At 38.6% G+C, this 144179-nt stretch overlaps 7 protein-coding genes and 1 pseudogene across 8 annotated transcripts in view; 3 read left to right on the top strand and 5 right to left on the bottom strand.

The window, feature by feature from the left end:
* LOC146457782 (uncharacterized) overlaps positions 1-1263 on the bottom strand; it is a 2113-nt pseudogene extending 850 nt beyond the window's left edge.
* Positions 1264-1507: 244 nt separating this feature from the next.
* LOC146457781 (uncharacterized) lies at positions 1508-4997 on the bottom strand. Its single transcript, XM_085091543.1, is given in 5 exon segments — positions 1508-3073; positions 3075-3102; positions 3105-3228; positions 3941-4039; positions 4917-4997. Coding segments are annotated over 5 exon segments (1164 nt in total). The 3' UTR covers positions 1508-2241.
* A 3592-nt stretch (positions 4998-8589) lies between these two features.
* Positions 8590-14231, bottom strand: LOC146457780 (arfaptin-2-like). The gene is made up of 3 exons (XM_085091515.1): positions 13957-14231; positions 10744-11435; positions 8590-9134 (listed from the first exon to the last, which is right to left on the bottom strand). Exons 1-3 carry the CDS (start codon positions 14198-14200, stop codon positions 8982-8984), a joined length of 1089 nt encoding a protein of 362 aa, XP_084947641.1. The 5' UTR covers positions 14201-14231; the 3' UTR covers positions 8590-8981.
* A 7420-nt stretch (positions 14232-21651) lies between these two features.
* Positions 21652-22128, bottom strand: LOC146457779 (uncharacterized). Its single transcript, XM_085091542.1, has one exon. The coding sequence runs from the start codon at positions 22126-22128 to the stop codon at positions 21652-21654; it is 477 nt and encodes a 158-aa protein (XP_084947668.1).
* Positions 22129-24722: 2594 nt separating this feature from the next.
* On the top strand, positions 24723-47891 carry LOC146457778 (tyrosine-protein kinase BTK-like). Its single transcript, XM_085091486.1, has 21 exons — positions 24723-25004; positions 26519-26620; positions 28944-29025; positions 29436-29576; positions 29979-30046; positions 32234-32359; positions 33584-33648; positions 35434-35490; positions 36386-36440; positions 36917-36981; positions 38150-38271; positions 38889-38954; positions 39214-39278; positions 41014-41120; positions 41591-41676; positions 43008-43135; positions 43577-43641; positions 44453-44571; positions 44994-45070; positions 45691-45771; positions 46333-47891. The coding sequence occupies exons 1-21, from the start codon at positions 24849-24851 to the stop codon at positions 46417-46419; spliced, it is 1920 nt and encodes a 639-aa protein (XP_084947612.1). The 5' UTR covers positions 24723-24848; the 3' UTR covers positions 46420-47891.
* Positions 47892-51488: 3597 nt separating this feature from the next.
* Positions 51489-122833, top strand: LOC146457777 (dynein axonemal heavy chain 12-like). Its single transcript, XM_085091562.1, has 92 exons — positions 51489-51646; positions 54937-55100; positions 56134-56224; positions 56821-56847; positions 58391-58580; positions 59044-59113; positions 63407-63568; positions 65092-65175; positions 65343-65454; positions 68370-68579; positions 69731-69869; positions 71047-71135; positions 73167-73345; positions 74323-74458; positions 79597-79722; positions 79889-79974; positions 82441-82561; positions 83662-83835; positions 84078-84263; positions 84635-84820; positions 85723-85923; positions 86090-86284; positions 86771-86892; positions 87566-87728; positions 87813-87932; positions 88017-88067; positions 88417-88521; positions 88764-88884; positions 88989-89118; positions 89690-89807; positions 89944-90021; positions 90091-90183; positions 91241-91387; positions 91643-91780; positions 92311-92562; positions 92655-92740; positions 92842-92953; positions 93438-93515; positions 94007-94147; positions 94318-94401; positions 94881-95066; positions 95237-95350; positions 95716-95904; positions 96769-97059; positions 97136-97200; positions 97286-97580; positions 98093-98155; positions 98817-98959; positions 99681-99755; positions 99857-99938; positions 100107-100163; positions 100252-100373; positions 100585-100777; positions 101087-101248; positions 101503-101703; positions 101887-102020; positions 102125-102224; positions 103596-103658; positions 103730-103810; positions 103936-104112; positions 104284-104505; positions 104885-105025; positions 105333-105503; positions 105894-106112; positions 106365-106510; positions 106867-106939; positions 107219-107360; positions 108226-108418; positions 108657-108816; positions 108904-108936; positions 110629-110801; positions 111426-111566; positions 112426-112495; positions 112580-112668; positions 112768-112912; positions 113420-113570; positions 113663-113736; positions 113839-114018; positions 114193-114333; positions 114911-115048; positions 115573-115670; positions 116068-116203; positions 116279-116362; positions 118241-118345; positions 118669-118772; positions 118852-118963; positions 119168-119260; positions 119455-119514; positions 119763-119840; positions 120136-120227; positions 121416-121483; positions 122378-122833. Exons 2-92 carry the CDS (start codon positions 54937-54939, stop codon positions 122566-122568), a joined length of 11883 nt encoding a protein of 3960 aa, XP_084947688.1. The 5' UTR covers positions 51489-51646; the 3' UTR covers positions 122569-122833.
* Positions 122711-128425, bottom strand: LOC146457776 (F-box/LRR-repeat protein 8-like). The gene has a single exon (XM_085091564.1). It carries the CDS (start codon positions 128153-128155, stop codon positions 127040-127042), a length of 1116 nt encoding a protein of 371 aa, XP_084947690.1. The 5' UTR covers positions 128156-128425; the 3' UTR covers positions 122711-127039.
* Positions 128426-141373: 12948 nt separating this feature from the next.
* LOC146457775 (uncharacterized) overlaps positions 141374-144179 on the top strand; it is a 53391-nt gene continuing 50585 nt past the window's right edge. For both annotated transcript variants that reach the window (XM_085091583.1, XM_085091582.1), the window contains exon 1: positions 141374-141593. In XM_085091583.1, coding sequence (XP_084947709.1) covers positions 141483-141593 — 111 coding nt within the window. In that variant the 5' untranslated portion in view covers positions 141374-141482. The remainder of the gene's footprint in view (positions 141594-144179) is intronic.

The following is a 144179-nucleotide window of genomic DNA, read 5'->3' as shown; positions in this document are numbered from 1 at the left end:
GTTATGTGAGTCAGTCTCCTTGTAGTATACCGACGTTTGTATCCCGCTGCCGTTAATAGACAACTTGATGTCAAGGAACGGCAGCTCCAGCTCACTAATGGTAAATGTTAACCTGGAGAGCTGGATGAAAATTACAGACGTAATCGATGAACTGCTCCAACTCCAGGCGAGTGCACTGAGCAACCCCAACTACGTCATCAATGTAGCGCTTGTGTAACTGGGGAAGAAAGCCAGTATAGTTTGCATAGATCTGTTCTTCGACGAACCCGACAAATAGACAAGCATAGTTTGGACCCATCTTGGTACCCATGGCCACTCCACCAGTCTGACGATAGTGTTGGCCATTAAAAGAGAATGCGTTGAGAGTCAGCAAAAGCTCAGCCAGACGGGTCAGTGTGTGCGTCGGTGGTTCCTTGTTGGTCCGTTGGTCCAGGAAATGAGCGAGAGCTTCAAGTCCACCATCATTAGGGATGACAGTATATAGGGACTTAATGCCCATGGTGAACAGAAAACGAGAACGAGCGTCCATATCATCAAAACTGAACGAATCAAAAACACGAAGAGCGTGGTTGGTATCCTTGATATAAGTAGGAAGGTTTCTGACAAATGGAGCCATTACCTCTTCAAGGTACGCTGAAATGTTCTCTGTAGGACAACTGCATGCAGAAACAATTGGACCCCCAGGGTTACCCGGCTTGTGGATTTTAGGTAATATGTAAAATCGCGAAGTACGTGGGGTTGTGACCACAAGGTGTTGAGCCGTCGGTGGTAGCTCACAAGTGGCGACCATGTCCTTCAGGGTGTCCTTAACGATTTTTTGATAATCTTGTGTTGGATCTGCTTCAAGACGTTGATAAAATCGATCATCAGATAGTTGGCGATTGGCTTCCTGAATGTACAAGTCGCGCGACCAGACAACCACTGCACCCCCTTTATCTGCAGGTTTAACTACTATGTTACTGCGTCCTCTTAGTTCTCGTATGGCTTGCTGTTCTTCTTGTGATAAATTAGTTATGTTGGTACGCCTCGTGTAATTTTGTGAGGAAATACCACGGCGGCAGCGATCAATGTAGTGATCCAGCGCAGAGAATTTTCCATTAAGGGGGGTCCATGTTGAGATCTTCTTATTAAACTTACTGAATGGATCATCAGCATCCGGCTCTTGGTTTACTTCCTCCCTGTCATGGAAATGGGCTTTGAGGCGCAGACGGCGGAAGTACCTCTCACAGTCGGCTCTAACCTCGTATTCATCGGTCGTATTGTTCACAGGAACAAATGTAAGACCCTTGCTAAGCACCGAGGTCTCAGCATCGTTGAGAGTAAGGTCGTCAGGAATGGTGACTACCGTTCTTGTGAGGGTAGGAGCCCTAGCTTGATCGGCGGTACTGTGATTAAACGGCACCTCACCACGTAAAGAAGCAAATTTGGCGTCCTTGATTGATTTAATCTCGCGATGTAATTCAGAGTTCTTTTCCAATATCAAGGTCAAGGCTCGGTTGTATTCAGCTGAAGCGCATTCATCGTGGAAGTGATTACAAACACGCGACTTGAGAGTAGAGATGTTGTTCAGTTGAATTTTCAAGTTCTGGATAGTGGCTTGCATTAGTCGTCTTGAACATGAGTCTGTGATCCTTGAAAGGCGCCTGTTGTGTCGATGGCCATCAGCTGGATGAAAACGGACTCGAAATCTCTTGGGAATCACTCGTTTTCGTAAACTGCGACCAATGAAGGTGATGTGACTGGCAAGTTTGGTCTTCTTAAAGGTGTGATCGGCTAATTCCATAGCCAAAGTAAATAATTCCCGGTTCAAAAAGCGGCTGCGGCTTTGTTTCAAGTTACGGCGTGTGATGGTAACGGTTTTCTTGAAGTTAGGCATTTGTGAAGATGTAAAATCGCATCAAAATCGTAAATAAATAGTAAAAGAGTAGAAACTCTGTAGATGCGTGACACTTGAATACAAAATATATGAAAATAAACCTTAAAACGTTAATAAAGTGTCAACTGAGTACATTAGTTCAAACGTTTCGGGCTGAGCCCTTAATCAGTGTACCGACAAAGGCGCGTTGCACCATACAAAAAACCTAACCGTTAACGTAGTGCGCACGTAAAAGAATCCTCATAAATTACATTTAAACTGCAACTGTAAAGCGCGTGCGCGCGCACGTGGAATACGCGCGCAAGAAGAAGAAATAAAAATAAATATAAAAATAAATACAAGAAACTAAAAGAAACTAAAAGAAATTAAAAGAAATTAAAATTAATGTTAAGTCCGCTTGGCCTAAGTGTGCCAAGCGTGAAGATAAGCTTCATTTCCTGCCGCTTTCGATGGAGGTTGTTCCCCGTGCACTGCTTGACGCCGCAGACCATGATATCGTCTATCGAGTGGGAGGTGGAGTTAAAGTGTTCAGCTACGGGAAGCACAGGAGTTCGATTGCGAATACTGCGCAGGTGCTCACTGAAGCGTTCCCGTATGCGCCTTCCAGTCTCTCCGATGTACATGCTGGTACAACGGCGGCAAGTGATACAGTAGACAACATTCTCAGACTGACAGTTGAAACAGTCGCGGATGGTGTGTGCGCTTTTGGGTCCATGAAGAACAGTCTGAGATGTTATGTACTGGCATGTCTGACAACGGGGACGACGGCAGGGAATGGATCCAGCAGCAGAAGGCGTTGTAGGGCCATCAGTGGAATGCACGAGAATATCTCTGAGATTTCTGTCACGACGATATGAGACGAGGGGCGGCTCAGGGAAGCTTCCACATGTTTCAGGATCCGTTGACAAGATGTCAAAATTGTCCAACAAGATCTTTCTGATTCCAGTGTTGAAAGGATGGTAGGTCAATACCAGAGGCACTCTGCTGTCAGTAGTTTCGCCAAGGCGTGTTGGGTTTAGAGCTGCGTCCCGCGAGATGGTCGCGAGCCTCTGTAGATCGTCGTTCAGGCGCTGCTCCAGATAGCCCCGTTTTGAGAAAAAGCTTCTCATTTCCTCCGCTTTGTTATTGAAGTCGTCGTCATTAGAACAGATCCGTCGGAGACGGAGAAACTGGCTGTAAGGGATTGCCTGTTTGCACTGTTGTGTGATGGAGATAGTTATGTGTGCAGTCTCCTTGTAGTATACCAACGTTTGTATCCCGCTGCAGTTAATAGACAACTTGATGTCAAGGAACGGCAGCTCCAACTCACTTATGGTAAATGTGAACTGGAGAGCTGGATGAAAATTATATATCTGCCTTTACAACCCACCCATTTATTTTCGCGCGATTTTATTGGCTACTTTACGTCACGTGGTGCAAATTCACAGGACGGTTATCACGCAGTGGTTATCACGCAATAACGCCCGCCTGCGTCGATAATTGCCCTCCTATTATTTCCATTGAAAAGAAATAGCTATCGGAAAAAAAAAGCCAGCTCAAGAGTTTCACCTTTTCATCTTTGTTATTTAACATGGAAGAAAAACAAACTCGTTTTGTAGATGTCCAGTCATGTTTACATCAAAAAGCTGGTCGCAAATGCTGTTCCGGAAAGTACAAAAATGTCACAAACCATGCTGTCAACGTCTTTGAAGGTGTAGAAAGTTACGAGTAGACTTTCAGATTTAGTCCTACGCCAACTGATTCAGTTTGTCAAGTTTTGGTCCAATCACAGTGAAAATAAAGTTCCTGTAAACCAATCAAATGTACTTGATTACGTCAATCGCGGGCATCCGCCATCAGATCAGCACTGGCTTTTTTACGAGCGGTTTTCGCGCGATATAAAAATTAATGGTAGGGTTATAAAATAAATAAACCCCTTTCTGGCTTGGTGGTTTGTCGGCTAATAATGTCCTTGGCTGAGAGATTGTCCTCAAAATTTCACATTTGCCCTCGAAGTTTCGCTTCTCGGCCAAATATTCATTTTTCGGACAATCTCTCAGCCGCGGACATTATCAGCCGACATACCAGCCGCCTGAAGGGGTTGTGTCGTCCCAGGATATGCTGGTTCTCCAGTACCACTTTCAATTCTCGAAGGCGCGCGTGTTCTCCTTGGCAACACTGGCCCTATCATGGAAGAATAATTTTTGCTTTTCAGTATAACGGCATCATAAAATGATTTGAAGCTTGCATCACTACGCATTTCCTGCAGGACCGCTTTGGTAAGATGAGCGACTCGTTTACCACTAATAGCTGACATCCTTGTTTGCTGTAAGGTTTTCGATAAATTATGTGAAAAAAAAAAAACAAAAAAACAAACAAACAAACAAAAAAAAAAAAAAAACAGGCGCTGTCCCAAATTCAGCCCAAAGAAGAAGTCGAAAGTGTTCATTTGCGCTTGGCACCCAATAATCTGTCCATGTATATCGGACTGGAGAAAAAAAAACCGCGCGCACCGTCCATCTAGTAGGACAAAGACCTATTATGCCCTTGGCTGCAGATTCGGGTTCTTCAAGGTTTTCTTTTATTTCTCCCAGTAGATTTTCCCGCGTTGGTAAAAACTTTATTGAGGGTAAAGACTTCTTTTACAGTGTCCATAGTGTCTGATAGCAACTTACAGTTTGTTGTTTTCCTTGCAACCGTTCCAGCGTTGTGGACAAACAAGTTAATTAAGCTAAATTCTTCTCTATACCTACTGCAATTAATTTTGAACAAATCATGTCAGGTCTTTTTGTCCTAACATGGCTATTTTTGGGAGAAAGAAGTTACATGTTTAGCTTTGTCACTTGTGTTCAGTTTGCCATACTGAAAATGGGCTATAAGCCAGGCGTCGAACCTGTCGCGCTTTTGACAGGTTCAACGTAGGTGTCGAGGACTTCGAATTTCTTTTGTTAGTCTTGTGCCATGCAACGGGATATAAACAGCCAGGAAAAATAGGAGTCAGATTGGAAAATGGAATTCAACATTGGAAAGTGTCATGTGACTCCAGGTACTCTTTGTTTACAATTACAAACTCCATGGTCTTATCGTTGAGACAGTAAACTCTACAAAAGATCTGGGGGTGCACCTCAGCAGGAATGACCATGTGGCCTGTATCTTAACCCTTTCCTGCCCGAGGGAAATGCCGAATTTTCTAAATCGCTAACTATGAACTGGAAGACCACATGTGATAAACCATTTAAAAGGTATTTTCTGGGGTGTGCTATAAATCACACCAACAGAGATGGAGGAAGTCACATATTAGAGTGAGAAAAGTCCAAAACGAAAGAAGAAAAACTTTGAAAATTTTCCTATTCGATGTACATACTGGGTATCCCCCTAAACTATAGCTTAATGTACAGCTCTCAGTGCATTGCTTGTTGTAAGATATCAACTAGACCCTTCACGTACAAAGGAAAAAAAGTCCAAAAGTTTGAGGGGTGGTAAATCAAGTCTCATATAGGAGGGGGGCATGATTTTATGCCTTCAATTTATAGATCTTTCCAAGATCTTTTGGTTGTGCAAATTTCACACAAATGGACCAAATACTGAGCTCATTATTGTATCTTGTGCCATATGGCACTCTTGGGCGGGAAAGGGTTAAAGAAAGTGAACGGGAAGACTCTGAGCGTCGTTAAACTGTCCACGCAAAACAGAGGAGAAAGCATACAATCCACTCGTTCAGCCTACATTAGAGTTTCAGAGTACTGCTCTTCGGTCTGGGATTCTAACACATTTGAACGCATTAATACGATAGAGCTCACACAAAGGAGCGCGCTTATAACACTCGCCTGTTCATGGCCTTGGATTTCTGCAGCAACAAGATCTCACTCAGGCTCTATGCTTACACTAAGGCAAAATGGAATACCTACATGTATGTACCAGAATAAATGGGAGGAACAAATGTAGTTTCTTGTGAAAGGAAGAGAAGATGGGCAAAGGGAATCAACTGTTTGAGCTCAGCACGACACAAAGAAAGGCCAACATTTTCATAAAACCAATAAATTATTTTCATAATTTACAAATACATCCGTTACGTTAGACACAAAACTACTTGCTTATAAATGCTACTTTGTCGTAAATGCCAATGAACAAACTGCTAGTTTGTTCATTGGCATTTACACCTCAACTCTAAAATCTGCAATGTGGTTTAAATTTGTATTTGGTTTGAAAAATTTCAAACTATTTTAATTCTTAATATATTTTCATTTGTCTCAGAATTGGATTGGTTACTATAATCTGGAACAAAGGAAAGTAAAAATTAAACTGATGAGAAAAAAATTCAAACCACATTTTTAATCTTGTACCCAGTAAAATTCATTTTAATGCATCAAAATGTATCAGGAATATGGCTCATTACCTGACCATAGTTAATTGAGGGACTGGTTATGAATATTTGTCATGAAAACAATGGTGCTGCAATTATGTTCGAAGGGCCACGACAGTGGACAATCCTTTGTTTGAATGTTCACACTACAGTTGAATATTTTAACACGAACGTTTCTTTTGGTCAGTTGCTCCAACACATTTCAAAATCTGTTGTTGTCTGTGCACTGTCAAGGCCAAACATGCTACCAAACCACAACAAAGAAATTTGTCAGGCGTCATAACCATTGCCTTTTATAACTATGACCTGACTGTGCATGCCTAAAATTTACAGCCCGAGAAAGCTGCATGAGCTACCCATGATGGATTTTAAAGATCAATTTGTTGCTAAAAATGTCTGTAAGATTCCACCTATCAAATTAAAAAAAAAAAAAAAATAAATAAATTCAAGGATTTTAAGTTTCTCATATGAGAGGCTGGGCTGAAGTTTGTTGATAATGGTATGCAAAGTTAGCAGTTGTATGTGTCAGATTGCCGACCAAAATTTTCCCCAAAACTTTGGGGAAAAGAAATTTAAATTTAAAAGAGAGACATGCTATGAAATATGCACAATGGAAGAACCAGTACTAGTTTAATGAGATCTTAAGTTCAAATCGGTGCAAGAAACCACTTTTCATAGAAGGCCAGAAGCATCAAGACATGTTTTCTGTAGAGTTTGCGTCTTTGTGCATGCAGAGCAAAGGTTTGAAAGTTTGCACAAACATGGTGACCCAATTTGCATCAAGCCATTTTCATTGACCAATCAGATTGGAGAATGTGACCAATTTTACCACAAAAACATTTGGGTACAAGATTAACCATATTTTAAGCCTAAAAAAATGCCTAATTTTACAAAGCCAATCTTTCATACGCCCCAAAAAGAATTTTGTCAGTAATTTATTGTGTTAGCTGTTGTCGATTCTCTTGGTTAGTTATCAGCTTGATATAAAACTTTGAAGCATGCAGCCTATGGGACAAAATTTACATTCAGTCCTAAATGCTGCAAAAATATATCAAACTTCATTCATCCAAAGAGGGAATAACTTAAGACTATATAAGTGACTGCATTACACTGACCCTGTCGGACCTTAGCACAATAAATTTAAGTCAACAAGGCAAGGCAGAGTTAACTATCAGTCACTGGAAACGTAGATTAGTAGTCAAGTTGTTTTAAACTTCATCTCTCACAATTATTATTCTAGAAAAGACTTACAGGGGAATCCTCCCCTGTACACCATGATATTCCAGATGCTTATAGAAGAATTGTCGTCGCTTCTATCCACATCCCCATCCACTAGTAGACTAGTTACTACTGTTGAACAGAAAAATCATCTTCAATATGATCCCTGATGACCAAATAATTATTTTGCTTAGATTGTACACTACAAGCAGTCTCTACCTTCTCCTACTTTATACAGAGCATGTTAGATTCAGCAAGAAACTTAGTTTACAGTTGTTCGCATAATTTGTACATCTCTTGTGGGTGAATGTCCACAGTCTACTCAGACTGCTACCTGTGAAAAGTTCTTTATCAAGTTGAACAAGAATAATTACATGACATAAGGCCCAGAATCAATTGTACCAATAATTTGAACGTTCGTCAGTCCTCAGTACAACCTGCACCACCACTACCACTTCTGTGTATTATACTGTAGACCAAATATGTCTTTACTGAGTTGGATCCTTCAACGTAAAGACCTGATTTCCAACAATGTTTACATTAAAAGGTAAAAGCGTATTTAGTTTCTATGCAACAAAGTAAAAAGGCATATGTTGAGGACGGCGCCTACTTTTATTACTGCGCAGACGTTTTGCGCATCTCGAGATACTCAGGTTTCCTATGGGTGGTGCCTACTAAAACAGGGACATTCTTGCACGGTTTAAAACTATGCGGAGAAAGCAGAACTTAGCAAAATTGGGGGTAACCAGGCATTTTTCAGAGATAACAAAGCTTCAATTTGGAAAAAAAAAAAAAAACGTCATACATTGCTTTGTATTTTTACTGTTTTTTTTTAGAATAATTTCTTTTTATTGTTGCTAAATTAATCCCTGCTAAGATCTGCTTTTCCCGCATAGTCATAAGCCACACAAAATACTTCTTTATCAGTAGGCACTGTCCTTAATCTGAGTTCCCGATGAGTGTAAGACCCTTGACAAGGTCAAGGGTCTTATAAGTCCCATCAGGGACTCATTTGTTGGTATTCCTATCCTCATGAAAAACTGAATACAGTTCACTGATTACACAAATAAGAACCCCATTTAAAATATTTTCTCTTTTTTAACAGCTAAGCTTTTTGTCGACAGTGAGGAAATCATGGAAAATTTCCAACATGATTTTTGCAGAGACTCAACTAAAACAATAATATTTCCTTTCCATGTGTGTCTTGCTTTTGATTTAAAGTATATTCATGTATTTTTTTACTACTCAGAAGCAATCAGTTCTTGTTTTCTTTGTTGCCCAAATGAGCATTTGACATAAGGACCCAGCCATATGGTACAACACTGCATACAGTGAAATTACAGAGAAACTCCATACACCTCCAAAATTGCTGTGTACAGTGCTGTAGATTGCATTTCTAAACTGTTGTACACGATTTTGCATGTAACATTTTGGGGTTAGACACACAGCACATTTACGACTGCATGTCATGTTGCCCACAATGCTATACCCTTTGTCTACACCTTATTAAAACCAAACTACTATTGTAAGCCACTGTTACATGCCTCAATGCTCCAGGAATGATTGCTGGTTGCCCTCTTTACTCTTGATTTTTATATGGAATTCCTTGATACAGTTTTCTAAGGCCTGCTTGTTTCCAGCAAAGTAAGCACTTATAGCATTCTGGAATAGTAGTAACTGCTTGTGCATCACCTTCACCTGACCAAGACAAAAGCAGCAACAACTTTGATTATCAGTAAACTACTAAACGATTTCCATGTATTACATTCCTTTTTTGGAAATCCTTGTTCTACATTCATGGTGAATTCCAAACACATCCAAAAAAACCAAGGACATCCATTGAAATATTTTTGAATAAGTCTACTGGATCACCTGTAAGTACCATATTTATTATTAATCCATTGATCACTGTGCCGGCCAAAACTGACTGTGATTTTGTGCATGTTTGTGTTTGGTTCCTGCCTCCCCAAGATGTTCCCCTTTTGTTGTAATTGTCTTCAGGAAAGACTGACTGATCAGAATCCATTGTCTGCATATATATTTCTAGGTCTTAGGGGGGCCTGGAAAGGAACACTTTTGTCCCACACAAAAAATAAAAAAAATTTCAGTAAAAAGCTCAAGCGTGAATTTTTAAGACGCCAATTTCGCTTTTTCAGAAGGAGCAAAGAGTAAGAGTACACCTCAAATCATCATTTAAGTTGCAGACTTTCTTGGTAATGTGTGAGCGCTTCTGGGAATCCACGCCAATTTGTGCTGAAATACTTTTCTAATTGACCGATTCTTCATATTCCTAAGAGTTTTTGCAAAATTTTTAAACAAGGTGCTCCAAAAGGGTAAATAAATTCGCTTCAAAATTGACTCGCAATTCATTCAAATTGCTTGCGTGGTTCTCGAATCATAGCAAAAGTTTTACACACTCGCTTCTTGGGTGTATAAAAAGGCTTCTCTGAATTAATTATTCATTTGGGAAAGCTTTTTGTCTGCTTGTCCTTCTATTTTCATTGATGAAACGTGGCAACTACATAATCTTATGTAAACAAACACGTCCTCGCGAGCAGATCAAATTCGCCCATGTGTCAAGACAATCAACTTTCATCAAAATTTTAGAGATTTTTACTTAATGTTTTGGAGGAGTGTTGTTGTTTTTTTACCTTGTGTATTTTTACTGTACATGGGTAGTTTATTATCACTTTGCTAATTTCTTGATTTTCCCTAGGTGACATTGGTTTAATCTTTATTATTATGAAGAGAATCTGGGTGTGTGGCTTCCACATCAATTCTAAGAATGATGTATTATTCACTCAGTGACACAGGCAATCAGGCATACTCGGGAAATCAGGAAATTCGAGTTCTCCCAACAGGAGTCAACAGGGAGAATGAGGATTTCCTTGTTCTCCCAACAGGAATCCAGGCTTAAAAAAATAAACATTCATATTTATGCCATAATCAATTCTGTTCTTGTCTTATTGGTACACTTTGGTAGCTGGAATTTTGTATATAGACTTAAAATGATCAGTGTTGCAATAATTATTAACTTCACACATGTTGGATCTTTGACTGGAATATCTGTTCCTTTCAGCTTTCAGATTGCTATCAGAACCAATCAATGAAAAAGTAGACCCTTGCAGACAAAATTGCGAAAATCAGTGAAAAACAAAGTGAAAGCCTGGAGGCATGTCCTCTCACATTCTCTGATTCAACACTTTTCTTATAATCACCTCAGAGCAGACTTCAAGCAGACAAAACTCTACAAATTCATGAAAAAATATCACAAGGCAAAAGTTTCTTTGAAAAGCTATACCAGTACCTTATTTTCCTCCAAGAATCTGAGTTTGATTGCCAAGTCACCTCGGAGTTTGTCAAATTTCTCTTTCTGGATGTCATACTGTTGTTTAGCTTCTTCAGCTTTAACAGCAGTCACTGCAGTTCTTGGTCCCGCTTGGGTAGACTCCAAGTCTGTTCTGTAAGCATCATACTCTATTCTGGCAGATTCATACGCTTTCACCGTCATGATGGAATCCTCCATGGTCTTGTGTACAAGAGTGGACAAGTTGGATGTAAAAAAGTTCAGTGCCCCTAGAAGCACTTCCCCATTCTTTGCAAGTGACCTTTGAGACTCTGAATTATAGTTGAACTCATCCTGCAACTCAGGAGACTTCATCCCTAAATCGGCAAACGCATCCGCAAGACCCCTCTGACTTTGAACCATGTTGCTAAAATGAAGTGACATCTGCTTTGCAAGCTTCAGAACATTCATATACTTGGCTTGAGTTTCTTTCAACAAAAGAATTTGTCCTTCAAGTTCAGTGTCCACAGTTCTTGTTCCTTTACCAAATCTTTCAGAAAGGTACTGCCTAGTATACTTGTATGTTGAAATACTCCATTTCTTCAAGTGATCTATTTTCTGTGCAGTACCTGGTCGAATGACAGCTGGGGCGGCAGGATGGCCATTCTGGTATGTCCCTTCCGGTGGTTGCCATGAACTTGTTGATGAAGTTCCTGTCGAAGGTTAAATAAACAACAATTAACATCAGGTGAAACCTGTACCTGATGGTCAACTTGAGATCCATTTTAGAGGACAATGAAGACAAATCACCCATTTTTAAAAGTTGAAAAATACTAAGAGGGAAATTCTCTCCTGGATACACAAAAGTTAGTGGCAGTGCCAGATGACACTTAATCAGTTGTTACATTTTAAAATATTAATAATACAAAAACAGCATAGACGAAATAATTTTAATGGCTAAGATCATCCTCAGAGCATTCCATTGAACTTTCCCATCATCATCTATCAAGTCCCAGAGGAAAAAGGACTTTCCGAAAGTTTGCTAGCCTATGTAGCATGTGTTTCCAAATTCTTACTACACGAGTAAAGAGGTCTTGAAGGGTGATACATAGTTAAAAAGACTTGTGATATTGTATGACACTAACCACAATCAAAATAATCTTAAAACTAACCAGTGAAGATCAATGAGTTATCACAAATTATGAGTGGAAAACACAACCAGTGGCATTCCTTTAACAAATGTAATATTTTTTATTATATGAACACCAGTGAAATACTAGGTGAGCTTTCGGGCGAAAACATGATATCTTCACATGTGAAAAGATTACCGTTGCCGTGGTTACATAATAAATGGCACCTTTTGCAATGGTTTGGTATTTCATTGGTGTACAGAACATCACATGGTTGCTTGGAGAACTTCCGTATCTCTGCATGGTCATGTAATATGCTCTATAACTTTTAATGTAAAGTTTTATTCAAATTCTGTATAATTTGAAATGATCTTATATTTTGCGCTATTGTTCTTGTGCGTATACAACAGAGAAACTATCATTGTGAGAATGCATCCCTGGGACAAACCGAAATATTTATGATACATTGTTTAGAGATGTACAATTTTTGTTTTTTATGTTATTTCAGTACACAAAGAAACCGAGATTAAGATCTGTGTTCTAACCACTACTTTAGAATTTATAGTAGACTGAAAAAGGCATCCCTAAGGGGTAAATGTGCAAATATTCTTTTTTTCTCACAGACAAACAAAGTAATATTTGCAACTAGACTATGTGTAAATCAGGCTTCAGAAAAGTCAACATTATTTAATAAATAAATCACTCAGGGTTTTAATTTTTTTAAGCAAGTTAAAGTAACAAAATGTAGTATTTTAGGTTTCATTAATCAGCATACAATCTATGCTTTAATAAACACACAAAAAAAATGTGTGCAATTAGATAACATCTTGCACACAGTTTGCATAGCCATTGGTCTACCCTTCATCAGCACAAGTTTTAAAGAAATGTAAAAGGTTGAAGGGTAATGTTTAATTACAAAAAAGAAATAAAGCCAATGGGACTTTGTGACGACACATTTCAATTTATTACTGTCAGTTTCATTTGCACTCTGTTGCCTAGCAGAAGCCCAGTAGCCTGGGGAACCTTAGAAAATGCTCTGGGCACCTAACACTTTACATGTTGGGCTCCTAACTTCTTTGCTTTTGGCCTTGTGGGCTCCTTGAAAATTTTCTTATGCAACAGCCTTGATTTGCGTCAATGAGGTGGCTGACTAGTCTTTTTAGTCACTGGTACACATTGAAAGGGCTGAATAACTTAAACCTTTTTATGAAAGAAGGAAAATGCACACATCTAAGTACCTTCATCATGAGGATGCCTTCCATGTGGGTTATTCCAATCATCATCATTACGGTTTTCAAAAAAGATGTAGCATAACGTATTGTTATACAAAAATGGTATTAATTGGTATATACCAGCCTGCAATCTTACCACTTGGTGAGATTTGAAAAAACAAATGAAATGCTTGGAGTGGGATTCACTGGGCATAGCCACTGCTCCATTTTTTTACACATTACTTTTTTCCATAACAGTGAGAATTTTCTGACTATAAGAAATAAAAAAACTATTTCTTAAACGCATTCATCGGATTTCTTTGCTTCGATGTTAAAAATGCTAATAGTAAGCTTATATACAATGTAAGACAATGCTATCTGGCTTGGTTTTCTGGATTTTTTCTCTTTGTATGCTGACATTGTTAAACAGCGAATAAGCCATGTCCTCTCAAAGTACAACATACAGGTACACCATGATTTTTTTACTACATAGCCGTAACTTTTTTTCCACGCAACGAAAGAACTCAAATCAGATTAACACTGAAATTAGGAGAAACTTCTTGGAGTTAGTGTTAACGAAAGCTTTGGCTTGAAAAGACTTTTTTAATAATGCCAAAAAAATGCAATTCTTAACTTGAAGATGGAAATAAACATTGAGAAATCTGGACGAGAAATTCGCTCTTTCTTCGCCAACTAAACCGTCAAATATGGGCTTGGTCTAAACACAAACCGAGGGTGGTTATTCCGGCACAACTTTTGAGGATACTATTACGTACATGCGGAAACAAACGTAAAATAGACAAACGGGTGCGTTCCCACTCGTGTTGACACACGATGAACCTTACATAGCAACACTAGAAGAAGCAAGAACACGTTCAGTATAATTTCCTCACCAGAATTTTCTAGTTCTAATCTTGGTGAGTCGCCCGGTGTGTCGTTGAGTTGAATGGAATGTCCACTACCCTGTAAATCAGTTGCCACTTTCAACATTTCATCCATGCCAGGGAAATGTCGTGGGTCATCTTCTTCAAAATCGATCCTTGTAGTTGCATTAGTACCAATGGCACCAGAAATAATATCGTCGTTTAAATCGGTTTCACGAATACCGTCCACTGCCCCTTCACGGTCGTCCGCCATGTTTTCTCCACATTTGCTGACGTGACCTGTCTCATCCGGGAACTTACTACCACGCACCACGTGTTAATAATTTGTGGTCATTTCGTCATAACCCTCCGGGGCCGGGGCTTTATTACACGGAATGCCCGCAGGGCATGACGAGTCTAGGTTTCGGTCGGGTATCTTCTTCGTCGTAGCCACAAATCGGTACATTAATTTATTCATTAAACTAACCCCTCTCCTACTCAGGATGTATTGTTCTGATTGTCTTCAACAAAAGCAGGCCAATCAAAATCTATTATTCGGGCACATATCACAAGAGAGGGGACCCACTCATCCCTTCCTAGACTGCAAGCAGTCCCTTTCTGGATAGTCGAGAAGTCGCGCGAAATAGCCGAGCGCGAAACAAGATGCCTGCTTTACTGGCATTACGCGTGATGCTGGGGCTGATTCATTTTTTTCCAACTGTATGCTTCGCCGATTGATAAAACTATCCTTGCTAATGGAATAGTTTGAGTCACGACGATCGCGTTACGTTGTTTTCCTTGTGTTACGCGACTCAGACTTTCACCGGAAATGTGTGGAATTCCATTACGATCACGTAAGCTTCTCAATGACCTCTTTTTAGTCTCGCGTCGTGGTCAAGGACTGTCAAACAAAGCACGATTCCTTCGCCATGAACTCACCAATTTCTACCGTTTTAAATTTCGAGTGCTTCTTAGAAGTTATTCTTTCGATTTGCCGCTTCAAAATGGTGAAATTTCCGTTTCAAAACGGCACACTTGAGTCCAGAACATGTTATAAACAATATGGCCCCAAATTTGATCCGTTTTTAATAAATAGATCAAATGATGCGTTGACGTCACACAGGTAGGGGTGAGTGGGTCCCCTCCCTCGCGATGTAAGCGACAAGAATGGATTTTGATTGGCCTGCTTCTGTTGAAGACAATCAGAACAATACACCCCGAGTAGGAGAGGGGTGAGTTTAATGAACAAGATGCCTGCTTTACTGGCATTACGCGTGATGCTGGGGCTGATTCATTTTTTCCAACTGTATGCTTCGCCGATTGATAAAACTATCCTTGCTAATGGAATAGTTTGAGTCACGACGATCGCGTTACGTTGTTTTCCTTGTGTTACGCGACTCAGACTTTCACCGGAAATGTGTGGAATTCCATTACGATAACGTAAGCTTCTCAATGACCTCTTTTTAGTCTCGCGTCGTGGTCAAGGACTGTCAAACAAAGCACGATTCCTTCGCCATGAACTCACCAATTTCTACCGTTTTAAATGTCGAGTGCTTCTTAGAAGTTATTCTTTCGATTTGCCGCTTCAAAATGGTGAAATTTCCGTTTGAAAACGGCACACTTGAGTCCAGAACATGTTATAAACAATATGGCCCCAAATTTAATCCGTTTTTAATAAATAGATCAAATGATGCGTTGACGTCACACAGGTAGGGGTGAGTGGGTCCCCTCCCTCGCGATGTAAGCGACAAGAATGGATTTTGATTGGCCTGCTTCTGTTGAAGACAATCAGAACAATACACCCCGAGTAGGAGAGGGGTGAGTTTAATGAATAAATTAATGTACCGATTTGAAGCTACGACGAAGAAAAAGAAATCGTCCCGTTTTTAGACACGGTATGCCCCCTCAGGGCATCCCGCGTAATAAATTAATGTACCGATTTGAAGCTACGACGAAGAAAAAGAAATCGTCCCGTTTTTAGACACGGTATGCCCCCTCAGGGCATCCCGCGTAAAAACTGGAGAAAACGAGCGGAGGGGAGCTTGGGGAGAGGCCATCTCTCCCCCAGTCTCTTCTCATTTATTTCTCCTCGCTCCAGTCTCGCTGCGCTGTGAGCGCACCCTCTCGACTGACCAGAAAGGGACTGCTTGCAGTCTAATCCCTTCCTGTGTGACGTCAAATCATTATTTGATTTATTCATTAAACCTTGATTAAATTCTACCCTCTCCCAGAAGGGATTTATTGTTCTGATTGTCTTGAACAAAAACAGCCAAATCAAAATCTATTATCGGCGCGTATATCACGAGGGAGGGGACCTACTAATCTCTACCTGTGTGACGTCAAAGCAAGTCATCATTTCGAAAAGTTGTTTTTGATCAATGGCGGCCACATGTATGAATTTAAGACTCTGATCTGCCGTTTTCAGAGAGAAAACTAACCTTTTTCAAGGGGTAAATCGAAATAATAACTTCTAGGTAGTACTCGACAGTTGAAACGGTGGAAATTGGGAGAGTTCACAGCGAAGAAATTCCGCTTTCAAAAACAGACCGAATAATCAACGCGAAGGGTTAGAGATAGAGGAGGCCAGACCAGTTCAGCGGGGTCATGACGTTATTGCAGAGTTATTTCTGGTATGATTTCTAGTAACACAACGATAAGTATCACGCAATATATCTGAATAAAACCATTCAGACAATTATTTCAATTGCCAAGGGAGGATAGTTTTTAAATATCTGCAAAACATACAATGGGGAATAATTGGGGTTACATTAAGCATTCCGTGTTATGCCATTAGCGACCATTAGCCGGGCATCTTGTTACAATTTCGTAAGGGGTTTTAGGTGGGCTTATGTCTGAGAAGGGGGGGGGGGGATATCCGACGGACTCATAAGCGGAATAAATAAAATGTTTCGAAACAAGCTTAAAACAAAACATACTTTTTTCACTACAAGATCAAATTCGAAACTCCAACTTTAACCGTAACCGGAACATAACAAAATTAAACAGACTTTGATCCCAGTTCTACTTCACAAGTGTTAAAAGGCTTTTCACTTCACACTCGTGTTGCTCATCATCGTCAATGCCATTGTCTGACTCATCCGTTTCAAAGTGATACTCCACGGCTTCTTCAAGGCCGGTGGGCAGTTTCTGAGCGGGGATTACGTATCAAGGAATGCCGTGCCCTTTTTTTAGGAGCTAGTGTTTACATATGATGAGCCTATTAGCGGATGGGGGAAGGGGGGGGGGGGGAGGGACTTATAACTGGAATAAAAATTTTGTTCACAAATAGATGGGCCTATAACTGCGGGGGCTTATCAAACCCGGGTCATTTGCTTCATATATCCTATCCACATCCATTTTAACCATGACAACAAATGCATTTTTAAAGCAGTGCTTAGGCCTAAATATAATGGTGTAGATCAGTGCTAAATCCCAACGACAAAGGCATAAAGGCTTAATAAGCCGTCCCATTTAAGCTGCACTCTACGCTGCTTACATGTTTTAGTCACTCCTCTCGACGAGATTGAACTAATTGAACAGTTTGGAGTCATGGCCGAGGGAAGGGGGGGGGGGGGTTTACTCCCTAATATAAGCTACATAGGTATGTGCCGCCCCAAAGGGTATGGTTTTTCAAGGGAACCAAGAGAGCGAATAAACATATTTGTCTTTTCAACTCCAAATGAATAGTAGAGAAAGAGAAGTATCCAAAATATATCACTCGAGCTCAATTTTCGCGTGAATTTTACAAATTCTTGACTTTGGCACTGATGCGAAGCTTAATTAGGCTAAAAGCCAGGTCTGAAAACGGTTATGGATTTTAGAGGCCCAGTCTGAAAACGGGTGTGGAAAATGGCATGTTTTGGTCTGAAATAGGGTTACGATTTGGAGAACCGGGCGGCACATCTCCACCGAAAATTCAGAGGTGTACCCCAGGGAGGTCCAGATCCCTAACCTGGGATCACCCTCCCCACCCCCAACTTAATTTTGAAGTATTTTTTTAATCTAACCCAGGCGCTCAGTAATGGGCTCCTGTCTAACCTTAATAAATTTTTAGCTGTCACCAGCGAGACAAAATAAGCGATATTAAACTCAATGACAACATTTGGAGCTCAGTTAATTGAAGCATTAACGTTTCGCAGGTCAATTGTTTTAGGGTCCTCTAAGTTTTAGAATTGTTGTTTAGGACGTTTATTTCTTTAAACACAGGGCGCCCACACAAACTGTGTGACTGTTTGTATTTTGAATTTAGAGGAATTGAAAGGGAATCCCGAAAAGCCTCGCATTGTATCGTAATAGATTGCGAAGAATATTCTCATTTTAAACAAAGATTGATGGATTGATTGATTGATTGATTGATTGATTTGATAACATTACACGGATGAGTCCAGACTCGTTTAAACGCAACCCCGTTCCCATGGCTTTGGCCCTCCCCATTTTACAAGGGAAAAGCACTGGGAAGGAGATTGGTTTAAACATGAACGTGCTAATTACGGATTAAAAGATTTTCCCCCTTATTTTTCCTTGGTAAGGGATTGCTGCTTTACCAGCGTCATTGAAGCGGCAAATTTTATGATGTAGTCTGATACGAGACGTCTTTTTGACTGAGTTTAAAACTTCGCGGATCAAAACTGTCAATGGCTCGAGATTTTATTTTCTCATTGACGTTACCATGGAAATTTCATACCCAGATGCCCCGGGATAAGATCAGTTACCAATACAAAAAGACGTTTCCAGGTAAATTTGCTGTTTTCAGAGGTAAAAATGGTCTCAAGTAATCTCTGTTTCATTTGCAAAGCCGATGACTGTGTCGGCAACCTATTTAATCATGTCTCGTCGTTTTCTCCTGCTCTCCCCCCTTATCTCTCTGTGCATTTGTGCAATTAAACTTGAGATAAGGAGGTCGATATATCGTTCCAATTTTACGTAAGCTTAGATATATTACTGGGTACTTTAAAACTGTTTGATATAAGACATCTATATGAAAGACCGCGGGAGGAGAGACCACCCGGAAGAGAGACCACTGGGGTGGAGGGGGAAGACCGTTAGGGTGGAGAGCGCTGAGGGAGAGACCTCTGGAGCTAAGGTGGTGGGGGGGGGGGGGGGAGATACCATCGAGGAGGAGAGACTTAAGAGGGAGAGACCGTGGTGTGAAAATCAAACCAAGACCGCGGGAGAAAATTTACATGTAAGTGCGTAAATTATACCGCTGACAAGGCTTGCTCCGATAAAAATCGATCAAAATAGGAGTTGGAAACAATAAAATTTTAGCAAGATTACTACTTCAGATTTAGTAAAATGTGAAGTAGTGAGACTCCTCAAACGTTATTATGAAGATGATCTCAGTCTTATTATATAACCGTATCGGCTAATTAGACATCTGTTTTTAAATTTTAGTTTCGCCGCTACGTGACTTCCTAACGGACAAGTGACCAAGAAAACAGCGTCTTTTGGTTCCACTGCAGCAACATAACAAATACAAACTATTTTTACTCTTCTTACCTCTTAAAACTCTGTTAATACTCTTCTTTAGCATTGTCCTAATAATAGAAGGGCTTGCTTTTTTCGTGAGTTGATACTTAAATGCCACTGCCCATGCGGGGAAGGACAATAGCTGCCTTGCGGGTACCTGTGGACGGCCTGTGGATACCTGCAGTTACTCCCTCATGACCATTCATGTCGGGCAAAACAGGCTCCACTTAAACACTATTGTTACTCGCTGCTAAGGCCTTTTACAACATAAAGTGGGGATAAATAAATCTCCCGAAACTGTTTCAAAAGGTTAACAAGAGTTTGTTTAAAGACTGGTATGACTTTTATCTGACAAGTTATTGAGGCCCAAGAGAAAGGGAATATCAATCACACCTCGCTGTGACTGTTCTTTCGCTTGGTAATGACTAATGTCTCTGTTTATTTAATATGAAAGAATAATGATACGTTCTGATAAGAAAAACCTTTGAGCCAGAGTTTAGCTCACAGTACTATACTGCTAGACTACGAGAAAACAATTAATAAGGTTGGAAACGATAGCGGCTGGATATTATGGATTTGGGGCTAACAAACGAGAACATTTAACCAAATGTCTCCTATATTCTAGATCGTGTTTTAACCTTTTTAAAGTCTAATTTGTGTCAGCTAACACGGTTTTATCTCTTCTGGTTTTTTAGCTGAAAATTTAAGGGAACTGAATCTTATCCCCCAAATTTCCGAGCTGTTGTTGGCTTGTCAAAAATGCTAGCTATAAACCATATTTAGACAATTAAATTTGCCCCTCCAAAAGTAAATGAAATTAGTTTTTCAGTGTTAAAAAAGCTAGAGGGTACATTTCGCTGACCACAACGCCAGTTTTCTTCACAATTTAAGCTTAATGTCTGAAGCAGGCAATAATTTTCCACCGAAATTGGTGTCCCGGTGTATTATTGAAACGCAAGTCCTTGTGTAGTTTTTAGTCTTTAAAAGTCTTTAAAAATACTCCTAAAAATACAGAGTTCACCGAAAAAAACAGGTACTAGTTGTTCAAGGATCTGATAACGTCAGCCGATGGTTAAGTCGCTGCCCAGCGGACGAATCATTCTCGAACTTCGTTCAGCTCGAATAATTCCAAATTCCAAATCTCTTGGATCGTCCGAGACCGTGGTGATAGTCGAAGCGTCTGGTCAACATGTTCTCTACCTCACACATAATAGTGACAAGACCTTCGTCATCTGTTGTCTGCTCCTGGAGAGGAGCACGCAGGATTATTCGAGCTGAACGAATACACCGCTCCCAGACACCTTCATGGTTACTGAGAACCATAAGGCGGATTGAAACTCCATTTGTTATTTCTCTGAAGAAGGGCCTGGTGAATTTTGTTTTGGTTTCAGGCTTGAATGGACTCTCTCAGCTCACATTTCCATCTTGTAAAATGAAAGTAATGAATCCTCTAAGGGCGAGTTAAGAAGGAGTGAGAGTCCGAACTATGAACCACTTCAATGTGTACAGCGCGGACAGTAAGGCATGTGAAGATAACACAGTAGCTTCTAACTGGACCTCGAATCCGGCGGACCTCAAATAGTCCGAAGCAATCTACAAAAAGAAGGTTTGTCGTGAATGAAACGGTGGGCCGGCAGGTCAGCCATTTTCTGCTCGCATACCGATGCTTCCCATCTCCGGCGGCTGTAACATCTAGAGAGTGCTCTTCTGACCACGAAATTCACCTGAATGATCCAATATCACTGACAAATCAAAGTTTTGACATGCTGTCTTCCATAATGTCCCGAAAGTTTATGATAGTGCTCAATAATCAGGTTTGACACGTGATGCTTTGGGTCAGACGATTAATCCAGTCTTCTGCCAACATACAATGACCCATCCGTGACTGATTCGGATTCAGTTTAAAAAGAGAACTACTTCTTTTGATCTGTTTCGTGTTACATGTACTTGACTCATTAAGCTCGCGGAGCTCTGCTGGAAAAACAGCTTTCTGAACGATCTTCATTACTTCCTTTTCGGCGCAATTCATTATATATTTCTTCAACTGTAAGACGAGGCGGTTTCCTGGTGCCAGGAGTCTCTTCTTGAGCACTCCCCACCGGACTTTGACCGACCTTGCGAAGATTATTCCAGTATCGTAGGATCAACTGACTTTTACAAATGATGCCAGCAGGAGCCTCTCGTTAAAAGGTCTACGATGGGAGTAACACACGAATCGACTGAGAGAACACAGGATTTCGTGTGCGATTTGACTACCTAGAAGGACTCTGCTTCGGGATCATCGTTTTTAATATCCAAAAGTACCTCAGGTCCCATTGGCCCCTGATGGTCCGGTTTGCACAGGAACTCCGGCTCCATTAACCACCACTTAGAAGTTAAAAGAGCTTCAACAGGCAACCTCCTGGACGCGTAGTCACCAGGGTTTGAATCTCCATTCACATGTCGCCATTGGTCAGGGGTTGAACCATCGCGTATCATTCCATTGGAGTTTGCGATTAAAGTGTGAAACCATCTGCTTTCGTTCTTTACATATCGCAGTACTGTCATACCGTCCGTCCAGAATATAAGCTTTTCACTCAACTGCATTTCAAGCTCTCGCCTCAACATCTTGTCAACACGAAGAGATATGGTGGTAGTAAAGAGTTCCAAGAGAGGAATAGAAACCGGCTTCATTGGCGCGAAGCTCGACTTTCCAAACAAATACGAAAAGTGTATTCTCCCTCCTTTGTTCATTTAGCGTAAATAAGAAGCTCAACCACAGGCTAGCTATGACGCATCGGAGAAATGGTGAGGCTAGGCGGACGATACCTGACCAAAATCTTCTGGCTTTAAACATCAATCGACGGTTTACGATATGAGGTTTGGGAAATCTCCAAGTCTTTTTATTCCACGGTGTGCTATACATGCGAGGAATTTCATCATCCCATCCTAACCTGATTCGGCAAAAGTCTTGAAGCATTTATTTCGTGGTTAGAATAAAAGGTGAAATGAGACCTAGGTGGTCAAAAAACGGAGCTAACCGCGGACAACATGCCCCTATGTGTGGCAGGTTTAGGTTTGACACAGACGTTGAAACCAAAGGAGTCTGCCTCCACACACCATTGCACTCAAAGGGCTTGTTAGATAGGCAACTTGTCCTTGCCTAGATCAAGTTGCTTGATGTCCTTTTCGTGCTCAATCCCAGGGATAACTTCGAGAATCTCGCAGTTATTACAGAGCCACTTAGTAATCAGGAAACCACCTCTTGAAAGCAGAATATGTACATGCAACTGTCCAACGCCTACGTGCGTAACGGCTTCAGTCTCCGATAACAGGGACTTCAGGCATTTGTCCATATAGACGTTTTTCCGCACCGTATTTACGACTTCAAGAGGGAAATATTCACTGTTATCGTGTGCAGTTTTGAGAAGAGCAAAGTTAGCACAAGCCAGTGAAGAAATAGCCCCGAAGAGATGTACGACCATTTAGTACTCTCCCATATCATTTGCCAGATGACTGTCTTACCACTACAGGAACCATAGAAAAGAGCTGCCAGGATCCGGGACCCTTACTTGGTGAAACATAGATTGTATTTCCGCCATCACTGCAATTGTATATTCTCGAAATCTTATCAGAACTCCAACAAGAGAATTGGTAAGTTCTGGATCCTTGAGGAGCATGTTGTTGAGGAACGTGCTCACAAATTAAACTTCGCTGAGCAGTCGAAAACCACGCGAATTTTCTGCGGCTTTTGAGTGGTGCATACCATGGTGAGTAGGTGGTACACACCGACACACCGTGATGAAGTAGATACCAAGCCCTTCCCTCTTCGAGGTTCTTCTCATCAGGAGGTATGTCACGATTATACCATAACTTTGGTTTTCTCTTCAATTTTCTCTTTAACCCGTTGGCGCGCTGCAAGGCCTTTGACCTGTTGTTTCGAACAGGTTCTTGTCGGTCTTTAAACGGTAAAGGAATTTCACCATGTCCGTCTTTTTAAAACTGTGCATGCCCGTCGACATTCTGCATGAAAAGATATTTCTCCTGGGACATTTCGGTTGTATCATCATTGATGGAGTCCGTCAAGTGGCGATTGTAAGATTGTAAGAAGCCCGAAGTTTAAATAGGGTTGCGATGACGTCCCCGGCGACCATTAGCCCCCCAGTCAATACGAGTCCTTCTGGCGTAAGGACCGCCATGTTCACTGCGCTTAATTTCAACGGGTCCAGGGCTCACGTACGTCGCTGGCGATCAAGAGACCGATTTCGGAATCCATACGAGGTATCATGCGACAACTTGTAGGTGCGACCATTCGTCAACATCGCACTGGGTTGGGATGTTGTCGCGGCTGACTGGAGTAAGGGCCTGGTGTAAAGCTTTGGCAGGCTAACGAAGTCGTTCTTGTTGAGATCAGAAACAAGTAGATTTTGACTTTCAAGCCATTTATCCCCAGCTGCTTCATCAAAGCTTCAGTACAAAAGATGGAACTACTGCCATTGTCGAGGAAGGCGTAAGTGACAACTGTTTTTCTACTCCCATTGGACCAAAAATTTTACCGGTATAACGGCCTTGCCTTTTTCTGCTGCGCATGTTCTCGTTCAGGCCATCAACATTCGGGTCTGTGGTCACCATGCAGTTGTGTACCGGAGCGTCAGCATTACTTTCAGTCCCGACGCCGATATCCACTGAGGATTTATGTCGGAGATAAGAAGTATAAAAGATAGTAGGTAACCCTCTTTGGGCAGAACTTCACGCCGTGTTTGTTGGGCAGGCATACTAAACAGAGTCTATTCATTGACAAAAACTCAATACGCTCGGGATATGGTTTGCTTCTCAGGGATTGACGATATTCCAAGGCGAGGTTACAGTTGCAATAAAGGTGCAGTTGAGGTGTTTCACTTGGCGTAACACGATTCGCACTTTGCCGGAAACTTTTACCATCACTTTATAGGGATTCACGCCCTGGCCACAAAATGAGTCTTTTCAGGTCACATGTCATAATAGTTAATGATTAACCAGCCTTCTAAGTAAAAAATAGGGCTGTTGGTTGCAAAAACGATATCTTACTAACGTACGGTTGGATAAGTATGAAATCAACTTGGATCTGTCCACTGATGAATGTTTTTAGGCTATAAACCTTGAAAATTAAGCAGCTTGGCCTCTTTAGAATTTATTTTATTATTTTTTCCCAGAAAGTAAGGTAGAAGGAAATAAAAAAGAGGGCAAGAATTCCCACTATTACGCAGTCCCGACTCCCGAGGGCGTCCAACTTACGCGGGCTCTGCTTGGGATTGATTGATTGACCACGCCTCCTCGTCGTACCCACAATACATTTCTGAAGTAGTCCCCAAGTTCCTTCCGGTTTTTGAGTTTTACTTGTTTTGGTAGCCATTTGCTAAAAAGATTGGACATGGTTATCACTATTGTACCGTCATCTATACGTTTGAAAAAATAAGCATTTAAAGCCGGTCAATATGTATTTCGACCAAGGAGAGCAAAGGGAGCTAAAAGTTTCTGTCATGTGGAAACGAGCCCAGGGAAAAAAGAAAGTCCTTTCATCTGTGAACTGGAAAGAGCGAGTGTTTGTGCTCACACCTAAAAACCTCAGCTACTTTGAAGGCACTCACGAGGTTAGTGTTTAAAGTACTATTTGTTAAGGCAAATATCAACTTGTAAGTTAGTAGTCTGGACTGGATTAAACTGCTTTCAAGGTGTCCTTACTAATGACAAAAGCTATTATTAAACTTGCTTTGACAGAATGCTTCCTTATTCCTCGCTCATGACCCAGTGACGTTTTAAAGCTTCTGTGTTATTTGAAGTGCTTGAACGTAGTTTATTATTTGATCAAAATAGCCAGCAGGATGCATCACACATGATACACAATGTTGCATGAACAATAATTAGAAGTCTACACGCATTGGTCCAAGTCTGTTTATTTTAATACTCCATGGTTCTTTATATATGTGTCTGGGTTAAGCTGGATGGCAGAAATAGAAAGGCTCAGTGAGAAGGACAGTTACAGTGTTAGAAGCACATAATTATGTGAGAAGGAGGGAAGATGTGTGCCTATGCTAAACCAGAGCTCTGTTCTTTTTATAGACTTTACTCTTCCCAAAATTTGCCAGCTGGCCAGCTGTTCAGGAGGCCCTAGAGGCAGCTGGCCATTATGCGATAAAAATTAACTGTGGGAAGAAATATGTAGCATAATGATAGTAGAATGGTCAGCAGTACAGGATTAAAAAAGACACCAAATATTTGCCTTGCCATTTCTAGCGAGTAGACCTTTTATTACTTGCGAAGGTTGACCATCTGCTGAAATCAGTGGCAGATCTGCATGAAATGGGCCTGTCTGCTCCCCTTTTGTTAAAGAAAGTAGAACTGGCTGGGCCAAACCTCATAAAATAACAAAATTCCTTTCCAGGTTTCCCCTCTTTCTTTTCTTTTTTTTTTTTGCTCAGGGCTCCCACTTTATGGGAACGTCTAATTTGGAATTTGGCCACTGGAAATCACTCAAGCTAAACACTGCCACCCTGAAATCTGTGAATAACACCTGGATGTTTGTCTAAAAACACGTTGAGCAAAACTGTGAACATTTGCACTTTGGTCGTATGGATTATGGAAGGACTGGAATATCATACTTCTTTTGTAAAATGGGTCCTTTCAAGCACCCAGACAATTAAAGTTGTTAGAATTAGAGAAGCAGATTGATAGTAATAAAAAGTTGTTGCCATTAATTCAACCCAAGGAAAATGTTACCCAGCTATTGAAATTTCATTGGGGGAAGAGAGGCAATGTGGAGCAAAGTTCTTGTCTAAGGAAACAAACACCGAGTAATGCGGAGACCAACTTAGTTTGAACCATTAACCCTCTGATCTTCCAACCAGCCGATTGAAAATCCCATGCACTAACCATCACACCACTCTGCCTTCATCTAGTAAGTCTTAAGCCAGACCGTGACAAATTGTATTTTATCAGGCTGTGAAAAAATCCAAGTGCTCTCAGTGAGCCGTTAAGCCATGACCTTGTGATTAATAATCCAGATGCTCTACCACTGAGCTATAGGAGACTGATGGGAACTTTAGATATTATTTTATACAAAGTAATGCTCAACCAAGTTTATTGTATTTTACTGTTTTTCCAATAGAAACGTGGAAAACGCAAAGGACTCATTCCTTTAAGCTCAGTGAAAGCTGTAGAGTTTGTCGACAACACAGCATTTGACCACGACAAGAAATACTGCTTCCAAGTAAGAACAAGATACATGTATAGTATATAGCAACTTGTAAAACATTTTAAGGATGGTGCCTCCTTTTACTACTAACTGCACATTATGTTCTGTGCATCTAGGGATGGTCCAGGAGACTCAAGGTTTCTTAAGGATGGTACCTACTAATACAAAGCTATTATTATTTGGATGATTTATTACAATTTGTGAAAAACAGATCTCAGAGGGTCCCCAACTAGCCCGACAAAAATTTTCCCTCAATTTAGTAATCCCAATGGGTTTTATCTGCTAATTCCAATCCTGATCCTCAATGAGCAAAAAGGCTTGTTTGGGTGCTCAAATCTCCACTCAGCAAACCCAAGCACTGATCTTGAAGTCTCTGGTCACTGAGAATAGCCTTACCTTTTGTGCCAAAACAATGATGTTGTTCATTTTGGAGTTTTCAGTCTGTTGTTGAATTATTTCCTTTTTTGTGTAGCTTGTTCTTTCCCCTAAATGTTGAGAACTTGTTCATTCACAGATGGTAACAGCAGGAAGTGCATATGTTGTAGGTTAAAATGAATGCCAGGTTAAAATGATTTCAACCTAGGTTGATTTGTATTTTCATTTGTTTCAGATGTAAATTACCCAACCTTAAGAAAGTGAAAATACAAATCAACCTAGGTTGAAATCATTTTAACCTGGATTCATTTTAACCTACAACACATACATGTTTTACATTTTACTGAAAGTGATGGTCATTGTTGCCCTCTCATTTACTTTTTTCAAGCAATCTTAGTGATCATTTGGAAACTGAAATGCAGCATTACTAATAGACTGAAACTTAAAATCTTCTCAATCCTGCTTTAACTTGCACTGTTCTGGCTAAAAGCAGTTGTTGAAATGAATGTGATTATGTGTAGGTGATGGGTACCTTCTAGGGACTTTTTCAATAAAATCAGCTCTGATCAAAACACAGTTCTGTTACTGAAGTGAATACAAGTGCAGTTCTCTTGAATAGGTAATTGAACTCTAAGAAGAAAATTGGCCTTTTGATCCTATGATAGAATTTGGCTAGTGTCGTCCTCACCACTGCTCATGGAATCGTCCTCCAAAATGCCATCTTCCTGCTCTGTTTCATTCATTGTATTTTAATTGCTGTTGGTCCTCAGATAAGTGGAAATTGGATCATTGGGAAAATTAATCATTTGGAACAAGGTTTACGAATAAGTACCACAGATCACCATAGGGGGTGCATTAGTCATGTGATAGAATTAATAGACCCCGTGGAGGGATCTTACAAAACATGGATCATCTGTGTTATGGCTATTTTCAACATTCAACAAGATGACAGCTTCATTTCTTTTAAACTTTTGACACCAGAATTCCTGGAGCTTGGATTTTCAAAATGAAATTTTCCAAATTCCACCTGTAAAATTGTCAAATCTTGTGTTTCATTTATAATTGTTACCCTAACTCTTGCTACCATTTTCCTCTAACATCTGTAATCTGGGCTTTTAAGTAATCCAGATCCCAGATCCTGGGTCAGGACAGGTGGACAAAGGTGGATTTTACGCCAGGAAATGGACACATTTTCTCTTGTAGAATGTAACTGTTTACATTTTTGACATTCCTGTCATGCACACAGTAGTTTGTAACAGAATCAAATAAAAGCGTGACAGAATTCTTTTTGTTGCTCCCATGAAAACTGAGACTGCTTTCTTGTGCCTATTTCAAAGACAACATGTGTATATTGAATACAAGTGTTAATACTTGTGCATTGTTCTTTTGGTCACCCATAGTGTCTATAATGTTATCAATTACTTCCAAGGGGAAGATTTACATTATTCTCATTCCTCATTTTGAAAATTCATCCAATGTCTCACACGTGATATTAATTAATTCTAGTGTCTGTTTTCTTAACTCTTTCTTTACAAGATGGAAAAAATCCTCAATGGCATTAATGTCAGGGCTTCAGGCCAGTATACATAATTGAAGGGCCTAGTAGAGAATATGAGTGCAAGTAACAATGTGGCCTTAACAATCCCAATTTCACTAAATTCACACTTATTTGGCATACAGACTTTTTATTGTGTCAGAAACAGAGTTCCATATTTGAATACAAAACTTTCTAACAAGATAACAGAACTGTAGGCCAGAGGGGGGAGACGTTTTTCTTTTTGATAAATTTGAATTCTAAAGGTAAAATTGTTACTTACGCCCTATTACCACAGAGCCCTTCAATTGTTGATGGGTTTGACATAATCCCACTTAGAAAGCTGGAAATCAGCAAATGTTATTTCCTTACAGCATGTAGGAAACTTTTGTCAAGTATTGTATTGACCATGATGATTACACGCTGCAGGTTGTTTATGATGATTTGGTTCTCTACGTCAATGCCAAATCCGAGAAAGAGAGGGAAGACTGGGTGGAAGCTGTGCAAGATGGTATGTAATTTGTTCATTTTTTGTCTTTTATGTTTTCACAGACCTGTCAGGTTCATTTTTTCAATAAAATTGTATCTTTTAAAATGATTGAGCCTGGAGTAACATCCTTCATTAATTCCATAGTTAATGGGGGGGGGGGGGGGGGGGTGCATGTATAATTTATAAGTCTCATGGTTTCTTCATAGGCCCCTTTGCTACTTCCTGACTGTCTTTAGATTCTCAAGATTTTGCTAATTTTTTGAAGAGTTTGTATGCCCAAAGCCCTTTAATTAAAACATTACTACAAAATGACACAATCTTGTCCTGTTAATTTTTTTTTACCATCATTGTCTCATGACATGTACAGTATTTGGTGTTCTTTTCATGGTGTTTTATTGATCATTTATAACTTTGAATTTACTTTATGTTAGAGTGCCGTGGTAACAAGTTCCTTCTTATGGAATATCACCCTGGAATATTTTTAAACAAGTGGACATGTTGCGATGGCAAGGAAAAGTCAACTCAAGGCTGCAAGAGTTCCTTTGCAGCACAAGAGAAAAATGGCTATCAAGGTCTTACTGATTTTCACTAATAATGTTTAATACCTCCAGTTTGAATATTGTTCTCACAGGAACCTTTTTGGCTTTGATGCCAGGCCCTCGTGGGACTCTGGCAAATCATTATTAAATGAGTGTATGATAAAAGAACGTGCCATATTTAATTTGTACACTTAACTAAGTTTGCACCTCCGTATGTTGCCACCAGAAACTTCATTCCCACATGTCTTTAAATGGTCTGTATTCTCAGTTAGAGAAGTACGCAAAGTGATGTAATGTCTACAGGGAAAATGAAATCTTAAGAATAACAACTGATTTAATGAAAAGTATATTACCAGTAAAGGTTGTAAAACTTAGTTAACGTCCTTGGCATTTGTATACATTACCAGTAATATTCTGTAAATAATTATTGTTTAGGTGGAGGGTACACCCAAACTTCTGCAGCATTTATAGCAAGTCAACCATTACCTCCCATACCTACTGCTGTGAGTAACTTTTGATTAAGTGCTGTTTTTGTTCTTCTGTTAGATGTAGTAACAAATTAAGTACTTCTTAGTAGCAGATTGCCATGTTCCTCAGTGCAAGACCAAACAGCCAGCTGCGAGCAGTTTATAATGACAAGCCTAGGGTTTGCACCAGTTCAGTGTTTGGATGCTTCTGTGGGAAAGTTTCATGTGCCCCAAGTTGCCTTTGAGTTTACATTTCACCTACAGACTAGTTAATCTTTAGGAAAGATAGATAATGAGTAATGTGTTTAGAAGTTCATGTTAATTAATGAACATCAATTAAGGCAAATTATTAACTAAGCAAATTCTGAATCCTTGGTTCTTTCATTTCGTTGTTTGAGTTTGTGGAAAGTTAGGCAATTAGCTACCCATATAATTCTTTTTCCAGATGCACAACAAATACACAGATAGGATTATGTTTGTAACTTTATAACTAAATAGTCTCTGCATTTTGACTGCTTTATACTTGCCAACTGTCATGTCTGCCAATTGGAGACATTGATGTCACATGCATACATGCCAATTTCTCATGCCTGGCTCACAAATATGGACTTAACCAAGCAACAGGTAAATTCCATTCAATTTTGACAAAAAATAGTCCCATAAAGGATGATACAAGTCGCATGAACCATAGTGAAAGTTTTGTGTTCAGTCTTTGGAAATCATGGACATTTTCAGGAATGTTTGGGACATCTTCGGTGATGTTTTAAATTTATCAGAAAATTCTTGGAAATCTACAGTGAATATTGACTTGTGAAGATGAAAATTTCATGCATTAATAAGACTTGAGAAAGTTGGCAGGTTTACTGTTTTGAAATAAAAAAAAAACATTTAAGCAATTCTACCTCAGTGCCTGGTTTTTAACTCGTGAATGCGCGCATGCGCAATGAACGAGTTATAGCGATGGCTGACTGTTGACTTGGTTGGTTGGTTGGTTCTGTCGTTAACTTTCGGGCGTGTGCAGTGAATGAGTTTTAAATTCAATTAGTGGAAAAAACACGCGAACATTTTTTGTTCACGACGCATCAGGATATTCTTATTCAATATGTAGAGAATAATTTGACGATCATTTAGTGCAAGAATGGAGATTTTTCGTTAAATCTGAGCAAAGTTACAAGTTTTTTTCAGTTTTTCAGAAAGTCCGCGGTCGTAATCTCAATTAGTGAAAAAAAAGAACGTGAAAATTTTTTTTCACGACGCATCAGAATTCTCTTATTCATTCTGCAGAGAATAATTTGACAATCATTTTAGTGTAAGAATGGAGATTTTTTGTTGAATCTGAGCAAAGTTATAGGTTTTTTCGTTTTTGTCCACACAGTGCGGTGTCTTTTAAGAATTGAAAATAATTTAATTTAGAAATAATTTAATTAAAAAATAATTTATTTAAAAGTAATTGTCGGCATGGAGTTCGAATAAACAAGACGCTTTTTAGATCTTTTACCTTTAGCACTAGTGGCCTTATTTATTGTAGGCCTCACCGATATTTTAACCTATCCCCCCCCTTCGCGATTGAACTAACTGAATCGTTTTAGTCAGAAAGAATGCGTGATATTGCGTTGCGCAATTTGAAATTTTGCCGCCAAAAATTCTTTCCCGCCAGAAAATGTCTTCAGCTGAAAGAAGCACTCTTATTAACTGAAGAGTTCACTGCTAATCATAACTTTTTGCATACATGAAAACTTGACATCTTTCGTCGTATTTTTCCTTCTCATACTAAAGTACTACTAACATCAAGTAGATTAGTTTGCTAATGACGTCGTAAAAGTGATCGGGCAAGTGATGGTCAGAATCCACTAGCCCAATCGCAAAATCCAGTAGCCCCGGACTATTGGACACGAATTTGCATGATGTAGCTGCACATGGTGTGCCTCTATGAACTTTGAATAAAAAATCACATGATTTTTTTTTAATCGGCGCATCAGAATAACCTTATTCAATCTGTAGAGAATAATTTGACAATCATTTTTATAGTACAACAACAGTTATTTTTCGTTACATAATCGGGCAAAGATATAATTTCTTTTAGCTTTCAAGGAAGTTTCCGTAGCGGTCTAAATTTCAATTACTGATGTGTCATCTGCATTCACGAGTTGGCTCACAGGAGCCTTTGATTTCATATTAAAGTCATTCAACTGTCCAGTTTGTTAATTAGTTGTTTCTTCACAGAGTGACCCACCTGTGGCACCAGTACCCCACAAAGAAAGGAAAGAACCAGATAAAAAAGCAGCGGAAGTTGTGGTGGCAATTTATGACTTCTTTGGAGCAGAACAGGGTGACTTGTCCCTCACTAAGGTTGGATTGAATTCTAAGGGAGAAAAAGCCATCCTTCTACTATTCTCTCTTAAATTTTAACTCACGGTACGGACAGAGATGGCGACTGGTACATTATTTACCCATAATTCTTAGTTGTGAACACCCTAAAGGTGCGCATAAAATGCACAGAAAAGTTCCAGAAACTTCAAACGTATCATACACAATGTTGTTGGTACAGGGAGGAATTTCGCAAAAAAGTATAATGGCTTTCTATGTGCCTATTGGCTCTGTTAGGTTTGCAATGTATTGTGGTAAAATGTACAGCCACCATCTTTTTCTGACGGTGGATTTCCACCTTTAGTTATTGAGTGAAATATTTATATCTGAATTCAATGTAGTTTTGATCACAGTGAAAAAAGAAATTTATAATGATTATTATTAAATTTCTGTCCATGACTTTGTTTCTAATATGATCTATTGAAAACTATTAACAACATGTTCATCAAATTTATTTACCCCCCCCCCCCCCACCCACTCCATTAATCAATCAACTTTATTTAAACAAGGTAAATGGCTCAGCAAGCTGGTTTTCAGACATGCCATGTGATAATAACAAATTATAAAAATTAAGACTAGAAATTAACTAGCAATAATTAGCACAAGAAATGACAATTGTGTCTGTTCCTATCGACTGTCATAAACGTACGATCGGTGATCAAGGCTAATAATAGTAGTAAAAATAGTAATAATTTAAAATACAATATAACAGCAGGAAATAAGTCAGTAAAGTTTTATTTGACAGTTGGTTCCAAGCCATTGCACCCCAATAAGAAAATGAACGTTTAAGGAAATTAGTTTTAGGTAGTGGTAGTTGGAGATCATAGTTAGAAAATTATAGTCATGAATTTCAGAGGTTCTATGAAACCGCTCCCGAAGGTACGTCGGACAATATTATCAAAGTTTTGTGTGTATTTTGGGATTACACATTCAGAATTGGAGCAGAATTGGTGTTGATTGCATATTTTTCAACAGTCACATTTTAAAGAAAAATTTTAATGTGGGGGAAAGTGTCTCAAGATGTTAGCAACTCATGGTTGTAGCATGAATCCTGTCTGTATTCTGGATTTGCATACATTAGGTGTCTTTTTTGCTTGTAACTGTGATATAAGCTAGTCCATCTTGGTCATTTATCTTGAGCAGCTTAATTGTTGCAGCTTGTTGGAGGTGATAATTTAGGTCATTAAACTACTGTCCTTCATGCAGGGAGAACATTTAACAGTTGTTGATAAACAGTCGGATCATTGGTGGATAGCCAAGAATTCAAGAGGGTTTGTATTTTGTAACACAACATGAATGAAAAAAAAAAGGCTTATTAAGTGATTTTAGCTTTATTTCCTGACTGAGGTTGTACTGAAAAAAATGCCATTTTTAGTTGATTTTCTGATGATTATTCTCATTAAAGATTTATATTAATATTTTGCAATGATATGATTTGCTATGAAGGTAGTAGGTTTCCCTGGACTGTGATCAAACTGTATCTCAGTCAAAAATTACTGGGAGGGGTGTTTTAGTTGCCCACCAAAAAATTACCCAGAACATACTTACCAGGGCTTTTTCCACAGACATTAACCTGATTATTATAACCAGGGTTGTATGTTGATAATCACTAGGTATCTTGTAACACCTGTACACTTGATGTCCAGAGTATTATTCAGCAATATGGATGAGTTCAACAGATACTTTCTTGACTTTATTCACCGCACAAATTTGTTTGCAAATATTTAATTTACAAAAATTTACAAATAGAAGGTTTTGAAGAAGTCTAAAGATGATGTGAACTACAGATGAAACATTTTAAGGGTTCAAGAAATCATCAATAATTCTAGCAACCTCAGTAAAGTTGCAAAGAAACCTGGAAAAATGCTTGAAATGGCTCTCTATGCATCTGCAGCATTGAGCTAAAATGACCACAGTATATTAAGGATCTCTTGTATATTGTAATCATTATATTTCAGATAACAGAAATATGAAGATTTTGATAAACATTTTAAGAAAAAATGAAGATCAGCAACTTGCACAAGACTAATAATAATTTCATCGGGCATTGTGGCGTATTTTGCGGGCTAAAACGAAGAATTCAGCGAGCTAAAATTTGTTTAGCCCGCTGCTCTGAGCCAATAAGAAAGAAGGAAATAACGTAACCAGCCAATCAGAATTGGAAGCCATTCAACTGTTCGCGCCGTTTTTTTGTTTGTTTGAGTGGAAGCGCTGCCATCTGCAAAGAGATTGTTTTGAGCTACAAAATCAATGGAAAACCTAACGAAGAAGCAAATTCTCAGTCGTCTGAGCTAGATGAAGAGAACTTTAATACAGAAACTTGTGGGCGATGGTGGAAATAATGCCTGTAGTAGCTCCACAGCCGGAGACGAGGTGAATATAACTTGTCTTCTTTGAGCGAAATCAGCTCAGTTAAGCAATTGCACAATAAATTTTAACACTCGTAAGAGACTATTTCTTCGCTGTTTCCAAAATTCTGTTATTTTTTCCTTTTGAAAACTTAAAAGCAAAGATTCTTTTGACAAAATTTGCGGTGTTCTGCCAAAGTTTTAAGTTTTTGTGACAACGAAAGCTTTTGTACAATAAAATAAACGCCGATGCAATTATGTCAGCGTTCACAGAAGATATCGCGATTGCTTACTGTATTGTCTTAATGATTCCTTTTGTGAATGCCCTCTGAAATTATTATAATAGTAATAGAGTTGATGTTCTTGGGCGTAAATATGTTTTTGGCCCTTCTCAGAACTCATTTTAACCCTTGCCTGCGGCTCGGGATAAAATGATCCTGAGTTAAGGCCAAAAACATATTGACACCCGCGAGCATCAACTCTATTGTTATATTATGATCTTTAACATTCTCCTGTTTATTGGCCATACTAATTTTCAAAGGTTGTATGCTGATTGCTGTATTTACATTTTCTCAATTTTTGTGTATATATGAACAGTTAAACTCTGTGCATTTTTGTTTGATATTAACATATAGACACCATGTTACCTATTCAAATTATGGAAAAAATTGATGCTTTTGCACTGAACATGTGTTATTTTTTTTCTAGGGAACAGGGTTACATTCCAAGTAATTATGTGAGAAGACAAGGCTTGGAAAGTGAAAGGTACGTTTTTTGAGCAGAGACAATCTTGTCTTGTCGTGTACATAGCTACTTAGTTGCGGATGAACTCATGCCAGGAGTAAGAGTTCCTTGGCGAGATTGTCAAGAGTGTTACTCTTATGTCCTTAGTGCTTTCCAAACTTTCCAAATGCACCTGTTACTTAATAGATGTACAGTTTAAGCATGAAATTTTTCTTTTATGACATAGAGCATAGAAACAAGGGGTTAAAAGAGCATAGAAAAAAGGGGTTAAAACAAAATTTTCCATGGACACAGATTGATTAAAATGCAAACATCTTAATTAAATGGGTTAACTTTGCATACTTTTCAGAGATTAATTTAATATTATCTAGGACAGAATTCAGACAAAACTTGTTATTGTGCATCAACTAAACATTCTCCACGATGTAGAATGAACTTGAGGGAACTTTTACCACACTGGCATGCTCTATTACTATACTTTGTTTGTTCTTATTATTGACTGTTTAGACACCACCTGTGGTCAACTTGTTTGTTAATTCCGTATGAAATTTAAACTGTGTGCTGTTCTGCTCCATAAAGGCACCCTTCTGAGTTAAAAATATCTTTATTGAACACAATGAATTAAAAAAAAAAAAAAAATAGGATGGTAAAAACGATAAAAAAGAAAAAAAGTCAAAAGGCTTGAGAGTGCATTCAGTTGCCACTCCCATAAATTTTAAATGTAGTTTTTGAGAAATTTTGCCTTTTGTTTGTGTGACATCGTTCTGATGTTTTTGTTGTCCTTCAATTAGACATTCAAAAATATGAAGACTAGGAGGGGCAGAGTTTTCAACTTTTGTGTCCCTGCTTACAGCTCTATTCCCACAGCGTTGTGTTTAACTGGCCAGGTATAATTACATGTTGCATTGCATTGCAGCTGGTTCCAACCAGAAATGTCTCGACAGATGTGTGAAGATGTTTTAAAGGAAGAGGTAGATATTCAAATATAACTAAATTAGGCTTTGCCATCCATGTTTTCTCTGTTCTTATTAAATACCATCATTAGTACTGGGAGACCAGTGAAAAGTAATGCAAGTTTCAGTTCTGTGTACTGACAGCAGGATTTAGATAATATATATTTTAATAATAAAACCTTTTAATTGAAAAAGCTTGTTCAATCACATTAGCAAAGGATTATCTATGGTATGCAAGGAAAACTAGTCAGCTTAAATTGTCCTTTTATAATAATTTTCATATATACTAGTTTGCTTAAAATTGATCAAATACAGTTGTAGTTGTTTTTCTTCTTGGTGCTTACGTGTTGTTTGCAATTTGTATCAAACAATTATTATTCCATGACATTTGTTGTTGGTAAGCTCCTTGGCAGTGAATAATTCATGATATTTGTCAGATTAGATTGTTTTATAATCAACAAGGAGATAATGTACAAATGGTTTTTAATTTGCAGGGCAAAGAGGGTTGTTTTGTGGTTCGCAATTCAAGTCGAGAGGGAATGTACACTTTGTCAGTTTTGTAAGTTACTTACTGTTTAAACATGTTTATATATACATACTGTATCACTCACAGGGCAAAATCATGGCATGCTCATTAAATTTTGATAGCAGTTTTTAAAATTGGTGACAGCATTGGTGCAATTCCCTTCAATTTATGTTTCCTTCTAAGTGATAAACAAGTGGTCACTCTCCTTTAACTGACAGTTGCCACGGTTGCCAAAGTGCTAGATAAGATAAGATAACTTTATATTTACAGTAATTAAATCACATTCAGGATATTTCTAATAAAAAAATGTTTACAAAATTATTACAATCACATAGTGAGAAAATAATATAATCAGGGATGGTATATTTGTAAATAAAACCTCCATTAAAAGGCCACCTCTATTTATATTTTAATTATGACATTTTGCCAACTCTACAGGTAAAAAAATAAAGGGTCACTGCTTACCTCAATGCATCTCAATTTAACTGGTTTCCTATTGTTTCTGATTGTTTCTTTCATGAAGCAGCCAGTGATAATTTAGTCTTAGCTTTTCCAAGTGTCCACCCACAATTAAGGATTAATTGCACTAGTTACATGTAGTATATTCGAAGCTTTTGAAATTGTCCTTTAGTTATAATTTTGGGACTTGAGAATGGGAATGTCTATGAAATTATTAACTAGGGAAGGTTTCAGGGGCTTCTGACTCTACACTTGGCCTTCAAAAGAGCAAATGCATTTCTTCATTGGTTCATAAAAAAGACAAAACATCATTCATAGATATTCTATAGCTTACCAGGAAATTTAATAAAGTATTTTGAAACGTTTTCTGCAGCTGAGTGTTAATTTCTTGCTTCTGAACCTCAAGTTACATGAATGAATGAATAGCATTGCCACAGAACTCGCCTTCATTTAATAAATTTATATGTTTTTGTTGACAGTGACATTAAGAAACTTCTTAGTGTTTATCAGCAGACAAAGATTTGTTCAAAATAAATTTGAATCTTGCACTGAAAATAATGGTGAAGGTATACCGAAAATAATTTCTTTTAAGGCAATAATAACCTGGAGAGGTGTCTTCCTTTGTTTCTATTGTGTAATGTTCGGACCCCTGCGATAAAAAAAATTCCTAGATCTGCCCCTGTGAATGGCATGGGAAGGGATATAATTACTTATGTTAATAAACATGGTGTCATCTATAAAGGCATGGTGATCATGTTCGACATTATCACATCAAAGAAGACAGTGGACAGTTGTATATATCAGACAGACACAGATATCCTACAGTCTCAGAACTCATAAACTACCATCAGCACAACAGTGGAGGTAACTGTGCACATTATTTAAAAGCATTTGTCTGTATTACATTTTCTAGCTTCAGCTCTGGAAATTATGTGTTGGTGTTTTAGTGGTCATACCTTATCATTCCTTTATTTAGTGGGAGTTCTCTCAAGTGAAGGTTGTTGTTTGTTTTTTGCTCTTCACAGTTCTCTCTCAGTTTAAAATTTGTTTTCTACTTTCTGAATCAGTGGCAATGAAAGAAGTTTGTTTCTTGTTAAGAGAGCCTTGGATTAATTTTGTAGTTTGCAATAATGCAAAGTGACTTACTAGACAAGTATTATTATATAGTAGACATTTTATTTGATAATAATGAAGGTTGTAAAGTTCTTTGATAGAGGTGCTGCCTCAGTTGCTTTTAGAGGGGAAAGGTTTATAAGAGGCAGCCATATTTGCAGGATAGTTTCTGTATGGACAGGTGATGTGTTCAGTTACATGTTGAACTCATTTTGTCCAGCTCCCAGTTGGCTAAATACACTGTGGTTAGCAGCACTGCAGTCAAGCATGGATTGCTGAACTGTGAAAGTGGCTAAAATCAATGCAAAGTTCATTGTATACTGTTTATAATGGAGTTATAACTTTGACAATGTTGTATCACATTTCAGGCTTAGTTACAAGACTACGACAACCACCGTCATTTGGTGGAGCGCCTGTAGCAGCATTTGGTCATGGTATGTACAGGTCAACACAAGCCATCACATACCATTGTTTGTTAACCATTGAAAGAACGTCAATCAAGATTAAAGGATGGAATCCCTTACAGTGTACACGTCTTCCATTTTACCATTAGATTTGTTCAGTGATACCATAAAAAGAATGCAGTTGGTAGACATGTACATGTGGGGGACCGGTCCATTGTACCAGTGATCCATCTTATGTTCTTTTGGTCGTTATTTTGACGGTTATGGTGTTTTGTGCTTGGTTTTGTAGACATATGGGAAATTCCTAGATCAGAGATAGTTCTTGGAAAGGAGCTAGGTACAGGGCAGTTTGGGGTAAGGAAAATTTCTTTGTTTTATGGTTGAAACGTGGAAACCATTGAATATAACACAACTGATTTTACAATATTTTCTTTTGGCATTATGTGAGGATTTTCCTATTTCCTTAAATTGAATAAGTCAAGGCGGGCAGGATTGACAACTACAAAATTAATGCAGGCAGAGAGAAGCTAAAGGAATTGCTCGTCTTTTTTTTGGACAAATGGCGCTAAATGCACAATGTTTTACTCTGTATTGTCATACACGCTAGAGAAGTGGCATCAATAACTCATGCTTCATGTTTCATCAGACGTTCCAAACACCTTGGAACAGTAAAAGCACTCGGCCGCTTGTTGGTGTTTGGAACCTCTGATAAATTATTCGCACTCGTTGGCATATTACTTTATAGTGTCCCTCTTATAAACATATGCATAGGTCTACTGATTATTATAAACCATGGTTTAATTTAGGTTTTTTATTACTGTGTAGTGTGACGTTCCCTTCTTTGCCCCCTCCCGTTAAGCCTCTCTACCCCCCCCCCCCCCAGTGCCTGCTACTTCTACCATTGAATTTTTATCTTACTAAGGGATCTGATAACTTCTACCAATTTAGTCAACTATCTATTGAAGATGAGCTTTATCACATGAACACAGATTCTTTTATCATCTGAATAGTTTGTGTGAGGAAAGTGGGATTACCCTCAGTATCAGCTGTATTGGTTTCCTCAGTGAGTTATATCGGAATTTCTATATTGCCAGCAAAATGTGATCGGTGAATATTTGTGTCTTGTTTGCCAAACAGTTTGATACGTGATTGAGTGGAGTTTAGAAGACCTTGTAGATTTCTAACCATTACCAAAGAACTGCACATGATACTTTGGCGTGAATTTTATGAAAATGAATGTTTATGAACTGCGTTGAAAGATTAAATGGATAAAAGGGCATCGCAGTTATAATCAGCTTGAGAAAATATTCAAGCTGAAACGGGATGCAAACCCACAACCATTGCAGTTATGAACGCAACTTAATCAGTTGACTGGATAGCTCAGTTGGTAGAGCCCTGCATTGGCATCGGCGCAGGGGAAGCAGGCTTTCTTTTCGCAAATGCTTAACTGAGTTGTGTTTTGTTTTCATAACTGCGATGGTCTTTAATCTGTTGAACGTGATACTTTTTAAGGTTGTTGTCACTTCCATTAAAACCTGCAGCTTCCAATAAGGCGACACTTAAATGTGCCTTTTTGGAAACCAGTTCTCGGAAGCAGCCCACGGGTGTTGATGAGTCAGTAGTGGGTGAGTAAAGCCGCTGTTACGCTAGGCAATTTTTCTCCCAAGTTGTCTTGCAATTTCGTTGCGCCGTTGCGACATAAGTTGCACGGAACATTGCCTAGTGTAACCAATGCCCTGAAATGAACATGCCTTGCATCGTTTTTGTTGCAGTCACCGTTGCAAGAAGTAGAACCGACTTCTACTTCTCGCGGCGGTTGCGGCAACAAAAAAATTGCGAGACATGTTCATTTCAGGGCATGTTACACTAGGCAACAGTCTGTGCAACTTGTGTCACAACAAAATTGCGAGACAAGTTGGACGAAAAAATTCCCTTGTGTAACAGCGCCTTAACAGTGTTTCTCTGCTTCTCAGGTCAGTAGGTTGTATAATCTATTGGGTTTAGAACTGGGGTGAAATGAGTCTTATTTCACTTAGGGAGTGGGCACTTTTGCCATTTGATGTTGATGTGTGGTTTCCTCTTTCAACAGACTGTGAGAGAAGGCAGATGGCGTCAAAGTATTGCTGTAGCTGTTAAAATGATGAAGGAAGGAGCAATGTCTGAGGATGACTTTATTGATGAAGCCAAAGTGATGACGTGAGTAGGAACGCTTACGTTAGTTGATGGGTTTCCTCTGGGCTTCACAACCATTATTCACAAAATGTACAAAATGGCCGTGAGGTGTGCGGTGCCAAATTGGCTACGAGTTTATACACAGTGATATTGAGTGGAATGATTCTCTAATCTATCTTCAAAGTGAAAATTTTATTAACAGAAGCATTTATTGTCACCACAGTCTTTTTGCATGGCTTAGAATATTTAGTAAATAAACCCCTTCAGGCGGCTGGTATACCAGAGGCTATTTCACAAGGCTGAAATATTGCCTAAAACTGAACAGTTTGCCGAGAGACAAAGCCTATGAGTGAGGCAATGGGTATTCAGTGCACGCGCATGCTCATACACAGGGGTTATCTCTGTAAAAAGAAAAAGCAGGTAGCCTTCCTCTGCTGACAGTACTATCCCCACAAGACATTCTTATCAGATCACTTGGTCATTTGTCACATTAGGCAGTTCCATCATCCCCATCTTGTTCAGTTGTTTGGAGTTTGCAGTGAGAAGCCAATCTATATCATCACGGAGTTTATGAGCCAAGGTGGGTTGAACAAATTATTCCAAGTTACACTCAGTCTGATTTCTTGTCCTCTCATTATTACAAGTTACACTCGGTCCTATTGTCCTCTCATTCTGCATGGTATGGTTTTCTTTTTACCTCGTGTCACGTGACATGAGGTGCATGGCGGGGAACGGACCAAGAAATTCCCATCACTCACACATATTTTGTTTACTTGTTAGTTAGAATTTCTAACACCAGCTGTAGCTTCCCCTAGAAAAAATGCAAATGAGCACTGAATGAAAGGGGCTCTGGGGACATTTTGGGTAGGTGAAATGGTGCAGGCCTTGCAGAGCAGTCAGATTTTTAAGACATTATTTTCCACGCTCCTGCTGAAGAAAAGGATTTTGAAGTATTCAAAATGACAAGGACAAACCATAGAGAAAGCCCGATCGCTTCTCTTGAAGTGAAGCACCTGAGCGTTAGAGACAATGGGTACTTTCCATTTGTCAGAACTGTTCATAAAGTTCACAAACCGAATGTACCAATTTTAAAAATTAGTTCTGTGCCTCAAAATAGTGCGTACTATTTTTGGAGTGATTACTTTTCAAGATTTTGCAGCATCATCTCTTAAAAATGACAAATTCAATTTACAGACTGGCTGGTCTGGCTGGCCAGTTCTGCCAAACGGAAAGCACCCAATGATTATTCCTCGCGAGGTAAATTGCTCAGATAGAGCTTAAATTCTGTTTGTGACTGTAATAAACTTCATAATAATGACATTAACCAAAAGCTGTTATCATTCAAAGCTTTGGTTCTAGACGCTCTTATCATAAAGAGGTTTGTTAAAAAGAAGGAAAATTTTTTGGCGAGGATTTGTTCTGCAAACGGGAAAACAGGAAAGTGAACTTGAAGGTGACTAGCTGTAGTGATATGAGCGAGACAAGTAAACGAGAACTTATCGGCATAATATTAAAAAATACCAGTGAGTGTGGACAATAGTAACTGACTAAAAATACATTGTTTCAAAAGATAATAAAGTTTAAACTGTTTTCAAATTAAGGGATTATTCTCTTAGCTTTATACACTCAAACAACTTAGTGGAAGGCTATCATTCTCTATGCCCCCTCCCCCCCCTCCTCGATAACCGAGTTCGATGGGAATCTTCTAGGTTTGTTTCCGTCTCCCCTCCCATCAAAACTAAGAGATCATGTTGCATTTGCAAAACGTGTGGAGAGAGCGAGAGAAGGAAGGGCTTGGGGTGCATTGTTGGATGGAAAACAACATGAAGATAGCCAGGTATATAAAAGCGACCCTGCATAAAGCTAAACATGAACAAAAGGTTGCTGAAAGGTGTTGTTGACGTATTGTAGGATGTCTTTTGCACTACTTACGGAAGAATCAAACTCGACTGCAGTCTCCGCAGATGACAGAGATGGTACGTCAGGTGTCCTTAGCAATGGCTTACTTGGAAAGTAGAAACTTCATTCACAGGGATCTGGTAAGTGAACACAATAACTAACGCAAGAAAACCAGTTGAAAGCCTTCTTCTTGAATCGACCCAGTTATATGCTAATCATTTAGCTGACTAATCCACCAGATTTTCTTCATCCCGGCTCACTTCACAAAACGTTACCTCCAGTGTATGTGTATTTCACCGTGGCTATACGAGCCATTTTTCCAACACAAGCGACACAGTGCCAGTGCGAGGCTAAATTGCACGTGTAGCCACTTGTGCACAGCCTGCACTCTTTCGTGCATATATCCTTCTAGTTAGAGTGTATGTCAGGTGCCAAATATTGGAAGAGGAATTTTTTGTCCCCTTGTTGTAAGCATTCCTTCAGCAACGAGAAAAAGTGTTCATAATTTGTTTTCTCATGTAAAATATGAGCTTTTTTTATTGCAGTAGTTTATTATCCATTTATTTTAATGGTGTTGTTAGGCAGCAAGAAACTGTCTCATAGGAGATAATAATATCGTCAAAGTTGCTGATTTTGGATTAGCAAGGTACTTGTCCAGTTTCTTTGTTCTTTTATTTAAAAATTTAAAAATTTAAAAATACTTTTTAATTAAACTTTAGTGGAGTTGCTTCCTTCGTGTATAAAACTGGTGACATTAAAATTATTCGAGTGAGCTCTATCATTTTGGAGAATTAATTCATCAAAGGTAGAAAAATCAGGATGTTGTCACAAAATATTTGCAGGGAGGACTTAACTTATTATTTTTCTTAAACCAAGGTTGCAATTAGCACCAGCGAAAAGACTTTTTGGTGGTAAGGGCTGAAGGAGGGTTCCCCATCTAACTTATCAGCACTGTTCAAAATGTTTATAAAAGGAATCCCTGTACTGTATAAAAATATGATGTATCTTGTGGGCACAGTTGAATCCAAAGAAGCCAATAATGTCAGTGTGATATTGAGAAGAATTTATGCTTTTTGTATCTACAACTTGTGCAGGATTATGAAAGTGGCGTCGTAACAGTGTTACTGAATTTACTACTTGAAAGTTGTTTAATCCTGTTTTTGTTAAATGGTTTTGTTTTTGTTTTTGAGTGACCGTCACTTGGCAACAGTCAAAACAGAGATGACAGGTTTACTCTCGGTTTCATAACGCTCGCATTTCAATCAAGTAAACACAACTTTGTAACGTGAACAATTGTTCATCATCTTTTTTTACGTTCACAGAACGTTAATAGTGTGACAGTTTCACGTTCACAACTGTTAGTACCGATTTTGTAAATATCGCTGCACTGTATACATCCATTCCTTATTATCTTAGTTACTGGTTTTAAATAAAGGGTTTTTTTTTATTGTTCACAGATATGTCATAGATGATGAATACACAGCATCAGAGGGCACAAAATTTCCTATTAAATGGGCGTCACCTGAAGTCATCCTGTACACAAAGTTCAGTAGTAAATCAGACATCTGGGCCTTTGGTAAGTCAGTCTTTTTGTCCGATCTTTGTATAGTGAGCAAGTCAGTGAGTTCAACCAGCCAGCCAACAGTCAGAGGGGAACTCCATCCCTCCATGAACATTGCCTTGGTAACATTTTTTGTTGTTCGTTGACCTGAAGACCTGTATAGCAAGCTTTCTAGTTCAGGGTGCGTTCGATTGACTCTACTCCGGAATAGGAATACTTACAATGATGACAAGAAACCCCTTTTAAGAGGTTTTTGGAGTTACTGGAGTGCAAAATCGCTTTAAAATTATCATGTGTCAGCGAACGTTTGTCGAAATGTCTTCCCAAATGTACTTAAAAGAGAAATTTATCAGCTGTTCCGCTTATTCTTATTCCGGAATAGGGTCAATCGAACGCGACCTAAGAATGCACTAATGTACGTAATTGCGTCGTTACAGGGATACTAACGTGGGAAATATACAGTGGAGGAAAACAGCCTTATCCTGCTGTTAACAACACTGATGTAGTTCAGAAGGTTGGTGTATTTACGGCTCCTCAGTAACAATGGATTCTTTAGAGGGCAGGCTTTGTTAAAGATTTTGCTGTATGTTGGCCAAACCTACTCAAATATTTGATATAAAGAACCCCTTCTTTCACGAAAAAGCGCTCTTACAGCACCGGGAGGAAAATATGAAATAATTTCTCCCAGGAAGAATCAAACGGCTATAATCAGTGTTTAGCAAATTCCATTTTTTTCAAGGTGCAATCCATTTCCATCCGAACCATCTTCACACAAAAATGATTGAAACTAGTTTCTGTGCCCTAGTAGGGTTATTTTTAACAACACTGAACTGTTATTTTAATGTTCCCATCAACGCAAATATGTTTTTTTACTCTTCAAAGTGACACTAAAAATAGGTGACACTGCCCCTTTAACCCTGCTCATAGTGCCAGCCAATAGACTGGTTATTGGCTAATCTGATTTGGTTGAACACTCAACATAAAGCTCCCAGTGGCATAGGTCCATGCCAGTCTTCCTGAAGGGTAAAGAGTGTAAGGGGGAGTGTAGTGTAAGGAGGGTTGTTTATTAATCATAAACAGCTTCTGAAGGAATGGTTAATGTGAGTAAGAAGCATTTGTGTTATTTCTTGGTAGGTGATAAATGGATATAGACTTGAAAAGCCCCACAGATGCCCTGATGAAATATACAGAATTGTGGAAAAGTGTTGGCACTCGGTAGGTTTATGTATTCTTCCAAACATACTGCCCCTCCAACCCCGAAAAGTAACGATCTCACACCAAGAGACTATGAGGTACGTCATAGTCTCTTGCTCACACCTAACTTTGCCTGTCGAGTAGCATTTAAGACATACTGAATTAGAGATAAGGTACACGAAGGAAGTAAAACACGCTTTGATGTACTATGGAGAATCGAGCTGTTTTATTTAATAAACCCATTATGTTTTTTACTAATTTGTGTGTTTGTTGTCACAAAAATCACGGTTTTATTTAATTGATTGGTAGACGTACCTTCAATGTTGGCTTAAGTTACCCAAAAGTAACTAAAGTAAAAGGCACCAAAGCGGCAACCCCGGTGTTATCTGGCTCATTTAATATGTGTTTCATGGGTTTCTTTTTCTTTTCTTTTGTTTGTACTCACTTAGCAAAGGTTGAGTTAAATCGAAGGCAAGATAACACGAACATAATGATTAGTAGTTTCCATTTTGGATAGCGACAGTGAGAATTTGTCAACAGAACATAACTGGTTTGTACTAACAAAGTTTTCTTATTTTTCAGGAACCAGAGCGCAGACCGTCCTTTGCAGTTGTTAAGAAAAGCGTTATTGATTTTATGGGTGAAGATTACGATGAGACTTTTGAATGAGCTTAAGCTACTGCTTTGAAAATTACCGGGAAAAATTTGATTATAAAAATAGACGAAATTGTAAAATTGAAACAAATTGCACTGCAGCATCATTTCAATGCAGTAGTAGTTAGTGATTCTTAGTTGGGACGACTGTAGGATATGGAATTCATTAAGTGCAATAACTGTAAAATTGATGGAGAAATCAGTTTAACCAGGAGATATGTTCCACCGTTAGGCATGTTTACCTGTTGTACGAGTGAAATTGGCTGAGTATCGTGATGTGACAAATTTGTATCTGAAGATCGTTGAGGACGTTGTGAGGTGCTACTAACCGTCACACAGGTCTACACTGACTAAGGAATGACGTATCACTGATCCTTGTTGGGTCGTGGTATCCTATATTCATTCATCGCACATTTCTGAGGTACTTGATGGCATCTTGAAACTTTGTCGTCCCAACAAATAGCTCTTTATGTATAAATATATAATTTTTTTTCAGAACTGTAGATATTTGAGTAAGCTAGCCTTTATAAACATTTTTCTACTGTTTTATTTTGCTGTTTTCAGCAATGTAAGCAAAATACATAGTACGTTTATCTCGAGAGGTGTTCGCTCTTTTTTTGAATTTGTTGCTTTTTAAGTCAGCGAGAAGGTTTGAACAAGCCTGGTACTGTGGTATTCTCTCTTTGTTCGTTGAACCCTGGATAGCGTTTTTCAGCGACAGTACCGTGCAAAGGTAAACTCGAGGTGTAATCAGGATGGGAATGCACAGGAACTAGGAAAGGTTTAAGCATCTTAGACACGTTTCAGCGTTAAACATACGGTATTTTGAAATGTTTTCTTTGAAAAAAAAATTACTTAGGTCCCAGGGGCAAGTTGCCTCGAAACGTAACGTTGGACGTAACTACTAACGCGAGGCAATAAAAAAGGAACTTTGACTTGGCCGAGAGTTTACTGCGCAAACTCGGTATGAGGCCGCGCAGGATCAATGGCCAGGTAATGATATTAGTGGTTAAAGATCCGCTGTTCATGGCAGCAGCACGAAGGCCGGAGGATGTTGGAGGGCGATTTCACTCAGGGTCTTTGAGGTGAAAAACGCAGACTTGTTCACTTGGATGTTCCTATAATTCAAAGGGTGGGAGGAACTACGAGTTTCTTTCTCACTCTTCACGGGTAACATCGGTAGATTAGCATTTATGTCCAACGTTAGCTGTTGTGGAACTTGCCCCAACTGTTGAAATCTTAGTGGTAATGAATTGTCAAACAAATGGTTGTATGAACATACTTGTGGTGTGTTAATTGGCGACTGAAAGTAGTCAATTTTTCTACTTAATTGTAATCATTGGATTGCTGGCCGGCCTTAGGCTTAAGTCTTTCGGTGTTACCTTTATTTTTCTATAAGGCCATAAAGCGAATTATTTTTCGAGCAAGAAATCTAAAGCAAAAACTAAATAGATAAATAAACGGGATTATATAAATATTCACTGAAACAGTTGTGAATTGTATTCCTTCGTGTTTACTCGTGTTTTGCTATGCGGATCCGAAAAGCGAAGAGACATTGTTAGCGAAAAATAGCCAAATGGCTCCGCATGGTCCGTTTCTGCTCTCATTGTAAGAAAATGATTACCAAAATGTTTTCTGTTTTTTATTCATATCTCAAGTTTATAGTCATATTATTTGAGCTACTTTCGCGATTTTTCCATCCTCAATTTGTACATTGTAAGGGGGGGGGGGGGGGGGACTAACTATTTAGGAAGTAAATTCTTAGGAAGAAACATTCACCTTCGTGTGCTAACGTTCTCCACAAAACCTTGAGTTTGGTCATTACACGCTGTTTTCTTACAGAGGATAGCAAACAAATTAAGTAAAATTCAAACGCTGTAGACCATTTCATTTTGTTATCGAGGCTAACCATTGGATACTGATAGCTTCTTTTATCTATCATGCTAAAATATCAAAACAACAGGCGAATTAACATAAACTGTGGCATTGTTTCGAATCTTGCAGATGTTTGTAAACGTGACAGGCTCTGTCAGTGGCTAAGTGCTCACGTACACGTGGAAAAATGCAGAGTGGTTTCGCTGACGTAATGGGCTTTACAGCACATACAAAAACGTGTATACCGTCCGCACACGAACGGAGCCCGATTGGTATAGAGTCTTTCACGCCAAGCATACTGCCGATCCTGAAGGACGAAAAAAAAAAACAATTTGATGTCGAGTTAAGGGGGCAATTTACCTAATTTGAATGAAATTTAAAGAGGTTTTAAGATGGAATAGAAGAAAGAAAATGATTTTTTGAACACCAACAGACAGTTGATACCCACGCAAGAGCACCCCAGGTTGTTAGTGGACTAACTTGGCGTCCGTCTATTAATTATTAACTACAAATTTTTATTTTAAAACTTCAGTAAATCTTCAATATTTCTTATTTATCTTAATTTAACCAATCCTTCTACTGAAAACTACTCCTCCCAAATATACCCCCAATTCACAAAATACCCCACAACAGAGATTCACGGGATAATGATAGGATTTTTGGATTGCTTGAAACGTGAATGACATATTTCCATTAAGGCCATGTCAAGTGGCGGAAAAATGGCGTTTAGGTGAATTGCCCCCTTAAGACGAACATTTTCAAGAAAATCGTTGATCTAATCGACATCAACCTAAAAAATGTAAAGAAATTCACGAGTTCAAGACTTCTGCCAGAGTTGTGAATGAAAACAGTAATTTTATGACATTATAGGACGAAAACAAGCTTCGCACTAAAACGAGGCTGTGCCTCGTGCATGCACATCTAAGAAAATTTGTCCCACATGGGAGGAAAAGACGCTGTCGCGTCTTATATAATGTTTTCAGCATCATCAGGTTATTAAGAGCTTCGTCGTGCGGGTGGACCGGTGAGGGTGGGACCCTGCAGAGACTCTGTGCCCAGTAACTCTACCCCAGTGAGGGGAATAGAAAACTTTTGAATGCAGAGGTCCACACAACGCAGGAATTAAACTTGCTGGTAATTTTGCCGGATCTCTCTTGTGAAAGACCTCGTGTCAGGCGTCACTTGAACGTGAAAATACAAAACTGAATGCAAGGCTGGCACTACGGCAAAGGGCACATTTATTAGTGGCCAATATTTCGACTAATAGAATTAGTCTTCCTCAGGGCCAGAGCTATACTGAAGGAAAATATAATAACGGCTCCTTAAATTTAAGGAGCCGTTATTATATTTTCCTTCAGTATAGCTCTGGCCCTGAGGAAGACTAATTCTATTAGTCGAAATATTGGCCACTAATAAATGTGCCCTTTGCCGTAGTGCCAGCCTTGCATTCAGTTTTGTATTTCCAGTGAGGGGGTAGGGGTGAGCAGAGACGGGGGAGCATTTTGCTCAAATTATTTTTCATTTTTTTTTTATTGTTATATTAACATGTTAAAAGGGGCTTTTTAACTCGCATCCACTTCAGATGGATGTATCTGGCACTGTAAATTCGATGTAAATGTTTAGAAAGCTATGTCCTTGTCCCCCTTTAAACTACAGTAACGCTTAATAACGGTCAATAACGTAGCAAATCATTTTCTGGGTGATATTAGAAAAAAGGCCTTTGTAAGGCACGGGGCCACCCAACCACAGTTTTCTCTCAGATCCTTTAAAACGCTATTTTAGGCTATCTGGAGTGCCTTTAAGGGTCTGCAGGTTCATTTTAGATTGCGCTATAATATTTTTATCTGTTCGGTCATTCTAGGGGAACTTGAGTCTTTTCGAAATTACTAGGGCATTTTTGCTTATTTCCCGAAAACCTTAGGTCCTATTTCCTTTCCGAAAATCTTGGCTGACCTTTTTTCGGTACCCGAAACGACATTTCTGTCGATCCGAAAACACTAGGTCTTAAATTTCCCATATCACGAAAGTTCGAAGTGAAAATTCCCCTCAGAAAATTGTAGGAGATTAAGGGCCTTCCGAACAGATAATTTACCGAAACGATCCGTTGGGTGCCCCTGAAGGCAGTTTGAAAAAGACCTGGGGAATGAAGAATCAGGATCGCTTTGAGTTTGACGTTCGTGAGCCACGGACGGCAACCGGAAGTAAAATTTTTCTCCTTTTGGAGCGTTTTGACGCCATCACGTTTGTAACTTCAAGCCACAGACGTCCAACAAGAACTTTTCCCGTCCGTTGTGAGGAGCAAAAACGCGCCAAAAAAGGAAACATTCGACTTCCGGTTGCCGTCCGTGGTTCACGTATGTCTGTGCGCGATTGACAACCCTCTCAATTAAATGGCTGGGAAAAACAATTATTTTTAAACAAAAGATTAGTAAAGGGTCAAATAAAATTAACGCCAATTTATCTTAAATGCATAGATTTGGGAGCTTGTAAATTTTTAGCGAGTCAGTTCGAGTTAAGGTGAGGGTTCACCTGAAAGCCGTTTTCACGCCGCTTAAAATCGGTCAAATGGAAATATCTTGTTTGCATTTCAAGCAATACAAAAACCCTCCATTCATAACACAAATCAATGATTTGGGGTGTTTCATGAATTTTTGCGTGATTTTTAGATATATTTGGAAGGAAATAATTTTTCTTGAAGGATTGGTAAAATTAAAAGAAATAAGAAATGTTGAAGATTTAGTGAAGTTTTAAAATTAGAATTTGTAGTTAATAATTAATAGACGGATACCAAGTTAGTCCACTAGCAACCTGGGGTGCTCTTGCGTGGTTATCGACTGTCTGTTAGTGTTCCAAAAATCATTTTCTTTCTCTATCCATTCTTAAAACCTCTTTAAATTTCACTCAAATTCAGGTAGAGCCCCACCTTCACCAAATATTTTACGATTTACCAAATGACCAAAGAGTTCAATTTCTTTTAAGTGAAGTGGGTAGATTCTGATCGGTTTGAATGCGTGACATCCGGCAAAACGATTTACCTCATGGATAAAACTTTTTTATTAGTTCGAAAAAGGATTTAGTGTAAAACAGGACAACTTTACGGACTTTTTTGGCCTGGTTTTGTGTGGAGCAATCGGGTGTCATCGGGACCATCATCGGTCGGTCGCCAGAAGTCGGCATTTTATGTTGACGTCACTATAGCAACAATGAAAGCCTTGCAAGGCCGCCATTTTTGATGTGGATAGAAGTCCTTATCGTACACAAATGCATGGTAAAATGCAGAAAACTACTACATATTTGTCCAATCGATCATTGTTAATTCTCTGAAAGCAAGCACTAAGGGAAAAATTCCTAAAAAGAGAAACAGAAGGTACGTATGATTTGCAAAAAGGATGCTATAAGTGAGCCAAACAAGCTGAAGTACTAAGATTACCTTCAATTCATAAGTTTAGTTTGTTATGATAAATTCTGCTTCTTCCTAATTTGATGTAAAAAACTTAAAAGCTGCTGTTAACTAACTGTTCTTTACCCTGTTTCTGTGAAGCTTGTCCTATGTACTCCTAGTAAATAGTTTAATTCCAGAGGCTAAAAGACTGTCCTTAAGCTTTAATAAAGTGAAGATTTGGTAAAGACGTGAATCTTCGAGGGCAACTGCGAAAACAATGTTTCAGCCGGGCATCATCACCGGATAGAAACGGGTTTCTTTTATTTCCGAATACTTCTACTTCTAACTATACTACGTGATATTTTCTCTTCACTGTATGTACTGTATCCTCTATATTAATGTGTGTGGCCTAGTTTTTAAAAAAAAAAATAATCATCTTTGTAATATTTGTGTGAGTTAAATGAAATTGACTCGACTCGACTCTCCTGGCAGCACTCGGCAAAATTACCTTGAGAAGCTGGTATTTCCAGGGATAACTAATTTTTCTGTCAGCAATGTTTCCTAAAAATCTTTCAGAATGTAAATAGCATGGTTATCAAGCTAAATAAAGTGATGTGAAAGATATGCCATCTTCCCGGGGCCACCTTGCTCATTAAGCAGAAATATTCATAATTTTTTATTCATTGACTGAGCTAAGCATCAAGGAAAAACTACCATGTTTTCAATATGGAAGTGATTATGCATGTGTTAATGATACAATTCAAGAAAAAATGTGGAGAAAGGATGAATGGTGCAATAGGCCATTTTACAGGTGTGTGCTTAGTGACTTGGCCTGAGATTGGAAGAGAGGCTGGGGGTGACCTTGTTTTGATACAAACCTCACTGCTTTTCATATGTAGATCATGCTGTTCTTATGCTAACTAGTTTAATTACATATGAAAAACAGTGAGGATTGTATCAAAACAAGGTCACCCCCAGCCTCGCTTCCAATCCAAGGCCAGGTCACTGAACACACAACTGTAAAATGGCCTATTACATGGGGCAGGAATGAAAATTGGTTCTTGAAATTGTATGCGTTAAGATGACAAGGTCGATGTACTGTTTCCATAATTTTTGCAAACCTGGGAAAATCAGAGTCAAGATTCACTAACTAAGCCCTCCTTAGTCAAGATGTATCCTAAGTATAGTTTCTGAACAAAAGTCTATAATTTCTTGGACTAACAAATAGGCTTTTGTTAAGAAACAGTACTTAATATAATAATATATTAACTGACAGGAGGGCGTTGTGAATTTGGTCCCAGGAACTTATGGTTGAAACCTTCTCTGTCCCTTCGTGGGTGGGAGAGGACTGATACCTGAAAAGGAATATACTGTACAAGTCGTACTAGCTGTGGAAAGGAACATTTTATAAATTGATTAAAAATGGACTTATGGTAGAAGCTACACGATCAAGGTTGTGGTTGACTTAATAATAACCTTCATTAGTTTTGAGCGTTCCTTCATTTCAACTGGTCAGTCAAATATATTTTAACTGTGAGAGGTTCCGTTGGAGGTGGAACTTGACCACATTTAACATACATTTTGACTGGCCAGTATTTATAATTGGAGCTATCAGAAGGTAAATGTTAAAACAGTTTTCTTAATTGTGTGGTTCCAGAAAATATCCATATCCCCGCCACGGAGGGAATTTCACATAGGACCCCCCCACCCTCCAGGATTTTCCATTTTCGAGGTATTTTTTTAACCCCCCCCCCCCACCTCTTCGGAAATTCCTTAAATACAGAATACACCCCCACCCCCCTCTGGAAAAGTTTTATTTCAAAAGAACGCTTCTAAAATCAGCTTGATGTGAACATTTCAGAAATATCAAGAACTGCCTACACGAGGAGAAAATATGCGTTATCGAAGAGCGCGCGCGCCGTCCAATTTTGAGTTTTCTCTTGGTAATCATTCAGTCTAGTTATTTTAGTCAATAGTTTTCCTATTGAATCGGAATAGCATGAACAAAATAAGCATTAGCAGGACAGGGAGACAAATAGAGCTTTCAGATCGTAACTTGAAACCGCAGACGAAATGGAGCCGCAAAACGAAATTAGCATGTTCACGTTCTTATGCAAATTTTGTACAAGATCAATAACGCATTAAAAGAATGTTGAATTGGATCTATTTTGTTGAATTTTGGCATAGAAATTAAGTTAATAGTTTTGGACTTTAAGTTGAAATACTTTTAACAAAATAAGTTTTAACACGGGTCAGTTTTGACAAACCAGTTATAATTGACCTCGGGGATTGACCTTTGCCTGTAACTCTACACAGCATACAAAAATAACAAACAAATATTTCAATGTTTTATGTAAAATTGGGGCTTTCACATGATAGCCATACAAAATTTTCCCTTTTAAACATTGATACAAATTCAATTGTTGCTAGTAAACAATATTTTCTACGCAAGAAAGTTTCACAAACAACAGTTTTATTCTGAGTCACGCAACGCAGACATAGATTTCTTGTCTCAGTTGGAGTACTTCGCTTACAAAGGCTTTTCGGAGAAGGGAAACATGTTTTTAATGTAACAAGGGTTTCTTTAAAACAGTAAAACAAAGTAATGTCTTCAAGAAAGATCTATGAAGTTGCAAAGTTGGTAAGTTACAATTTTGAACATTTATGTCTGACATGAACGTGAAGTTGACCCTCTGGAAACTCATCCAACCATTTACCCCTCCTCCCCTCTGTAATTTCCTGGGCCATTGACCCCCCCCCCCCACCCCTCTGGAATTTCCAATTCCCTCCGTGGTGGGGGTATGGATATTTTCTGGAACCACACAATTTACATGTCACCAATTTTAAATGAAATAAACTTATGATTACTGTACCCAGGTACAGTGGGAGGCGGCTTGGCCTAATGGTTAGGGGCTCTGGACGTGTAATCTGGAGGCCCCAGGTTCAAGTCCCGCTCCAAGGCCACGCTAAATGTAAATAGTCAACTGATTTGCCTCCCACCAGTTGGGATTTTTAACAATGTTATTTTCAGTTTGAATATTTATTTCACTGATTTATATTGTCCCCAATTAGCATTACAGCACTAAATACTTCAACACTTAAATAAAATCATTTATTTATTTAGTAACTCTTACATTATTTACACGTTTCAGTTTGGTTCTACACTGAGCAATAGACTGCTCACAAACTGTCCACAGTGCAGTAATGACGTTCCCTCCATTTTTTCTGTTTAATTAGTTTGAGTTTGATTCTTTAAATATTTATTTGCTATTTAGATGTCTGTCAGAAATGAGCAGACCCGCCTTACAAATTCAGCGGGGAAACTGCCTCGCCTTCCTCCCATCACGTCACCAACCTCACCCAGTTCTAAGTTTGATAAAAGTTATCTCAGGACACACAGGAGAAGTGATCACACGCAGGGGCTTTTGATGAGCAAATTGTAAGTGATTTATACCTGATGGTTTCCCAGTTTAGTCTAACTGTATTTAGCCCTAGAGTCATGTGCATGTAGTCTTATTCTTTACTGTTTCTCACTTTTTAATTTCCCTATACATAATACATAATTATATATTACAATAAATTATTACCTTGATTTTCCCATAATTTTAAGGTTAAGCACATAATACTCTCTTTTATAGTGCTCAACTCTAATGTACACGGTGGTTGTCAAACTTTTTATCTACAGTAATTATGGTTGCCAGTATCTGTTAAATAACATTAAATGTTACTCATTGCAGGTACTATTCCTAACAATAACTATAAAATTCCAATTTGTATTTTGTGCAGAGCTACATGTAATACCATCTTTTATGTTAAACTTGACCAGTCCCTTCTTGGAAAAGCTTAAGTTTTTCCTGTTTTAGATATAATTTGCACTCAAAATGATATCCTCTTCTTGAAATAGGTCAATGTTTAATGCCCTGTTCTAGAAATTGTGTAACTTTCAATAGCCCGTTGTTTTGAAAATGTATTTTTTTATTTGTTCAACTTGTAAATCTAAATATGACAATTCTGCTTCTACTCAAATCAGCAACATTATTGCTTCGATTTCAAACAGAAGATAGACGATAGCCTACGGCACACAACAGAGTGCACAGTTTGTTTGTTAACATATTTTGTTAAGCAAATTCTCTATATGAATTATGTCAAATGATGTAATGATGTAGCTGATGAGAAAACTGTGGATAACTAAAGTTGTTTGAGTTGATATGATTTGATATGGCTGCTGATAATTTGAAACTTTTGTGAGCTCGAAACATTACGCCCCAAGGAAACATCTCTAAAATGGATACCGTCCCATTCTAGATCTGGGGTCCCAAAATCACCACCCCACTGGGCGGCACATACCCGTATTGGTATTTTGACCCCCCCCCTCCCCCCCACACATACACACACACAGGAATCACAGGTTGGTGCCTAATAACAGCTTTGTCAGGAATAATCATGTTTCCAACTTTGTGACTTTCATTTAGATATGACAAAGCAGCCCAAGCTCAAGAAGATACAGAAGAAAGCCTTAAGAGAAGGCCCATGTCAGCTGGTGAGCCAGAAGTGCCATCACAGGTATGCAGCCACTTGAGGCCATTCCAGGGGGTACTCCAAAAATGTTTGGGTGGGGGTGGTATTATAACGAAACGTTTCCAAGCATAAATAGGGAGCAAGTGCTTTATCCTATCCTATGGTTAATCTTCTTAATTACTTATTTGTCCAAATCAATGTTCGATTTGAGTTGCAAGTCTTCTTGGCAAGGGGATGAGAAGGAGAGAGTGTTGTCGTCAGCAAATGGAGCAAGAGAAGCATGCTGTAGACACTTGGGAATGTTTCTCTGATGTAAACATGTACATATAAAATGCAAAAATAGAGTCTTCTAATTGCATAATTTTGGTAGTGTCAAATAATGCAAGGTGGTTACTGCGTAAATGATCCTCTCTTTCTTTAAGATAATTTAATTGTCTGCACAATAATCAAATTGAAAAGGCAAAAATTACAATTTGTACAGAGCAAGTACATGTATGTTATCCGACATGATGCGAAACAACATTGGAATTAGTAATTAATTCTTGTATTTATAGTGTGCAAATGCTTATCTGAGTAAATAGATGTTGAAAGTTATCTAATATATCTAGTAAGCATATTAATTTTGTCATAATTTGTTACAGATGATGAGTACAGAGAGGAGAATTAGGGTAAGTTACATACTGTAAATCATGTCAGAGTGTAAAATTTTCTGACCAGTTAATTTATTTTGGAATTAGTAATTAATTCTTGTTAAAAGTTTTCAAATTATACCATAATTAATCAGAGGTCACCCAAGCATAATTTTATTTGCTAAATTGATTTAATTTCAATTACTAAATGGAAAAATACAAATAGAGTTTGTATGGTATTTCTAAAACTGTCAATTTGAGGATGAAATGAATGTCAAATTACTAGTAAATAAGTAAATAAAACATCACCATGTGTTGTTTAATCCACCTTTGTAATATAAAATGTTTATTGTTTTTTATGTATTGTACTGAATCTCGTTGTACGAGTGAAAAATAAAATTGAATTGAATTGTTGCCAGCTACTATTATTTACAATTGGGAGAGGACAAAATTGTCACTCCACTGCCTTTCCCTTGAGGAAGAAACATTAACCAGTCAATATTAACTATTAATAGTTACTTGCTTTTCTGAAGATGCCGTAAGTTCAGGGGTATCCTTGGGCCGGCTAGCTCACACAAATGAAACTCAGTAAAAATTTTCTTCTTAAACTCAAATAATATGGCCTTATACCTAGTTCAAAGAGAAGCATAAAGGGCACACTGATGCAGTTCTCCTTCCTACACCATGTATTTCTTGCAGTTGTCTTGTTGTGTTTGAGCAGCAGAGAATGTTTCAATTTTGACAAGAAAGCCAAAAAGGCTTACAGTAATATTAGCAGCCTCATTTATTCCCATTGTACACCTTGCATATTTTTTTAAACCTTTTTCCCGGCACGATTGAGCTAATTGAATAGTTTTAGTCCGAAAGATAGTATGATATTGTTTTGTTGCCCTTAATTCTGTTACGCTACTTGATGTCATACCAGAAATAGCCTTATGATAACCTAATGACCGAGTCACGCATCACTGCTTTACAGCGTCAAACCATCCAGGGCCCATGGCCCAATGATACATGTATGTACAGCCAAACAAGCTCAAAACACCCTCAGACGTTTCTCCATAATTTGTGCATGTATCTTCTCCTTCCATTTTGCCTGAAATCCCTGCTAACTTGTCAACCACAGTCTCGATCTATTCAAGCTTTTCAGCACAGTTCTTTTCTCACCTAAATATCTAAGTGTCTGAGGTCTATCACATCAATTTCATGTTCATGTTATCAGATAGTGAGCTTGGGCTACCAGTGCATTATCTAGTATATAGAAGAAATAAAGAAATTTTATCTCCGTCCTGGCCTGAACTCATTTATTCCTGCACTGTCTGACCAAGTGATAACCTGATGTCTGGGGTGATTTGAGTGACCATTTGCAAGACGAAGAAAAAAGAATTGGCAGTCACGCTACTGCATGACAGCCATAGCATTCACTGCTTGTATTGTGTGGTACTTTGAAAACCATTGGACAGCTATTACGTGTAATAGTTGTTCAGTTTTCCAAGTTGTGAGTGACTAGGTGATGGTAGATCATGTACTTGTTAAATAAACCAGATGGTTTAAATATTTAAATATTATATATTACACTCCCCAGCTAAACTACCAGTTCATGAAAAAGTGTGTCCAAGAAGGGCCTGTGACACCCATGGCCGATGACTGGTGGGACACTATCTTGACAATGATTCCATCAAGACTGGTGTCATCTCCACAGTTACAGCCATATATCAAGGAGCTTCATGATGAGGTCAAAGTACAATATGAAGCCAGCATCAGAAAGGCAATGGGTCAGTTATTGATGTAATGAGAAACCAGAAATGCTAGAGCCAAAGTACCTGAGACCACTAAACTGTACATTCTGTCCATAGGTACATGTTAGGACTGGTACAATGTCACAGTGTTTTCAGAGACTAGTAAATCTTTTTAAATAATTTGTCCAGCACAAGTAATAGGACAAGGCCTTTTTTATTATTAATGATACTCAAATATTTCCACCATTCCATCCTTTATTTCCTTTAATCCTACTTCCCTACAACTCTTTAATTATGTTAAATTGATTTGGTCATGCGGTTATTTCCACTGTTGACAACAGACTGTACAGTTCTTTTCTTGTATCAGTTAACACATATAGTTATGTTATATAGAATTTAAGCTACATCAAGAGAGATCAGAAACGTTACCAGTATAATAATTTTGATCTTTGCTGTTTTCAAATTTGTCAATCTTTTTTCTTTTTTTTTTTTTCGGCAGTTCAACACATTCTTGTGAAGCCCAAAGTTAAAGGAGTTGAAGGAGATGAGGACTTACCAGATGAAATAGTGTATGTGACCTTGACATAATTATTTATTTGTTTTCAGTAAATATTGATACCTCTACCACAATGGGAATAGGAATTTTGGAGGAGTGGAGTTGGGGGTGTCAAAGGTCTGGAAAATTCCAGGGGAGAGGAGTGGGGCACCTATGTTTAAATATACATGTAGTTTTGAAAGTATACAATAAATAAATTCAATGATAATATTTCCTTGTTCCTGGTATCTGTAAAATGGGTCATAAAAAACATGTTTTTATTACAACTTACTTATGATCATCCTTGCTTGTTTCAGAATTCAAATTTAATACAGTAATTAAAAGGATATACTTCCCCAGGAAATCAACTTCATGCTTCCAGAAATTGCATTTTGTTTAAAGTTTTGTGGCCTATTCAGGCGAAATGTTCTTTTAGTTAAGTGCTTGGTGTTAGTATTTTAATTCAAATGAATTTTAAAAAGTTATTGTAAGTTGCAGTTTTAAAACATGTATGATTATATATTAAATACTGTATCAGCACATAGTATAGCATATTAAAATCATTTAATTTGACATCTCTTAAATTCATGTCAATTGTCAGAGAAAATCCTGCTGAAAAGAAATACATGTACACTGTAACCATGTTTGAGCCTCTCTATGGGTACCCACGGTCTTCGTTTTCTTCGCAATTTTTTCGCAAATCTTCTTTTTTTTTTTTTAGGAAGGTCTTCGTTTTTTCGGATTGAAATGGTTTAAATGTTTATTCAGTGTTATTTATTTCACAGTTGATAAATATTTCACTTCAACAGCAAATTGCATAACTCACTGTTTAAATTCACGAAAAGCAATATAAACAGTTATTGAAACAATAATTATAAAGGATTGCTGGATTTTTTGGCGACGTTTTAACCCCATTTTAACATGCTAGCAACTGATGAGATTCCAAGAAATCAAAACTGCAGTCTTGCATAAGAAACAACATAGACACTCACCAGAAAAATTTCACTAGCATCCGAGACTCACCAGAGAAAACCTCCATTCAGTATATTTGAGAATTCCCCCTCACGATCAATCGATCGATCGGTCACATGACATTTTGATCTACAGGGAAGATTTTCTTATACAGAAGGAAAATAGCTTAAAAACATGCTTGTAAAACCAAAATATCAACACAACGTACAGACAGTGGGACTAGCGCAGGTCTGTCAACCCTATTTTAACACACAGAAATGTGGTCAAACGCCAAAATTCAGAAATAAGAGATATTTTCTGTAGTGTTTACGAGTTTGACAGTTTTGTATCTGAGTGAGATCTTCGCTCCAATCTTGAGATCTTCGTTTTTTCCGCGGTGATCTTCGCGTCTTCGATTTCTTCAGAAATACCCATAGAGAGGCTCATGTTTAATGTACAGTTCTGGCATTTTTGTATTACCTGACTCAAAACTGGTTTGGTACAGGCTATATCTGTCTACATCCTTTGAACAGAATAACAAAGAGCCACCATACTCCATGTATAGTTTTGGGAATTCCTTTGCCTATAGCCATATTTTTTTGTGCCAAAATCCAAGCAGTTTTTGTTTATAATGAAAGGAAATTTTAGCCAAAACTTTCTGGAATATAGGGTCATGGCCCACAACTTAGAGATTGACCAAAGAAATGTTTTGTGATTTGAAAGGAGCCATGGAAATCTTGCATAACTGTAAACTCAGTTTCAGCTGCTCTTTTTAGTCAGTTTTAATTTTCCAACAAGATGCCCCTCTAATGGCATTACACGGAGTGCTTAATGTAGCCCCAATTATTCCCCATTGTATGTTTCGCAGATATTTAAAAACTATCCTCCCTTGGCAATTGAAATAAATGTCTGAAAGGTTTTATTCAGATATATTGCGTGATACTTATCGTTGTGCTACTAGGAATCATACCAGAAATAACTATGCAATAACGTCATGACCCCGCTGAACTGGTCTGGCCTCCTCTAGCTCTAATCCTTTGCGTTGATTATTCGATCTGTTTTTTAAAGCGGAGTTTCTTTGCTGTGAACTCTCCCAATTTCCACCGTTTCAACTGTCGAGTACTGCCTAGAAGTTATTATTTCAATTTACTGCTTGAAAAAGGTTTGTTTTCTCTCTGAAAACGGCAGATCAGAGTCTTAAATTCATACATGTGGCTGCCATTGAACAAAAACAACTATTCGAAGTGATGACTTGCTTTGACGTCACGCAGGTAGAGATAAGTGGGTCCCCTCCCTCGTGATATATGCGCCGATAATAGATTTTGATTGGGCTGTTTTTGTCCGAGACAATCAGAACAATAAATCCCTTCTGGGAGAGGGTAGAATTTAATCAAGGTTTAATGAATAAATCAAATAATGATTTGACGTCACACAGGAAGGGATGAGTGGGTCCCCTCTCTCGTGATATGTGCCGAATAATAGATTTTGATTGGCCTGCTTTTGTTGAAGACAATCAGAACAATACATCCCCACTAGGGGAGGACATATTTTAATGCATAAATTAATTTGTCGATTTGTGACTACGACGAAGAAAAAAAAAAGATACCCGACCGAAACCTAGACATGTCATGCCCTGCGGGCATTCCGTGTAAAAAGCAGGTTACAAAAAAAATATATCTATATGAACATGTGGGCCAACTATAACATCTTTGTAACTCTTTTGATGGGCAATACTATAGGGCTGATTGTGACATCATAGTGGTTACTATGGTTACAGTCAGCTCCACTAAAAGGACTTCTAAATCTCAGTTTTTGCAAATTTGTACAGGTAATAATTATGATTTTGAGTGCAAATTTTTGTGGTATTTGAAAAAATTTACAAGTGCTCATTTATTCCAAATTGCATGAGAAAAATTATTAATCAAAATTATGATATTCATTAATTATGGCAGCTTTTCTATGAATATTTGTTGGGAGGCCAAAAATGGAATTTTTTCCAGTGGGGCCGGGGGGGGGGGGGGTATTGGGGTATTGGGGATAAGGCCAAAAATGACAAAATTTTGAAGTCGTGATTATTCACTTGATTATGTCCCCAGGTAACTCGGCGTGTCAAAAAAACCCCTTGGGACTGATTTTTATGCACAAATTAATAATGAGCTGTCAAGCAAATTGGCATTCTTACCCTAACCCTAACCTTTGGGTTATTTCTTTGACTCTGGTCCCTTGGGAATTCCAAACGTTGTCCAAGAGGAGGTTTTCGGACACACTGATTCGTTTGGCAGCTTTTCGAAAAACCCCCTTGGGACTGATTTTTATAATGAGCTGACAAGCAATTGGCATTCTTACCCTAACCCTAACCTTTGGGCTATTGCTTTGACTCTGGTCCCTTGGGAACTCCAAAAGTTGTCCCAGAGGAGGTTTTTAGACACACTGATTGGTTTGGCAGCTTTTCTATGAATATTTGAATCAAATTTTTTTTCCATTTGGGGGGAGGGGGGGGGGTATTGGGGATAGGGCCAATAGTGACAAAATTTTGAAGTCGTCATTTTTCATTTGTTTAGGTCCCCAGTGAACTCGGTGTGTCAAAAAACTCCCTTGGGACTGGTTTTTATGCACAGCTAATGAGCTGACAAACAATTGGCGTTTTCACAGTAACCCTAAGCCTAACATAATCTTTGGGTTATTTCTTTGACTCTGGTCCCTTGGGAGTTTCAGAAGCTATCCAAGAGGAGGTTTTCAGACACACTGATTCGTTTGGCAGCGTTTCTATGAATATTTATTGGAGGCCAAAAATCATTTTTTTTCCAATGGGGGGAGGGGGGGGGGGGATGCAGCTGAATCACATACTTGCAAAAATAATTTATTCAAACCCTGCCGAAACATCACTGGTTAAGTGAAAACATCAGGTTTCCCCAATGTTTTAAACATTTTTTTAAGCCGCATAAACTGACTCAGCAGTTCATTATCTTCGCCTTGTTTTTATTTTTCAGTGTAAAATCAGTCAAGCAAAGTGTTATAAGCTCATCTGGCTCCTAATTTTTTTGATATTTGTGTCATTAATTCCATTCTCTAGACGCCACTTTTTATTAACAGACAGCAAAAAAAACAGTGCTTAATTTTCGCAGTGTTCTCATGCACTGAAATTCCTTAAGCCATGGAATAGAAATGTCATTGTCTGCGTAGCAAATATAACTGCATGCCTAAATGTTTAAGCTGATCAGGTAATAGTTTTATGTAATTAATTAATCAATCCAGTATTTTATAGGCTTATTTTGTTGATCTTTCCCGTAAGTGACCACCTCCTGTAAGCGACCACTTTGTCGTGCCCCACGGGTGGTTGCTTATGAGAGAGTTGACTGTATTCATTTTGTTGCAGTGGCATTGATTATTCCAGCCCATGGAGAGAGAGTTTCAATGCATCAAGAGAGTCCATAAGGCAAAATCTTCATATTCTCCATCCCTCCATGCAGACAATCTTGGGAATTTGTCAAAGTAAAAATTATTCGACCATGCTCATTACTGATCAGTCAAATTTGAGGTTAGTGTAGAATAATTTCTCTCCCCTTTTAATTGTAATAATATTAATTATTAATGATCAAACTGCAGGCTTGATCCAATTCAATATTGCCCTGTATTTGACCTTGCAAAAATTTGTATACAAATGAATCCATGTGCAGTTTCAAGTTGCAGTTGTACTATTCTTGAAAGTACAACCTATGACCTGTACTGTTGAAGTTTAAAACCTTTTTTGTCTAGGATACATGTATAATACGTTCTGTTTTGAAATGAAAACTATGGATTGAAATAACTAAATCGAATGATTACTATGAAAACCACATAGCCACATTTATGCAACAGCTACAGCTTGATTTTAATCAAGACATATTTTTGCCAGGCTGGATGTATTCATGTGATAAAATATAGAAAGTTTTACAATACAATTGTAAAACGCAGTTAATGGAACGTGACTCCCTTAGCCCCGGGTGGCATCTCTACATACTGTACTTTAGACTTATCACTGTATCATTGTCACGTTAGTCAATAGTCACATTGTAATATGTTGCGACATTGTCTGGAGACAAGTTAGTTCGCTTGTTCTGTATGGCTAAACCAGTGAATGGTGCATTCATGTCGCGTTTGCTATGATGTAAAGTCTATCATAAGCATAGTACAACCCTGGCCATTGGCCCTGACGTTGAACGCTGTCTAGCTTTAAATGTGCGATAGAATGTTTTAAGTCACACTTGGTTACGACGTGGTTTTATCTACTGTTACGCTGTAAAAAATGTACCCACCCTCCCTCCCTTTGGGGGTTGATCTGTGATATAACAAATAAACTTGGGGATGCCTGTCGGCGTTTGCGCTTCGGTTAAGTCTGCGTAGCGACTTTCCCAAGCTAAGTTCTCTAGTTCATGTCAATGACTTTTGGTAATATTGACCTGCCAATACTCCGGTCCGACCCAGCAGCGCTGGTGAGATAGGTGAGGCATGATAGGTCATTCAGTTAATTAGGTTTGCGCGTTGCTGGCCTAGATGGCAGCTCGTAGCGCTCTAGTTTTGCAACCTGCCAATACTCTTCTTGGAGTGGCGCTGCTGGCCTAGCTGTGCTGCTGTTGCAGTGCGTTGTTGTGTTTTGTTGTTGTTGGCCTAGGTGCAGCTGGAAGTGCCAGAGAAGTGAGACCTTAAAATGGTCACGCAATAGAAGTCGCCAGTCACGCCAATCGCCGAGCGGTGTCCCCCAAATTAATGCCAAACGTGTCTTGTGGTCCTTTCTTTAGTTTATTACTCTACGTTTCATTAAAGCTTGTGTGTTTGGATACTCTAAACGGAACAGTGACATTAAAACTAACAATTTGGCTTGCGGTTAATAAAAACAGGATAATATACCATTTCATAATATAATATACCATTGTTTCAGTGAGTAATTTCACAGGTTATTCAATACTGGTAAAATCTACATGTGAAATTTAAGGTTTTGAGGTAAATTATGGGGATTATAGCTGCCATTTGTAGTGTATATAGACTTAGAAATGTGTTGTTAAGTAATGTATGTTTTTGCAGGGCTCAAGGTCCCATTGAATGTGAGCACCTCAAAAACAATGTGACACTAGACTGCGAGAAGACTGAAGAAAAGCTCATGCATAGGTTGGCTAATTTTTTGTTAATTTAGCTAATGTTACAGACTTTATTTCCTCGTGATATTTTGGGCCAACAAAATAATAAAGGCCCATTAACATGTTTCTGCACAGTTGTCTCTTAAAGCAACTGCATGTACTTATTACCCATAAGTTCTTCTTCTGTCTTTATTGCAGCTGGTTTCCAGAGGTGGTGAATGTTTTTATAGACAAAAACATGTTGAAGCATCTGAGTTCTTCCCAAGTTGATTCCTTCTACAACAGTGTTTCCACACTTGTTTCTAATCAGGTATATTTGCCAAACATTTAGGCCCGGTTCATACGTCGAACTTTACATGAGCCGAACCTAATACCTATTAAGGTCGACCCAAATAATTAAGTTCGGCAGTTGATTCAGACGTCGAACCTAACTGAAGTTGAACTTAATTAAAGCCAAAGTGAGAAAGTAGATTTTCGTGGTCAGCGGCTGTTGTTTTTACTTGACAAGATTTAAAATGACGGGAAAGATGAGTTCTTACATGGAAGAGCTTGCTTGGTAAAATAATAAAGACAGGCCAAACACGGCTCCTACTGGTCGAGATAGGAAGAATATGACCTTCAAAGTATAGCTCTGGCCCTGAGGAAGACTAATTCTATTAGTCGAAATATTGGCCACTAATAAATCTGCCCTTTGCCGTAGTGCCAGCCTTGCATTCAGTTTTGTATTTTCACGTTTAAGTGACGCCTGACACGAGGTCTTTCACAAGAGAGATCCGGCAAAATTACCAGCAAGTTTAATTCCTGCGTTGTGTTGACCTCTGCATTCAAAAGTTTTTCTTCAAAGCTAATTTGCTCTTACGAGTACGTCTTTCAAAGATCTCACTTTTCTGTACGAAAGTAAGGAAGGGTCTTTGTAGATCTCCCCTAGCAGAGGCTGATTTTCTATCAAGGTCTTTTACCAGGAACCATAATCAGGGATGGAGACCGTAACGAGATGCCATTTTGACTTGTGGGCTTGTCCCCATGTGTTGTATCAAAAAATCTATTTTTAGAAAAAAATTGGACCATACGCGCGTGCGCGCACGCGTGTAAACGGCCAGGATCGCGCGCGGAGAAATTGAAATTTTTTTCTACCCGTTCAAAATGGCGTCAAAATTTTAAAATTCTGCAAGGGAATATCTCCTCAGTGCCCACATTTAAGGAATTAGACTCTCACAAAGAAAAGGTAGCAATTGAAAGAAGACGGGAAAGGTTGGAATAAGCGGCCTATTGTTCACATGACTCTCACAGTAAAGTCAAAAAGGCGCCAAAACGGTGGCGCTGCGTGCGTTGCTACTGTTGAATGAATGAAAAAAGCTTACACTCAACGTACATGTACTCAGACACGTAAGGACTTTTTTATCTTTAGTGAATTTTTTCTCAGCTGCTTTCCGTGTCACATATAAGGTAGTAGCCCCACGCATATTTGCGTGTATTCACGCGGGTTTATGATGTGAAGGGGAGGGGGGGGGGGCAATGTTTTCTAAAAGTAGATTTTTTTTGGTACAACACATAAGGACGCGTGGACCCCACGCTTACGGTCTCCATCCCTGATTATGGCTCCTATATTTACTCATCTGAATTGGTTTAGGTTAGGCACGGAAGGGCGATATTCCATAACAAACCTCAAAATGTTTTTGCCGGTTTTTAGTTTGTTTTGTAGTGCCAACATTCTTTCGCGGAGGTTGACTTCTGAAAGAGTTTTATCTATAAGGTTATCGAGGTAACCTCTGTTGCGTAATCTCTGTTTGAATAGAGTAATGTTTTCTTCAAATGTTGTTTTTGAAGATTTTGTTCTGAGAAGTTTTGAGGCTTCGCCTTTGATATAGCCTGTATTGGAAAGTTTCTGTCGGTTTGAAGTACGTGTGCACATCAAGAATAGATTCTTTTTTTTTTTTTTAATCTTTCGCATCTCAGACAAGTATATTCAGTTGTTTCGAAACAAGAAGAACAAGCACATTTCTCTTTTCCCGCCATCTTGTTCAGAATGAAGTCATTTGCGTACATGCCAAGTCGATGGAATGCACAGACCTCTGGGATAGATATAATTCATATAATTTATACGTAACGTATGCATTTGGTTCGGCACATGAAAAGTTCGACGTCTGAATCGAAGTCGAACTTCTGCCGTTCTATTCGACTGGCGCAGTCGAATGGAACGGCGGGTCGACCCAAATACAAATCTGTCGATCCTAACTGATTCATACGTCGATCTTTACATGCGCCGAACCAAATGATTAGGTTCGGCTCATGTAAAGTTCGACGTATGAACCGGGCCTTAGTAACACAGTCCTTTTACTGGTATATGCTATTCCAGATAACATCCATATCCACTAGGCTCCCACAAAAGGGATTTTGGTTTGAATCCCTGACCTCCTGGATAGTCCAAATATTTGGCATTATACTTAAATTGTGAGGCACCCCCACTCATGGAATTTGCAACATGTCCTTTCATGGTGGGAATGGATATTTTCTGGATGCTCACAAAATATAATTTTATGTAATTCAATTACGTTTAACTTAATTGACTGATCAGTCCACCTCCCTGCCATACCCTCATCCCTCAACTTAACAATCCTCCTTACAGACAATTTCCAAGAAACAAAAATTCATACCTCAGACATTTTTAATATCTAGAGGGGATTTTTATTCAGAGCATTGACAGTTAACTCCATGCATGGCCAAATGGCTCCGACACTTAACAATATTATTATATTGTTATAATTATTTACGTATCCTCTGAAATTGTGCAGAATTTTGCCTGATACTTAGCCAGTGAAGCTGTGGGCCAATTTGGCTAAAATCAGGGGATATTCTGCAAAATTGAGCCAGATAATTATTTTATTGTTCAACACATGTATTGATAACAAAGCACAGTTTTATCGCAGAAAAGCTGGAGACTATCTATATTTTGCTATTTTTCTCCCTGAGCTGGCACATGAAATTACGTACACCACAGGATATCAATCTATTGATTGCGGATGATGAATGTTCAGTGCACAAACCTTATTTGGGTAGTGTTAGAGTGTGTTGAATAATGAGATCCTATATTCCACCCTTAAAGTTAATTTTCTCCCTTGCAATTCCAAATAATTATTTGTTATTTTGCATCTGATATCTTGTCATTATGTAAATATACTTGAATACTGTGGTTGTGAGCTAATTATTTTGCATGGATATTTTAAGTTGAAAGACCTTATAACTAGAACCCTATCAGCCTGGGAGCATCTGTTTTATGAGGAGAACAGAAACCATCTTCCATTGTTCAAGATGGAGTTGATCCTAGATGATGATGACCACATGCAGTTTTATCCAGCTCTTGGTGATGTAGAGGCAGCTGTGTTACATGTTGTTTCTGCTGTCTCTGGTACCATGCAGAATGTCCCAACTGTACAGGTACATGAATTTCACTCAATACTTGCTAGCTCATCTTATGGACTTTAACTGAGACGCTTTCAAATATATACATGTAGCAGCACAATCACATACTTCCCCTCCTGGCAGTGTTAGATGTATAACTGATATACTTTCAATGTTATTTTGTAAAAGCCACAAGCAAAAGAAAGCTTTTATTTTCAGATAATTATCAAAATTATTCAGAGTGTATTAAAAAAGGTAATGTAAGTTAATACTTTTTATAATAAGTTCATAATTTGTTGATTATTGTACTTTTATTTTGCCCATTAATTTATTGTAATATAATTTACATAATTTTAGATCTTTGCAAATGTAAATGAAAGCTTTCTAATTTGTTATTTTGTAAAAGCCACATTAGTATTAAGCTTTTATTTTCAGATTTATCAAAATTATTCAGAGTGTATTAAAACAGTTAAATATAAGTTAATGCTTTTTATAATAAGTTCATAATAATTTGTTGATATTTACTCTCATTTTGCCCATTAATGTAATATAATTTACATTTAGTTCTTTGCAAATATAACTGAAAGCCCTATAATCAATAAGGTTAAATTTTTAGTGTATATAATTTTTATTTTAAGAAATATATTTAGGTCTTAGTAAACAAAAAGCCAGTTTTGATGGTTGTGTTGCAAATTAAAAACTTTATAATTTATTGCCATAATTTATTATTATTATTATTATTATTATTATTATTATTATTATTATTATTATTATTATTATTATCTACAGTGCAACGAACATTTCTTTAAAATGTCAAAGTGTCGGTAATTTATTGGTGGCCCCGGTTGAGTTCGTTGCACTGTAATTATGCAGACCTTTTTGCCCATTAATGTAATATGATTTACATTTAGTTCTTTGCAAATATAACTGAAAGCCCTATAATAATAACTTTATAATTCATTGCCATAATTTATTATTATTATTATTATTATTATTATTATTTTTTTTTTTTTTTTTTTTTTTTTTTTTTTACAGTGCAACGAACATTTCTTTAAAATTTCAAAGTGTCAGTAATTTATTGGTGGCCCCGGTTGAGTTCGTTGCACTGTAATTATGCAGACCTTTTTTGTCAATTCTTTTCACTGTATTTACCTTTTATAAAGTGTTGCTGTATTTTGTTTCTTTAGTCATGGTTGGGAGGTGGCAACACAGTAACACATGTGGATGCTGGTGTGGATAAAGATGTTTTGTCAAAATGCACTAAATTCCTCAAAGATGCTGTAAACACCAATCTACAGCAGCCTATAGAGTACTTACACTCCTTTGGTGAGTCAACAATTTTAATTTATTCATTTGTTTAGGTGTGCAGGCTATATTGTTGGACTGTGATTTCCCAACTTCTGAATATTGTGATCTAGAATAGTGCATGTGTTCTAGATATGCAGTCATACATGTGCACCTTGGAGTATGTGTGTTTAGATCTAGGTGATAAGGTTGTACTGCAGTCAGGCTTGAAAATTGCATGAGCAAGTTAAGCGACAATGGGTGATTTCACAAAATATCTGTTAACCATACCGCATGGGGCATCTTAGAATTCCAAGGGGGAGGAGGTTCTGTTGGACTGGAATACAAAAAAGAAATACGGATTTGAGGCAGGCAAAAGAAGTTTCTTTGTTTGTAATAAGCAGCACATGACAACAGGCGCAATTGGAGTCCACAAAAATCCACCATGCTTTCAACGACTTTCTCTTGAAATTTTCTCAGATTAGCACATCAAAAGTTTATGCTTAAAATGAAGGCAAAGCACAAAATCCATTACAGTAGATCTCTGTCATTTATTTCATGCCTTGGAAGAAAACTAATTCTTACTGTGCAACCACAAATTCATGAAGTCAACTGTACATAGAAACCAAAAAAATTTACAACTAATGACTGTGGAAAAGATCAGTTTGTAGATCTACAGCTAGCATGACATATTTGTATTCTAAAAAATTATCTTGAAAACCCTTCTAGAAAATATATTTTTATCACTTTCTTGCAAGTCAATCTGCTCACATAATTTGCTGCTTCATGATCAATAATTCACTTGAGATATGGCAGGAGTGTAGGGAATCTCGATCTTTCAAAACAAGCTAGTGAGACAAGTGATGTACTTCATGAGCAGAATTGTTTTGGAAATGGATCCATCTCCAAAAAACAAAAAAAGCACAAAATCTGTTCATGGCAGTAGTAGGAGATCAGGAAGGGAATTCCAAAGTGATTGCAAAGAAAAAGGAAATTATTTCCAAGGGGGGAGTTAACAATAGTGGAATTCCAAGCTAGGGCATGGCTGTGTGGGAGGGGGCCACCATGGCGGGGATGTTGAGGGCAAAGGGGGTTAAAATAATTGCTGCCACCCTTGGTTGGGTATGGATATTTCAGTCATTTTTCTTTCACTTCTTACTGAGTGTTTTCTTGTGGTTTCCATATATTTCCTTTGTAACCATCACATTTTATTTTACAGACAAATACAGTGCTCTTGTGTCTGGAGAGGCATCCGAACATGTCAAACAGTTTATTTCACGGGAGTGTTCCTTTGATGATTATACTCAAGTAATTATTACGTTGTGTTCTCAATTAACTGTCAGTGTTGTAAAATTGTGAACATTAATGTAATTAAGGAGGCTCGCAATGGTTTTTCTGGCCTCGGAGTGGATATTTTAAATTTTGCATGGAAGGCATGCTTCCATTTACCTCATACAATAACTGTATCCCACCTTTCCAACCTATGATCAAATATTTTTATTTTTTCATTGGTTTTCAAATGTCAGCTATTGCCATAGCAATGGTGATGCAAAGCCCTTCATTTTGAATGATGTCAATTATCTCAAAATCTAGTTTTGTGCAGTTCCAGAAAAATCCATACCCCCCATGGAAGGTCATTTGAAATTCCTAGGGGGACTGGGGTCAAAGTTAGGAGTCAAAATTTTAGAAGCAAAGTATGAAGCTAAACTGGAATTTCCTGAGGGGAGGGAGGATGCAAAAAAAAAACCCTTCCATGGGGGGAGTATGGATTAGACACTTGGCATTATTAATACACATTACATTATTAATACACTTCAACTCAAGCTAGAAGAAGACTTGCAAAGTTAGTAAAAAATCGAGATCCATAAGAGTGTTTTCAAGTAAATATAAATGAATCAATTGGCTGATTTTAAATAATTCCCATGTAGTGTTCATTAAAATATCTCAAGAAAAATAAAACTTATCACTTTCTCATTTCTGTCCAAAGATCTTTTATCATAAAATACCAAAAGATTCTGAACATACACTTAGCTTCTTAACTGGCTGCAATTTTAAGATGTAATATTTTTGTGTTTTAAAAATATGACTGATAAAATAAAGCAAAAATAAGTTGAAAAAAGCTTGATCATAACTTGCATAAACAGATATTTCAAAAATGCCCTTACAGATTTTGTTTTAAATTGTGAGCCATTGGTGTTTGAACAAGATTTAGGCTAAAGAACCATTTTTGGGTGTATTAAGATAAGGCTGAAACTCAATCAATGTTCAGTAGCTACATTCACCTTCTATGAACACAAATTAATATCTATCCAAAGACCTTTTGACAGAAATAAGAAAATCAATTAAAAAGTTTTGTTTTTCTTTAGATTTTTACGGAACCTCTGGGAATTACTTAAATAAGCCTGTAAAAGTGATAATTTCTTTATTTGAAGATGCTTTTACATTTTTTTCTTATTTTCCCTGCACGTTGTCTATAGCTACATGTAGAGTATAAGTTCAAATACCAAATGTTTTGTTGTAAAGTACCCAACTTAAGGTTTCAAGATAATTGACGTGATGTATTAAAATGAAGGGTTTTGTGTTACCATTGCAGAGGCACTAATGGACAGTTTTATTGGGGTCTTGACAATCTGCGAGCCAGCGTGCCATGCGAGGCAGACATGCGAGGCACTCCGGTTAGCCTAAATAGCACTCCAGTTAGCTTAAATAGCTCCCCGGTTAGCTTAACAGTTAGCATTTATGTTGGGGGGTTGTTCATGCCTTGCATGCCTCGCATGTTTTGTTCATGCCTTGCACGTCTACCTTGCATGCCTGGCATGTTTTGTTCATGCCTCGCACGTCTGCCTTGCATGCCTCGCATGCCTCGCTGGCTCGCATATTGTCCACACTCGTTTTATACTTTGCACTGGGGTGATAACTTATAACAAACTTAAGCTTGACAATTATTTAGTTGTTTCTGCTGGCAGACAAACGTTTTGGGGTTTTGAAATGAAATAAATTTGCGTGATACTTCCCTTTTAAGACTGAGAGGTTCCAGAAAGTAACACGTTATCTAGATCTCCTTGATGAAACTTCATTAGAAATTATAGGTGATGTTTAAAGCCAGAGGAACTGTTTAAAGTGCACTGTAATCTCTGGAGGGATAGGGAGGTGCAAGCCTAAAACAAAATTCTTCAGGAGGGGCAAGGATATCTATAAGAACAACACATTCTTGCAAGTGAGGGCAACTTTACTCAGTCACTAAGTTCACTAAATAAATGTACAAGTTATCCCTACAATTTCACCCAAATACCCAGACGCTTTAACAAAGTATTCATTCATAATTCATTGAAATTGCAGGAAATCCAAAAGTTCCGTTCACTCGCTCGTGAAATCAATTCACTGCCAACTGTAGCTCACTTTGATATGGTTCAGCTGGACTGTGATGATTTAAAGAGAGGCCTGGCCACAAAGGCCAATTTTTTTGCTGATCAGTTGCTCCAGAGATTGGCAGAAGAACACAGGGAGGAAAACAGAAGGTGACAATTAATTACTGTACCATAAATTATGTTACTGATCAATTCTAAAGATGTTTTGCCATGCCATCTCTGCATCATTCTGTAACTTGATTTTCCCAATAGATAATTTGCAGGCTTTACTGGACTGCATGAAATCTGCACTCCAATGCCATTTTGGCATGGAATTGTTAAATTCTATGGATTGAAATTACATGCAACCTCAGTAAAATGTATTTCTTAGGATTAACTTTTGAGGGACTGGATGTAATTTCATGATAATTTTTTTGATAGATGTATTTTTTCAGTTGGTGACACATGCATACTCAGAGAAAGAAAATTTGAATTCTCCCAACTGTTGTTAAAAAAAAACCCAAAATGAATGTTGTGCATAAATTTGTGAACTTTATGATTTGGCAAGGGAAAGCTTGTTCCAAGAGAGGTCAAGGCAATGATTTGTTTATTAATTTATTGTCAATTGACATTTGTTTATTTACCACACTTTATTTGATTTGATTAGTGTCTCAAACAAAGGAGAAGGAAATATGTGGCTGAAGATATTATTTTGTTTGTAATAGCAACTGGGAAATATAAAAGATCTAAATTTTCATAATTCTTTGTTTGAATTGATTCAGACTAGAACTAATAATGTAGGAAAAAAATTGGCAACTACGTAATTCTTTAAATTTGAACTTAATTTACTGGTAAAAAAAAAGTAATATGGATCTTCATTTGTTATGATACTCAGTGTGTATACTAGATACTAAAGGGTGGCGTAATGTCAGTCTTTCAATGAGTAGATTGAAGAGTTGGTGGTCACCGTTTTTATATTTCAAAGCCAAATTGCTATCTGAAGTGGGCCTTTCTTGCACCAAGCGCTTAATAAATGATATCAATTAAATGCAGAAAAATAGAATATTTGTACAAATTCTTATAATATTTTTGATAAAGTTTGTGTTGAAATATTAAAGCTGTGGTGTTTTTTTTTTTTTGCTTGGTAGAATCATCTCTGAATTTGAAGCCATCAGAGAGCAAGCTCTTACCAAGCCAGAGGACACTCGTGAAATGATTGAGATGCTCAAGTTTGTTGAAGAAGCCAAGACAAAGACTCTGATCAAACTCCACAGTGACATCAAGGTTAATAAGTTGCATAATTTCAATACAATGCAATATTCTTTCAGTTGCAGTTTCAATCACTTATGTGTCAAAACTTTGTAGCTAATCTTACAGGCTTCTGATACATTGTAATATGCGTGTGTGTGTTTTAGGTGTCACAAATATCTCAAAAATGCCAAGAATTACACGACTATAAAATGTGAAATCAATGTAAATGAGTTTGATACTTGACTTAGCATATTCCTTTTCACTCTTTCCTGAGTATGTAGGGCCTAATTATACTGTTCTTCTCCAGTGGTCTTGGTTTTGTGCCACTGGTTTCCATTCCATGACATTTCAATGCCCTCATACTCTTGCTGGATTGTTCTTTGCCATATATGACTTCTTTGGTCTTCCCTTCCTCCTAGTCTTATGAGGGTTCCACTTTAGGGACTAGCTTGTGATATTGTTGGAAGATTTCCTGAGCATGTGGCCAATCCACTGCCATTTTGGCATTTCTGCCACATTAGTCCCTGTTTGAGATTCTCCTTGATCACCAGACTTCCAAGAAGTACTGGAGTCTTTAGTTGCCTTTAGCAATGATCCTCTTTGTCGCCGATCTCCAATTCTGTGATCTCTATAGGAAGATTGGCTTGATGTTTAAACTGAAAATCCTCAGCTTTGTCTACAGGGAGTTGTATGTAAGAATCCCCAGATTGCATGGTCTTCAAATGAAAAAGGTAGCTCTCCCCCACAGGTGATATGCCTCCTGAGTGTGCTAGGGACTGGATCCTCCTAATTAGATTTAACTGGCCATTCACTTGAGTCCAACCCTGGCAGCCTGCTCTTGAAGCAGCTGAAACGTTTGTTGCACATGTGTGATCTGCTTGCTTGCTAAACCCATATTTGATGGTCATGTGTCTTAATTTCAGTAATTTGCCAAATTAGCAAAATTCATTTGGTAAACAACCCCATGTGCAGTAAAAATATTCAACTTACAGCATCAAAAAAGACACTCCTTTGGTCTAGAATAGTTAGAATTTCTAACATTTGTCGAATAAAATACACTAGTTGCAAATTACATCTTTCCTTAAATTAAACAATTAAACCTGAGGGTAAACATTTCCCAAATAATTTATGCTGAATTTTGATCCTGACGTGTCACATGGGTGAAATATTTATTATGTGATCTGCTGGCGAGGACATGTGTTTGTTTGCACAGAAAACAAACAACAAGGTTTCCTAAATGAAAAGTTTGTCCATTTTTTATAAGACAGTATTTACATCTTAAAAGCGTCAATGCGTACCAAGGCAAAAAACTTTTCTTTCATTTCACTCATCCATCGGACAAGTACTTTTCAGATTTTGGTTGTCCGAACACAAAATCCACTTGTCCAAAAAATGATCCAAAATGTTTTATAAATAGATTTAATTACTACTAAAACAATAACCCGTACAGTTACGCGTACTAAGAATTCTGTCACTTTATTTACAAGTTCAATAAAAGTGTTAGTACTATGATTACTGATTAAGATTGCTATCCTTTTGACATGTGTTTAGTTTACCGTGGTAAATAACTCCGTGCATCATGAGTTGGGAATTTAGGATATGTACTAAGCTTGCCTACCTAACCGGTAAACGTTTGTATGTGGCTTTACAGACCAAGACGAAATATCAAACTAATCAAAGCTATAAACGTAACAACGAAATAGACCTAACAGGTAAAGTCGCACAAGAGCCTAAGTGGCCCATACGGCCGGAGCTTAGCCCGGTTTCTGTAGCATGAAGCAACTAGGAGTATTGCTACTCCCCCCTGGATGGGATGCTAGTCCATCGCAGGGTTACCCCCAGCAGTATGTCGCCGGTACCCATTTATACACCTGGGTGAAGAGAGACAATGTGGAGCAAAGTTTCTTGTCTAAGGAAACAACACAGCAATGAAGAGACCAACCTGGCCTCGAACCAACGACCCTCAGATCCTCCGACCGTCCGATCGAAAGTCCGACGCGCCAACCACTACACCACCGCGCCTCCACGATAGACCTAACAACTAGTGATCAATTTCCTACTTCTTACAAAGAGTAGCTGGAATCATGCACGTCATTTTGAATTTTGTTTCTCTCATGATCTGCAATCGTGGAAATGAAAGCCAGTTGCATGGCGTAGGATTTCTGTAGTGTTGGCCAATTTTTCTCCTGAAGAATGCACAACAATATGAAAATTTTGTTATGGCGAGTTTTTTCTTCGCTATGAAATGCGCTGTGTTAAACAGTTTTTCAAGTCTCTCCTGAGATTCTTTGTTGATCTTCCCGGTCATTTTTACCAATGGCGCCTGCTCCGTTCTAGTCTTGTTTTTGGCTCTTTCAAAACAAAAGAAGTGGTATCGGCTTATTGTGGCTAATCAAGCTTTCACGACGAAAACCAGTCCACGATGAACCATCAATGCCCAGAAAAAGGAGGCTACTTTTGTCACAAATGGAGGGATATTTACGGCAAACTCCATGGAAATTCTTTCTTCCAGGCTTGGTTGAATTTACGAACACAAGATTCTTCGTACTTCTTTTTCTTCATTGTTGTGGAGATGTTTTCCTCATTTGATGGAAATGGTCTCTTATTGTTTTCCTTGCGCTCAATTTTCCAAAGGTTGAGCAGAGTCATCGTGATCTACTTGAAGACTGACACGGATTTTGCGCTCTTTTGAGCCGAAACAAGCGTGCACATACACAGCAAGTATTTCACAGAGAAACAAGCACTTTAACAAGAAGTCACTTCTCAGTATTTTATTCATAAGAAAGCCGAATGAAAAAATATTACCATGGGAAAAATTGTTTTACTCGTCCTGTCGGACAAGTGCTTCATGAGTTTTAGTTGCCCGAATCAAAAACTACTCATCTCGGATAAGCGGACGGGTGAAAGTTTTTTGCCCTTTGTACAATTTTCACTTCAAGGCAAACAACATGCAAGTGATTTGAAAGATCTACAAGTCAAATCGAGTCAAATGTTTACTATAGGTAGGGTCGACTGATATATCGATATAGCGGTTGAGACCTGCGTGATAGTCGGTCAACAGTCGGTCGATAATCGGTCGATAGTCAGTCGATATATCGGTCGAGATGTATGTCGGTCAGTATAGCTTTTTAGTTTACCAATACTTCGCCAATAGTTCGTCGATACTTAACGGATGTATAGGTCAGCAATTATTCTTCGACTGCGGGACCACAGGAGCAGCAGATTCAACTTAGGCTCTGAGTGGTTCTGTTTACTATTACTATGTCCCTAGTTCCCAGTGCTCTTCGGTTCGCTTCATAAAGTAATCCCCCCTCCCACTGCGACATTTTCCCCCATCTCATGATAACATCAATTAATGACGTAATCGCTTAAAAAGGAAAGTTATTGGACTCACCGGCCACCTGCTAAATTAACACAAGACTGATATGTGACTGACAGTTCATCGATACACCACCAACAGTTGACCGATATATCACCGACAGTTGACCGATATATCACCCAAAGTTGACTGATATCCCACGGACAGTTGACCGATGTACCACCGACATTTGGCCGATACTCGGTCAAGGTCAGTCTACGAAATATCGACCGATACTTGGCCGATAGTCTATCGCTCTCTCGATCGAGTCTCGACCAAGTCTCGACCGTTATATCAAATGATAAAGCGGTCAATATATTGGTCTACACTACCTATAGTAAACAACATCCGTCAAATTTGCAGAGCATGTTTTCAAAAATTTCAAGAAAACTGTTAAGAATACAAAGAATCAGTCAATCAAAATAGTATTTCTGTAAAAAATTGATAATCACACCATCCTGCAATATTTTGTGAGGTGGATCCCCAGAAACACTCAAATATTTTTGACTAAGTCTGCAGTGGCAGGGATGATTTGCGATGGCAGATTCTCTTCACCTTGAAAATACTGCAGTCTGTCCTCGTAGCGTAATTTTTTCACCATGAACTCTCAGAATTCCACATTTGAAACTGTTGAGTATTCCTTAGAACTTGTTCATTCCATTTATTATTTCAAAAAGGTTTGTTTTCCTTCTGAAAATGGCATATTGGAGTCTTGAAAATTTATGCATGAACAACAATGTTGCCATTTTGATTGAAATATGATGTTTTATGCATATGGGACAAAGGCTTTTCTTTTTAGGCCCCCTAAGACCTAATAAAATTTATATGCTCAGACAATGGATTCTGATAGGTCAGTCTTTCCTAAAGACAAATTAGAACCAAACAGGTAAAAAAAATCCCTTCCAGGGGAAGTAAGGAACAATTGTGAAAGTGTGGAAAATTACAAGCAGTTATGGGCAGCTCGGACTGCAATGGTTAAAACTAGATTGTTGGCTGTTAAGTCTGTTTGTTGCTACATAAAATTAATCTGAATGTTTGTAGTGTGCTGCTTAGACTTGAATCTGGCAGTAACGATTCACTTGGAGATTGCTGCTTACTCATTGAAGCTCTTGTGGTCCCCCTTTGATGGGATTAGTGGGACCCCTTTCTTATGTCGTAGAAAGTTGTCCAATAACCCAGAATTAATCTAGCACCATTTTGTTGGATGCTAAATTGTACAGTTGCAGCCTGATCTGTCCTTTGTGTTCAGTTAACTCACAGGATAGAAATCTCAGCTCTTCATTTCCATATACCCATTTGGTGCGTTTTGCCTGCCTGTCTGCCTGTACATACATTCGAAGTCCCAATACAGGCACAGTAATTGGGGTTCAGTCTCTTCAGCATTGACTGTGTCATGCGTGGTTTGCCTCCCTGGGTTGATGTCAAGGGTAAAAGCTACTCCTCCAGGCTGTCCTACCAGGCTGGCCTGGGATTGGTTTCTGTTGGACAGTGTCATCCACTTGACAGAGTTGGCCCAAGGAGCTTCATGTGTGCCCAATTGGCCTCAGGAAATGTTGTAGCAATTACATTATCACGATGTCAGTACCCAACTGTCAACTCTTCACCATGGTGAGCTGAGGCACCCCCAAGGAGGTTGCTCCACCACAGAGGGTGAAATATGTAAATGGCATGTTAATAAACAATTCTGGTAATTCTTGAAGTCTGTACTTAAGTTGCAAATGTTTGAGGCAAATACCTTAGTTTACAATAATAAATTGTTCTGCTGTGCCTAGTATGACCAACAATGACTGACGTATCTGATGCTTTGTTGCAGGAGTCATTCAACAGGTTGTCTTATTTGCTAGATGTGTTTACATTTACACAAGAAGACATGAGTCTCAACTCTACAGTACTTAATTGGCCTAACAATATTGCCCCCATCTTTGACCAGAATGATGAGGTATTGTTTTGTTGTATTTTTTACTGTTTGCATTGCCAAGTGTTAGAGGAATAATTTAATTTAAACATGCGGGACTCTAAAAAAGGAAAATTTTGAGTGCATGAACTAAGTCCGTTAGATAAGTACATGGCCTTATTTTCTTCAATAACCACGTGTTTTGTTACAGATTGTAGTTGCCGCCCAGAAGAGCAATGAGAGTGCTTTGCTGGAAAAGAGAGAGAAGGTTATGTTGGAACTTGACAAACTCAAAAGGTAATAATATTGTTCTAGACACTACTGACACTAGAAAGCAGACCTTGAACTTAAATACCTTGTCGTGAGTTCCTTCAGACAGCATGCAGTTAATACTGGTGAGGATGTGGATATGTGGGGCTGGATATGTGTTTGGTCTATATTATAATCGGTCAGTATAAAATGCAGACTGCAGACTGGGTATAAAATGCAGACTAAGACCAAAACCGCCTCAATCTTCGTCAAAATAATATAGGATGCATTGTGAATTTTTCAACTTAACTTACACTAGTGTCATACAATTGCCTTTCGAGATCATTTCCCATGAAATTGACATTACAGTCAAACCTGCATATAATGGTCACCCTTGGGAAATGGCCTGGTGACCGTTATATACAGGGTGACCGCTGTACACAGGTTTCCTTTAAACTCCCCCAGAAGTCAATAAATACCATTTTTATGTGCAAATAATCACTCAATTTACGTTTAATTGACAATAACGAGTAACAGCAACGCAATGATCATGACAAAAAAAGGCCGATAAAATGTCTGTGGTGTTTTTTTAGGGATGTGCAGTAAAAGTCTACTGGAAGCTAATGAACAACGTTTTTAAGTGGAAAATCACTCAATTTACATTTATTGACAACAATTTTAAACAGAAACGCAATAAATACGACAAAAATGCCCACAAAATGTCCATGGTGTACTTAAAAGAAGGTCCAGTATACTTTCAGTGAAAAACCGTGGCTGTCAACTTGACAAGTACAGTACACTGTTATAATCAGGGAACTATGACGAAAGTGAAAACAGTGTGGTACGGTTGTGTTGTTACAGTTACAGCAAGCATGTGTCGAACGTAGGCGATGACATGTATTAGTAGTTGTGTTTAGTACTAATATTTGCATTTTTGTGAGACCCCTGCCTTGTTGGCTACTATTTAACGAAGCTTGTCATTATTCGTGAATCGTAACCCAATTTCGTGACTGTTATACAGGTAGAAGATAATGAAATTGTGCATTCAGGAAGTCTAAAGGGTGACCGCGTCCGTTATATACAGGTGACCGCTATATGCAGGTCAACTTAACAGTAAATATAAGGGACGATTTTTGGGAAGGTGTTCAGTGACCGCTATATACAGGGCGGTTATATACAGGTTTGACTGTATTATATTCTTTTCGAAAAGCGTCAACCTTGAATTGAAATAAGCAACCCCAAAGCATTAAGTAAGCAATAATGTGGACACATGACCTTTACTTTGCATGTCGTCAACCTCTTCGCCGCTTTGCGTCATCATGGAATCGGTTACACTGTACATCGGTTAAGTGGCAGTAAAATAATGTTTTTTGAATAAAATAAGTGTTTATTTATTGCTAGAATACTGAAGGTATGCAATGTCTTTGACATTATTTATTCAAAGAAACTAGTTAAAATCTGCAAATTTCAAATTGCTAATTGCCCCCTCAGAAATCAAGTCTGTTTCCCTCATTATAATATGAAACCCTTCGTGGGCGTAATTGTTTACAAATTATTAAATGCAAAGCGATAAAGCTCGTGTCTTCTTTGTGAAGAAAGGGCCTCAGGAAATGAAAGCTAGTACCAAATCGAGATAAAGAAAACAAACTGTTGAGAAATGGGTTAATTTCGTGGGAGATGATCTCGGAAATGTGATTGCATGACACTAGGGTAAGTTGAAAATTGAAAATGTATCCTGCATTTGACGAAGAGACGGTTTTGGTCTCAGTCTGCATTTTATACCCAGTCTGCAGTCTGCATTTTATACCCAGTCTACAGTCTGCATTTTATACCCAACTCCTGCAGTCTGCATTTTATACTGACTGATATTATAATAAAAAGAGGGGGTATAGAATGGTCCATGAAAAATAATGGGGGTCGGCAAATTTTCGGCGAGTCTCAAAATCTTAGCATCTCAACCTGGAGTCTCGGAACCTCGAGCTCGTAAGAAAAACAAAATGGGTCTTGGAATCTCACATTTTTAAATTTGAATTCGGAGTCTCGCAAACCAAGCAAAGTTAAGTCTGAATTAACCGTCCTAAAACAACAACCAATAATCTCAAAAAACGGCTCAACGTCACAATCGCTTCTGTAGCTTCTGTGAAACATGTAGGCTTTGATAAATTCTGCCCGTAAATTGCCATATTATGCTTTCCGGCAGTTGAAGTCTCAAGCTCGGAGTCGAAAAAAAATGTTAAGTCTCGGTCTTGGATTTTAAATGAAGGTCTCGAATTTTACCATTCTATACCCCTAAAAAGAAAATTACGTTGGCTTGAAGATATAAAATTTCATTTTCAAGTGTTAAAAAAATTTTTTTACTTGCCGCACTTATTTATAAAATATTGTTTTTACCATTGTGTCGCCATGTAATATCCTCTGTGTACATAAACTCACTGACACTTCAACCCCTTTGCTCCTGAGATATTTTCTTTAAGTTTTAATAGTCAACTGAAATTTAAATGTTATTCATTTCAGACGTGTTGAGGAGTTTAAGGAATATGGGGATATGGATATGATGATGCAGTATGTTAAAGAAGTGCAGTCAGTTCAGAAGAAACTCAGTGACAGTGTGGAATCAATAGGCTTCATCAATGAGGTCTGTATTCTTATTCTTTGTCTCTTTGAATAATGGTAATTTTTATTGATTTTAATAGTTGCACACATATACCAGATGTATGTTTAACATTTACTTAACACCCTGTACGTGTTAAGTATGTATTTTTCTAGCTACCAGTATTCAAAGAGTTAAAGTTAATCAAACTTACGTGCCCGTGATGGGAAGGTAGTTCCAGTTTTTTATCAACTGGGCTGCCTGGGGAATGCCCTGAGTTCTTGAAATACAGGTACTCCTTTTACGGCATATATAAATTATAGTTTCCAACATATTTTCTCTTGGCTAAAGTGGGAGTCACTCCAGATGTCCAATTTTCACTTGGTGTATTATGTTGATCACTCATTCAGCAGAAACCTGTTGTAACCTGTGTATAACCTTAAAATAGCAAATAATTACTGGTACTAAATCATTGAAACATAGATTAAAAAGAAACACACTGAACCTATTTGTCGACCTCAGCTCACATCATATTTGGGATTCTTTTAAATTTTGGCATTTCAAAGACAATGTACTCATCTTTAGAGAGTAGATTTTGTTTGTTGTTGCTATAGCTAAGGAACAAAATTAATGTTGCTGAATATCATCATCATCATCATCATTAATTCTCTGCGCGCCAGTAGGCGCCTAAGGTCGACACATTCTCTGACCAACATTGTCTGTTCCATGCTCCGCCTTGGCTACATTCCAACTCTTCCACCCTGCCTTTTTTCTCTCCGTCTCAAAAGTCCTTCATCATGTTTGGAGTTTCAGTTGGCTCATTTCATGTTTTTAATGACTAAATTTCATTTTACATGGGTTGATATGTTGAGTCATGATAACATTTTGTCTATCTAACAAGAGTGGGGTGGGGTGGGACAAAAAGGCAAGATTGTAAAGCTCACTGCTTTGCTGTCCTAGGTTACAAAATATACGCTTTCAGTATAATGGTCATTCAATGGTTGGACATATTTATTTATACCTTCTGATTTTTGATATTGTTGTAATATCCATAATCGATGGTCCACAACTGTGGGAAGAAATTCTACCATGCTTTGCCATAGCAATGAATGTTTATGAATTTCCTTTATTCATTTAATTATCAGGAAGAAGACTTGTTTAAGTGGGAGCAAACAACTTATCCAGAAGTGGAAGCCATCACGAAAGCTATTGAGCCATACCAAAAACTATTCACTACTATTGTCAAATGGCAGAGAGCTGAGAAAAAATGGATGGATGGAGCCTTCCTTGAACTAAATGCTGAAGCCACAGAAGCTGAGGTATAAGAAGCTCCTGTTTATTGGGTCTCTTCACTTTCAGGCATTACTCTCTGCTGTTTTGATTGAACTTATTATCTTCAGTCCAAAACAAAATTATTTTTCACATTAAACTGATACATAACTCAGACTACATAACAAAATAGCAGCAGGGTAAATATTTAGCCTCAATCCGTATCATATTCTTTACTTTAGCTGGAATATCTTAGTTATGCTGCTGCGTCATTTTCCTTTGAATTATTCAGGTTGAGGAGTATGGCCGTGAGATGTACAAGATTGCAAAAGTGTTCCAGTCAATGAAAAAGGAAGCTGAGAAAGAGAAGAAGGGTCACAGAAGAGTGAAGGATTCTAAGGCTAAGGAGGAACCAGAAGCTGAACTGGCTGCAGTAGTAGTGGCGCAGACAGTGCAGCATCAGATCAGAGATTTTAAGGTGAATTATAGGCCTACTAGGTAAAGGCTATCTGTCTGTTTTAATTTATTGCGTAAATTTTTTCGTCAGTTGTGCAGTTAAATTGATAATTATATGTTACATGAATAAACGGTGACCGGTAATTATAGTTTTTCTGATTTTATTACACCCATTTTGTAATCACTGGTTATCCTTACAATCTGATTGGCTTATGCTTGCAACAGTGCAATTTATTTCCCAATCGCACCATTTTTTGCTCTAAATCGCATCCATTTGTAGCCATTCAAAATGAATATGAAACACAAATTATGTAGTAATAACCAAATAACCAGGTTATAACCAGGTTGCATACTAAAATGTTTATTTGAACAGTGTTTGTTTGTTTTCACTAGGAACATATTCCTGTTATAAGTGTGATGTGCAACCCAGGCATTCGTGCTCGCCATTGGAAGGCCATGTCTGACATCATTGGGTTTGACATCACCCCAGACTCTGGAAGTACTTTACGCAAGGTTCTCAAGCTCAACTTGAAGCCATATATGGAGGAGTTTGAAGGCATCAGTGCTGGGGCAAGCAAGGTGACAAAATACACCTTACTTTATGGCAATAATCCTATAATGGACACTTTTATCATACAGAAATCTTTCTCTGGACTGGGGAGTACTTGGCCCTTGTTTGGGTATAGGGGTGTTTAAAACCCTGACTCTGTTTAGGAAAAAAATACCAAAATACCTACCTTGTGTACGGCAACATGTTTGTTTTTATGACCCTCTTTAGGACAAAATACATGCACTCACTTGTGTTACACAGTGTTAAAGTCTATTAGTGGCATTTGTAATTAAGCAAGTCATGTTTGGCAGCTTTAAGACTCAGCCATTGCTTTGTATACTCATAAGTGGGCGAAGCAAGACAGTGACAAATACATTTCGCTTTTCTGTCATCAGGACGTTCGTTGTGGTAGGTCAGTTAAAAGGGCTTATCAACCAGCTTGCGGGGAATTAGACGTACTACCGGAACAATCAATAATTAACCTTCTGTCATTCAATATGTACTTAACGTGTTATAAATGCCAACTGGCTGGAATTAAAGAATACCAACAATACTAACAGTACTATCTTTTCCTAAAAAATGATCTAATTAATGTTGAATGTTGACCCCCTTATGACCAGCAAATGTTCATAGATCTTGGGTTGCTTAAAACTGGAAAACAATATTTTTTAACAACAATCGTGCAACCATGCCATGTTTTTGACAGAATCGGACGTGATCAGGCATTTGTTTAGGACAAACTCGCGTAAAATTATATACCCTGTTCAGTACAGAGACCATACTCTGTCCAGTGGCATGTCCCCGTCTAGGCAGAATAAGGGAGGTCCCCCCAGGGGCTTAACTTGTACAAGTTTGGATCTTGCTTGGAACTTCGAAACACCATCCTGATGCAAACGACAATACTGATCTTAGTTTCTTTTTCCCTACCAAGGAATTCTCTTTGGAAAAAGCCATGCAGAAGATGGTGGATGAATGGGATGGCATCATCTTCAACACAACAGAGTACCGTGACACTGGCGTGTCCATCTTAGCTGCAGTGGATGAAATTCAAACCACACTTGATGATCAAATTGTCAAGACCCAGACAATGAGAGGATCTCCCTTTATAAAACCATTTGAAGCAGAAATAAAGGTAATTGTGTATCTAACATAGATGTAGGTCTCAGTATTTACAGTAATACAGAGGATGAACATACTCACCAACCACTTTTTCAAAAGGCTGTTAATATTTTTCCAATTTTTCGCTGGCCATGTTAAATGTGTTATATATATGTTATTTTGTACTTTGGTTGGTTCAGACATGGGAGGAGCGTTTGTTGAAGATGCAGGAGATTATTGATGAGTGGTTGAAGGTTCAGGCTCAGTGGCTGTACCTAGAGCCAATCTTCAGCTCTGAGGACATTATGCAGCAGATGCCTGAAGAAGGACGCAAATTCAAGACTGTGGACAGAAACTGGAGGGACATCATGAACTTTGTTTCCAAAGATGCAAAGGTAATTATTACCTCCACAAAGAGATGTAGAGTAATGTGAGTGCACTGATGGATTCTCTGTGGATAATATTTCTTTAAAACTTAAAGGGCATGTAAACCCCCAAACACAAGTTTATTTCATATTATGTAAAAAGTGGTACTTAAAACAGTTTTTCGACTTATTCTTGCCAATTCGAAATATTTAAGGAGAAAAACGACATTTAGTGTGGGAAGTTCACTTCCGGTTAAAACAATAGCGAGTGCTCGTGACGTCAGCGGTTGAACACAAACATTTGACTGCTTGTGATTAAAGTACTATTTTACTAAAATTTGAATAAACTCAATTCCAACTGCTGATAGCCATTCCTTCTTCATAGCATAGTTCTGCATATGATTTAGCAGTAAGAAGTTTGCATTGTAACCACAGCCAATAATTGCCCCTGTGAAATGGGATGCGTGCATTCTATTTTTTTATCCACATTGGAGATGTTTATTTTCAACATTTCAGGTTTTATCAGCTACATCAATGCCAAGTATGTATGACAGGCTTAAGGACAGTAACGACCTGCTTGACCAGATCAACAAGGGATTGAACGCCTACCTGGAAAAGAAGAGGCTCTTCTTCTCCAGGTCAGTCAAACGACCAAACTTTACAACCACGGATTTGGTGTGTTAACATTAACCCTTTCGAACGGTTTAATGTCAAACATTGCTGAATTAAGTAAAACTGGATGAACATAGTTTACTCTTTAGTTTCACTTTGTTGATGCAAGTTGGTATGCGAGCAAGGGTAGAGGAGAAAAAACACGGCGCCAATTACGCAATTATTTTATTTCTTTTTAATTCATATGGGATGAAGTCATTTTGTTCTCCTGTAGATCACCAAGTGTGTTTTATGTGATCTTTATTGTCGGATCAGTGTGCAAGGGAAAGTGAGCAAATACAGTACTAAACCTTGTTAGTTGGGTTCTTTGCTGTGAAAAACCCACTGAAGGTTGACTATGTGAAATTAGTCAAAAACTTTACTTGCGATTTGTTGTTTTGCCGTGAAATATCTGAGCAGTGAATCTCTAACTGAAACGCAAAACCTCTCTAAGACTGACACTGTCTGGTTGGCTGGAACTGGCCACGTTTCTTCTGTTTGTCTGTAACATAGCTTTCTTCAAGGTAGACACGGTTAGCAAGAGCTGCTCCCAAGGGTTTCTGCCTTAGAGAGAGCTGCCTGTATAGAAGTAAAGAGTCTGCCGATTTCTGATTTTCCATTTTTGGTGATGTGTTCAATTCATTTATCATTTCCTTACAGGTTTTTCTTCTTGTCTAATGATGAGATGTTGGAGATTCTGTCAGAAACAAAGGATCCTTACCGTGTTCAGCCACATCTCAAGAAGTGCTTTGAGGGAATTGCCAAGTTAGAGTTCACACCTTCTTTGGACATCACTCACATGTACAGCAGTGAAGGGGAGAAGGTATGTTTGAACAAGCTTAATTGTTGTTGTTAGTTATCGCTGTGATCAGCTCCTGCTTATTGTATAACTCCATTCTTTCTTAAGGTTCCCTTGAGTGACACAATATCTACATCTGAAGCACGTGGTGCTGTTGAGAAATGGCTTCTGCAGGTGCAGGATGTAATGCTGGTCAGCATTAGGGATATCATTGAGCGGGCTGTACAGGTGTGTGGCTTATTACTGCCTACCTTGTTGTAGTAAATGTTTTTTGTTACAATGTTTTGCTCATGTTTTTGTTTTTCTCTACAGGCTTACGCTACTGATGAAAGGAAAGCTTGGGTGATATCTTGGCCTGGACAGGTTAGAGTTACTGTGGTTTTTCTGTTGTCTTTTCATTCCCCTGCCTTGAATAGTTCTAAGGTATTATAAACTTGTGATGAAACTTCAGACCCTAAATTTGATCTGATGCTTTGTTGTTTCCTTTGAGGGGGACCTTCATCCCTATTGTCACTACCCAGGTGAGGAAATGGGCATCAGCGAGCATTAGGGAGTATACCCCTACAACAGACTTGCATCTCATTCAGCCCTTGGATTAGTTACATTCCTTTTAAACTCAAGCCATATGGGTCAGTCCAAACGCACAGGGTTTATAGTGTGTATACTTGGTGTAGGCCTTATGCTAAATACATGTGGTTAATTGTTGCTGTAGATTGTCATCTGTGTGAGCCAGATATACTGGACTCAAGAGGTGCACGAGGCTATTCGCTCTGGACCCCATGGACTGAAAGAATATCATGAAAAACTCACCCAACAGGTTAGTCCTGCTTTTCAGCTGAGTGCATTTGTTAATTAATTCGTAAACAGTGACCTTTGCTATGTACCAGCCATCTTAGCAATTCACCCTTAAGGCCTGAGCAAACGAACAAATAAACGAGCTAACGAACGAAGGAAAGAATGAAGAGAGTAATTTTAAAAGGTGGAGAACACAATCTAACATTCATTTGTCCTTATAAGATGGTTATAGTCAAATCTTGAAACTACTGGAATTATTTTTAGCTTTCAGACATTGTTGTTCTTGTTCGTGGCAAGCTGTCAAAACAGAACAGAACCACTCTTGGGGCACTGGTAGTGATTGATGTTCATGCGAGAGATGTGGTGCATGACATGGTTCAGAAAGGTACTGTTCTCACAAGCGTGTTTCTCATATTACTGAACCAATGAAAGTTGATACTACTCATACGTTTATGACACAGCTCTCATACAATTGTATATTGTTTTCAGGGGTCTCTCAGGAGAATGATTTTCAGTGGTTATGTCAGATGCGTTACTATTGGGAACAGGACAATTGTCTGGTGAGAATCATCAATGCCACTGTGCGCTATGGATATGAATACCTTGGCAACTCCGGCAGGTTAGTTGATTAACAAGCCTATTCTACTGGAAACACAGGTTGACCATTCGTGTTTGATGACTTAGCCTCCTGTCAATATCTCGACCAACAGTGTTAGTAAGATCCCACCAAGCAAACCAGCCCATCTCTTATATCACATCTAAAAGCAAGATCAGATTGGGGCTGGCTCACTTTTGAGTATGTTGAATATATCTTATTTCATGTCTTTTGTGTGTAGTGTCGCTGTATATTTTTACGAGTTGTGCTGTTTGGTGTCAGCGTTACTACACACGAAAAAATCTAATAAGGCATCTGCCATCCAACTTAACCTTTCTCAAAAGTCGCAAAGGGAACTATATATGAGGAAAACTTGAAACCGGATGAATACTACACAAACAACCACCAAACGACTATATGAATATTCATACTCGGGTCGCAGCATGTTCGTATTCGGCGTATTGGTACTCGTTTCGTCCAACTAGTGGAGTTGGATAACAATGCCTTTTGTATTTAAATTTGTTTGCAAGTAAATTAGTATTTGCAAGTATAACATACAAGTGTACTGAGCTCCACTTCCACTTCTTTCTTTCAGGCTGGTCATCACCCCCTTGACAGATCGCTGTTACCGTACTCTTGTGAGTGCTTTTCACTTGAATCTGGGAGGAGCACCTGAGGGACCTGCGGGTACTGGCAAGACAGAAACTACTAAGGTGTGTACACGTGCAACACTGTTTTGCGGAGTAATGACAACAATCGATGACATGTTTAACAAAGCTGATGCCTGCAAACTATTTTTTGATTTTGTTCACTACATACTTATAGCCTTGTCTTTTTTTATGCGTGCAGGATTTAGCAAAAGCCCTCGCAATACAGTGTGTTGTATTTAACTGCTCAGATGGCTTGGATTACCTGCAGATGGGGAAGGTTAGTCCGCTTTTGTTTTGTTTTTTTATTCATCTTAGGTATGAAGTGTTAACGTTCTTGTTTGGACAGTTCTTTAAAGGTCTGGCATCATGTGGTGCGTGGGCTTGCTTTGATGAATTCAATCGTATTGAGCTGGAGGTTTTGTCTGTGGTAGCTCAGCAGGTAATACTTATTTCTGTATTATATCCTTGTAAGTGACTTGAATTCAGAAGCTTGTCTCAGTAGTCTGTCTATTGCAATCACCTTTGTGAGAGCAATCCTGAAAAGTGGTGGTGTTGGTGACAGCATCTCTCAAATACCTGATGAGGGAGTTTGACTTCCGCACAAGTTGCTGAACTGCCAGTCAGTTTCACTCTTTATACAACACTCCTTTTCATGACTACTCTTACCTGGAGGGTTATACTAGACAGTCTATCTTGTGTCTGAAAAAAAAAAAAAAAAAAAAAAAAAAAAAAAAAAAAATAATAATAATAATAATAATAATAATAATAATAAGAATAATAATAATAAGAAAAAAACAAACAGCAACAACAAAAGCAAAACAAAACTCATTAAAACATTAATTTTTGGTTTCCTGTGTTGGGCTCTAATGGGTTTTCTTCATACAGGTACTTATACACAGGGGACTCTAGGGATACCTCCCTATGTTTTGGTCTTTGGGTCATGACTCTGTGGAAGATGGGGCAGGGGAGGGGAATACAGAGGTTGGAAATTATGGTTCTGGGCGAAACTTGGCCTTTTCCTTGTAGGAAACCATTAAGACCCTGTTAAGGTCCTAAATAAATGGCCCACCGACAGTAACGATAGTAATTAGTGTGATGGTTCCTAATAAATCCTGAAACAACAACCCTTCAAAACAAATTGTATAAAGAAAGCTTGACTCTCTGCTATTTGTACAATACATGTGCCATACGTAAAGACATTTTGAGAGAAAGAAACGGCTTGATATACATTGTACTGATTACAAACTGCTTGACCAAAAGGCGGATAATTTTTAATTTGATTTGGAAAAACGCTTTGTGACATTCGACACTATCGTATTAAGATTGATTGGCCCATGTACGCTGCTTTAAAGTAGCAACAGCCCAAAGTTAACGACAGTCAAAGGCTGCGAATTCCAAAGTAACAAGAGCACAGAGTTTGAAGCGAAAATGATTGTTCAGTTTAGTGATGGCATAAGTTTTAGTTAAAAACTGTTATTTTATTTTGTTTTTGACAGATCTTATGTATACAGCGAGGCATAGCTGCTCATCAGGACCGGTTTGTGTTTGAAGGAACGGAGTTGAACTTGAACTCTAACTGTTTTGTTGCTATAACCATGAATCCTGGCTATGCAGGGCGCTCAGAGCTCCCAGATAACCTCAAGGTATAAAACACATTTCTATTGGGTTTGGCCATCTTTTGTTTGCACAGGCTGTGATGCCCAGTGGTGGTTCAGTCGTACGAACATCTTTTACCTCAGCACTACAGGGTTAAACGACCACCATTCTGAGATGTTATTTATAAAACAGACTCCTTAGTTTCCACAACCCTCCTTGATCATCCTCCTTTCGGAGACCATGCTGTCGCGATTTTCGTTGCATAACAATAAGGGCTAATTAAAGTTATTATTGTTTGTCAGGTATTGTTCCGCACTGTGGCTATGATGGTACCAGACTATGCACTGATTGGTGAAATCATGCTCTACTCGTATGGTTTTGTGGATGCTCGTAATCTGTCGGTCAAGATCGTTACCACCTACAAGCTGTGTTCTGAACAGGTGAGTGCGGCCTAGCATGCTTAGCTGTGCTATTAATCTGTGCTGGGAAAATGTTACATTTTTGCTCTTACATTGTACCTGACTTTTGTCTATTTCATTTCATTAGACGATAAAGACTGACTATAGCTACAAGCCGTACAGTCGTTCAACAAACTTAAATAATCTGATCGATGTACCAGTATATGAGCATACAGTGAGCATACGGCGAGCGTTCGCTGAGTACGAAGAGTGTACGGTTTGAAAAAACTAGGAGCAAAAATAACAGAAAAATACGATAAATGATGGCAAAAACTACAAAATGCGGAAATAATGAGCACACTTACGTCTGTGTCCTAACGGTAAACGTTGACGTTGAGATTTGAACGTTGAAAACTGCCTTATTCGTGTGTTATACTCGGTATAAACTGTCAAAAGCACATGGAAGCTCCTCACCCACCATGCCTTATGGGTGACCAGGCGCGGAAACGCAGAATTGCGCGCGCGTCAAACAGCAACAACACTAACGTACTGATTATGTTTTTGCTAAACAGCTGTCGTCGCAGTTCCATTACGACTATGGCATGCGTGCAGTGAAAGCTGTGTTGGCAGCAGCTGGCAACCTGAAGCTCAAGTATCCGACTGATGACGAGAATGTACTGTTGCTCAGATCCATCATGGATGTCAACCTTCCCAAGTTTCTCTCTCATGATATTCCACTGTTTGAAGGAATCATCTCTGATCTGTTTCCAGGAGTCTCTTTACCAAAGGCAGACTATGGCGTCTTCCTTGACACAGCCAAAGAGGTCAGTCTTTTATTTTTAAGTTGTACTACAGTTAAACAACCCCATTTTGTTGCTATCTTATTCTTGTGGTTAATCAAAATTGTTTTGAATAGATTTGCGAGAAGAAAAATATCCAGATGGTGGACTTCTTCAGCGAAAAGATTATTCAGACGTATGAAATGATGATCGTTCGGCATGGGTGAGAAATTCGATAGTCTTCTCGCTTTAATGAGCTGTTCCTATCGCAGCTAGAACATTCATTTACTATTTATTGAGTATGTAATACTCTTGTATTTGTAGGTTTATGATGGTGGGTGATCCATTTTCTGGCAAGACTAAAGTCCTTGAGGTGCTAGCCGAGACTCTAAACGTACTGACCGACAGAGCCTATGATGACGAAAATGTCAACAAGGTACTTTACCAATGAGCCTTGTGAAAAGTTGAAGCTTCCCACAGACCAGATCAATAATGATAACATTGAATTGAGTCATAAAGGAAATGGCAGAAAAGTAATTGTCTTTTGGTAAAACGTTTTCGTAAAAGCTGGCCAAAAGGGATCAGTTTTCAATTTCTTGATTTGGTAAACTGCGTAAAAGTGAAGCATGCTTTATATATTTGTGAAACTTGGAAAATAAAAGACCAAACGTTTTGAAAAAGAACAAAGATATATACCTCTTCCGTTGCTATATTTCATTTAGGGGGTCTGACATGGTAAAGTAAAGCTACAGGATCCCGTTTGTGAATGAATTGTCTCACACATTCTCCTTTTACGCCGTGCTGAACCATTTTCTTTTAATTTTAGAGAAAACGTATAGTAAAGCAAGGCATAACAAAGCATTTTGAGAACGTTTGCATTAGCGAGGTTTTATTGCGTCATACTGTTTTTCGTCTGTTAGGTTTGGTACCGTGTAATCAATCCTAAGGCTATTACTATGGGACAGTTGTTTGGTCAGTTCGATCCTGTCTCACACGAGGTAAGTAGCATTTGTAAAATAAAGCAAAGTCACACTTGAGTCTAATTGGCCACACGGTTTCTTCAGGGAAAAGCAACTGCAAATATTGCTACCTCCCCTGGGATGGGATTCTAGTCCATAGTAGGGTTCCTCCCAGCAGTATGTCGCCGGTAGCCATTTATACACCTGGGTGAAGAGAGGAAGAATGTGGAGCAAATTCTCCTGCCTAAGGAAACAACACAGTAATGGAGATACCAACCTGGCCTCGAAACACCGACCGTCCGAAGGCTACTGAACCATCATGCCTCCACAATTTAGTATTTGTGGATGTTCAATAGCAGTTTGTTGTACTACTCTTTTAACGCTCCTTTGCGACTGTATAACTGCAACGACCTCTCTCTTTCCTGTCCTTCGCATGATTACTTTTTATGTATCCGTTATTACTGACAGAACCGCCAGTTTGTCGTGCAGTTATTAATGTACTTGTTGTTTGAATGTTTTTTGTGTCTCAGTGGACAGATGGTATTGTAGCTAATACATTCCGTGAGTATGCTGCAGACCAAACGGAAATCAAGAAGTGGGTCATATTCGATGGACCTATTGACACTCTATGGATCGAAAGCATGAACACAGTGCTCGATGACAATAAGAAGGTTAGTGTTCGCTGTACTGATAACAATGCAGATTTAATTTCAAGGTCATTGGATTTCATTTGATGCTATTTTTTATATGTATATTTTGAATTTGAATGTGATGAAAACAGTTTTAAGCTTTTTTGATAAAACTTATCTATACTGTTGTTATCTTTCTGTTTATTCCTTAGTTGTGCTTGATGAGTGGGGAAATCATTCAGTTGTCAAATGTAATGAGTTTGATCTTTGAATGCAGGGACTTGTCACAAGCTTCTGTAAGTATCAATATCAGCCAATTCAAATCCGTGTCCGTGACCAGTTCCCAGGTGGCCTGATAGCTCAATTGATAGAGGAGTGCACCCGCAGAGGTCATGGGTTCGAATCCCGTTCAAGCCTGATTTTTCTTTTCAGGCTTTCTTTTTGCAACTGCTTACGTTGCGTATATAACTGCGATGATCATTCACTTATTCATCAATTCCGTGTACAGGGTATCCTCATACAATTTATTCTAAAATCGCACACGTCATACTCCGAACCATTATTACCCGTAAATTGCTTCCTCTCGCTAAACATTTGCCCTTCAGTTTGCGTTGGTTGACCTGTAAACATCATTAATGAGGCAGATTTAAATCGTGCTCCAAGCAAACTTTAAACGTTTTAGTTAACATTTTCCAGGATAAACCCCGACCCAGCTCCTCCTGTAACCACTAATCATGACTTTGTTTACAACTGTAGCGTGATTTTTTTCCCTCAGCCTGCCACTGTTAGTCGGTGTGGTATGATCTATCTGGAGCCTGCCTCCCTAGGGTGGGAACCTGTTTTGAAGTCTTGGATCAACACTTTACCTGATGCACTCAAGAATGAACACGAGAAACTTATCACGGCACTTTTCCAATGGGCTCTGCCTGTCTCCATCAGTTTTGTGCGCAAACAGTGCAAGGTAAATAGCCTCCCTATGCGTGTCTCCTTACTTACCGAATCTCTTAATATGAACTATCTTCGAAACTTTTTGGCAGCCGTAAACTTTGCTGCAGTCGTTTATAGTATTTATAGTTTGTAGTTGATGCACGCTATTTTGGATATTTTTGACGCGTGTTTGATTTTGAACAGGAACCGGTGTCGCTTCAAGACAGCAATCTAGCTCGCTCACTTATGAACCTAGTGGAAATTCAAATGAAAGATATTCCAGAAGAAGACACCAAATACATGAAGTCTTGGTTGATTGTAAGTGGTCTTCATTTGGCTCTGTAAACTGTTGTGACCTCTCATACCAATCACCCGTCCGTCCGTCCGTCCGTCCTTCCGTCCAATATTCCCTTCCTCCCGCCCCCTTCATCCATAATTAATCCATCTTTCCATCCACCCGCATCCGCCTACCTTCTTGTCTGTCTTTCTGTCTGTTTATTCTTGTATTTTGCACTAGGAAGGTGAAGTCGTTAGTCTAACACATTTGTATACATGGAGGGATTCTATTTATTGCAAACGTTTTCGAGGAGTTAGAGATCGAGTTGCAATTTGCTTTGTCATTTTAGCTTTGCTTGCAATTGTTCAGGAATTTTGCTCGATTGTTGTTGATTTCTGGTTTGCAGTCGTCTTTCCTGTTTTCCATGGTTTGGTCTGTTGGAGCCTGTGTGGACACTGACAGTCGACTCAAGTTTGACGCATTCTTCAAAGATCTGATTGCGGGAAAGAATGAAGACCATCCCATTCCCTCCATTGTAGGCAAAATAGAAGCACCTATTCCAAATGAAGGGCTTGTCTATGACTACTTGTTTGAGGTGATTATGATTGGCCGGTTGGTAACGTGCACTTTTCTTAATTAGTTTCAACCATTCTCGAACTTGGCCATGACGAGCAGCTAACACAAAGATTTTGGGGTGGAGAGTCAGTGGCAACAAAGTGTTATGAGTTTACAAAGTACTGCGTATAAACTTCAAATATCCATACAAGTAAAGTTACAGTTATCCAAAAAGCGTCAGCTTACAAATATACGCTTTTAGTTCGACTCAGTGTATTTAACCAATGATATTCACTAACGCGAAGATCCTGTTTTGTTTTTGGGACTTTTTGCCAATCCTTCCCAATGTATATTGTTGGGTTTAGAAAATCGTTGACTTTGAGTTTGGACAACATAACATTACAGCTCGATTGACAAGATTCTTTATTGTTCTCTTTGCTGCTTACGATCACCTCACTGTGCTGTTAATACCATATAGATGTTGACAATTAATAACTTTCAAACTGTTTGTGTGTCCCGGCTGAATTACGAGATCAGTTGAGTGTGACATTTGGTATCGTCTCAGATCACAGGTGAATCATAGCCTGCAACTATAGTGTGAAAATCAGGATCTACATACAACACTGAACTCCTCTGTAAGCTCACTAAGTAGGAGTGACTCTTCCTTCTTTCACGAGCACTTTGTGAAGTAAGAGAGTTGCTCCTGTCCTGATGAATTGTTTGATTCATTGTTCAATTATGGGAACACTGTGTATAAAGAAATTCTAAGAATGTCTGGAACCAAACAATTGAGCAAAAAGTCGAAACTGACAGGTCGACGTGGCACTTAGCATGTTCGTCAATGGCTTATTCGACATAACCATAGCAATCAGCCAATCATATTGTTGTTTTTCTCTCCTTGCAGCGCAAGGGTCGTGGTAACTGGCTTCTTTGGACCAAGACCATCAAAGAAGGGGTGTCAGGAGGCAAGGCACAGAGGATCAGTGACATCATAGTGCCGACTATGGACACCGCTCGCTACTCACATCTGATGGAGATCATGTTCAACAACAACAAACCGCTGCTGTTTGTTGGTCCCACGGGAACTGGCAAGTCAGTGTACATCAAGGACAAGCTCATGAATGGCATCAACAGGGATGTATTTATTCCTGCTTTTGTCAACTTCTCTGCTCAAACCAGTGCTAATCAAACACAGGTAATGAATATGGGTATGTACTGTCAAAAGGATTTGGGAAAATAGTAAATATTGATTATTATTGTTGTTGTTATAGGATATCATCATGTCCAAACTGGACAAGAGAAGAAAAGGAGTGTTTGGCCCACCAGTGGGAAAGAAGTACGTGCTGAAATTTGTTGTTTAATTTGGCAAAATAGCTCTGTTGTGGTCAGTTTTGATTGTTTACTTGTTGCAACCTCAATAGGTTCATTATATTTGTTGATGACGTCAATATGCCTGCCCTGGAGAAATATGGTGCTCAACCCCCAATAGAACTTCTTCGTCAGTATTTGGACCATGGGAACTGGTACGACCGTAAGGACACGTCCAAACTGACGCTGATTGAGCTTCAGTTCATTTGCGCCATGGGTCCCCCAGGGGGTGGTAGAAACCCCATTACTCCCCGGTTTTTAAGGCACTTCAATGTGGTATCAGTGGCTACATTTGGTGATGACACCATGCAAAGGATCTTCTCTACAATTGTCAACTTCTACTTCAGGGTACGTATCATACTTTCAAAGGAAAGCAATACGTTTAGTTTCTCAATAGATTCGTTTGTTTTAGTATTTTATCGACTAAAATGTATGGATCATTTGAACTGAGAGCTAAATTGTAGCACGTGAACAGGGTTAATCTTTTAAGTTGCAGTTAAATTGAGTCTGAACTATTACGCAAAGGTATGTAAGTGGAAGTGAGGTTTTTATTACTTTTATTCCAGTTGGGGACGTGGATAAAATTTGAATCAAATGGCGTAGCCAGACACGTCTGAATTAGAAAGTACCGTTCCACTTGTACAAAATTTCAATATCAATTTTGTTGGCTTTGTACAACAACACGTAAGCTTTTTGATCTACCATTGAGATGGCAAGATTAGAAATGAAACCGAGGCTCTTCGCCAGGATGTTAAAAGCCTTTCCACATGGCACGGGAAGTTTCCGGGCTGATAATCTGGATAATTAAATGGCGAGCGCCCAGGAGGACGTCAGCACTGATACATTGTTTTCTCTAACAGAACAATGAGTTTCCCAATGATGTCTATGCTATGGGCACAATGATTGTAGGAGCAACAATGGAGGTAAGAAGTGTCTCATTGTGTACTGTTTATACAATGGGCCGTGTTAAACTCGCTCAGGACGTCATGAGGCCCAGAATGTTTTCTAAGTCCTCCATCACAGGGCTCGTTAGACTTGCATTAGCGTGCTTGCGTTAGCGTTAGACTTACATCAGCGTGCTTGCATTAGCGTTAGACTTGCGTATAGCGTATAGGCGTGCTCTTCTCTTATAGATATAAATGGTGTAATAAAACCAAATTTGTGCTCTCAATCTTCGCCGTGTGACTGGAAGGCTGCAAGAGATGGTTAAAACACTTTTTGGAGTGTTTGTATTCCGTGGTTGCATGTTCATGCATTTGAGTTCGTCTTGAAAAAGTTTTACTCCGCTATTAAATATCTACGGACCGATTGATGCGCATATAAACAAGCTTCTTTGCAAAAATCTTTAATTAAGCTGCTGTTTACATGTAACCAATGTCTCTTTACATCACAGCTAATCCTCGTACTGATAATCCACTTTTAGCTAATGTTTAGAAGTCGTCTATTGAGGCGACTTGTAATACGCGGGTTAACCCTAAACAATGTTCAAGTTAGATTTCGTTTAAATAATTGCTCCCACCTACGTTTCTTAAAAAATGTTGCCATAGTCGTATACCTGTTCATAATGTTCTGACATTTGTTCAGGTGTACAAGCAAGCCATGGTGAATTTGTTGCCCACTCCAGCCAAATCACACTACACGTTTAATTTGAGAGACTTCTCTCGAGTGATCCGTGGGGTTCTACTCATCAAGAAGGACGCTTTGACTGATAAGAAAACTCTGAACAGGTATTATGACTTGTTGTGGGAAAGATGATGTTATATTCATCTTATTACGAACACAGGACAAAGAAAAGACTCCGACGGGAAACGAACCTATGGTCGTCAGCGCGCCTGTCGGATGCTCTAACCGCTGAGCTTTGACTCACATGACGCGCGTGCTGTTACGATCAGCAATGACAAGATGAATAAAATTATTTCATCCTTCCTATTTCATTTGCTTGTCTTGAATCTTTCTTTCTTTCTTTTGTAACATCTCACAGGTATTATGCTTTTATGCGGATATTCTGATCGTCTTGTTTTTAAATCATGAAAGAATAACCACTTATAACATAATTTCGTCGACTTCAAGACAGGACGAGGATGAACTACTACTCTCACACAGACAAACTAACTTAGGTTTAGCACTATATAATTATGAACCCAAGAAGTGTTGAGAAGAACAAGTCGCGACAATGGGAGTTACAGTAGATTGTTCACCTGTAAACACCCTCCGATATTTGCCTACTTCACATTTTTCATTTTCCGTAAGCAGACAGACTCCCCATGATGTTGTTATTTAGGAATATACACCATGAGTCCAAGGTATAGCACTAATACCGTTAGGTACAAGAAATAAGAACTGCGTCAAGGTCAGCTCATGAAGGGTAACTCACGATGAATAACCTTTCTCTCTTATCAAGCATTGTTGGTTGTTAGTTGTAACCTGGCTTCTTTTCCTTTGCTACAGGCTGTGGGTACATGAAGTGTATCGCGTGTTTTACGATCGTCTGGTTGATGACAATGACAGGGCGTGGTTACATAGGTAAGTGTCAGCGTGAATGTCAAGTGTCGCCTCTTTATCTGATTTTGCTTTACTTTATGCTATTTTATTTATTTATTTATTTATTTTATTTTTTTTTACAGCTTACTTAAGAAAGTTACCAAGGAGCATTTGAAGGACGACTTTGATTCTCTTTTTAAACACCTGTCTTCCGACCAGAAAACGGTAACTATTCGGCCATATCAGGATCTCAGTTGTTGTCGTTGTTTTCTTTTTCTGTGTCGACTTTGTACATAGCTGACCATCCATGCCTGGAGTAGTGTTTGGCCCTCAAGGTAACCTTACTTGTACTGTTTAACCAATGCACTTTTCTTTCGTTTGGTGTTTTTTTAGGCGTCTGAGGATGACATGAGAAGTTTGATGTTCTGTGATTTTCTCAATCCTGATGCGGTAAGCTTATTAGTCATAGTTATTGACTGTCCAAAATACGCCTATGTAGCTCATACATACGGCTTTTATTTTCTTTCGTTCTCTTCAGATGGGCGAGGATCGTTTCTACCGAGAAGTGGAGTCAATAAATGAGCTTTACAAGATCGTGGAACAGTGCCTAGAGGAGTATAACCAAACACATAAGACGCAGATGAACTTGGTCATCTTCAGGTAGCTTCATACTTTTGACTTCTAAGGCGGTGCAGTCCACATTTAAATTAAAAAATAACCTTTATTTGACTCTAAAATATACAATATTTAACTGGTTCAACATCTAGGACTCCACCTCTCGGAATCGAGTGACCAGGTACTTCTGGTTTACGAAATAAATTTGGAATAAAGATTGTACATTGTATTTGGGTTTTTTTTTTAATTTTTTCAGGTACGTATTGGAGCACTTAGTGCGCATCAGCCGTATCTTGAAGCAGCCTGGAGGGAATGCACTGCTTGTGGGAGTCGGGGGCAGTGGAAGGCAATCTCTGTCACGCCTGGCAGCGGCAGTCGCTGATTTCCATGTCTTTCAACCTGAGATCTCCAAGAGCTATGGTCTGACCGAATGGCGTGAAGACATCAAGGTTAGTCCACTACTTAACAGACATCATGTAGAAATTAGTTTATACTATGCGCATAGTCGGTGTACGTTCGTCATTTGACGAGTATGAATTAAATTTGTCTTTGATCTTGAAATATTGATTAGAATGAATGATCTGCTACCAACAGCATCGCAGGTTCGTGGTCATTTTATTTGGTCATTTTATTTTATTTCTTCGTCAACTACATATATTGCATCAAATTGTAAAGCCCACTCGGTTCTCTTAGATTGTATTTTTTTTGTACATATGTAATAGTCAGTAATAAATAGCGCTGGTATGATTTGTCTGTAGACGCTGCTGAAAAGTGCGGGATGCCAAATGAAGCCCACAGTGTTTTTGTTAACGGACACGCAGATCAAAGAGGAGTCGTTCTTGGAAGATGTGGACAGCTTGCTAAATACCGGTGAAGTACCTAACTTGTTTGCAGTTGACGAAAAGGCTGAACTCAATGAGGTAATGACAACTCTTCAATATAAAGTAATGAAATGTTACAAGTAACGGTTTCCAAATTCCTTTCAGTTTCACCATATTTCATGCATTTAAATTTTAATAATCTCATCTGCTCTACTGTAGTATCCCCTTCAATTTACTAGTCTTTCTTGGCTTTTCAGATGCATCTAGATATGTGGTGCTAGTCTTTCATTGACTCTGAGTTCAGTCAGGCAGGTGGTTTCTTCAGTAGTTCACTTGTTGTGTTGTTTCTTTAGAGCGTCCGTCCAGCCGCTCAAGCCCAAGCTGAAGACAAGAATGCTGAATTCTCTCCACTGGCACTGTTTAACTTCTTTGTCAACTGTTGTAAAGAGAATCTTCACATTATGTTGTGTATGAGCCCTATCGGTGACGCTTTCAGAAACAGACTCAGACAGTTTCCAGCGCTTATAAACTGCTGTACCATTGACTGGTTTCAGGTAAGCTGACACCCCGTGCAAATTAATGTGCTGTTACAGTAACTAATCTCCTGCAAATGCACCATGACTTTTCCACTCACTGTCTGGCCAGCTGACCGACCGACCGACCGACCGACCGACCGACCGAAGGAGCCATTTATTCTTGTTGTCAAGTGGCCTAACTAAGCTATTTGTTGATTTTAGCCGTGGCCGGAAGATGCACTAGAGATGGTCGCTAACAAGTTCCTTCAAGATGTAGAAATGACGGACAATGAGCGTAAAGAAGTTGTACCTATCTGTCAATATTTCCACACTAGCGCTAGGCAGCTGTCTGAGAGGTAAACACTTACAAAACCTCTTTTATTGGCCTTTACCTCTTTCTTCCTTTCAAGTTTGTGGTTGTTTATTCATTATATATGTGCGCACTTTGTTATTATCCAAGGTATCTTGACAAACTCGGCCGGCATAACTACGTGACTCCCACCTCATATCTGGAGCTTATATCTTCGCTGAAAACACTTCTAGGGAAAAAGCAAGATGAGGTGTGTACTGTTTTAGAATTTGTACTTGCAGTAGTGGAAAACTATGATATGTTTTGCCGGAATTGTCCTGTGATAGTTTATTTGATTTACAGTACGTAACATCCATACTCTACTTAATGCCACTGTGGTGCACTGCTTGCCATCACGCTCTTCACCAATTTTAATGTGATGACTTAGGGAAGTTCTGTGAGGACTTATTGTGGAAAATTTAATCTTCGTTGCTGTAGTCCCGTTGTCTGGAATAATTTGGATAAGGGATTAAATGTCTATAATAGCGATTATTTAAACCAGCAGTAAACACTCACGAGTCTCCAATGTTTAACTGATGGTCTAGCACTTCCAACGATCACAATCATCATTTTCGTCGACGTCATGGTTGTCTTATAATTGAATACTTTACAGTTTGATTTAGATCTACAGTAGGTTTGAGTTATTTTTTTCCCTTCGTTTTTGAATTTTTGGATTCCTTTGGTAATGTTAATCATTTTTATATTTTAATTCTGATACGACAAAAACTTGAATTAATCAGCTATATTAGACGTAGCTATTCTGAGAATTTTTTCCCTTAACAAGTTTATAGTTCTTTTGCAGTTGTGTGGTAAAAGAAATGGTTCGTTCTTGTCAGAAAAAAATCTGTGGTTTGCTGGTTTGCGTTAGCGGATTTCAATTCTGAATTATATCGGATTTTATTAAAAACTGAATCATTGTATAATGCAATTCGAGGGATTTGATTGGCTTAGCGACCATGGTATATGAGCCATTATACCATGGCCGAGAAATGGCGACCATTAAATTGTCTTCTGGGTATTCTTGCACAGTGAAATCAGTAAGATCTAGCAACATTTCTTGATTGTTTTTAATTAACAATTATTCCACGAGCGCGCGTTGGATATGAGATGATAGATAGCCAACGAGGCGCGTAGCGCCGAGTTGGCTATAATCATCTCATATCCAACAAGCGCAAGTGGAATAATTGTTTTATTAAAAACAACCGAGAAATATTGCTAGATCTTACTGATTTCGCTGTGCAAGAACGACCAGAAGGCAATTTAATGGTCGCCATTTCTCGGCCATGGTATAATTGCTCATATACCATGGCCGCTAAGCCAATCAAATCCCTCGAATTGCATTATACAATGATGCAGTTTTTAATAATAAAACAATTATTCCACTTGCGCTTGTTGGATATGAGATGATCATAGCCAACGAGGCGCGTATCTATCATCTCATATCCAACGCGCGCTCGTGGAATAATTGTTAAGTATCATATGTGCGCTTAAAACTACCGCTAGTTTAATGACTGGTCCTAACTTAATTTAATCGTTTGTGAGAGTGCAAACAGCAATAGTGTGGATATTATGTTTACTGCAGGTGATGCGTAACAAGCACCGCTATGAAGTAGGGCTGGAGAAACTGGCATTCGCTGCATCTCAGGTAAGTTAATCTCAGATGATACGCCATGTTCATGTTTACTTCAGTCATCTGATCTTCTGTGTTGCGTTTAGGTGGCTGATATGCAGAAAGAACTGGAAGAATTACAGCCTCAATTGGTGGAAACAGCCAAAGAAAATACCAAAATGATGAAGGTATGTGTGTATTAGCAGTTGAACATCATAAAACTGAATAAACAGTGTCAAAGAAAGGTTATTTTAGTAACCACAAGGCTATTATGGCGTGGTAGTATAATCGTTGTTTGGATTACTTTTAACAGGTAATTGAAAAAGAGTCGGCCGAAGTAGAAGCTCGCAGTGAACTAGTGCGGAAGGATGAAGCTGTAGCCAATCAGAAGGCTTCTGAGTCGCAGGCACTGAAGGAAGAGTGTGAGAGTGACCTGGCTGAAGCTATTCCTGCTTTGGAAGCAGCCCTCGCAGCTCTTAACACACTCAAGGTACATTCCACTAACAATGTTATCTTGTGTCTGGGAGAAACTATTAATTAAAAGCAGAAAATAACCAGTAGTTGACAAAGCTTTTCGTCAGACGTCCCATCGTCTCGTAATTGTGGGACCATACACTTATGCTCGTATGAAAACGAACCGACTGCTGTTTTGTTTGTCTAGCCGGCAGATATCACGATTGTCAAGTCCATGGCGAACCCTCCTGCTGGAGTGAAGCTTGTCATGTCAGCCGTGTGCGTCATGCGGGACATCAAACCCGAGAAGATCAATGATCCCGCGGGAACCGGAAAGAAGATTCTCGACTTCTGGGGTCCATCAAAGAAACTCTTAGGAGACATGAACTTCCTGAACAATTTGAAAGAATATGACAAAGACAATATTCCGGTGAGTAAGTTCATCGCAATCTTCCAAGTTTTTGACTGGCCGAGTGATTTGCCAATTCGACAAAACATTAATTTAAGTTTAAGTTTAGCTGGAAATCAGTACTCTTCATAAGCATACAAGTCGACCTTTACATAGATTTGGACTATCCTTCTGGAAGCGCTTTCTCGCGTTAGACATCAAATAAGTTCCATGCAATGAAGCCTTCTCTTGTTGTTTGATGTGGCAACCTTCCTCTGAACATTACTTCTGTTCGTGTGATGAAAACGACAGTAAACATCACTAAGAGCAGTCCTTCTGAGGGCTATTCTTATTCTGAATATCTCACCAGACTTTGTGTGGCTGAAAGTTTAACAACCCTTGTCTATGATTTCATTTTTAGACTCATGTCATGGCCAAAATCAGAAAGGAGTACATTCCTAATCCAGATTTTGATCCTCAGAAAGTGCGCACGGCCTCCTCAGCTGCTGAGGGTTTGTGTAAGTGGGTACAGGCCATGGAGATATACGACAGAGTCGCTAAGGTACGGGTTGATTCTTGATGTACTCCAAACGAAAATGGAACACATTGATCCTTCACTTCTAAAGTCTAAGTTGTACAACGAACCAAGAGTGCGAAATAATGCAACATGGCTGTTGCGGTCCTCTGAAACCTTGATAAGTTTTTGTCAGTCCTGTTCGTGTGCGGACACCAATAATTTATTAATTTGACGATTTTGTCGTTTTAAGCGTTCTTTCAAAGATGCATTCGCCATAAGTGACAGAACTGTCTTAATACAAGCCTCTTTGGAAATCTGGTGTGCTAATGGATTTGTAACTTTTTTCTTAAAGGTTGTGGCACCCAAAAAAGCTCGTCTGGCTGAAGCTGAGGCATCTCTGGCGGAAACCATGGAAATTTTAAATGCTAAGCGTCAAGAATTGGCTGAAGTGGAGGAAAAGTTGGCCAACTTAAAACTAACGTTTGCTGAGATGACAGAAAAGAAACAGCAACTGGAGTTCCAAGTATGACTCATCTCACTTGCTTTCATGAACTCTGTCAATGAGTGTCATGTATTGATAATGTCGCCATTGACTTTCTTTAGACTGATTTGATTTTTGACAGTTTGGAGCAGTTTCAGACTTGAAGGGTATGAAAAATGAGAAGAGTGGCGGGGTGTCATTGGGGCGTTGACTGTATTGGTGTAGCAGTGATTGGACTGACTGCATATAAAGATAGCTTATTGCTAGTTATGAAACCTACTTGGTGATTTATGTTATTGGTTTGTTGATCCTGTAGCATGTCTCCCATGCGTTCTTATTTGAGAGTAGAGCTGTTCAAATACTTTACACCTTATTGAAAGAGAAGACTTACTATTTCTGCAGGCTCATGTTTTACAATTTATCACTTTCTAGGTGGACTTATGTGGCAAGAAGTTGGAGCGCGCTGAGAAGCTTATCGGTGGACTGGGTGGAGAGAAAGACCGCTGGTCTGCAGCTGCACGGTCGCTTCAAGATGTATATGATAACTTGACAGGTGATGTGCTCATCTCATCAGGAGTTATTGCTTACCTAGGAGCCTTCACCGCTGGCTTCAGAAAGGAATGCACCCAAGAGTGGACAAAGCTATGCAAGGTATTAAGAGAAACATTGAGGAACATTGCTTTCGTAACTGTATTTTAATTGTAAATCTCACAACATTAAACAAAATTTGTTTTATGCCATTCTCCAGAGGCTAAGGGCTGTCGTTCTTGTCTAGATCACATTATTAGGGTGATTGTTACGTGTCGTTCCTCTTCTCCGAGGTGATCTCTGTATACGCACATTCCTTGGTTATTAGGCGCTTGTATGTGTTAACCGAGTTTCTCTTTTTGCTCATGTCTAAAGTCCAAAAACATCCCTTGCTCAGATGACTTCTCATTGAGTAAGAACCTTGGTCAAGCTATAAAGATTAGGGCATGGAATATAGCTGGACTGCCCACGGATGCTTTCTCCATCGACAATGGGGTTATTGTGGATAACACACAGAGATGGCAAGTGACAATTGCAATGTATATCCTAGTCTAGTATTAATTAATCACATTATGAGTAAAAAGTACTTAACAAATGGCGTATTCGTGTAACTTCCATTTACCTTCAGACATGATCGTTCAAGAATGTAAAGAAAAAGGAAAAATGTTTTGTTTTATTTTATTCTCCATCCTTAAGAATCAAACCCGGAATATTGAATAATGCTACTGTACTAGTGCAACACATGCTAGAGACAAAATTGTTAACAATCCCAGAGCATCCGGCAAACTAACAAACATCAGAACAAAGTACCTGCGTGATGTGTTAAGGCCCCGCAATAAGTGGTGGACAGGCTAATGTAAGTCATTGTTCTTGGCAGGCCTCTTATGATCGACCCACAAGGACAGGCAAACAAGTGGATTAAGAATTCTGAGAAAGATAGTCAACTCTCGGTAAGGAACATGTTCAGGCTACAGCTTTGGTTTAAACTTTTAGGACGGCATTTGACAAATGGCGGAAAATTAGTTGGCGTAGCTGGCGCAATGTTGGACGAGGGCGAAAGCTGGGTGAACAAGCAGCGAAGCATCAAGGGGAATGAGGAAAAGGCGATTTGATTTTATATTCGCACATGGACAATACCGCCAGCTACACAGGCTACGGAGAGTGAAAGATCTTTTGCAACTCAAAATTACTGCTCTTACATTGTAACATCTATTCTTGATTTGATTTAGGTGATTAAATTGACAGACGCAGATTACATTCGAACCCTGGAGAACAGCATTCAGTTTGGAAACCCTGTTCTCCTTGAGAATGTAGGAGAGGAACTGGACCCGTCTCTTGAGCCTCTCTTGCTCAAGCAGACATTCAAACAAGGTGCGTGACTTTTATCCAGAGTATATCCCCAAAAAGCACGGATATACCAGATATATTAGTGGCTTTTGACAGGCAATAACTGGAGATTACATTAAGGACGGTGCCTACTCATAAAGCAGTGTTTTTTGCGTGGTTTATGACTATGCGGGAAAGCAGATCTTAGCAAGGGCTATTGAAAGCCAGGAAGAAAATTGGGGGTAACCACGCATTTTTTAGAGATAATTTAGCAACAATTATTCTAAAAAAGCCGTAAAATACAAAGCAATGTATGGCGTTTTTTTCCAAATTGAAGCTTTATATCACTGAAAAATGCATGCTTACCCCCAGTTTTCGTTTTGGATACCAAGAGCACTTGCTGAGTTCTGCTTTCTTTGCACAGTTTTAAACCGCGCAAAAATAAAATAAAAAAATATCCCTGTATTAGTAGGTACCACCCATAGGAAACCCGAGTCTCTCCAGATGCGCAGAACGTATGCGCAGTAGCAAAAGTAGACACCATCCTTAACTTAATGTTCTATACACTGGTCACAACCTCAGGTGTGAATAATAATTGATGTAGCTATATTTATTCTAAAGCTGAACTATGAGAATAAGAATTCTAGTTGATTTCCTAACCAAATATTTGTCTCAATTTTTAGAGAAAGATGAATTTGAACATAGTCGTTTCGAGTAGAACTTCCCCCTTCTGTTTGTCCTTCAAATTTTTGGGGAATGTCTGCTAAAGCGGCATTGAAAATTTGTGTTTATACTTTGACTTGCCGAGACCTTTTGCCGCGTTTGCTTATTATTAGTCGCACTTGTATCATTAGCCTCGTCAGGTTAATATAGCTATAGACTAACAACAGAACTTTACGTATTTTTGTAGGCGGTGTGAAATGCCTTCGTTTGGGTGAAAGTGTGATTGAATATTCAGATGATTTCCGTTTCTACATTACTACCAAGCTACGGAATCCTCATTACCTGCCTGAACTGTCCACTAAAGTCACACTTCTCAACTTCATGATTACCCCTGAGGGACTTGAGGATCAGTTACTGGGAATTGTTGTCGCTAAAGAAAGGTGCGAGTGTTGTTCTGTAATTCGCCGTTGAAATAAATGCAGTCGTTTTGTCATTACTGGAAATGGGAAATGAACATTGACTAAACTTACATAGAAGCTCGCGCTGACTTGTGGCAGGCGCGTGTATGGATTATGAGAAATATTAGTATAGCAAACAGTAACATTAACTCTAGTGGTAAGCTCCTTTTCACTCCTTGGTTTGTTAATTTCATGTGACTGTTGTTTTGTTTGCGTACAGACCTGATCTTGAAGAGGAAAGACAGGCGCTGATTGTGCAAAGTGCTGCTAACAAGAAGCAACTGAAGGAGATCGAAGACAAGATTCTAGAAACACTCTCCTCTTCAGAAGGAAACATCTTAGAGGACGAGTCCGCCATTCAGATTTTAGACTCCTCAAAGGTGAGTATAGATCAGCAAGGGTGTGTTTGGGAACTTGAACGTGTCTTTTTAGGATCAATGAAGTAATATGACTTCTACTTATTACAGGTGCTCTCCGATGAGATTTCAAAGAAACAGAAGGTAAGGGAAAGTTGTTTAGCCGTCAAATCACTTGATATGCCGGCGAAATGATACATGCTCTGTCAATATATGTTATTGAACTTGCGTGAGGCGTGTATTGGGAAAATATCGTTGGTCGAGTTTGTTTTTCTTTTTCTTTTTTTTTTTTTTTTTTGCAAGTTTGGCGAGGTCCATAAACTTGCAAAAAAAAAAAAAGGACGAGACCATTATTTTCCTAATAAGGACCGAACAAATTAATTCAATAAAGTTTTTTTATATTATTAATGGATCAGAGAATTAACTCTGTGGTGTATATTAAAGTGCTAAATGAACCCATGAAAATCCTTTTAAGCGTTAGCCCTAGAAAGGACATGATATTCTTTTACGGCAGCTTATGGTCTTACAAATAATAATATTAATATTAAAATATATTATTTTCGAGTCTTATGGTAACACCACGAGGAGTGCTTTAATATGAAATAATACATTCACACTTCACAAGCAAGTCAAACATTTCACGATTATCAGTTCAATTTAAATGAGGTCATATTGTAATGACAAATTGTAAAATTGTCTGAAAATGCTTTCTAAATGTAAAAAACAAAAATGTAAATGCTTTGTTTATAGTGGAAATGCACTTAGCTACCCAAAGCTAGTTTACAGGCATTCCACTCAGAAATAATGGGAAACAAATAATAATCAAATAGAACATAACATGTTAAAAATCCCAACTGGCAGGAGGCAAACCAGCTGGCTATTTACAAGCGTGGCCGAGACGGGACTTGAACCCGGGACCTCCGGATTTCAAGTCCAGCACCTTTACCACTGGGCCACGCCGCCTCCTCTAAAAGTTCAAGTGCCCGAAAAATGGTCTTCATCACCCACAGCAAGGTCTTTCAAGATATATTTTACCCCCGAAGAAACTTAAATAAAATACTACGCAGTTATTTTTCGTCTTTCTAATCATTTTTAATCTCGACAACATCATTGTCGTCATCGTTCATCAATATAATCACGGTCACCTGTATCAACAACCAAGATACGATTGAGACAATCTGTCTGGATATTGGTTCTAGTCTTGTAAAGTCGTATTCTCTGCTCTGGCTTTCTTCCGGTACTTCTTGTGTATAAGGAACATTTGTACTCCATCCCAATTGAGGTTACTCTCAAATGAAGTCTTGTCTTTAGAGATTTTACCATTCCTGGTTATGAAAGCTTTTCTGCATGATCTAGTTTTAAAGAATCGTAATATCATTTGGAGGTGGGAAGTTCATCATGTTTTCTTTTCCTAAGCTTTACTCTTTCTTTCCATATTATAATCTTATTTACAAGCGTTAATTTATTTGAGTTTGCGGCGGGGGTGGAATGGGCTGAAAATTTTCTTTCTAAAGAGTTAGAGTTGAAGGAGTTCCGAAAAATGTCGGTTTTCTGTGGGGGGAGAGTTTAGGAAAAAGGAAAGAAAGTATGCCATGGTCCCCTCTGATTAATAATAAACGGTGCCTCACTGAACAAACGGAAATAGTACAAGGATTTTTTGTTGTGGCGTAGTCTTATTTCTGTAGGTCATGTTGCATTTATCTCGGGCTCAGTCAGTCGCTAGTTGAGTAGTTCTTCTACCAGACCAAGTGACTTCAATTGCTCCAAGACATCTCAGATTTCCTTTCTTGCTAAACTCATGTCAGTAGTGTTATAATTTTGTGATTGCTTGTTTAGGTTGCCGAAGAGACGGAAGCTAAGATCAACGAGTCTCGCCGTGGATATAATCCTATAGCGTCTCATGCCTCAGTGCTATTTTTCTCCATAACTGATCTGCCAAATATTGACCCTATGTACCAGTCCTCGCTGACCTGGTTTGTCAACCTGTTTCTCAACTCCATACACGACAGGTTTGGATCTCCTTGGTTTGGTTTACTGTTCGTGATAAACAAATAAGTTTGCGCATAGTTTATTCCAGCGACATTTCTCATGAACGACCTTTTTCCCAATTGAGTTTTGTTGTCAAATATCATCTGTTTGTACATTAAAGATTTCCTGGCTAACCATGATAACCCAGCTTTAAACCCAGCTATAAAAAGGTTCTTTGATGGCGTTGTTTTTTTTTTTTGTTTGTTTGTTCGCTTGTTTTCAAAAATTTGTAACCTAGACGTGAAACGTTTATAACTTCCCCCCCCCCCGATAAGTCCGCCAAATCTCAGTAGCTAATATCCTTCCGTTAACAAGACCTTCAAATACAAGCCCGTGAATGATAAGCCGTCTCCGAAAATAAGCTCCTAAAAAGTCCTTTTAATGAACGGAATTCCGGTACTTATGTTAAGAATTTAATGGTGTTTCGAAGGCTTAATGTCAAGGCGTCTTTTTATTCGTTGATTCTTGTGAAGCATAGATTCTAAACCCGTGAACAAATTGTTTCTGTTCTTTTTGGGGAAATTTCAACCTCAGTGGAACACATTGTTTATTTTACTTTCCTAGAAGGTAATTTGAAACACATTTGTTATACGTGTTTATTGTAGCAACAAGTCGAAGATCTTGGAGCGCCGGTTGCGTTACCTAAGTGATCACTTCACCTATAACCTGTACTGTAACGTGTGCCGGTCACTGTTTGAAAAGGACAAGCTTCTCTTTTCCTTTGTGCTCTGCTGCAACATTCTCAGGTGAGTTGAATGTCGTAACTAATGAAAATACACTAATTATACTTTTCATCCGTGCGCCAGGAGTCGTGATCTAGAAAGTATTCAGTTTCCTTTGCTTTTAAACGAAACCTCCACTCTTGAAACAAGTCAACGATAAATTATTGGAAAAACAATCTTAAATTCAAATTTCGTTGGAAAAATGGAAATATGTCTGTGCCGCACAAAACAGGATTTGATTTCGCCTAATTTTGCTTTCAAATTTCTTGGCTACGGCCATCTTGGACTTCATGACGTCATACGGTTGCTCAATAGGCCATTTCCGAGTTGCTGTGAACCTCACTATGAAAGCGAGGCTAAGTGTAAAACTTTTCAGATGAAAATTAGTTTTGTTTGCATACGAATGAAAACTAATTTTCATAACAAAAACTTTGCACTTAGCCTCGCTTTCATAATGAGGTTCAAAGCAACTCGGAAATGGTCTATTGTTTCACACAAAAGAACTTCTGCTCACTGACAATAGCGGCAACCATATGACGTCATAAAATTCTTGAAACTTAAAAGCGAAAATAACTGATAATTATATTTCATTTTTAGCACACATGAATGTTATTTCTATTTTTCAAACTAAATTTAGAATTTAGACACTATCTCCATCAATTCAACGTCAATTTGTTGTCAGAGTGGAAGTTCCCTTTAATACAGTTTTTGCAAGAATGTATTGAACTTTTGCTGTTAAGTTTTGAACACTTTTGTGAGGGAGTGAGTACTGAGGCGTACTAAATCTGACAGGCAAACTTGCATTAAGGAAGGCCAATTTGTTAGCCGTTTTTTTTTGGATTTGACTAAACATATTAAACTATCTCTTCTATTTTAATTTCAGCTCAAAGAATGAGATGGACATGGGGGAATTCATGTTTTTCCTGACTGGAGGAGTGGGCCTGGAAAACAAGGTAAATTCAAGTTTAATATTCTCCACTGGGTGTGACAAGAGAGTGTTGTTTAAACTTCTGTCTAACAACTGATTGCCTGTTTAGTTGGAAAACCCAGACCCCTCGTGGTTGTCAGATAAAGCCTGGGACGAGCTGTGTAGAATGTGCGATCTTCATGGCTTTAAGGATTTCAGGTGTGTGAATTTGTTAAAATGGTATAAAAACTAGCCTGTAATTTGTTGTTTCATGGGGAAACCCACTGTTAACAAGTGCTAACTTTTGTGCTTTTACAGGAAGAGTTTTGTAGGTAACACACACGAATGGCGTAAGATCTATGACAGCAAAGAGCCTCACCGAGCGCCATTCCCTGCTCCATGGTCCGAACAGCTCAGTGATTTCCAGAAGATGATCGTCATTAGGTGTCTAAGGCCTGACAAGGTAGCTTGTCTGTTAATGCTTCCATCTTTTATTGGTCCAACGTCCAACCTCTGTGGCAAAACAATGAGATCAGACCGAAAGAACTTTGATGAAAAAATTCTGACATTTGGAATTGGCCGTTTTAATAGAATTGCCCTCATTCTGTGGAATCGTCAGAGGATTAAACTATGGTTACAACTTTAAAAGAGTATTAAAAATCGCGTCTCTTCAAATTGGCTTATGTTTCTAATTTCCTTGCTTTCTCTTTGTATTCTTAATTATTGTATTCTTGTAACGTTCACCAACTTTAGCAACTATGAATTTGGTGTTATGTTTGATGTTATCTTGGCTTTGTATTATAGCTCGTGTTACAGACCTGGGGCATTTGGAGCCTTTTTTGTTATTTGGTATTCTTGTCTTTGTTTGTTATGACAGAGGACTTTTCAATGCTAACCCCGCTGTAGTTTGGAGGTCACTTGTTTGTTCAAATGTTAAACTGTGATTGACAGTGCAGTGGTGTTGTTATAGGTTGTGCCACTTGTTACTAATTTTGTGGAAGACAAACTTGGCAGTAAGTTCGTGCAGCCACCGCCATTTGACTTGGCCAAGAGCTACGTAGACTCCAATTGCTGTGCACCTCTCATCTTTGTCCTGTCTCCTGGAGCTGATCCTATGGCTGGTGTGTAATCCACCACTTGTTAAACTGTCATCTTATTTGAGTCGAAGAGCCAAACTATTAGCATAGTACTCACTGTTTAATCTGTTTCGTAGGTCTAATGAAGTTCGCAGCTGATAAAGGTTTCAGTGGGGAGAGGTTTAACGCCATCTCTCTCGGCCAAGGACAGGTGAGGTTTTACTTGCTGTACTTTTTTCTCTGCTATCCATTTAATCGGTGACTATGAAAGCATTTCATTTCTACCAATATGACCACTTTAATTCGCCCCCAGGGCCCTGTTGCTGCTCGACTTATAGAGAATGCGGTGAAAGATGGGACATGGGTTGTTCTCCAGAACTGTCACTTGGCAGTGTCGTGGATGACGTCACTTGAGAAAATCTGTGAAGACTTGTCTCCTGACAACACTCATCAGGACTTCAGGCTGTGGCTTACAAGCTACCCATCTGACAAGGTAACAACCAGCCACTAATGTGCGAAGCTATTTTCTTAGAAAATTTTGTTCGGTCATGAAATAGTTTACTCAGTCGACCACAGCTAATTTACGCTTGCTTTCTTGAATATCCAACGAAGTTCTGAGGCTGTTGGTATTTCCCGTTGCGATTGAGAAATGTCATGTTTTGTTTAGTTTCCAGTGACTGTGCTTCAGAATGGCGTGAAGATGACAAATGAACCTCCCACAGGATTGCGTCAAAACCTGCTGCAGTCCTACTTAAGTGATCCAATTTCTGACCCAGAGTTCTTTGTTGGTTGTGGAGCCAAAGCTGCTGTAAGTATTTTTAACAGATAGGGCAGGAAAGTGTGTAATGTGAAAACATCAGTGTCAATATGATTATTGGCTGAATATTCAGTCAGTGACCCGGACATCTCGGAAAAAACGAAATCCGAGTGCTCCTATCAGGAGTTGAACCTAAGACCTTCCGATTACTAGTTCGGATGCTCTACCACTGAGCTACAGGAGACTCGTGGGAGCTAAGGCCATTGAACTAGGTTTATGTGACAAACATCCTACATACTGCTAGGATTTTAATGTCCATGTGTGGCATGTGCGCATAGAAATAAATATGACGGTATTTTTAAGCCTAATAAATATATGAGAATGATATGTTTTGTAGTCTGTCAGTTTATAAACTTACAGTAATTCAGCGCAAAAAGAAAATACTATTAATACTCAATTCTTTTAGCACCCGCCTCGATTACTATCTATAGGTGGTTACACAGTCGAATCAACCGAAGAGTGCTTTACTATAATCTAATGGCGCGCTTGGAGGTAGATGTTGCTGAGAAGCAAGCGCACAGCTGGTAAGCTTGACATTAATTTAATTTCGATATTTTTTTTTCTGCAGATTTGGGAGAAGCTGTTGTTTGGTTTATGTTTTTTCCATGCACTGGTGCAAGAGAGGCGTAAGTTTGGTCCGCTAGGTTGGAATATACCATATGGCTTCAACGAGTCTGACTTGCGTATCAGCGTCAGACAGCTGCAGGTTTGTACTTATACCACTGATTTGTCTTACATTGTCGCCTTGAAGTCGGAAACAATAATTCCTTTCACCTCAGTACTTTTATTCTGCAGGAGTCTTATTTTCCAATTGTTCGACCCTTCCTTCGTATTTCGGGTTCAAAATGTCTGCAGTTGTCATATTGATTACATTACGTTTTTAAAGCGCCAATAATCATCTAAATGTTCAGATGCGATATTTTCATTACTGACGTTAAAAATTAGTATTTGAAAAAAAAAATAGTGACAAGTAAAACGCAAATATAATGGTACCTGTATGAGTAAAATGCTTTACGAAAAAGAAAAGTCGTCAATTGCGCCATAAAATGTTTTAAGTGTCTTAATGTTCTTAATAGGAAGTTCAAAGTGACAAAGACTATAGCGAAGCAAAAGGCCCTTGCCCTCAAAGTAGCTAGACATTAAGTAGGAGGTACAAGACTCAAACTTAACCGCTGTAACAATCCGTCAAATGGTGCAGTTTGGAGTAACTGTTTGTGTGTGCATTTGTAGATGTTCATTAATGAATATGAAGAGATCCCATTCGATGCTGTGACTTATCTGACAGGGGAGTGTAACTATGGAGGCAGAGTAACAGATGACAATGACAGGTGATGAATGGCCAGAGACTGCAAGCTTAACCTTTGTATTACACGTAACCAAATTGTTATTTAATAAATAAATTATTGATATCAATTTAGGTCCAAGTACTGTGTAACATCACTGTAGTATGTATGTACTATAGTAAAGTAGCACAACGGAATTATGTATGTGTATGTGGCAGTTTACAACAACAACAAAAAATTGTTATTTAAACTGAAGAAGGTCCGTTTGACATCTCACATGCCTCCAGTAAGGTCGGTTTGACGTTAAAATCTGTATAAGTTATCAGTTACCAGCTGTTTCTATTTTTATTTGGTCTATGCGCAGAAAATGTTTTTGTGGTACTATTTGTCTAGCAATCATTGACTGTATAGCTGATCTTTTTTTCTTATTTGTTACCTTTAGGCGCTGTCTGATGAGCATCTTAGCTGACTTCTACACTCCAGACATCGTACACGATCCAAAATACAAGTTCTCACAAAGTGGTACTTACTACGCTCCTCCGAAGAACGAATATGATCAATACGTGGAGTTTATCAAGGTACAGTGACTCCTGTAACAGTAGGGATGCGTTTGCTGCATGCGCATGTTGTTAAAGTCATTTGGTTAATTACAGGAACTTCCACTGTCCCAAACACCTGAGGTCTTTGGAATGCATGACAATGTGGACATATCTAAAGAACTACAGGAGACCAGACAGGTACGTCCTTCTTGGTTATTCAAGCTTCTGTAACATTGGGTTATGTAGGCAGTTTGGTGTAAGTGACGAATAAGTGATATTTTTAGGTTGATGTAACCACAGGTAGCCCAAACTCGAGCGTTTACATTGACCTTTGTAATGCTTCAATCACGTATAGCGCACGGTAATTTGGGCGTAACGGTAACCATTGCCGACTGATTGACTTGATATCGAAATACAAATGTAATTAATTGAGGAGGGGGGAATCAAAGAGAGTTTGGCGGCGTTTGTTCAGTAAACCTCACACTCTTCAAGAGGCCTTGGATTTCGCTAGAGCACAGGAATTGGCGGACAAGCAAGCGAAGAAAATTGAAATGGAGCTGCAAAGCCACGAAACGAATCTTGAAGAAGAGCTGTGTAAAGTTGGGCTATCGAGATAGAATAAACCACAGAAGAAAGGATAAGGCGAAAATTGCCTGGAAAGGTTATCCAGGAAAACGAACGCCAAGACCCAATCCGAGGAAGAGACGAGACAAGAAGAAAGCGGATGAAAGATTACACCTTACAACCAAGTGTTCACAAAATATCCAAAGAACAAAGGACATGAAACATCAGATACGCACTTTATTAAACCGAAAGGTGTCCATTCCGCTTAGAGTACAGATCTTTGCGAGAAGTTTGACTTGATGACTAAGCAATTCTAGTTAAGACTTTTTCTCACTTTTCACAAAAGCTTTCAATAATACGAGCATTCGATCAATTAAAACGATTATAATGAGGGAAATCTACAATCATAAATGTTATTTGTATTACCGGACAATTTCACGTGGTGGCTGAAGGAGCTTCGACTTCAATTTGAATGGTAACAAACGATGAGAATCGTTTGCTACCATTCAAATTCACTCTAGTATTCTTTTAACGTTTTCCCTACTTCATTTTCATCTGTTAAACGTTATGTTTCATCGGGGGAATCGTCGTGCAAGACACCGGCTGCCATTCCGTATCATAACAAGAGGCAAAGTCTCTTCCTTGTAGGGCCCCCTGCGTCACCCTAAGAACTGCGGATTTTGATTGGTTTACCTTTTCCCAAAGACAACTTTACACCATATTCGTATTCTTGGTATTAAACTGGAACTAGCTTGCACACTAGGAATCAGTTCACCGGTAAGATCCAGTTCAATACTGAGAATACGAATATGGTCTATTCTGATAGTAGAAGCACAAAAAAGCATTTCAAGGGGAGGCAGGGGCTAAACGCGCTGAAAAGATCGAAAACCCCAACTCACTTTACTTGGTTTTTAGGGTCTAGTTTAAAGTGACCTATTTTTGATCAGTTTCCATTAAGTTCTTAGTGATATTTTCGTCAAATGCATGAAAACCAATCCATCCGTCTGTCTTTATTGATTGTCCTCTGTATGTCGGAACTGAAAGTGACCCAATTAAATTCCGCAAATTTTGCCTCTGAAAGTAAACTCCATATTGCAGCATTCCAGTAATTCTTCGAATAATGTTGAACAAGTGTGTGACGTAATTCCGTAAGTAGCTATTTCGAAAATTCGCTATTATTGATAATTAATATCTGTATTTTTTCCTATTTTCTAAAGTAGTCTCTGAACTACTCTATCAAGAATGTAGACTAATTTGGTATATAAATGTTGCTGTTGCTGTTTGTTATCAATGGCTTAAAAAACGGATGACTGCATCTCAATGTCACTGGGAATGGTCCGCGTTATTAACTGCATGAAATAGAAATAAGCGTCTACGATATTGACTTTGTTTTCTTACTGTTGTGGTGAGATCGTGTCGAGGTCCAGTGTGTGATGTATATGAGCTTGATATAAGTAGTCTAGTTGTATTGGTTAGGTTATTGTCATTATTAACTGTTTTGTGTTCTGTTAGCTGTTTGACTCGGTCCTGTTGACACAGTCCCAAAGTGGCGGAGGAGGGGCTGGGAAGAAGTCTGATGATACTTTGTTGGAGATAGCTAAGGACATTCTGTCCAAGGTAAGAGAGTGGTCAGCCTTATGTTCATTACTGGTTACTAACACTTTTGCTTAAGCGAGTGGAAATGCTAGATGTAAATAATAATTATTGGGGAAAAACATAAACGTTGGTCGATAGTTCATTGTATATAACAACAAAAAAAGAACCCAGCTTTATACACCTCAGGGGAATGTGTTATGAGCAGTCTTTATTCCAATCTCTCTAAATTCTGTATTTATAATAATAGTAGGTCCCGTACTATATCATCTGGAGTCTGTTTTTCTATTTCTTGTTAAATGTGTAAACAAACGGTAATAAGCAGTAACTGTTGATTTTCTAAATAGCTCCCAAAGAACTATGACTTGGAAGTAGCCCTGCAGAAATACCCAGTCACATATGAAGAGAGTATGAACACTGTGCTGGTGCAAGAGATGGAGAGATTTAACAAGTAAGAACACTCATTTGGAGGGCAGGCGCCTCAGTTGGTATATTTACACATGTTTTTTTTCTTTGATTATTTTTCTCAGGCTGATGTCAATAATCAGAGCAAGTTTGCAGAATCTTCAGAAAGCCATTAAAGGCTTGGTGGTGATGTCATCTGATCTGGAGGCGTTGGCTGGCAGTTTGTTGGTGGGAAAGGTATTAAGAACACTCTTACAGGAATCTCAATTAGTAACGCGCTGCACTTCTGTCAGACAGTAGATTCGGGAGATTCAATCTTTCCTTGCCATATGTATTGTCTTGCTATCATTTAATTTGTAGAACATTTGTGAAACTGCTGAGAAGCTGAAGTGAAGACAAGTATTTGAAATGGTTCAATACTGTTTTCATGTTTCCATGTAGGTACCTGAAATGTGGATGAAGAGATCATACCCTTCCCTCAAACCGCTTGGTAGCTACATAAGTGATTTTCTTGCGAGACTGAAGTTTTTACAGGTACGTTTCCATTCAAAATATCATTTGTGGTTTACACATTGAGTAAACACTATATTCCCTTTTGCAAGGCATGTTATTTACAGTTATCGGTCTTTAACCCATTAGTTTTCGTAATTAACAGGATTCTGCAGGACTCTGTTTGTATTTGGACACCACATTTCGCTGAGTGTGTGTATTTCTTTATTTCTGTTTAGGATTGGTTCGACAAAGGAAAACCAGTTGTGTTCTGGATTTCCGGATTCTTCTTCACACAGGTACCTTCGTATTCTGTATTATACCCTTGTTCCGGAATAAGTGTGACGAAATAGCCGCTAGATTTCTTTTGCAAGGTAAATTTGTGAGGGTGTATTGGCACCGTTATTTAAAAAACCATGTGGTATTCCGGTACCCTAAAAGGCGCTCTTGAGGGATTTTTATTGATCTTTGTGTGTTTTGTTATCCTGAAATAAGACCAATATAGCAAAAGGCACCTTTTCTAATGAGCAGTACCATTTCCGTTTAGGCCTTCTTGACTGGTGCTAAGCAGAATTATGCCAGGAAATACACCATACCAATCGACCTACTGGGCTTTGAGTTTGAGGTGAGTTGTCGCAGATCTATTCGTGTAGATCCTGTGTTGCATTTATTTGATTATAGCCATTTTCGTGCGTAGTTTCATAGTCTTGTTACAGCAACTCTGCCGAAACTTGCTGAGAGGTTTGTTTCTGATGCGCTATTTTTGCCTCCACTGCGCATTTCTTTTCCGTACCTTTTTTATTGTTTTTTAAGTTCCTCGCGGTTTTCAAAAAAGAGCTATCCTAATGGTGTCTCTAACTGATCTATACGAGGGCCTAATTGAACCTGACAGTTGTTCTTATTGCTTGTGTGTCATGTAGGTGTTGTCTGGAGATACCGCTGACAAGCCGCCTAAAAATGGAGTCTACGTACACGGTTTATTTCTGGAGGGCGCTCGATGGGACCGTAAAAGGTAGACTGTTGCTAATCGCTTTGTAGTTTAGTTTAATTACTTGAAAAAATCATGAGTTACACATTAACTAGAAGTAATGATAGATTTTAGTAAAGTGCTTTCGACACTCTAAATGACTGGTTATGCCTATTAAGCTGGCTTTATGAGATTTCAAGTAGCGCTGTATGCTTTCATCTCGACGTAGTTTCAGTTACATGTCACATTTAGTTATAACTGAACTGTTCAGCAAACTCAGTTTAATCAGTGTCTCCTGAATTATATGTCGATGATCGCCATAGGCGATGAGTGAAGACTTTTTTTTACCATTTAACACAAAAGCTAACTTGAACTTAAGTAAAATTCAACTTTTTAAACTTCAGTATTGTTGTTTTTTATTGCTATTTTTTATTTGGAGGACCTTCCTGAAAACCCCGTGTATGCGATGGGCGTTTCCTCCCAGAATATTTTTATTGTTATTGTTGCCATCATTATGATTATTATTATTTTCATCAAACTCAGTACAGGCATAAACAATGAGAAATTCGGATCCGGACCACTACTATTTTTAAGGTTTATAAGTTAAGTAATCTATACTGATGACCGGTGAATGCGGGCTATCATCGATACCCTTCAACTGAATACTTCGAACGAATCGATGTCCCAACTTCTTTAAGGCCCGTATTTGACTAATATTTGGTTTTATCAACTGAGTTGATAAGGTAATACCGTGATCACTAATGAGAATCTAGGGCTGACATTTCGAGTGTTAGCCCTTCGCCCTATCGCTCCAGAGTCCGCTGGCCAAATTACCTTGTCAACTCCCCCATTGATGCAGCTCCGCAGTTTCTCCAAAAACTAATCCCTTTATCTATTAATGAGATATTAAATTCGACACCTTTCTTCTATGTGAAAGAAACGTTTATTCTATTTTAAAGCACAAAATCTTCTTAAATGTTACAATGTCCGCTTTTTTTGTCTTGTTTTGTTTACCCTTACCAGAAAGAGCGCGACTCGAAATAAAAAAAATTCAAAATACCACCAACTTGGAAACAAGACAGCCAACAAAACGAAAGTGTACTGGTTACACATAATACCCTTGTATATACGAGAAACCCCTAGCACCAAATTAATATTTAAATGCAGTCTATTACGTTTTGCTAAGGTCGAACGCAATTAACGAAAGTGCTGTCACTTTTGACTATTTTTCAGAGGTTTAATCGGTGAGTCCTTACCAAAGGTTCTTCATGACACTATGCCAGTCATTTGGGTGAAGCCAGGTAAGACATTGTACCGAGAAAGATAAATTCACAAACATAATGAAAGAGCGTTGTATATCCCTCTTATACACGAGCGTGTGAAGTAGCGAATTGGTCGGGAAGAAGGGGGGAGGGGGAGGGGTAGGGGGAGGGGGGCGCTTCAACCCTTTACAAACCAAACCAACTTTTAACGAAATGTCACCCTTTAACATACTTAATACAATTTTTTTTTTTCTCTTACTTATACCCCAGAGATTTACCGAAGACGTTTCCTCTTTACATTTTTCAGCTAGCGTAATCTTTGGACTGTAATTTCTGTAAGGAAGGCACCCTTATAGTATGGAATAGTCCCCCCTCCGGGGGAGTGGGGTTAGGGGGAGGGGAGTTACTGCAATATTTTCTGTCTTTTTCTGTAATCGATGATGAATTTGGTGATCACGAACAATGTTCGACGCGGCACATGAAAGACAGACTTCGGTGTTTAAATTTTGGATGACCGATAAGTTGGAAATCATCCGCAGAATTTCATTTCATTTATATTTCGTGTTACTGATGGTGAAAGTTACTTTCCAATTTTCAGAGGACTGATTATTATGTCAGTTACTGCTTAGGCAGTGACTGACTGGGATCATCATCATTATCATGGTTATTATTATCATCATCATCATCATCATCATTATCATCATCATTGTTATCATCATTATTATCATCATCATCATCATTATTATCATCATCATCATCATCATCATTATTATCATCATCATCATCATCATCATTATCATCATCATCATCTTCAATATCCTTATTATTATTATTATTATTATTATTATTATTATTATTATTATTATTATTATTATTATTATTATTATTATTATTATTATTATTATTATTATTATTATTATTATTTTGTTTCAGGCAAAATTTCCGAGTTCAAAGATAATCAAGAGTACAAGTGCCCAGTGTACAAAACAAGTGAGCGGCGAGGAACTCTGTCCACCACCGGTCATTCAACCAACTATGTGATGCCAGTCATGTTACCAACTGACAAACCACAGAACCACTGGATCAAGAGAGGAGTGGCACTACTCTGCCAGCTCGACGACTGAACGCGCTGTAATATGCAATATGTTTATACTTACTTACTTACGTATCGACTTTGAAAGATAATTTAACCCGGAATCATGAACCCATGTCACTGTTAACGAAAGTAGTTCGCGCAATCACTGAAACAGTGTGCTGTAAATAGTGTTTGTTTTTATTTTTATAAACTAAGGTGGTATGTGCACATGCAGTTTGAGAGCGCATTTTTGTATATATTGTCCTCGCGTAGCAAAATAATTCGGTAATAAATTAAGTTGTTTAAGCGTGCAAGAGTGTTCCCTTCTTCACTTTCCTCAGGCATTCACTTGTACTTCAGTATGTGGCAACCTCACCCTACTGGTGTTATGTTGATTGGTGCTGTGCATGCATTCACATGTGCAAACAGTAAATAACATATTTTATCCCACACCACTTACGCTGTGTTAAGTTGCTCTGTAGTAAAATGCACGTTCATTCACATTTGCAAATAGTCAGTTTTCTTACTCCATCCAAACCGGTGTTGAGTGGTTCTGAAGTGGCCCACAGGTATTCACTAGTAGAAACATTTTAATTTTACCTCACACGTCTTCTATTGATGGAGGCATTTTGCAAGGTCAAACAATTGTTTGTTAGTTATCATACAGGAATTACATTCTTGAGTGATTTTCGTTTTGTATTATTCCATTATGCAACAATCTTGTTTGGTTTTGATAAACCAGTTACTAGAAAAAAAGGAGAAAGTGAGACCGAAGACTACTGTAAAACGTATTTTTAATATATGCATAGCAGTGTTGTAACGTTATAAGTAACAGACAAATATAGTCAACATCATCGTCTTTTGAGAGTGAAAAGTAATTTGTCTTGAGTTAGTCTGGAGCGCTTAAGTGATTTTTAAGTTTGTTCTTGTCTTTAATTGTGCACGCTAAACATTTGCATGTGATGTGATTTGCAGGTTCTTCTGTGAAACTCGATTGATTCCCAACGCGGAGATATCTACATTCACGAATCTCTTCAAACAGTTTTGTGAGTTCCATCATGGAGAACTTGTTTATGTCGGTTCTTTGCTTCTTGCCTGTGATTTTTTCCAATGATTGCCGTACTTTTGTCCACTGTCCCTTTGCTCTTTCGTTTCCTTCTTCCTCGTCTGTCGTACTGATAGCAGGGAGCAAGTCACTGTTCTTTGGAGTTAGTGAGCGTTCGCTGGCTTGACTGCTGGTACTTCTCTCCTCTGTTATACCCGGCATTGGTTCAAGTTGAGTTGTTTCCTCTTTAGTCGCAACCCTTGGCGTTTTTGTAGGTTGGTTCACTGACTGCGGAATGTGCCGTTTCTTGCCAGAGGCAAAAGAAGCAATGTCACTGCGGACTCTCTTGTTATATATGTTGTTCTGCATTTCACGGCCGCTGGTCTCACTGGTGAAACTTGAAAGTGGCTGTCTATGATCGCTTATGCGCCGTGTTCGTTTGCTTTCTTGAATGAACTGACTGCTGTTTGCTAAGGTTATTACGGGCGGTAACACTTCTGATTTGCTTTTTTTCTTTCTCCTTCCATTAGTTTTGTGTGTTGTGATACTTGGAAGTTTATTATCAGGAGTGTTGCTTCCGTAAGCGGCTGCTAGGCTTACTGGAGCGACAGCCCGCACTAAAGTGATGCGTCTTTGTCGTGTTTTATTGTCTTTTGAGTCATCAGTTTTCGTACGTTTCATCTGGGCGTCTTGGTCAAATAGCATGGCTGGTACAAGGCTTTGTTTGGCTCGAAGAAACTTTTCTTGTTTCAAGGACCAGGTATTGAAGCTTCTTCGTCTTTCGCGTTGTATCGTGTTCATGGTAGTTCTTAGATCAGTCTCTTTACTTTTGTTGATACTCACGGCCCTCCGTAGTGAGTTGCTAACCTTTTCAAGTGGATCTCTCAGCTCGTTATTCATGTTTATCGAAAGGGTAACACTCTACGTTGTCTTTTGTTCATCTTAATATCTGTTAAACCTCGCTGTTCGTCACTCTTCTTCTCACAAACAATTTGATTAATTAACCCAAAATATCTGATTAGAACTACGATTAAACGACTTAGGAATTAGCGCTTTTTATTAAAATTTACCATTTATCTGTTTGTATAGTCGCTGTAGAATAAACAGTGGCCTTTCCCAGCATTTTCTTGTCACTCAGGAATAAAGAAGACGCGTAAAAACGTCAAGACAGAATCTACAAGATTAGAAAAGTACAATGGGCGAAAGCAGTGGACTTCTGAGCACGGTTTCTTCATTAAAACAATACATTTCATTAATATCTTTCGTAAGGATTCTTAACCAACCATGTTCGTTTGTTCATTGCTCAGTAAATGTTATGTCATAATTAACTTTGTCGTTTTGGGAAACAATAAAACGTGCTCATCACAAGATGTACACTGTGATCAGTTGCATGTTAAGGCCCGTTTACACATGGCGATTTTTTATACTCCTTTTGTCGCACTTTAATGCCCCGGTTTAATGCATGACTGAGACTTTTAATCACACGTTTAAACCAGCTGTGATTTCAGCGTTTGCGTTTTTCTGGCAAACCCTGCAAATTTGCATTAAGTTTTGAACGTGTTCGAAACCTTTGGCGTCGCTGAAACCGGTACTAGTTTATGCAAGCGATTTAAAACTGCAACTTGAGTGCGGCAAAACTTGCACACACGTTACGTACCAACCAACGAGCGCACTGAGGCGCTCAAACCCGATGAATTTATATCATCTATCATGCACAAACTGAACATTGAATAACATTCTCAATTCGGAACTGTCGACCCTCAATAAAGGAAAATCTCGAAATTGTACAGAACGTAGTGAGATTTTTTTTTTTTGCCGAGATCAAGATTAAACAAACCCATTTTCCATTGGGGTCAGTCATACCTTTTGAGGTCACAAAGCAAGGGAGCTGAAAACATCCACAAGAAGCCATAGCTCTTGAAACTGAGAGAACGATGAACAGCTTTGTAAACTCGTAGACCTATTGGACTCTCATATCCGTGAAAAACAAACATGCAAACTTACTGCAGATAGATAGCATAAACATGAAATAACGAAAAACCAAACTGATCCTATGTCTGTAGATAACTTTTATTTAGCGTTTCCTGAAATCTTGCTGTTAATCTGAGCCGATAATCCTGAACAAATGCCACAGAGCTAGCCTACATACAACCTCGTTCACAGGGCCTTTCCTCTTCACGTCCCAGGGAGCGAGAGGAGGAAGAGGGGAGACCCTGGGAACGAGGTTGAAGAGGGGGAAGAGGAGAGACCCTGGGAACGAGGTTGGCCTACATAACGGCATAAAGAAACTACAGTCGAACTCCACTAACGGCCACCTCTCCACAACGGCCACTTTTTTTGCCCCGGCGGACAGTCCATACATTACCTCTTGTTTAAACCTCTCTACAACGACAACAGCCACTAAAGTGCGTCCCCAACTGCCAAAATAACCTCTCGACAACGGCCAGTACAGTTCTTTTTTGTAAAAACCTGTTTTTTATTAGTTGATGCAGTAATCGACATTTGTCTTCGGAACATTACGTTTCTGTATCCATTTTAATGATATACGTATTTTGATTGTGTTCCATTTATATGCTGCAGAAGCATAAATTGTCTACAATAATACAGCGAATGTTGCGAACCTTGCTCGTTTCGTCTTGATAACATTTTGATTCAAAACATTATTTATGAGAATGATGATTATTCCAGAAAGTGACGCAGGCATACTCGGAAAAAAGAAATCCGAGTGCTCCTATCAGGAGTCGAACCTAAGACCTTCCGATTACTAGTTCGGATGCTCTACCACTGAGCTACAGGAGACTCGTGGGAGCTAAGGCCATTAAACTAAACATTATTATAGTCTATTTTGTGGCCAGTTATAGACCCCATCTTAGTCACTTTTTGGGAAAATGTAATTTTTTGCGATCCCAACTAAGTCAATTTCTATTTATGCATCTACTTTCAAGAACCGAATGTAATGCGAGGTGATTGTTACATTTAATAAACAACAACTTTCTGAACTTTTTAACCGAGACCATTTTGAATCCCTACTTAAATAGAATTTTCTCACCCCAAAAATCCGAAAATGTGCGACCCCATTCTAGTAACACTATTGAAAATGCGACCCCATTCTAGTCAATCCAGTCGTGAAAATGCGACCCCATCCAGCGGCACATCCCCATTAGCCTCTTATAAGGAAGTAACCCCCCCCCGGGACACTATTCAACAGAGAGATCTCACCACATTTTGATCAAAAGATCTCCGAAATGTACACAAGGTAATATTTCAATGAACAACAAGGTAACAGTTCAGATCAACAAGAACTCTGCTTGCAAGTTCTACTGGATACAAACTTCTGCATAAGGTATTGTATTAATGAGGGTGGCTAAAGTACTATGAGGTCAATATTTTGATCTTCCGTATAATGTATAATTATTCTTAACCTTGGTACGCTCGGCCCTGAACTAGTAATGAAATTAATACTAATTCGCAACAGCTACTTTGTTTTAATGAAAAATCTCTTCATCTGAGGGCGAATTTCCAGTATTTTTTGTTTTGTCTCCAGAGAAATGCAGCATTGAAAGACATAAAGTTCGTTGAGTTTGTGACACTTGGTGACAAGGTATATCAAGGCGTGTTCGAGTTCTTCACTGCTTGTGGTACTAATTGAAAGCCTTTCCAATGTTTCACTGTAGTTCACAGCGGCGAAATAAACTTGGGAAACAACTCTTGACATCACTTCTAATCTCAGATCTTTCACGGGTACCTCCGGTGTTAAAATCGCGTCCACCTTGAACATTGGACAGGAGCAGTCGAACGCTAGCGTGACGCGGAGTGACGGCATCTCATGTCTGACTTTCTGCCAAACGTCTGATGTTATCACTTTTCCAAACTTTTCTTCTCGTCTACAATCAATAGAGAGATGCTCTAGCTGGGCTCGATCGTCTTCAGTAAGCGATAGCATAATCTCCTCTGTAATACTTGTATGGTGAAGAGCAAGGGACTTCAATTTCCTGCACTTCTCAACTACATTTTCTATGCAACCGGAAGTGACTTTGCAAATAAGTGAAGCGTTTTGAATATTTAGTGACTCAAGGTCGGGATTGTTTTCTGCCAAAAGGTTGATTAAATCGTCGCTGTAAGCAATTGGTAGCTTGCAAAGATCCACTGACTTCAACGGGATTTGAACTTGGCAGTCACTTTTAGGTTTATCGAACAAATCTCGCAAACAGTCGATGAATTCATGACCTGCGTAGAACAAAGGGTTCTCGCCCAGAAACTTGATTGTAAATTTCTCGAGTCTTCGCACTTTCATGGCGCTAAGCTTTCGAATAAGTGTACAAGCGCTTTCTCTGTTAACTTTCTCTTCTTGTTGGCAGTGAATTTCCACTTTCCTTAGGTACTGTCCATGGTTCTCCAAGCATTTGCCGTATTTGAACTCCTTTGAATCGACGAATTTGAATTGAAATGTTTGCCACAGCACTGGAGAATTGAAAAATTCTCGCCACTGCTTGCACGTTTGAGAAGCCGTTGATCTTTCGGAGAGTCTCAAAAATGAAAATATCCCAACAACAATGTGCTCGGGTAAATTTTCCCATTTGGTTCCCTCCATCAAACACGAAGCGTAACAGATGCAACCTCTGCCGCTGTAGTGAAGAGTTTGAACTGCTCATTAAAATTCAAAAACGCTGACCTCGTGACAAGGGAAAGACAATTGCTCTATTTAATTCAAAAATAGCTTTAATAACTGGGGAGGAAAAATCTGCTATCCATTGTAAATAGAGCATTCTGTCAACTTGTTGTCCTGAGATGCTCATTGGAAGCCACGCACGCAGTTTTAGTTTTGGGTTCTGAAGAACAATAAAATGAGTGGAAAGCTATTGTGATTAAATCAAGTTTACTACCAGCCAATTGGTATGTTGTCTTTGAATTGTAATTCTTAGGCCCGGTTCATACGTCGAACTTTACATGAGCCGAACCTAATACCTATTAAGGTCGACCCAAATAATTAAGTTCGGCAGTTGATTCAGACGTTAAACCTAACTGAAGTCGAACTTAATTAAAGCTTAAGTCAGAAAGTAGATTTTCGTGGTCAGCGGCTGTTGTTTTTAAAGTACCTACCTTACTCAACAAGATTCAAATGGCGGGAAAGATGAATTCTGACATGCAAGAGCTTGTTTGGTAAAATAATGAAGACAGGCCAAACACGGCTCCTATTGGTCGAGATAGGAAGAATATGACTTTCAAAGCTAATTTGCTATTACGAGTACGTCTTTCAAAGATCTCCCTTTTCTGTACGAAAGTAGGGAAGGGTTTTTGTAGATCTCTCTTAGCAGAGACTGATTTTCTATCAAGTGCCATTTACTCATCTGAATTGTTTTATGTTAGGCACAGAAGGGCGATATTCCGTCACAAACGGCAAAATGTTTTTGCGCGTTTTTTTGTTTTGTTTTGTATTGCCGACATTCTTTCGCGGAAATTGACTTCTGAAAGAGTTTTATCTATAAGGTTATCGAGGTAACCTCTGTGGCGTAATCTCTGTTTGAATAGAGGAATGTTTTCTTCAAATGGTGTTTTTGAAGATTTTGTTATGAGAAGTCTTGAGGCTTCGCCTTTGATATAGCCCGTTTTGGAAAGTTTCTGTCGGTTTGAAGTGCGTGTGCACATCAAGAATAGATTCTTTTTTTCTTTGTTTTAAAATCTTTCGCGTCTCAGACAAGTATATTTAGTTGTTTCGAAACAAGAAGAACAAGCACGTTCCTCTTTTTCCGCCGTCTTGTTCAGAATGAAGTCCATTGCGCATGCCAAGTCGATGGAACGCGCAGACCTATGGGATAGATATAATTTATATAATTTATACGTAACGTATGCATTTGGTTCGGCACATGTAAAAGTTCGACGTCTGAATCAAAGTCGAACTTTTGCCGTTCTATTCAACTGGCGCAGTCGAATAGAACGGCGGGTCGACCCAAATACAAATCTGTCGATCCTAACTGATTCATACGTCGATCTTTACATGCGCCGAACCAAATGATTAGGTTCGGCTCATGTAAAGTTCGACGTATGAACCGGGCCTTAAGGCCCGGTTCATACGTCGAACTTTACATGAGCCGAACCTAATACCTATTACGGTCGACCCAAATAATTAAAAGCAAACTATAAGCAAGGAACCGCACAACGAAAATGCTGTAGGTATACGCGGGATCTGTAAAAGATCTCATCAGCAAAAAATATAAATGAATCAGATTTATGCAAGGCTGGACTGCGTAGAAAACTTAACACGACAGCGACACGATAGAGACCAAACCGAGAATCAACAGAATGCGGCAACCGTGGACAGCTGTTTCGAGCTGGTTGGCTCTCGTCAGCACGGTGTAGCACAGCAAAAAGTAGAACACCAACGCGAGTCGAGTGTTCTACCAAATGCACGTGGTAGCCGATTTCGGATGGTCCCAAATTCAAACATCCGTCCACGTCATAGCGCGTTTGGTCTCTATCAAGTCGCTGTCGTGTTAAGTTTTCTACGCAGTCCAGCCCTGCATAAATCTGATTCATTTATATTTTTGGCTGATTAGATCTTTTACAGATCCTGCGTACACCTACAGCATTTTCGTTGTGCGGTTCCTTGCTTGTAGTTTGATTTTATGTTTTGGACCGTAGATCTTTTTAGATCCGATATGCTGTACCTTTTAACATGGTTTGGCCATGTATCTGTGAAGGAAAGTTTTGCTTTTCTCATTTAACTTAACGACAGCGACATGATATTTCAGTACTTTTGTTCATTGTTCGTAGTCACGCGCTATGACGTGGACGGATGTTTGAATTTGGGACCATCCGAAATCGGCTACCACGTGCATTTGGTAGAACACTCGACTCGCGTTGGTGTTCTACTTTTTGCTGTGCTACACCGTGCTGACGAGAGCCAACCAGCTCGAAACAGCTGTCCACGGTTGCCGCATTCTGTTGATTCTCGGTTTGGTCTCTATCATGTCGCTGTCGTGTTAAGTTTTCTACGCAGTCCAGCCTTGCATAAATCTGATTCAAATAATTAAGTTCGGCAGTTGATTCAGACGTCGAACCTAACTGAAGTCGAACTTAATTAAAGCTACAGTGAAAAAATAAATTTTCGTGGTCAACGGCTGTTGTTTTTACTCACAAAGATTCAAAATCGCGGGAAAGATGAATTCTGACATGGAAGAGCTTGTTTGGTAAAATAATGAAGACAGGCCAAACACGGCTCCTATTGGTCAAGATAGGAAGAATATGACCTTCAAAGCTAATTTGCTCTTACGAGTACGTCTCTTAAAGATCTCCCTTTTCTGTACGAGAGTAGGGAAGGGTCTTTGTCGATCTCTCTTAGCAGAGACTGATTTTCTATCAAGTGCCATTTACTCATCTGAATTGTTTTAGGTTAGGCACAGAAGGGCGATATTCCGTCACAAACGCAACTGTTTTTGCGCGTTTTTTGTTTGTTTTGTAGTGCCGGCATTCTTTCGCGGAAATTGACTTCTGAAAGAGTTTTATCTATAAGGTTATCGTGGTAACCTCTGTAGCGCAATCTCTGTTTGAATAGAGTAATGTTTTCTTTTCTTCAAATGTTGTTTTTGAAGATTTTGTTATGAGAAGTCTTGAGGCTTCGCCTTTGATATAGCCTGTATTGGAAAGTTTCTGTCGGTTCGAAGTGCGTGTGCACATCAAGAATAGATTGGGTTTTTTTTTTTGTTTGTTTTTTTTTTAATCTTTCGCATCTCAGACAAGTATATTTAGTTGTTTCGAAACAAGAAGAACAAGCACATTCCTCTTTTCCCACTATCTTGTTCAGAATGAAGTCCTTTGCGCATGCCAAGTCGATGGAACGCGCAGACCTCTGGGATAGATATAATTTATATAATTTATACGTAACATATGCATTTGGTTCGGCACATGTAAAGTTCGACGTCTGAATCGAAGTCGAACTTTTGCCGTTCTATTAGGTTCGGCTCATGTGAAGTTCGACGTATGAAACGGGCCTAATTATTTATTTTTCAGGAAATATAATAATAATAATAATAATAATAATAATAATAATAATAATAATAATAATAATAATAATAATAATAATAATAATATCAATTAACCAAGCAAATTGTTATTTACAAGTTAAAAGTTGAAAAAAGAACTATTAAAACCTATTTACAATTCATTCCGATTTCGAGACTAATTTTCAAGCACAAACTTTTTTAAAGAAAAAACAAATGTCATAATAATAATAAAAATAATAAAAAACAACATCTTCATCAACATATTCCAAACTATTTACAAATTAAAAGTTCCAATTCCAAAAAAAAAAAAACAATTTACAGAAAATCAACGGGCACACGCTTGGCCAGCGTTTAGGCGACAGTCATCGATGAAATCCCCTTGTGGAATTTTGTGGAAAGGTGTCCTGGAGCCTCAAACGCATGTGTGTACCGACCTTAAAATCTCAAAAGAAAGCAATGTTCTAATCCAATTAAGTGATAGTAATGTGATAAGGTTCCTTAAGAATTACAATTCAAAGACAACAATGAACCCTTTGTTCTACGCAGGTCATGACAATAATAATAATAATAATAATAATAATAATAATAATAATAATAATAATAACGATAATAATAAAGATGTTTAATCACCGTATTCTCCCATTAAAAATGGATTACAATGTGTTTACACTATCTAGAAAAATTACAAAAACCTCGTTGGGACTGGAGTTTACAATGTAGTAGTTAGAAATAATAAAACCTGGTAAAATTACAAGAATATGGATCAAAGGTTAGAGACTCCAAAACCATTCCACAGTGGTTAATCATTTTCCTTCACAAAGCTTTGCATCTTCATTGGACTGGTTTTTTTTGACAATTTTTATTTGCCTTGCATGACACGAGATTTACAATACTGAACACTACTAACATTACTTACAATACTCACAATACTAACCACAATAACTATATCTACATTGTTAACAATACTTACTATACTTACAAAACTAAAGGTACTTACAATGTCCACACTACTTACAGGAATAACGCTATGTCTTTTAGTGAACACTTTTTCTTATTTTTACTAACAAAACATTACTTTACATCAAATACAATTTTACAAATTTTACACTGATTGCGTACAATAAGATCAAACTAGAAAGCAACTGCTAAAGATTCTTACGGCATACATCAAATGTAAAGTTACAGCTGTACAATTATGGTCTGCTTTGGTAACCCCCGATTTTCCAGAAAGTGGTGCAATACGCTCGCCGGTGGATTAAAAGGTTCCGATTCAGAAGTTATATAACTTGGTGTAATAATTTTCTACCCCACTCATAATTTTTCGGAAACTGCGCGGAAGTAAAGAAACCAGTTGTAGCGAAGACTGTCCTGATAGAGCTTTTAGCTTTGTTGTTAGTCTCACTCCGAGATTAAGGAAATATTTGTTGCTTTTTTCGTCGTGTTCATACCACCTTGCCTTATAGCGAATGATTGCACAGTCGAACCTGTATTAACCCGCTTTTAAACAAAAGCTCGATCTCGATCTGAAAACCTCAGGAAACAAGCTGTGATTAGCCTTGGTTACCCTGATTTTTTTCTTTCCAATTCTATCAGTGGACTCTTTGGAATTCAATAGCATCTGAGTTATCAACGTTCAGTTCATCTCTAAAGAACAACACTTCACATGTATTCTCGCTGCCATTAGTTTTTTTCAGGGATCCCGAATACGCTCGAGGGAGAAGGGAAGAAGGGAAGGTTCTCCCTTCCGCTGTACACCTGTTAATACAGTATTACATCTTTCATTTCCTTGATTCCCAGGGTAAGCTCTCTGCCTTTTCTTTTCAGATCTTAAGCATTTGAACTGAAATTCCATACCTTTCTTAACCTTTCCTATCTTCTTCGCAGTCACATCGGTCTTCTCATGGATGAGTTTGCTTCAACTTGAGTTTTGTTTGCCGCAGCCTCTAAGTTGCTTATCTGCTCGAAGAGACCTCCTGTCTTATGATCAATGACTACGAAAATTGCGTACTGTGCAATTCTTAGAATTTCTTTTGTGAATGAGTATGTTTATATTTTGTTAGTTTTTTATGATATAGGTTTTATGCATATAGTTTATTTTGATCGGCCAGATCGTTTTACTAATGGTCTTTCTAAAGACTTCATGGTGTTTCAAAGCTAAGCCAGTCTGATCCGTTCGGATTCTTTAAAATTCAAGTCACGTAAAGTTTTAGGGAAAAATCTTATTCCCCGAATCTCCGACCTGCTGGTGGTTTTCTGAAAATAACTGTTTTTATTTCGCACTCGAGTAAAGCGACATATTTGCTACTCCGAAAACAAAAGGAATTAATTTTCCAGTGTTTCAGAAGTTTGAAGTGACATTTCGCAGAAGAAACATCTAGTTCCGTCATCACACAATGTAATAAAAATTTCCAAAGTAATTATAAGGCCATCGACACAGAAATTCCTGAAACGAACCGTGGTGTGTCTTATCCGGCGCTGGTTCTGTTTAGTGACTGCAGTCTAGCTGGAATATTTTCCAGTTCTCAAATACCGCAAATTTTTAACGTCTTCTAGTTGTCGTTCACTGAGCGGGTTTTCACTTGTTTGGAGTGTATAAAGATCTGCATAAACTAGAGGAAGTTTGGAAAGCGACGAGGCCTTTCGATGCCACCCGATCCACCCAGTCAAGAGTTATTTGTTATATACGTTCTCGGGCAACCTTTCTTCTACATCAAATTTGGCAGAGAGCCATGATTATTCAACATTTGACTGACTTCTCAGTCGAGTTTTGATGAAGTTTCTTTGCTGCGTCGCGTTTTCTCTTTCGCTGCGGCTTTGAAGCTGTTCGGATGACTTCTGTCTTATCATACTTTCTTGAACTTGATGTTGCTGTGCTCTTACTGCCTCATGCAGACACGTCAGAGAATGATTTACATCTCCTGCGAACATGATGGGAAGGTTCAGCCAGAGCAGACAGGTATGTCGTTTTTCTTTCGACATTTGGAGAGTTTGTTAACGTCGAGAAAGGAGTAGGGCAGTCACGAGTTGATTCATTTTTATGGTTAGATGTCTTGATTGCTGGAAGTTTAGCCTTCATCAGGCGCATAAACCGCGCCTGCTCTGCATTCAATGTGTGGCATTTTGTCTTGTAGTCGCTTTGTAATCTTTCATATGTAGACTTCAATGTTTCTGATTGGCCTCTGTTGGTTGCAAGCGCTCTTTTAGAAGTTTCCGTCAAGTCTGACTGATGACAGCGCTTTAACTCCATGAAAATCACAGCACAAATCAGTCTTCACTGTTCAAAACGACTGTATCAAGTTTTTCAAATCAATTAGTTTCTTACGTTTTCACCTATGAGACACAGCCAAGTCAGAACAGCGATTGCGCGATTGGGTAAGCAGATCGATTTGCCATGGTCTCTTGGCTAAACGGAAAATCAGACAGAAACTGACGTGATTCAACACATGCACTATGCAAATGTTTAGTGCTGAGTGGGCGACAGACTCTCACCCGTTGGCTACCTTGTTCTCAGTGTTAAAAGTCCAGAAGGAAGCAAACATTCTAGTAAGCCGCATCAGCGTTAGTATTTTTCAGCTGTCAGTTTAATATCCAAAAAGGTGTTCTCGCATCAGTGGTCAAGTTTTGGTACCAAGTCGTTTATCTTTTATTTTTGGTCTTGATGACCAGTTTCCCAACATGTACACTCCATCAAAAATTGAATTGACAGTGACAAAAACAATGGAGTGGTTTCAATTGAGTATCGAGAGCAATTTTCGCGTTTGCTTTGGTTTTCCTTTACTAAGCTTTTTGATTGGTAGCGTAATTCGTTCCAGTTTCTGAAGCAATGAAAAGCAAAACCAAAACCAATCGTGACTTGCTCGCGCGACTCAAGAATGCGGCGGAAATCGAGCCTGCTTTGTCACTGGTTAGATGTATTTGCTTCGGGTTCTGATTGGTTCATCGCACTTTTTTTTTTTTTCCAATTTATTTTAATTATTATAACAATACTAAATAGCTACTTACAATACTAACAATACTTGCCCTACTGACAATACTTACTACGCTTACAATACTAACAATGCAATACTTACAATACCTACATCTCTTACAGTACTGACAATATTCCCGATACTTTTTAAATTATTAATTCATAATTACGTTACAGTACAGTTGTAACACTATTACTGTCATACTACAGTTACAACAATCACGTCAAATAAATACAATACAGAACATTAAATGATAGGAGAAAAAAATTACATGGCTTTAGGAGGCACGGCATATCAATTTTAACTTCGTGCGAGGCAAAGCACACGAGACAATTTGATACCTCCCATCACATGAGGGAGGTTAGGAAAGTCAAAAAAAATTATAGAAGAGTCCTTATCCTGCATTTTGCTGAACCAAATAAAATATCTTGTGATTAAGAGCTTGGGGAGCTTTGATTTAGTGAGGAAGCACAGATGAGAAAAGCGAGATGGTGAAGATTGTGTTTGAGGGACGGGTTGTGCACCTCCCCGGTGGAGACGTTAGTGTCTCCGAGCTAATGAAAATTTTTCAAGTGAAACGACCCGGAATTCATTTAAAATTAAAAAGAGGGTCCAACGCCCCCTTTGAGAACATTTGGCAGGATGATAACGGGATTCTAAAGTGCCCACAAAGTGTAGAAACCGCCGTTCTAATAGCATTGAAAGAAGTGGATCAAGGCGCCGAGGAACAACTTCACGTGGTACAAAACACCCCGACATTTTCGACAAACACCAGCGATACCGGGCTTATGGAGTGATACAATCAGCACAATGCATCTTCTATATTTGGCCGACGTGCGCGAAGAGGAAATGCGACGGCAACCATGCACCGTTACTTGCAAGGAAATCATCAAGCCAGTCCCGCCTCAGCCTCTAGCACCTTCAACAACATCTCTCGATCGTTTGGTGCACGACCAGCGCCTTCGATTTGGAATGCCTTCAGTACGAAAGGATTCAGTGGAAACAAAAGAAGGAAGGTAACCATGGAGAACAAGTCGTTTAGACTGACCTTTTTTGATTGTTTGGCATTCGCTTTAAGAGAAACTGATGTATTGTTTTGTTCCTCAAAACAGCCTGGAACTGCATCAAATTCATTGACGACCATGATGGAATAATTCCATTGGTTTAATAAAAGGTTAACATTTACTGATGAATATGGTTTCCCTTCTTCTAAGCAGTTTGTTTGTTTGTCAGGGTTTTTTTTTTCACTCACTTGCAACCTGCTATTCTGTTGCCACCAATGGACACTGCTAATTTTCACGACCAGGAACTTTCTAACGGATGTTTACACGTGTCGCAATGAGAGGTCAAACGAGCGTTGCGCACGTTAAACTGTCAAATTTCAATATAAAAGAAAACCTCGCCAATAGACCAGAACGAATCGTGGAATGAAATAGGCGCAAAAACGAGCCCTTTGCTTGATGTACTTCGGCGCCAGTTTTCACGGAGCACTAGGGATTAGCTAAGGACTAACCTCCTGTTGGTTCATTTCTAATACAGTCGTTTTTCGTTTTTAAGGAAGGGAAAAAGTACGATACCCTTACAAACGACTGTATGAGAGGCAAATTCAGGGAGGGACCATTATAAAAGTAATAGAGAGACCCCCGTCTACACGAGCAATTTTTATATGGCAATTTTTATGTGGCAATTTTTATTTGCCCGTGTAGATGATGAGAAATGACCAATTTTTATGTGACAACTGCATTTGCTGAAAAGCTGGCGTGTTAGTTTTTATGTGGCAAGTAAAAGTGGGTGTCAGTAAAACGCGGGGTCGGGGTCGGGGTCATTTTTTTTTTCTTTTTTTTTTTTTCAACATCACAGGTCATTTGTGGGTCAAATAAGGATCAAAGCCAATATAAAAAAAGTTAAGTCTCTAAAGCTTACTAGCTTAGGATAGGTCATCGGTGACAACACTCGATGCAGTTCCGTATTCTGGCGGTCATTGGTTCCGTGAATTGACTACCTTTTATTCTTCTAAGAAACGAAATGAGGCAAAAAATACAACTGAGGTACGAGACAATATATTTCCTTGAACTTACTATGAACTTTCCATACATTTGTCTGTAAAGCGAACCAGCCGTGAACTGCTACTAAAAATATTTCGCGGGAAAAAAATACAGGGAAATGTATGGAAAGTTCAAAACACGACTGGACGCTTTCTGGCACAGTTTCATCCCTCCAATTTTTTTTCTAAAAATCCTTTTCCTAATGCCAAAAGTTTCCAATTCATGATTTTTCAGCAGCAATGTTTTATGAAAATTATTTGACATCGGATTTCCATACAAACACTGTTATTTCAAGCCTGTTTGTCTACTCGTCAAAATGGCGTCGAAAACCGTGATAAGGCCTATTTACATATCAGTTTTGATGTCGGCAATGAGATTTCAGAGTTCTCGCAGAAATTTCCCTAGTTTAGTGACGGTATAAGACTATGAATTTTTCTTTACATTACAGCACAAGTATTTCAAGAATAACAATTGTCTCTCAAGTATTTTGAATCTTTTTTTTTTTTTGTCAGTTAATGCGTCTTTTTCGGAAAGATTTCCAGAGAAATGTTCTACATTCCATTCAAATGCCGAGCTTTACAAAGGAATTCGAATGCATGTTTATTTCATTCTCGGACATAATAGTCACGCGTGACTGTAACAAACGAGCACGATCATGAAAGGCGGCGGGGGTGTTCATAGTAAGATCATGCACATTCTAGTTCAAGAACTTGTTAGTTCAAGGAAATATATTGTCATGTACCTTATATTTTTTGCCTCATTCGTTTCTTAGAAGAATAAAAGGTAGTCAATTCACGGAACTAATGTCCGCCAGAATACGGAACTGCATCGAGTGTTGTCACCGATGACCTATCCTAAGCTAGTAAGCTTTAGAGACTTACCTTTTTTATATTGGCTTTAATCCTTATTTCATCCACAAATGACCTGTGATGTTGAAAAGAAAAAGAAAAAAAAAAAAAAAAAAAAAGGAAAAAAAAATGACCCCGACCCCGACCCCGACCCCGCGTTTTACTGACACCCAATAAAAATTGCCAAATAAAAAAATTGTCCGTGTAGACGAGATGCCACAAAAAAATGTGAAAATTTTATCAACCTCATCTATAGAACCCAGTCCCCACAGTCCCTAACATTTGCGCATCCAGCATGGCGCCATCTTGCTTTTTGCCTTTCCATGGACATCTCCGCTGTGCGAAATTATTACTGACGCAAATTAACAACAAATATTTGTTGAGCCATCTACACGGGCAGATAAAAATTGCCACATACAGTTGCCACATAAAAATTGCTCGTGTAGACGGGGCTCTAACATCGCGCGTAATCGGGTATATGTGAAACGCGAACGGAAAAAATGACCACGTGACTACGATTTTCCCGCCATTTTTCGCGTTTGCCAGTTTTCTATGTCAGTATGAAAACAGGTTATTTCGCGTTTGCCGTGAGAACTACGCAACTATTACTTCTTTTTCTTCTTTTTTCTTTTTCTTATACATATAAGTAGTTACTTGTTGAAAACAACTACCCCAATAATTTTCCGGGAAGTGATACCAGGGCAAATTAAGTTTCATGCTTATATAGAAATCCTTCATAACTCACTAGTGACTACTTACCGCACTTTTCTTCATGAACTCATCACACGGGGTTACTAAACAGCTTCATCGAAACTCGTAAAATTCCAGCTTAAGACAAAAGGTTCACGCTTTTTTACGTGAAACGGCAAGGTGACGTTTGCTGTTTCGCGTAAACGTGATGCTAAATCTCTTTAGGGGACAAAGATGCAGGCAATTCTAGCCCCAAAAGATTATTGCTAAGAGACAGTGGACGTACAGAGATCATGCGTGTAGCAATCTCATCTCCAATCTACAAACAACAGGCCACATTAAACCATGCCAAGAGAGGATGATCCTCTCTTGACCATGCCAAATAACAATAAATGGCCCATGCAAGCCTACGAAAGTGGCTGATCATGTTGACGCAAAGTCAAAAGCAAGCTACGATGGAAATAAGGAGAAGGCACATGAGTTCAACTTTTCTCTTATCGACACTCCACAGAAAAACAGAATGAGAGGGCGCGGGAGAAAAAAGTGTCAGTAGAAAAATGAGAGAAAACTTGGGGACATATCGTCTATTATCTCCCGGACGTGGGTGGGTGGGGTGGGGGAGAGAAGAGGGAGGGTGGTAGTGCAAAAAGAAACAAACAAACAAACAAAAAAAGAAAATCTAGTGTAAGGAAATTGAATTCCCCGGAATGGTCTTTTTAAGAAAATTGTACAACCCTCTGCAGTAACAATTTCAAAAATGCATCCTCCACCCTTTAAATGGCTTATCCCCACAGGTACTTACTCTGACTTCACCCACCCCAGAATTATAGGGCCTCTGTTAGCATTTTGTCGGATGTTTAGTACCTTATCAATCTAATAACATGGAAGAGGAAAGGCTTCAGCGTCGATTTACAGTTCCAACTACTATTCAAAAATAGAAGAAACTGAGGCTGAGCTGAAGTGATGCACAGAATCCACATTTTACAAAGCGTCAGGTTTCAACGTGGAGAACGAGAGCGCTGTGAGCCAAATTCTGATCAAATTTATGATGAAGCCCAAATGAAAAGGAAACGTTCTTCGCTGAGCTTCAAGTTAAGTGCCATGTAAAAGCTGGGGGTCTGAAAGTCAAAGACTGATAACTCCAGTGAAGCCCGCCCTGCCGCGCCCTGCTGAAACCAAACAACCCTTGCCGTTCCAAAACGGATTTCAAAACGTCTGAATGCTTAAAGCCGAAAGATTAAAAAAATATATTATTAGCTGTCAACAATGGAAAATAATTGAAAGGTGAAAATCGAAAAACGAAATTCGCAATTTACATTCCCAAAAGAAAATAACCACGCATAAGAAATTCGCTAAGACGGAAGACTCAATTTAGTTTGCAAAAGGAAAATTGAAAAGCCAACTCAATGCGCTGAAAGAATGAAAACGTGAAAGCCGCATTCTGAACTCAGAAATCGAAAAGCTTAGTTTACAATTTGAAATTCCGAAATACAACACACCACACAGAAATAGGAAATCAAAGACGAAAAACGGGAAATAGAACCTGGGTTATGAAAAAGGAAATCTGAAAGCAAAAATCGGCTCTTTGAAAGGTAAAAATTAGACCTAAAAAAGGAAATAAATACCAAAAATCCTTTTGGCCGCAAAAGTGCACTTATTGTGTGTCCTACTCTTCTTTCGTCTCTGGTAACTTCAGTTTTGCGCCGCTCCCCGCTATCGAACGCCAGGGATGGTCTGGGGATATTTTGGAAAAACAAACTAGCTTCGTTCAATGTGAAAAGAGAGGATGGCAATTTGTAGCGCAAATTGACTTTGAGCCTAAACAAAGTTGTGCACCTGCAGCCTGTTTCGTTTCCATATTGTTTATATTTATTTCATCTCGTTCTCCTACGTACCTGCATTAGTTCTTTGAAGGCCCTGCGGGAAACTAGCCTCAGACTTTATTAGATTGAAGTTATAAAGGACTTAAAGTCATAGCTGAGCATCCGTTGTGTTTGCGTACCTAACCAGAATAATTATCAAAAACTTATTATTTCTCTTTTGTTTTTTGATTACTTATCTTTTAAATCTGGAAAGGGAACAATAAATATTTCAATGAATCTTTTGTGGTTTCCAGGGAACTAAATTCATATCCTTCTTATCGATTCTCAGAACCGGAATTCCACGAAACTCGTAAACATTACTTTGTTATGCAAATAAACATGATGATGACGTTAGGTGGTCCACCCACGGGTATTGTAATCGGTATATTAGCCTGGTGGATAGAGAGCAGAGATGAGATACTGTCACGAACGGGATTGATGTGCTTCGGTTGAACGAACAGGCTTCCTGTACAAGATTGCCGCTATATCGTCATTACTGGCAGCAATGGCTGTGGTTGATCGTGCCTGGGTAACTGTTGTCCGTTTCTTGGTACTTTTTGCCGTTACTGTGGATTGGAGAATGAACTTAGGAGCCGCTTGGTCGCTCGGTGATGAGGTGGGTTGCCATGCGTTTAGCCAGGTTTAGCATATGCACATGTGATTTGATGTTTAATTGCTCGTTGTATGCCGAAGTAACCTATTACCACTAACATCTTGTGAATTGCTGATCTTTAACACTACAGCTTGTGTTTTTCATCGGTTTTGAAACGGGAAAAGGCCAGAAAATGAAAGAATTTCCTATAAACGTCTTTAAACATCACATGCGTTACGATAAAATTCGTACATATTGAAATTGCACGGCCGGGGTTGCATGAGCTTATATTTAATATAAATTATCATATATTTAACGTTAGATGTGTATTGTTTCTAATTCTTCTCCTGTGAGATTAGTTAAAATGTCATTTATTTCTCTAAATCTAGCTATATTTTATTTTGTCACCCTTTTTGATGTTGTGACCAATATTAATTTGACTTAATTTACTCATGTCGTCATGTAGTTTCATTCATAATTTAGTTACGGGAGTCAGACTTGTTTTCTGTGCATTTGAGCTGTGATCACATAACTGCCTCTTTACTGCAATCTAGCTAGGGGACGTAGTGTGATTTTAATGGCAAAACTAGTAACAAATAATGTTTTTTTTTAATAAGAAGGATAATTTGCTGTCATCCAGCTTTGTTTATTCCTTTTGAATTTTCAACCACTCCATCTGCCAACTGTTCTGGAAAAGCATTCAATATCAGCTGGTGGTTTTTATTCATGCATGCTCAAATGTTTTTCAGCCAGAATACAGATGACTCAATTATCTCAGTTGACGCACAACAGGAAATGAACCTTGTGCTTCCGACATGTTTAATATTAATACATAATTTTAAGTTTTTTCTTGGCTGTGAGTGTCTTGAAAATGTTGTTTGTTGATGTATGCAAAATTGGTCTGTTGAAACCCAATATTAAATATATTGCATTATAATGATGAGTTAGCAAGCATACATGTAGCTTAGAATTGTATTTAAATAAAGATGAAGTGTGATGACTTTTATAAAAGGAAGCTTTCACTTTTGGAAATCTGTTTACTTTGCTTAAATAAGGAAACTACAAAGGGAAAAAAGGTTTACTTAGGTTAAGTAAATATAGTAAAGTAACATGACAGCTCAGTTCTATGGTACAAAACTAAACAGGATAAAATTTGGGGATTGGAAATATATTTTAATTTAAATGGCTGTGAAATTGTGCATGCTGAAGACTATTTTTCTTTAAGTTTAAAATTATAGCAACTTTAATTTTTCGAGACCCTTGACCAGGTGCAGATCCAGGAAAAAATGAGACTCTTTTCTAATAAATTATGTGAGCAGTGAAGAAGACAGGAGGTGCTCAGGCTGGCCGGGGGATTACTCCCCCATGAAATTTTTAAATTTTTACTCATGAATGTGCAATTTCCTGGGTTTTAAATCACTTCAACAGGCATTTTCCACACTTAAACCTGGACATTTTCTTTTCTAAAAATATCTTTTAATAATGTCAAAAATCTGATCATTTTCCGTAAAACAGTGGAAACCGTTCTGGATCTGCACCTGCTTTATCAATGATAATCTGAAGATGCCATTAATGGAGTACGTGTCGCAGTAACTACAAGTTTTGTACAGACTTATTAATCATACAGCTTAATCATTTTGCATTGAGCTGTTTACTCATTGTTTGCTTAATGCCTACATGTTTTGTCAGGTTCAAATTGTACACCTAATGTGGATTAGAAACAGGTTATGAATTAATTAACAATATTAATCATTCATGTTATGGAAAGGGTAATATTTTGTGAAAATCTTATTCGCAGTGTGATATCATAAAAACAGGTACTGAAGCTGCATTGGTTCAAGACTTTTTCTTGGGCTTGGACCCCCACTTTGAATAAACAATGAGCTTTCAGATTACCTCTATTTTGTAGTTACGTCATGTCAATTTCCCCTTACCTTCCTTTCATTAACTTTTTATTCACCAAGTCAACTGATCATGAGTTCCCTGTGCTCTTGGCCAATCCCACCTGCCGGCTTTATTGTTATAATGCACTATATTATATGTAAATTAAGGCAAAGGTTATCAGACATCACAATCAAATGATGCAGGTGTTTTAAAGATCAGTCACCTACATGTAGGCAACTCTAAATCTCTGCAAGTGTTAAGTAATTAAAAATTTATCTTGGAGCAGTTTTCAGTTGATTGTTGAAAATAACATTATTTGTTTTTTGGTTCCAATTGGTTTTGCTTTGCTGGTGCGCTGCAATTGATTAGCAAAAATTGTGCCATTTTCTTCATCAATGAGAGGCAAAACCAATTGTGAGTTGCTCAGTTCACATGTTTTCCTGCAGTTCTCGCAGGTACTGTTTACATGTATTTTCTTTGAGTTCTTATTGGTTCATTGTGTTGTTTGCATCTGTTTTGACTGACCAGACTGCTAGAGTAGAGTTATTACTTTCTTTTGGGTTTTACTACTATTTATTTTTTGACTGATTTAGTGCTTGATATAAACATTATATTGGATGCATTATACCCTTGAAAATAATTAATTGTGATTGCTCCAAACTTGTCCAGTTTTCACTTGCACTGCAGAATTAGTAATGTTCATCAGAGAGTAATTGTTACACCTTC

This window comes from Pavona decussata, unplaced genomic scaffold (genome assembly GCF_977016875.1).
Source record: "Pavona decussata unplaced genomic scaffold, jaPavDecu1.1 SCAFFOLD_237, whole genome shotgun sequence".
Taxonomy (NCBI): Eukaryota; Metazoa; Cnidaria; class Anthozoa; order Scleractinia; family Agariciidae; genus Pavona; species Pavona decussata.
The sequence above is the reverse complement of the archived record's forward strand: the minus strand, read 5'-3'. Positions and strand labels throughout refer to the sequence as shown.

What these genes read in the sequence shown, in the direction of transcription:
- LOC146457779 (XM_085091542.1), bottom strand. Translation starts at nt 22,128, where the DNA reads ATGAACAAAGGAGGGAGAATACACTTTTCGTATTTGTTTGGAAAGTCG.
- LOC146457776 (XM_085091564.1), bottom strand. Translation starts at nt 128,155, where the DNA reads ATGGAGGGAACCAAATGGGAAAATTTACCCGAGCACATTGTTGTTGGG.
- LOC146457778 (XM_085091486.1), top strand. Translation starts at nt 24,849, where the DNA reads ATGTATTTCGACCAAGGAGAGCAAAGGGAGCTAAAAGTTTCTGTCATG. An exon ending in CAAGGCTTGGAAAGTGAAAG is followed by an intron (nt 35,491 to 36,385) that starts GTACGTTTTTTG and finishes ATTGCATTGCAG; the next exon opens with CTGGTTCCAACCAGAAATGT. An exon ending in ACTTCATTCACAGGGATCTG is followed by an intron (nt 43,136 to 43,576) that starts GTAAGTGAACAC and finishes TGGTGTTGTTAG; the next exon opens with GCAGCAAGAAACTGTCTCAT.
- LOC146457777 (XM_085091562.1), top strand. Translation starts at nt 54,937, where the DNA reads ATGTCTGTCAGAAATGAGCAGACCCGCCTTACAAATTCAGCGGGGAAA. An exon ending in GCAAGACAGAAACTACTAAG is followed by an intron (nt 89,808 to 89,943) that starts GTGTGTACACGT and finishes TTATGCGTGCAG; the next exon opens with GATTTAGCAAAAGCCCTCGC. An exon ending in CATGGCTTTAAGGATTTCAG is followed by an intron (nt 112,669 to 112,767) that starts GTGTGTGAATTT and finishes GTGCTTTTACAG; the next exon opens with GAAGAGTTTTGTAGGTAACA.
- LOC146457780 (XM_085091515.1), bottom strand. Translation starts at nt 14,200, where the DNA reads ATGGCGGACGACCGTGAAGGGGCAGTGGACGGTATTCGTGAAACCGAT. An exon ending in ATTAGAACTAGAAAATTCTG is followed by an intron (nt 11,436 to 13,956) that starts GTGAGGAAATTA and finishes AACCTTCGACAG; the next exon opens with GAACTTCATCAACAAGTTCA. An exon ending in GATTCTTGGAGGAAAATAAG is followed by an intron (nt 9,135 to 10,743) that starts GTACTGGTATAG and finishes TGTCTTGGTCAG; the next exon opens with GTGAAGGTGATGCACAAGCA.